The sequence below is a fragment of the Akebia trifoliata genome, chromosome 3 (genome assembly GCF_017979445.1).
Source record: "Akebia trifoliata isolate Shusen 1 chromosome 3, ASM1797944v1, whole genome shotgun sequence".
Classification (NCBI taxonomy): Eukaryota; Viridiplantae; Streptophyta; class Magnoliopsida; order Ranunculales; family Lardizabalaceae; genus Akebia; species Akebia trifoliata.
Window position 1 is genome coordinate 32,430,322 of NC_141377.1, and position 144,179 is coordinate 32,574,500.

Below are 144,179 nucleotides of genomic sequence, written 5' to 3' on the forward strand. Positions count from 1 at the left end.
TTGTTCTTCTTCTTATGTGATATTGAAATAAGTGACTCCACAGGATTTGAGCATCCACTTATATTTTGTTGTGGCTACGGTGGAAAATATAATTACAATCGTGAAGTGGGTTGTTGTAGAAAATTAATGTAAATGGAACTGAAGGGACAGTGAAATCTTGTGAAATGCCAGGTACTCGAGTCAATTGGGATGGAATCAACTACACCAAAGCCGCCAACAAATGTAGTTATCGTCAAATTGCTGATGGAGCATACTCGGATCCGTCCTAAATTACCTACACATACACTTCTCTATGCTTTCTTTTGTAATAAGCAGATAATGACTTTCATTAAATATGATAAAATAATAAAAATGTTCACAAATAAAATACCCAATAGGGGTTTAAGGACAAGAAATGGATTGTACACTTATGCCCAAATTGGGACTCCTCAGGGGTATTTTGGGTATATATTTTTATTGTAGTCGTCATAGGGTTACAGGTTAGTGAAATCAAACGGGGAAATACAAGGCTGTAGAAATTAGTGAATTGTTTTCACAACATCCATGAGGTTGAACATTGTTTGTAATATGCCATTAGGGTATGAAAGAAAAGATATCTCGGACTCGGACTCGGACTGAACATTTATACTTTAAAGGTCCAAAAATTATGATGCATACACTTGTTATTGTATTTATATATTTATTTATTTTTATCGATAAAAAAAAAATACACATTTTGAAAGTTAATTATGATTATATACTCATTCAAATGTAAGGGCGACGACTTCTGTTATTGAATGTGTGTTCACATCTGCTTTTATGACTTCTGTTATTCCTTCTAGGTAGTCCTATGCAACATCTTGTCCCTATGGAAGGTTTGTAAGAAGTCAGCCAGTCCGTTTTTAAGACATTAGTGTTTCATAAATGAAAAATTGCATATAAATATTAGGTTTTTATACAAAAACCGAATAACAAAAGAAAAGTGACTTATCATTTAAATATAGGGTCACGAGTTACTTCCAATGACCTTTCGAATATCATCATTCCACGACCAAATTTCCTTATTGCATGTGATTTTCAAGTCATAAACTCTGCAAGTGATATCATTTGATGGATTGCAAAATAATCACTCTTAACTAATTGGCCTAAAACTGTAGTTGTCGCTGTCCAACTTGCACTCATATCTCGGTGAAAAGCATATATGGTTATGTGCGCACCACCATGTCATAACGTACAAAATGATGTACATTTTAATGTTACTACAGCATTGTCCTAATTTTTAATTGACTGCAGAATTTTCCCATACAAAAAATTGTTCCTCATTCTTTCTTTCTGATCCCACCTATTTATAGGCTCATAAGGGAGTCGATTACAAAGAAAATTACAAAAAGGGGCTCAAAAATGAACTGTCAATCGCTCTATTGATCAAATCGATTGGTCTAATCTTTAGGGCAACAATGCCCAGGGATACTGGATTTCAAACCTTTCTTGAAAAGAGCTTTGGCCAAGGAAGTGATGTTTTCCCAAGCCTTGCATCATCCCTACAAATGTAACCCTTCAGCATTCCACAACTATAAACAGCTCCAAACCTGCATTTTTGCTAAGCTGAGAGACCCAACACAACAATTTGACAAAGCATAGCATAGACTGCTAACATTCCCCTCATCTCATTGAAGTAAAGTTTGCTCCTTTGTAACCAAGCATTTGAAGGCCAGACACAAAGAATGCAAAATTTAATAACTCCCAACTTATTCTGATGATTATGGTAATAAGAAATTCCATTTGACTAAAGAAGAAAAAACTAAATAAATAAATAAAGGGAAAATCATGTCTAGTGCCTAAGTTCTTAAGATGCATATAACTTGGAAAGCTCTTGAGAAAATTTCCTCCTAATGACTTCTCTCTTGAGCTTAAGAGCAGCAGTGACGAGACCAGATTCAGGAGTCCATGCATCAGGAAGCAATTTGATCTTAGAAGGGATCTCAAACTTCTCCAAGCGTGATTTCTTTGCGGCCTGTAGACGAAACCAGAGCAACAACAGTAATATTAACTGGTCATGGTCTATTCATTTTTCTTTTTTTCTTTTTTTCTTTTTTTTTTTTTTTTTTTTTCTTTCTTACTAAAAATCAGAAGATAAATGGAAATATTTTCACAAAAAGTCTAAATATTATGTATTTGTTAATATCACTCTACCCTTCAATTTCAAAGTGGCATTCTAAAAGAGGGATTGTCTGTTCCATCCTCAATACATCATTAAGCTGTCAAACACACAATAATAGCTTAATTTTCTTTTCTTATCTTATTTTAAAATATATATTTATATATATAAGGAGAATATAATAATATAGTACATGTGTATAGAAAGGATCACATTTTTGGATTCTTGAAGGCACCGAGTTAGACACCAACGTCTGTTATGGACACCACCAACATACATGTCCATGTCATTGTTGCATAGGTCATCCAAAAAATAGACATTTTCCATTTGTCCCATCCATTAAAAAACACCAATTTACTTTATAACACCCAAAGTGAGAATTTTTTCAATCTGATTGGAGTGAGCTTGCCTCCTCTTACTCTTGGTTGGTTGAGGTTATCTCCCAAACCCCAAACCCCAGTTATAGTCTTAGCCGGTGAGCACACGATATTAGTCAATGAAGTAACTTTCTTTGACTGGAAAGAGACTTGGCTCGATTAGTCAATGAAGAAAGAAATAAAGTAAAATTTTCAGCAAAGAATGAGTATCTCAAGTTATCTAGGATGGAAGAACTTAGTTTGAGACATAGAACTTGGGAAGAAGGGGAAATTGTGGATGTTGAGGAGAGGATTAAGGAAATGTTTCCAGGTTATACTTTGAATCAAGATCCTTTGGAGCTATCCTAGATTTGGATTTCAATAACATTTCACTAAAATTGGGGTGTTGGTTAGAAAGGCTTATTTAGGAGGAGACTATCAAAATAATTCGTGATTTGTGTGGAGACAGCGTAGTTCAGATGGATGTTTCTTAGCATCTTCAAAAGATGCTGGCACATAATTAATGAAGTTTATGAAACGGCTTTCCTATAAAAAGGTCAAATAAAACTTTTCTTGCACTTATCCCAAGAAGGAATTGAAAGATTGCCGACCTATATGTGTCATGGGAAGCGTCTACAGGATTCTAGCGAAGACATTGGTTTCTAGATTCACATATTTCTTGGAGAAATTGTTTCTCCTTTCCAAGGTGCATTTATGAAGGCATCATCAAATTTCACTAGGTTTTTACATAGTAAATGCTTGAATTCAAGACTTCGTGCTAAGGAGATCAGGTTTATCTATCTATCTATCTATCTATATATAACTGAATCAGCGTGTATGTGACACATGAGTACTACAATTGTGAATAAATGGGGCCTTGTTTCTAAAAAATGAAGTTTCTTTGCTATATATACCTTAAAGAAGCAATATATCCTATGTTAAAATAAGTAGTAGTGTCCTTTTTGGTCTTTTCATCTATTTTAGATTATGTAACCTTTAAAGCCTAATTAGGGCTAATTAATCAAATATAAAGTTTCTCTCTTTTTTAATTTGGTATCAGAGCCTCCATCGATCTTCCACTTCTTCCTCTTCTGCGACAAACTCCGACAACAAACTCATCCCTATAATCAGCACTCTCTCTCTCGTTTTTCAATTCTTATCACCCCTACGGGGGTCCTCTGTGTATACACACCCTAATCGCATCATGCGATAGGGAGTTAAGACTGTTTACAGCCTGCGATTTGGATTTCTTCACAGCAGTGATGCTGTACTCACAGCAGTAGATGTATATGAGTCTTGTGACACACAAAACAACCTCGTTTAGGCCTTACGACACTCACAGTAGATGTCTGTGAGTCTTGCGACACCCAACACAGCTTCGTTCAGATCTTACGACACCCACAGTAGATGTTTGTGAGTCTTGCGACACCCAAGATAGCTTCGTTCAGGTCTTGTGATCACAGTAGGTGATACCCTTTGAGCAGGCGACTCTTGTACGACGCTGGTAAGTGTGTGTTAAACCCTGCGATCACAGCAGGCTGCTGTTTTTTACCAGTAAGTGTGTGTTTTGTTGGGTACGAAACTATAACTCTGTTATGAGCCTTGAGACCAGAGCAGGTGGCTGTTATTTATGTTTTCGATCACAGTAAGAGTTTTATAAGGGCAGCAGCAGCTGTTTTTAAAGACCTACGGAGGTCTGTGAGTACAACACAGTGTTATTTTGGGGCTGTTCTAACAGCAATATTACTCCTTTAGTTTCTACACTTGCGAGAATGACTATTCGGATAACCTACAGTAGTGTTTAATCAGCTTCCACTTATTTTTCGATCGTGTATTGTCACCTTTAGGGTGCTGCGATCACTTTATTCTAGGGAGTCGCGTCATTATCTTACTTGAACTCTCATCCAACCACAGTACTCGGATTCTTTGATGGCCTCTGAGATATCTTCTTCCTCGATCACTGGTAATAGTAATGGATCGAGTGGTCCTCCTTCTCATCTGACCGACTTTCCCGGTATACAAATTACTACAGTTAAATTAGATGGTCCGAATTATCTCCTTTGGACACGATCAGTTGAAATGTTCATTGGTGGAAAAGAGAAGATCAGCTACCTTACAGGAGCGGACAAACAACCTGAACAGACCGACAGTTCTTACTCCCATTGGTTTGCTAATGATTCTATGATATGTTCTTAGCTAGTTACCTCTATGCAACCACACATTGCGGTTGGTTTTATGTTTTCCTCGACAGCAAAACAGATATGGGATTCCGCAAAGAACATTTACTCACAACATCAGAACAATGTCAGAATTTTCAACTTGGAGCGTGAGATTTCTCGTCCTTCACAAGGGGACTCTTCAGTTACCACCTATATATCACAGTTACATACTCGGTGGGAAGAGTTGATGTTCTATTCCTCGTCCTATGCCTGGAAGGACCCTCTTGATGAGACATTATATTCGTCGATTCTGGATAAGAACTAGATTTTTCAGTTTCTCGCTGGTCTCCGGGATGAGTTTGAGTATGCGAAAGTTCATTTATTGGGTATGGATCCTTTTCCGTCCCTACAGACCGCGTATTCATATGTCTTGGCGGATGAGAGTCGTCGCGCTGCTGTCTTACCTCATTCTGCGGGAGATCACTCTGCTATGCTTACTCGTTTATCTTCACCGCAATCCTCTAGTGGGTCTATGCCTACCCGTCAGCGACATAAGTGTGATCATTGTGGTAAGTTGGGTCATGTGAAGGCTCGATGTTATGCACTTCATGGTCGTCCAAATCAGCAACGTCAACAGTCTCAACGACCTTCAGCTCATGCAGTTTCTCAGTCGACTACTGATTCAGCACCTCCCTCAGCTAGTACATCCTCATCAGACTTGGTATCTTTTTCCCAGGCTGAGCTTGACAAGTTCAGGAAATTCTTCAATCAGATGGAGACCTCATCTCAGCCGGTCTCTACATTCGCTCACTCAGGTAACTTTGCATCCGCACACAGTGTTTCCACCATTTCCTCACCATGGATCATTGATTCTGGTGCCTCCGATAACATGACCGGTACGTCCTCTCTATTTAATACTTATAGTATTTGTTCTGGTCATCGCAAGGTTCGCCTTGCTGATGGTTCATTGTCTTCTATAGCTGGTCAAGGTCATGTTCCTCCATCTTCACCTCCTGTCCTTTTGTCACCCCCTCCTCTGCAGGTTTACTCTCGGCGTCCACGTGATACTACCATCACTTCTATGTCAGACCAGCTCGCCTCCTTGCCTTCAGATCCGCTTCCTTCTCTTTCCGGTGATGATCGTCCTATTGCCACTCGTAAGGGTAAGCGTACTTGTACTTATCCTATTTCTCATTTTATATCTGATTCTGCACTCTCACCCTCCTATCGGAGTTTTCTTGCTTCTGTTTCCGCTGTTTCTCTTCCTACAACTATTGCAGATGCTATTGCCCATCCTGAGTGGCGATCTGCTATGATTGATGAGTTGAATGCTCTTGAAAAGACTCAGACTTGGGAACTTGTTCCTCTTCCGCGTAGAAGGAAGGCTGTAGGATGTCGCTGGGTTTTCACCCTTAAGCATAATCCGGATGGTACTATTGCTCGGTATAAGGCCCGTTTGGTGGCCAAAGGTTATGCTCAAACTTATGGGATTGATTATCAAGAGACCTTTGCTCCGGTTGCCAAAATGACCACCATTCGCGTTCTTCTTTCTATTGCCGCTATACGAGGCTGGCCTCTCTATCAGTTAGATGTCAAGAATGCGTTTCTCAATGGTGATCTTCAGGAAGAGGTTTATATGGTCCAACCTCCTGGATTTCTTACCTCTGCTTCTCCTACACATGTTTGTCGTCTTCGTCGTTCTCTTTATGGATTGAAGCAGTCTCCCCGCGCATGGTCTGAACGTTTTACTAAGGCAATGCATCAATTTGGTTTCCATCAGAGTTCTGCTGATCACACCCTTTTCTTACGTCACTCTCAGGGTAAAACTGTCGCTCTGATTGTTTATGTTGATGATATTGTTATTACTGGAGATGATGATCATGGCATTTCTGAGGTAAAAACTTACTTGAGCCGTCAATTTGAGATTAAGGACCTTGGGTATCTTCGTTATTTTCTGGGTATTGAGGTTGCGCGGTCTCAGTCCGGTATATTTATCTCTCAGCGAAAATATGTCCTTGATTTACTCAGTGCCTCGGGGCAGCTTGGTTCTCGTCCCGTTGATACTCCTATTGAGCAGAATCACAGGTTGGCTGATTCTGAGGGGGAGTGTGTGTCGGATATTGGGCAGTATCAACGACTTGTGGGCAAATTGATCTATTTGTCTATGACTCGCCCAGACATTGCGTATGCTGTTAGCGTTGTAAGTCAGTTTATGCACTCGCCTCGGACATCTCATCTTACTGCAGTCTATCGTATCCTTAGATATCTTAAGAGATGTCCTGGTCGAGGTATTTTATTCAGTAATCATGGTCATTTTCGTGTTGAGGCATGGACAGATGCAGATTATGCTGGTTCAATGACTGATAGACGTTCTACTTCTGGGTACTGTACCAAAGTAGGTGGTAACTTGGTAACTTGGCGCAGTAAGAAGCAGGATGTGGTTTCTCGGTCGAGTGCTGAGTCAGAATACAGGGCTATGGCACTTGGAGTGTGTGAGTTGTTGTGGCTCAAGATCTTATTAGATGACCTGTGTCTTCCTGTACCAGTCCCTTTTTTACTATATTGTGATAATAAATCAGCTATTAATATAGCGGCAAATCCGGTTCAGCATGACAGAACTAAGCATATCGAAGTTGATCGTCATTTCATTAGAGAAAATATTGTTTCTGGACAAATTTGTACTCCCTTTGTTCCTACCTCTCAACAACTTGCTGATGTGCTTACTAAAGGTGTTAGTAAAATCACCTTTGAAGGTATCTTGTCCAAGTTGGGCGTCGTTGATATCCACGCACCAACTTGAGGGGGAGTGTTAAAATAAGTAGTAGTGTCCTTTTGGTCTTTTCATCTATTTTAGATTATGTAACCTTTAAAGCCTAATTAGGGCTAATTAATCAAATATAAAGTTTCTCTCTTTTTTAATTTCCTACTTATTGGAACAACTCGATTCCCTCCAATTTGCTAATTTTGGAAGAAAAAAAATGTCCTTGGTCTTGTTGATCATATATCTCAAGATCCAGTTACCCTAATTCTATGAGCATTTTTTTTCCTTGGCAGTCCAACTTTTGCTTTATTAAGTGTGGTTGTACTCTAAGGAGGTGTTTGTTTGCGCTATTTTTCAGCACTTATTGCTGAAAAAAATTAAATTCAGCACTTTTGTCAAAATAGCGTGTTTGTTTACTCTATATTTTCAGCACTTACTGCTGAAAATAAGTGAAAAAAATTCAGCACTATTTTGATGCTGAAAAAAAGTGCTGAAGCGGTAAGCACTTCGCTTTTTTCAACATGGACAAGTATGCCCTTTGTTTTTTTTGAGCATGGACAAATATGCCCTTATTCTTAAAAGGATATTACCTCTTATATCCTATGGATAAGTATATAAACACCCTACAAATTAATAAACCCACACCATGGCTAAATTATTCTTATATGGGTTAAAAGTTTTGGAATGAGTTGATTTTTGGTGAGGATGATCTCTACAATGAGGAGATCATCCTCACCAAAAATCAGCACATCTTGAAACTTCTAACCCTATCAAAACAAGTTCAAGAATTGTAAATCGTCCCTTTTTTAAAAAAAAACTATTTTTGACGAGTTAGATGTTTCAAAATGGACTAATTTTTGGTGAGGATGATCTCTAGACCATATAGACCATCCTAACTAAAAATTTGCTTATTCCAAAAACTTTAACCCATAGAAAACAAAAAAAAATGGCTATAGTGTGGGTTGCCCTTATTAATGCATAGGGTGCTTTTATAATTACACATCCTTCATTTCCACCGAAAATTATTCATCCAAAATTAAGTTCTTTTAAAGTTGATTTCAAATTTTGGTGACTTGAATAACATTATTATTTTTAATTTGAAATTTATGGGCTTTTATAAATAGAAATTATTATTTATAAATTGAAGATTTGAGTATTATTTATTATTTAAAAATAAATTATATTTTAATTTTATAAGAAATAATATATTTTATTATGTTTGATAATAAATAAACATTTGAAACATACAAACAATGTATAATATGATTGTAAGAGTAACAAAGACAATTTACCAGTTTCAGCAATGTGGAACAAACATAATTCAGCATCTAAACAAACAACTTTTTCAGTACTTAAATTCAGTGCTTATAAGTTTCAGCGCTTAATGCTATTCAGCACTTATTTTTTTCAGTTTAATAAACAGCACCTAAATGTTTCTCTACAGTTTGGTTGATATGCACCAATCACGTATCTACTACACTATGGGCAACATCTTTTTCAATTTTCTCTTTATGGATGGTTGTACCTAAGTTTCCAAGCTTTGGAGGCAAAGACAAGCAAAAAAAGCTACCATTATTCTCTAAAGATAGGCTTATATACCTTAACCCTAACACTGGGACTAATCCCATCCTCTTGTATTGATCCCTCACCTCCTACTTGTCCATCTCTACAAAATTACAACAACACCTCCCATTTTATTCTCTCTCTTATATACTATTTTCTTCACTTATAACAACTCCCTCTCTACATCAGTTCTCTTTCTATTAGTTTTATATAAAATAAAATAAACTTTATTGAAAGAGAAAAATGGGAGCTACAAAGATAAATGAACCAAGTTAGGCAAGGATCTCACATGAGTGGGACCAACATGCAATAAAAGCCAAGGAACATATAGAAGTGCCCTTCACAATTATGAAGCAATCTCTCTCCAGATGAAAACCATGTCTTCAAAACGGATACCCCTCATGTCATGATTGATAGTGATCAATGGAACATGTTAGCCTTAACACCCTCTATGGAGATTTGTGCTTCAATTTAAGATCACAATTCATTGTCCATGTAGCCTCACTTGAAGATTTGCCATCCCTTCAAACCAAAATCTTGCAAAAACCACATACTTTGTAGTTCTTGTACTTCCATCAATGATAAATATTGTAAGTGCCAAGAAACTGGTAGTGCACATGAGGATAAACACAAATTGATTCTTTTACACATTCTTTTTCCACAGTCTTGGATATTTCACCCAATACCTAAGGGTCATTGAAAATCCCATCACTCACAACCTGCGATCGCATTGAGTTTTGACTAAACATGCTAAAATATAGGAGTTGGCAGTATTCTCCAATGGAAGATTTCTTTTTTCTAGGCAAATGAGGGGTTAGTGGTCAGCAAAGATGAAGGTGGGTTCAACTGGATATGAACCAAAGTCATGTGATCAACACTCCTCAAGCTTATCAACTTAGATAAGTTGGCACCTTCGGATCATGGAAGATTTCATAAACAAGTTGATTGTCTTTGCTATTGAAGGTAGTTTGCACATTGTTTTTATGCCATGTAAGGCTGGCGCCTCTAGGCAGGCCTCGGGGTGAAGCTCACTAAAAATTACCCCAAGGCACCAGGAAGAAATGCAAAAACAGTTGAAGTAAAAGCTGCACAGTCACGTGTTAATTTTGTATTTTGTTGAATTGAATTGATTCATAAACAAATATTTGTAGAAAATAGTGTTGTAAGGAAAATTTATTGAAATAGTAATTTAATTATATTTTCTAAAAATATTAAATAGTTATTTAGAGTAGAAACTTTAAATTATTCAAATATAAAATGTACATTTTTTTCTGAAATATGAAATACTTGTATTTTATATTACAGTTAATATAGAAGGATTAAAATTGAGAACTTGGTCATGTGGATTTGAATCTTGAAATTTGAAAATATGGTGGTTAAAGAAATGCAAGGACCAGTTGAAGTATAAGCCATAGCCCTACATGTAAGTTTTTCTATTTTGGTTGAATTGATTTGATTCCTAAACAAATATATGTAGTATTTAGTATTATAAGGGAAAGTCATTGAAATTGTATTTAACTATATTTTCCAAAGACATTAAATAGTTATTTACTGTAGAAACTTACAATTTTCAAATGTAAGGTGTTCATTGTATTTTATATTACAATTAATACAGGGGATTAAAATTGAGAACTTGATCATGTGGATTTGAAACTTGAAATTTGAAAATTTTGAGGTTACCGTATTTTTAAAATTCTATAATTATTATTTATATATGATATAGTATTGATTTAAAAATTCCATGCATGTGAGACTTATGCCTTATGCCTTATGCCTTGTGGCAAACTGAGTGCCTCACCTCACGCCTCACCGTCCAAGTCCAAAGTAAATAGGTTATAAACTTCATTGAATTCCTCATCATATATAGGTGCTGTTCTCCAATCAACACTTCCACTAGATCTTTCACATACCACATCTTTAAGGGTCAAATTGTAGATGTCGACTACATATTTGTCCATCCCCTTCAAAATAGTTTGGTGTACCACTCTCTAGTAGTTCTGCCGTCATCTTATTTTTAAGATCCTCAGTAGGAGGGATTTAGAGGCAACAGGACACCACTCAACTCATCCTTCTTTTCCTAGCTTTGGAGACAAAAACTCTCTCAAAGAGGACTTAAAAAGAAGAAGAAAAAAGAGAGTAAAAACTAGCCCCACTAGAGAGAGAAGCATATACTAAACCCTATTTCCAGGACTAATCTTAACCATTGGATTAATCCCTCACATCCTAATGCCCATCCCCCCACAAAACTACAAGCACCCCCCACTCAAATATCTGTCATTGACGCTTTTCGTCATTTATGATGCCTCCCAAGCTACATCACAATGTTAACAAAATCTGGAATTTCAAGCCACATTTTCACACCTCAAGGGAGATGAACCTTGATTAACACCCACCACAACCTATGGCCTCGATGTTGGATGAGGGATTGCTTCCATTATGACACTAATAAAACGATTTTTCGCACTATGGTGTTACCAAGAATCAAGTAAGATTGGTAGATGGTCTTCTTGATTGTTTGGCATTAACACAAGTATGGAACAAGGATGATCCTACAATCAAGCACCCACTAAACACCAAGCTGCAATGGCACTCATGAGTGGAAAACTAATAACTCTCACCTACAATAAGAAATAGCTGGCTACAGTTGAATGGTTATGGTTCATCCAAATTTCTTAACTGAACAATCAGTATATCAAATAATGATGAAAAGTCAAGAATATGAATGAATAAACTTTGCATATATGAAGGGCGGAACACTCAAGAGCTTCCATGGAATTCAACTAATGCTAAAATGCCAAGTTTTCCATATGAGTACGGTTATAGACTGTCACCATTCGTTTCAATTTCTAAGTGCCGACCAAAAGTTGAAAGCGATGGCACCCAACAAAAGATGTTCAACACTTTCTAGCTAAGAACAACACAAAACGGCCCAACACTCTAGAAGATTACTAGAATTAGAAAGAATGTTATAAAACGATGAAATCGGGATATTCTAAACAAGTAAACTTTTAGGCAAATCAGTTCATAACAGTTAAAACTCCTCATATCCTGCTAAACGTAAGATATAAATGGAAATTTGAGCCAATGTGCGAACCTTTACAAGTGATCCAAGCACTTCCTTCACTGTTTCTTCTTTCTGACACAAGTCTGAAAAATTAGTAAAAGTGACTCCATTCTTCACAGCCCAATCTTCTACCGCATGTTGTGAAGCCACCACAAGAGCCACACAGTAACTATGAAACGGATCAGCATGTAACATTATATTGTCGACATATGGGCTCAGGATGAGAGCAGCTTCCACCTGTGCAAAGGGAAAATCAAATTCCGATGGAAGCATCATTCTATGTACATAAGACATACAAAATTCTTACCTTCCCAAGAGAGACATATTCTCCATGCTGAAGTTTCACAATATCCTTTTTGCGGTCAATTATTTCAAGGCAACCATCAGAGTGAAATTTCCCTATGTCTCCAGTGTAAAACCACTTCATTCCTCTCTCATCGAGCTTTAATTATCAAGTCATTAACACATAGTTATTACTCACATACATAACAGTTTCCTTTGGCAGGTCTCCCTACCTAACTGGTTTAAAAATACTCAAAGCTTCAAAACTGTACCTTGTATACTTCTTTTGTTTTCTCTTCGTTTTTGAAATATCCTAATGTAACATTTGGACCACCAATAATTATTTCCCCCCGAGGCATTGGTGAATCACTAGTTAAATATCCACCCTCGGGCCAATCAATCAACTGAAATACAGAAAACATGATATTAATGTGATATGGGATGTTACACTGATTACAAGTATGCAGCAAAACCTTGAGTAAATAAGAGTCATTATCTTGAAGCCATGGTGTTAGTGCTAAACGATGAGGCTCAAAAGAGCATGCAGGGTTTAGCCACTTATAGTGTAGGAGAGAAGAACCTCAGATGATTAGATTATGCTACAATCCATCGATGATATTCTTCTCTGGATACTAGTCATGCAAAACTTACGAGTATACTTTTAAGTAAATGATTTATGATAAAAAGTCGGAAGAAAAACATATAAGCAGTAATCTACTACTTATATACTGAAAACATATTGTAATAACTACAGATCAAAGAAAAATGAAAAACGATTTTTACAATATTCCAATATTTTTTCAAAGATTATAGATGAATGCATCTTCCACAACAAAGGATGAGAAGATTTATACTTTCAAGGTACTATTTTAAGATGGAATTTTATTAAAAGATGATTTGCGATCAAAGTTGTTGCTAGCAACATATAGTTATCACTGAATATTAGGAAACCATTTCTATGTCCAATATAGGGCAGTAAGTTGACATGCATAAAAGATGGCAAAGGGCATTTAGATCACATAGACCTTTTTAATAGTGACTTCTGGGGGATTAGGTTATTTGTAAGGCGTTAGGAGTTAGGACTCTTTGATTTTAACAAGAATGAATAAGAATCCCCTTAACCAATGATCACCAATCTCTAGTCAACAAATTGATTCTAACATAGCTTACAAAAGAGAAGCGCATATATTTGAAAAAATAAAAAATTTAAATTTAAAAAATAAAAAATAAAAACAAAAACTTATTATAACTGGATTAATTTACAACCTTAATAAATGAGCAAGGAAGTGGAGCACCAACACGACCGACAGACATATCATCATACTCAGAAAATGTCCCACCGGCACAAGTCTCAGTTAGGCCATAGCCTTGCCCAATTGGAGCCCTGGAAATAAAAGTATAGTCTATTTTCAAAACAATATACTAATTAAACAACTTATATTCTGTTATTCTGTTCAAAACAAAAATCAGAAACTCCAGTTGTACTCCACAATTTTTTTTATAGTAATTGCCACTAGAAACCATTAATAAATGAACTCCTAATCTAATTCAGAAACTCCAAGCTATTGCTGAAGATGAATCCAGCTTGGGAGCCAGTCCCTACGGGCAAGGCTAAAAATCGCGCCCATCATTCACTTTAAATCATTAAATTTTAATTTTTGATCACGAGTGAATGTTGAAAACTATATTCATTATTTTACCAAGTTCATACTTTCTTTTCTTTGTGAAAATAGATTACAACTGTTACAGTCATACTAACCCTAGACATATGTTAATGAATCTCTGAGTATCACTAGAAAGAGGAGCCCCTCCACAAAGTAGGAAACGGATGTGACCTCCCAGAATTGCTCGAACCTTTCTGAAAACAAGAAAGTTCCATAGAATGTTCTCTAGGCCCCATGCCCCAAACCAACTGCCGTTCAATGCTATCATCCTGCGTCCATATGAAAAATCAAAAAGTTTTTTGGACAATCCACCCTTTGCATCTACCTGAAATGTTATATTAGTGTTTGAGCAACTAACTTTATTTCTTTCAGAAACCAAATTTACTAGGGAAAAAAACAACAGATATGCATGCCTAAATTAATGGACCTTCTTCCGCACACCATCCCGAACACGATCAAGAATGCTAGGCACAGCCGTCATCAAAGTTGGCTCCAACACGGAAGCATCCCCCTTGGTTCCCTTTTTTACTCTATTCGATGTATCAATAAGAGTCGAAGGTGATCCATATCCAATGGAAGCTCCAACAGCAAGCATTACATTCTACGAGACAAATATTGAGATTAGCCATAGAGACCACAGAGAGAGAAAATAATAATAATAAGGTTCAGAATGCCTATGTAAATCATCCATTTGCATACCTCAGCTGCTAATTCAAGAACATGTGCCAGCGGTAGATATGCCAAGTAAATGTCCTTGTTTCCAAGACGAGGAACAATTGTCATGACAGCAGAAATTGTAGCTAAGATGTTGCCATGGGTCATCATTACTCCCTACAGGAAGTGAAAGACAACAAGACAACTTTAACATGCAAATTCCCCAAATTCCGTGGTAATACAAACTGAGATGTATGTACACAAATAAAGGAGGATAAGTCATCCTCATGATATTTCCCACACAAAAATCAGACATCTTCCACAAACAATGACCACAGCTAAGTTTTTAGGTTATTAAACAGGTTCATCACGGAAAAAAAAATGAAAAAGTTGTGCATCCCACAAGCCAAGTTATTTAGTATGGAACATCTACAAGAAAGACCCATAATATAAAGTAGAAGCTTCCGCCAACCTTAGGCAATCCAGTACTCCCACTTGTATACATTATAACTGCAATGTCAGCTGAAACAGGCAAATCTTCATCAACAGGATTTTCTCGGCCAACTCTCTCCACCTCGGCAAATGAGAAGATTGTCCAGCTAGTGTTCCTCTCAGCCAATGAGACTTCAGATGGGACACCATCTTCATCCATGTATATTACACGTTTCACCGTGTCGAGTTGTCCACTTATGCCCACAAGCTTTTTTAGTTCTTTGTACCCACAAATTACAGTTGAGACTTCTGTCTGGAGAACCAAAATGAATCATGTAATTAAAAGGCCTCTCAGAATTGCACTCATATCATTAAGGAATAAACAGGGTGAAATAGATGCCTACATGATGATTGATGCAAATACATGGGACTAGAGAACAAATTTACACAAGTATATAATGTTCAATTCATTTCATTACCCTGTATACAAATGCCGATCACAATGATAAGATCCCTTGAGACACGTAAATAAATTTCAACAAATTACATTATCCTCAATAAAAATGCTCTCACAACCGGCTCACAATGATAAGGAAGGGTCAAACTAAAATAATTTCAGGCAATGTGTTAGATATGATCAAGCATGTGGAATTGAGATGACACAATCCTGTCACAAAACACCAGGGATATGCCCTTCCACATCTTTTTGCACTAGTTATCAATGAATTGGCCAGTTTAATTCAAACAGGGTCCCATTATTTGTAGGTGACATGGTGTTGGTTGAGCAGATTCATGATCATATATTTTGATTTTTCCACAAAATGTACATCTATATCTTTTCAAATACAGACTTTTAAACCAGAAATTATTATAACACAGCCATTTTCACAAATGTTTTCTTTGGTTTTCAGAAAATCAATAAATATAACTTGTGCATGCAAAATAGTAAATTAGTGACAAATATGATATGCAATGGGAAACTCTAAGTCTACAATATAATTTTCAATTATTAGTATTCATATGAACTCCGCTGGATATCATATAATTTCATAATTAAGACATAAAATTGTAATTCAAAGAACAAAAAAGGGAGATCCACCAGGCATAGATACATGTGGTTATAATCACTTTAAGTTGTAGTATGATGAGTTATGTATATTTTCATACTTTATCTTTTTCTAAAATTTCAATGCATATTTCACATGCATTTACATGATTTTCATAATTGATTGAAAATTTATAGCATTTTCATTTTCAGTTTTTACATCAATCAATATTAAGACAAAGAAGATTTTATATTACACCCAAAAAAAAAAAGTCAAGGAGACCTCCTGGATACAAAGGAAAGAAAAAACAGCTAAATCCTGACACAGGATTAAACTCAGGGGCAGGGCCCCAAGAGGAATATAAAGACCGAACAGACTTGCTATCCTGACTACAGGACTGAATCCTCTAATCCTCCTCATTGTTAGGCATAGGAAAATTGGATAGAATGTTGATGAGGTTACCAATAGCTTGGACTTCTCAATCATTGAAAGATCCTCTAAATCCAAGTTTCCAAGACTTCTTTGCGGCTCTGCCCCATTATAGACCACAAAATTCAATACTGGTTGATATTATTTTGAAGATAAAGAGATTAGGGAACCGATCCTAAAGAGGGAGTTCCCACAACCCATCCTTAAAGGCTATTTTGGTCCAGAACATGCTATCCAGGTAAGATGACCTTATAACCCCACACTCACAACAATGGGTATCCCCGCTATATTTTGCCTCAATGATCCTATTACCCAAGCTTTCTTGACCCCATAATGCCACAACCATTTTCCTAGAAGAGCACAATTCATTTGACTAAACTCCCAACTCCAGAACCCCCTTTCTTTTTAGGCTTATATATCTGAGAGCACTTGACTAGATGAAATTTCTGAATGAAACTTTGATCATTCCATAGAAAATTCTTGATAAGGCCATCCAGACACCCTTCAACCTTCCTAGAAATGGAAAGCAAGGGGAGGAAGTAGATTGGAATGCTAGCAAATGTACTCTTTATTATAACCAACTTGCCACCTTAGGAAAAGTGTCTAACATTCTAGGAACCTAACATTTTCCAACATTTTCCACACCTTCTCGATCACGGAATCACATACAACTGAACTTATATAAGCCACACCAACAGGAAGATCTAGATATGAGGCTGAAAACAACAAACCAAACTCCCAGTGAGAGACTGAAGCTTAAACTTCCCTACCCTGAAATCTTGTCTATGTTAATATTCACAAACCCGAAATAGACTCAAAAAAAACAAAGCACTCAGGTGAAAATTCTATGTTGATTAATATTGGCATTCAAGAACACCAAGGTATCATTAGAAACTGGTCAGAAGTGTGAAGTTGCAGTCTATTTCTAATCATTACTTGTGCCACACAGAAGTGTAGAACTAGAGTTGCAGTTTGAAAAGCTCTTTCGTGACTTCTTGTGGAATGATCAAGATGGGAATTGGAAGTTCCATTTGGATAACTGGAGCAGAACTACTCCCCAAAAAATAGAAGGGTTATCGGGGTTTAGGAAATCGAGAGTTATGAATTCAGCTCTCTTAGGGAAATGACATTGGAGGTTCAACTTAGAGGGAGATGGTCTATGGAAGAATATAATTAAGTAGAAGTATAGGTAGGATCCCATGGTGTGGGAAATTGGGTTGGTAAAATTCTTCTTTGGGTGTGAAGTTTAGAAGGCATAACTAAGGTTATACCAGAATTTCATAGTAGGATGACATTCAGATTGGGGAAGGGCACCAAAGTCTATTTTTGGGTAGACACATGGTGGTTCTCCTCCTCTCAAAGAATAATTTCCATCATCATGCTCTATGTCGGTAAGTATTCATCCAATCCAAGAGTTCATGGTCCGGTCTGAGGATGGTCTAGTATTGCTATCTGAGGGCAAAAGGTCCCCTCTAAAGATTTTTTTTTTTTCTAGTCTGCCTGTTTGAAAGAAAAAAAAAATTATCATGGATAAGATCATGATCGTTGTATCACTTTGGTTGATTATCTTTGCAAATCTGGTGATGAATCCAATCATCTGTTACTCCATTGCATTTTATCTCAGTCTATCTAGACTCACTACTTTAGCATAATTTTAGTCGGATCCTGTTAGAGTCTCTATCAGCTATCTTTAAAAGTCGATAACCAATGACATTGGGATGGAGCAAAAGGATCATGTGGAGTCTTACCCTAGTATGTTGGGAAGTGTGGAAGAGAAGGAACTCACAAGTTTTTTATGGGTCCAAACACTCCATTCAGGAGATCATCGTTCCAGTCCAGGATTCTTATTTTATTGGTTCAGCACCTTTAAGATTTTCTACTTAGATGGGAGTTGGTTTGCCGCGATCCAGATTGATTTCTATGGTATTCTTTTGAAGCTAGGCTACGAATATAAAGTAGGTCATCTCGACCTCCTGTTTGTATTTTCATTAGTTTTTTAGAAGTAGTATTGTATTTTCATTGCCGCTATTTAATATAATCTATACATATCAAAAGATTAGAATCAGAAATTAATATTAGACTGCATGCAAAATTCAACACAAAATGCAAGATGCATATAGAAAGAAAGGAAGAAAGAAGTGAAACCTCATTTAGTGAGTGAGCAAGAGCCTCCTCCCCCAGAGATGAATATATGGTGACAACTGTGATATTGTGCCTGAAGCATCCCTGGTCAAAGAACACAGTATCAACTATGTCAAAAAATTGTAAGTTGTTGACAACTAAACAGTTGACCAAACATCAAACTACTAGAAATAAATTGTTCAGATGGTCCATTATCCATTTTTCTCCATTTTTGTAATTCAAATGTGCTGTAAAACTAAAGAATCCTACCCAAAGCATCCAGCACTGACAGATTAGCAGTTATTTGTATATATATGAAAAGATACTTCTACGATAACATCATGGTATTGAGCCCCCACTGAAACCGTCAAGCTCACCTTGCCAATTGGTCAAGTGGTCCAAACATTGCACTTTAGAAATACTTGTAGTTTGATATCAATCAAAAGATATGCTAATATGATAAAAGGCACATACGTAAGACAATTACCTGTAAAGCAATAAGCCACTCCGCTCGCGTATCGGCAAAGATTGCGGCACATTCCTCCCTTTTATGTCCGAGCTGCCCTAGTCCCGAGGAAAATCTGCACACGGCTTCAAAAGCTTCACCATAGGTTAGCCATTCATAGCTTCCTAAATGAAGTTTCTCAAAGAATCTTCCATCCTCAGTTACTTCTGTCTCCCTTGAAATCAACTTCCGAGTTCCAAGTGAACGTCTACCTCTGTGTTGCTTGCATGATTGTTCGAACAGATCTGCAAGGGTTGAGATACCTTCCCACGCGGTTTCCACTGGTGAACTAGAACGATAGTTTCTTACTGCATAACCAGGTTCCCCACCAACATCAACACGCACTCCCCGTTTTTTTCCGTTCTTTGCATTCCGGAAGATAAGAGAAAATACAAGAGGAGCAAGGATACCAACAAGATACGGATTCATCTTTGAGCATAAGCGTAACTCCCCACTTGTTGCAGAATTATTTAATTCAAGTCTTTCTGAAACAATGGTTGATCATTTCCATGCACATCTACTAAATCATATCCATAACAGAAAAAGTAGACTTGCATAAAACAAAAACTTTACAATGACACAATCAGATCATATAAAAGGAACTAAATTCACTGGAATATCACCATTTATCAAATCTAGTTATGTGATCTGCTAAATGTATACTCATCTCTGCTGCCCAAATTTTCAGCTCAGGCTCTGATTATAGGAAACAAGAAACAGATCCTAATTGATAAATGTTATTTTAATACCATTAAATTAAATTAACCTATGAAGTTAGACTGTTAATAAGCATTTTTTGCCAGTTTTTTTAATTGTCAACCTGAATTATAGTTTAATTTTTCCCAAACCAATGTCTTTCTTATGCGAATTTACTAACTACGAAACAAACTTTGAATTAAAATCTTGATCAGTGAATCAGTGATAAGATCTTTTGATGCTCGACGACCACAAGACAAAAATTATCCATGATTAAGAATATTACATACAGTTGTTAGATATTCGGAAACCATGACCAAGACCTCAGCCTCTAACTCATAAATCATGTCTGAAGGTGTAGGAACATTGCTAAATCTCTGTAAGGCATACAGCATCACTAACTCCATCCTACCACATTGTTTAAGATTTCATTGATTTCTTTTTCTTTAGTGAAAATCTTCACTACAAAAACATGACTTCGGCATCAAAATATGTACATTCATTGATTCAAAGAATATGAACTTCAAATGAAGATACAACAGAGAATGAGTAGTAATTGATCAAAATTAAACATTGAAATTCAACATAACTAGAATTTCAGAAATCACACAGACCGACAGAAGCTTAACAACATGATTCAACTAGATAAATTCGGCACCAAAACATATACATTACTGACTTGTAAGAACGATTTTTATTTTTATTGTATTATATTTTTTTTTTTGTTTGCAGAAAAGTGATTCAAGAACTTAGAATGAAGAAACAACAGAGAAATGCACAATTGCAGAGAAGTGATCACACAGAAGAACAACAACATGATTCAACTTGATGAATACGGAATCAAAATATACACATTATTGGCTTGAAAGAACGATTTTTTGCAGAAAAAGGGATTCAACTCAATCAACTTAAAATGAGGAAACAATAGAGAATGAGCAGCAATCGAGCAAAATAATTTTTTTGGAAGATCAATCGAGCAAAATAAACTGACAATAAAAATCGAAATTCAACATAACTAAGATTGCAGAGATCACATAGAACAACAACATGATTCAAATCTCACCTTCAAATTCGCAACTCGAAAATCAAAACTGAAGTAACCAAAACGATTTCAAGAGATCTGCATTACGGAAGTCGACGAAGTGATCGAGAAATTATGGTTCGGCTCAGAAGAACCGAAATGTTGATTGAGAAATAAAAACCCTAACATCGAAATGATACTGGTTTTTATATGCGTTGAGATGGGCGGAGACATCGAGATTCTTAAGGGGTTGGAGTCCGTCAGTTACAGAACTCTTCTATTTCTAACAATTGCTCTTATTTATTTATTGAAAACTGTTGTGTCCAATGTGGTTTGACATTCAAAGTCCAACGTACGGTTGAGATAGAAGGATATTCTGTCTATGATCCAATATCGTTGTAAAAAGATTCCTAGAGATCAGTGTCAATGCCACAAAGAAGATCTTTTGGTATATCTTCTCTTTTTCTCCGACGTTCGTTGGGCACATGGACTTCAGTCCAATCCCGTAACTAAGAGAGTAAGGTTACCACCCAACTAACTGTCTCTTTGCACCCCACGTGTCACATAAATCAGGGCCACAGATCCCGTAATTAAGAGAGTTAAGTTACCACCGAACATATTGTTCAATGGTTCCCAATCCTTGATTAAATATTGAAGTGAACGCATATCCAACTCTGTGACGTAGGACATAAAACGGGTCGGATTTTATCCGAAACCCGAATTTAAACGGGTTTGAGTTCTTGGAGTAGATCCGATTTAAAATATATGTTAAATATGATTTAATGTCTCATGATCTAGTCAGAACCGAGTTGGATATGGATCCGTCCATATATCCACCTAGATCCGGATTATATGGAAGTGAACACATATCCAAATAGCGGAGCTGACATTTATGGTTCATTGTTCTGAATGCCTGAATAATATGGAAGAGAACACATATACAACTCCGTGAAGTAGATAGGGCATAAAATGGGTCAGATTTTATTCGAAATCCAAATTTAACTGATTTGGGTTTTTGGAGTAGATTTAATTCAAAAATGAGTCAAATATGGTTTGTTGTCTCATGAACTAAGTAGGAACTCGTCAGATACAAATCCATCTATATACCCATCCAGAAACAGATTATATATTATTTCTAAAATTATACTTTTTAGGTTTTTCAAAATATTATTTTGTACTAATTTAATATAACATAAATTCTTATAAAATAAAATGATTATAATGATAAAATAGAATAATATAACAATTAACAAACAAATATAAAAGGAAAAATGATGAACTATTCATAATTATCCGACCCAAATCAAGCAATTCAGACGGGTCAAATCAGGATTAAGTGAAATCAAAATGATTCCAATATAATTTATCTAGTAAGATCCAAGTCAACTTTAGATGCGGGTTTGGATTCATATAAACAAATTCGTATTTGAATAAGGATATACTCATATCCAAGCCGAAATCGATCCATTTTAAGCCCTAGAAGTATAGCACTTGTGATTTTTTATGGAGATTCTATTGGCACACCAACTTTTAATTATTGCAAATCAATCTATATGTAATCAACTCTTTAATTTCAAAAGGATTGGTGTGTTTAAGTAAAAGTTAAAGTGCTAATAAAAACTCTTTTTTTTAAATAATTTTTTAGAACTTTTATCAACACACCAACTTCTTTCTTTGTGATTATAGTGAGAGAAGGTCGAAATGTGTTTGTTTAATCTCGCTATTATCAAGGTTATTTTTGTTAAAAAGAGTGGAATTCCAATCCCGCAATGTCCTATAATCATGTTAATTAGTTTTTAGCTTTGTACACTTAAAATTCGCTTTAGTTAAAAAATTAAATAAGAAAAATCTTGCAATATATTAAATGATATAAAATTAGATCATCCTCATCATAGAGATCATCTTTATAAAAAATCAGCCCATTTCAAAACTTCTAACCCATACGTTGGGGCTCTCTTTAGGGCCTCCAAACGCCTCCCATATATATATATATATATATATATATATATATATATATATAAACAATCTTTTTTCAAAATATGAGTTAGAAGTTTCGAATTGAGCTGATTTTTTTTTTTTTTTTTTTTTGTGAAAATGATCTCTATGATGAGAAGATAACCCCCACAAAAAATCAACCCAATCTGAACCTTCTAACCCCATTAAAAGTGATTTAAAATGTAGATTGCTAATTTTTTACCAATAATTTGTAAATCACTTTTGATAGATTTATAAGTTTTAGATCAGGCTGATTTTTTGTGAGGATGATCTTCTCATCATAGAGACCATCTTCACAAAAACTCAGCCCATTCTGAAACTTTTTTGTCATATATGAAAGCATATGTAAAAATAATCATTTTTCAAAATATGATTTAGAAATTTTGGAATGGGACTGAGTTTTTGTGAGGATGGTCTCTATGATGAGAAGATCATCCTCACAAAAAATCAGCCTAATCTGAAACTTATAAATCCATCAAAAGTGGTTTACAAATTATTGGTTAAAAGTCAACAATCCACATTCTAAATCACCTTTGATGGGATTAGAAGATTCAGATTCGGCTGATTTTTATTAAGGGTTATCTTATCATCATAGAGATCATCCTTACTAAAAATCAGCTCATTTCAAAACTTCTAACCCCATCAAAAGTGATTTACAAAAAATGGATGGTCCACAGTTCTTTAACTTGTGAACTGGGGTTAGAAGTTTCGGAATGAGTTGATTTTTTATGAGGATGATCTTCTCACCATAGAGATCATCCTCACAAAAAATCAGCACATTTTAAAACTTCTAACTCTTATTTTAAAAAATGTTTGGATATATATCTATATATATAGGGAAATGTTCAGCAACAAACATTTTGGCAAAACACTTTTCAAAACATGGGTTAGAGGTTTTGGAATGGGCTGATTTTTTGTGAGGATGATCTCTATGGTGAGGAGATCATCATCACCAAAAATCAGCTCATTCCAAAACTTCTAACCCCATCAAAAATGATTTACAAGAAATGGACGGTCCACAATTTTTCAACTTGTAAACTGGGGCTAGAAGTTTTGGAATGGGCTGATTTTTGGTGAGGATGATCTCCTCACCGTAGAGATCATCATCACCAAAAATCAGCCCATTCCAAAACCTCTAACCATGTTTTGAAAAATGTTTTGCCAAAATGTTTGTCAAAATGTTTGTTGCTGAACAGGACATATATATATAGGGTCCCGTTCGGCACCCTAAGTTTTACCACACACTTTAACAAACGCGTTTTGTCCTACATGGGTTAGAAGTTTCGGAATGGGCTGATTTTTGGTGAGGATGATCTCTATGGTGAGGAGATCATCCTCACCAAAAATCAGCTCATTCCAAAACTTCTAACCCCATCAAAAATGATTTACAAAAAATGGACGGTCCACGATTTTTCAACGTGTAAACATGGGGATAAACATTTTGGAATGGGCTGATTTTTGGGGAGGATGATCTTCTAATCATAGAGATCATCCTCACCAAAAATCAGCCCATTCCAAAACTTCTAACCTATGTAGGACAAAAAACGTTTGTTAAAGTGTGTGGTAAAACTTAGGCTGCTGAACATTTCCCATATATATATATATATATAGGGAAATGTTCAGCAACAAACATTTTGACAAACATTTTGGCAAAACATTTTTCAAAACATGGGTTAGAGGTTTTGGAATGGGCTGATTTTTGGTGAGGATGATCTCTACGGTGAGGAGATCATCATCACCAAAAATCAGCCCATTCCAAAACTTCTAACCCCATCAAAAATGGTTTACAAAAAATGGACGGTTCACGATTTTTCAACTTGTAGACTGGGGCTAGAAGTTTTGGAATGGGCTGATTTTTGGTGATGATGATCTCCTCACTGTAGAGATCATCCTCACAAAAAATCAGCCCATTCCAAAACCTCTAACCCATGTTTTGAAAAATGTTTTGCCAAAATGTTTTGCCAAAATGTTTGTTGCTGAACGGGACCACCCTTAGTTTTACCACACACTTTAACAAACGCGTTTTGTCTTACATGGGTTAGAAGTTTCGGAATGAGCTGATTTTTGGTGAGGATGATCTCTATGGTGAGGAGATCATCCTCACCAAAAATCAGCTCATTCCAAAACTTCTAACCCCATCAAAATTGATTTACAAAAAATGGACGGTCCACGATTTTTCAACGTGTAAACATGGGGCTAAACATTTTGGAATGGGCTGATTTTTGAGGAGGATGATCTTCTAATCATAGAGATCATCCTCACCAAAAATCAGCTCATTCCAAAACTTCTAACCCATGTAGGACAAAAAACGTTTGTTAAAGTGTGTGGTAAAACTTAGGGTGCTGAACATTTCCCTATATATATATATATATATGGGAAATGTTCAGCACCCTAAGTTTTACCACACACTTTAACAAACGTTTTTTGTCCTACATGGGTTAGAAGTTTTGGAATTGGCTGATTTTTGGTGAGGATGATCTCTATGATTAGAAGATCATTCTCCCCAAAAATCAGCCCATTCCGAAATGTTTAGTCCCATGTTTACACGTTGAAAAATCGTGAACCGTCCATTTTTTGTAAATCATTTTTGATGGGGTTAGAAGTTTTGGAATGAGCTGATTTTTGGTGAGGATGATCTCCTCACCATAGAGATCATCCTCACCAAAAATCAGCCCATTCCAAAACTTCTAACCCATGTAAGACAAAACACGTTTGTTAAAGTGTGTGGTAAAGCTTAGGGTGCGGAACGGGACCCTATATATATAGGGTAGCGTTCAAGGGCAAACTTTTTAGCAAACTTTTTGGCAAAACATTTTTCAAAACATGGGTTAGAGGTTTTGGAATGGGCTGATTTTTGGTGAGGATGATCTCTACGGTGAGTAGATCATCCTCACCAAAAATCAGCCCATTCCAAAACTTCTAACCCATGTTTACCAGTTGAAAAATCATGGACCGTCCATTTTTTGTAAACTGTTTTTGATGGGGTTAGAAGTTTTGGAATGGGCTGATTTTTGGTGATGATCTCCTCACCATAGAGATCATCCTCACCAAAAATCAACCCATTCCAAAACCTCTAACTCATGTTTTGAAAAATGTTTTGCCAAAAAGTTTGCTAAAAAGTTGGCCATTGAACGCCCCCCATATATATATATATATAGAGAGAGAGAGAGAGAGAGAGAGAGAGAACTATGTTTTTCACGTTAGATTTAGATGAAAGGAGTGACTCAACTTCTGTTGTACCATACTTGACCTAAGAAGTTACCTTGGGGAAATATTTTTGGGGGAAAGTTTAGAGGCCTCGTAGAGAGTCACACATTTTTCATTTCATAGGTTAGAAGTTTTGGGACACGCTATTTTTTGTGAGGATGATCATTATGGTGAGAAGACCATCCTCACAAAAAATCAGTTCATTCTAAAACTTCAAACCCAATTTATAAGTTGAAGAATCCTCGACCATCAATTATTTTTAAACCACTTTTGATGGGGATAGAATGAACTGATTTTTTTTGTGAGGATGATCACCTCACCATAGAGATCATCTTCCCAAAAAATCAGTCCATTCCAAAACTTCTAGCCCATATATTAAAAAACTTTTGACTCTTTTTAAGGCCTCTTCCCATATTTTTTAGTGTATTTTTTTTTTTTCAGCCAATCAAAACACTTTCCAAAAGTTAAAAAGCATGTTGGTGAACAATACTTTTTAAGTTAAAACTAATGAACCATAACCAATAAGGAGACCAAACGATGTTGGTGTACTCATTTTTAGTTTCTATATTTTGCAGGAAATCAAATGGGACAAAAATTGTGGGACTTTGAAAGAAAAATATCCCATTTTCATTCAATAATTAGCTCTCCCATAACATCACACATCTTAAAACTGCTTTTAGTTGATTTCACCAAACGCCCCCACAAATTCTAAAGGCATTTCATGAATGACATCGTCAAACACTCACTTCTTTTTAAGTGATTCCAAAAGAAGCAGATTCCATAAAAGTACTTCGTTTGAAAGCAAAGCTCCGACAAAATGCCTGTACTTATGATGAAAACACTTGTTAAAGAATTAGAAACTGATGCAACATTTATTCGAGAAGTTATACAAGAATCAAAGGTATGTCCATGAAACCTATTTTTTCCGTATATGTCTATTGAGAGCTACATCTTTTGTGATCATTGTGGGAATGCAATCTCACTCAACCCAATCCTTTCTTCCACCAGCTTTATCTCCTTCACAGGGTCCTTGTAGCATTTTTCTTGCAAATACTCTCACAATCAAGTTAATATTCAATTCACAAGAATAACAAGTCCCAAAATAACTTATCTACCTATTCCCTTAATGGCCTCCCTATTTAAAATCCCACCCCCTCTTCTTTGAATCACCTAACAACAGTATCAGACAATGTATTAAGAATTGGAATTAGTTATAGTCCAAAAAATTGGAATAAATTTTTGACAAGTTACTCCTAAACATTGCTGTGCCTGCAAAAAGATAAATTCAACAAACAAAAAACTCACACTACAACTAGTAGGTACAAGATTCACACAAGCCATAAAATTCCAACCAACCTCCTTATATTTTTCGATGAAGTAATCTGACTTTCTCCGCGTTGGATACAATCTTCTTAATCTCAGATTGGTGAGGATTTCTGATTTCGAGGGCCAAATATCATGTACAACTAGTTTTGAGACCATGTTATCTGTCTGACTTCCTTTGGCTTTGTTATGGGTACGACACTGGCAGATACCTTATCCATAGATTTCACTTTAATGAGCGCTTCTTTTAGGAAAATTTTCGCAGCTCTATATCTCTCTTTTGATAAAGACCCTTCTTCTGCAAGTTTGATGGAGTCTTCACGAAGGTCTTCGTAACACTTTGAGATAAATTCGGGACCAATGTCCTGTGCTCCATTAAATATATCGAGATTCTTCACATCCATCGTCCAACGTTTCAATACGTAATGAGATGGGATCTCATACTCACCAACTGCAAAAAGAACTAGCATTGCATGTCTACAAATATAGCCTTCGAATTCAAATAAACGACATATACAAGAAACCGTGGTCTCAGAACCATTCCAAATAACTGTGTAATCTTTTATAGCTCTCTTCCCATTTAACTTCATTACCAATTCCTTCACTACGTAAGTTGCATTTGAACCTTCATCCTGTTGAATATGTACTGCATTACATGAGGGAATTTGCAAAATCTCATCTTGAAATTTCTTGAATATGTCGATCGTGTACACAGACGCCATTTGGGCTTCATAAGGTGATTTTGTAATCAAATTGGGTGTCTTACGGGAAGTTTCAAGATCTGCTCTCTCTTCATCATTATAACTTCTTTGTAAAGCCAACTCATATTGACCTATAAACTCCTTCAAACAGGTCTTTTTACAAATGTAATCATCAAAAAAAGAGTTGAGGCTTTCACTTTTCTTTGAAGTTGACATCCCACCAAAAAAAGTGTCCTTCAAGTAGACTGGGACCCATTTTCTACGATCATCATACAATGCATGAAGCCATTCATGATCTTTGAGTTCATAAGCTTCTATTAACTTCTTCCACCGCCTTTCAAATTGTTCAGATGTTAGTGAATCATAAATGCACTTCTCAAACTTATACATTAATCCTTCGTTGGCTTTAAATACACTACCCAATTTCTCAGGAACCTTTTTCATTATATGCCATAAGCAAAGACGATGATGGGTTTCTGGAAAAACCTCCAATATTGCTGCTTTTATGGCCTCGTGTTGATCTGTAATTATGGCCTTTGGAGGCCCACCCTGCATCACTGTAAGCCATGTTCTAAATACCCAGAGAAAAGATGCTTTCGTCTCATCTGTAACTAGTGCACATCCAAGTAACATGGATTGCCCATGGTGGTTAACTCCTACAAAAAGCACAAGTTTCATCTCATACTTTTTTGTCAAGTACGCAGTGTCAAAAGTGATGACATCACCAAAGTGAGAATAAGTCACCCTAGACTTGGTATCAGCCCAAAAGACATTTCTCAATTGTTGCCGTTCATCAAGTTCCATCGCATAAAAGAATCTCGGATTCGAAACTTGTGTGAGCATGAAGTACTCATAAATAGTTTTTGCATCTCCAGCTGACAAGGACTCTCGCTGTTCTTCATCAAGAAAACCTAAGCCGTCATTATCCATGCCGTGTAAACTCTTAACTCTATTAGATTGCTTGGTTGCAGTGGAACTCATCTTTGATACCTCTTCTGAAGAAGGAGTGTATGTAGTAATCAGCTGTGACTGAAAAATGCATGCACTAAGGGGATAGAGTTCATGGTTATGTTCCTTGATAAACTTTATTAGAACCCATTTCCCATTCCCATATCTCTTCACCTTCATCATTGCCTTGCAATCTAATCTCGTGTTGGGTCTTGGGTTATCTACTTTTCTTGTCTGTTTTATTCCTTCTCTTGAACAAACATATGTTCTACCAATGACTTCATTGTTCGTTCTGGAACGACGAATGAATCTCTTACGAATGCCGAATCCTACACGCTTGGCATACTCATTATAGAATGAATATGTTGTGTGTTCGAAGTCAAACACCATACCTAGATAGGGCTCTAAATTTGAGTCTTCAATTGCAGTGCACTCCCTTGCAGCAAAATTCTCTTCACCTTCATTCATATCAGTATAAATTTCATCTACAACAGGGGACTCCCTCGCAGCATAATTCTCTCCAACTTCATCTATATCAGGAAAAGGTTCAACATCCTCATCTGTAATGGAATCCCTACAGTTGGTAGCCTTTTCCATGATGTCTCCAATGATATGCGGTTCAATGTCAATTATTGGGTCACATTGACACTATAAAAGTCCAACCGGCCTTGAGATTCCATGGTGTGTGATTATTTCTGTTTTCCAAGTGACCATAAAGGGCTGCACAAACATATTTACATAAATATATTAAAGAGTTTAATGGATTTCAAACATAAAAAAATAAATGGAGACTAGAATAAAGTAGGCAATACAAATATCAAAATTGTATCTAGTACTTTAAATACAACAGGCCACAAAATGGAAAAAAAAAAAAAAAAGGTTTCAAGGGACCAACAAATACATACTGTGAAGTACATTTTTGCGATCACTTAGAAGAGCTGATCATTGACCTTGCCAATCCCTTAAGTAAGACCCACTGTATCCTATGTGCTTGCAACTCTCCCTTTTTCCAAAATATTGTACTACTTATTTATTAGATGTTAAGAAATTAGGTTTTGAGATTAGAGAAAGGAATTATAAACCTTGAAGAGCCAAAGAGAAGATAATGAAAAGGTTCTACTAAAAAAAAGGAGGGAAAACTATAGAAGCTGAGAACAAAGAAGGCTGGGGTCTCAAGCTCCCTTGCACCATTCACATTGATGCTAGTGGAAAACCCATGTGATGCAAAGGAAGTTAAGGGAAAATAAGCCACAATTTTGTTTAATTTAGCAATTTCTCATTTAATTCATGATCAATACACCAATTTTAAAACATTTCAAGAAATGTTTCGTGTAGTCGCCCGATTTTTACCTAATTTTTGAAAGCTGAATATTGGGGAGTCTCAAACCTAAGATATAAGACAACTTGAATCTACACATCAGCCACCCAACCAAGTGAGTGCTTGTGTAATTAAACCATATCAGTAAAAAGTGTGTAATGGTCTCACTAGAAGAAACCAATTCCAAGCAACACAAATGATAATAGATATATCAAAAAAATATGAATTTTATTATCATTTAACTTTTCAAATTACCCAAACAAAAAAATAACACTATTTGAAAGGAAAAAAATAGCACAATTATAAAACAATGACAATTATTTATAAATATCCCACTTCCGTTGATGTATAAAATTACAAATTTTTAGATTCTAAGTGATTTATAAAATTTCACTTGCTACCTTTTGGTATAATTGAAGAGCCTAAACTGCATAGTAGGAGGAAGGAAAAGAAAATTGATGACAACCACTGAGTAACACACAAAGTGGGTGCCATGCCACTCATCCGCACTATCGGCAAACAAGTGTCCAAGTTCATTCTGTTTCATAGTAGGAGGAAGGAAAAGAAAATTGATGACAACCACTGAGTACCTCACCAAGTGGGTGCCGTGCCACTCATCCATCAGTTTGGTGCAAGTTTTAAAAAAAAAAACCATTTCTTAACTTAATAAGGCTTTTTTGTCCCCACATCGATGCTCTTCAATTTGTGATTTTGGAAAGGAATTTCTTAAAAAATTTGAGTCGAAGAGGGCATGGGATGACTGTTGACTCTTTCTTGGTGGGTGACAGCTTGGAGAGGATGTGGGATTTTGGCTTTAGGAGAGACTTTAACGATTGGGAATTAAGTAGCGTGGAACGTTTTTTGGAGATAGTAGATGCAGGTATTGCTCATTTTGGGATAGAGGGCCGTAGGTTATGGGATGGTACGAGAGATGGAGGCTTTTCTGTGTGCTACATGTATATGATTGAGTTACCGGCCTCAATATTCACCTTTCCCGCCTCCGTGATTTGGGGTACAAAGGTTCCTTCAAAAATTTATGTTTTTGTGTGGCAAGCAACTTTGGGAAGATTAACCACCATGAACCAACTTATTATAAGAGGTTTACAGATGCCAAACTGTTGTGTTTGTGCATGAGGAATGCAGAGACAGCAGATCATCTTCTTATGCATTATGTCATGGCAGATCGGTTGTGGTTCCATTACCTTGGCCTTTTTGGTATGGAAAGTTATTAGTCACAAACAATCCGAAAGCTTTTTGACTTGTGACTGTTTTAGGGTTCTCCTTTTAGACATTCAAAGAGAATTTTGTAGCACCTCTTGCCCTTTGCCATTTTTTGGGGTCTATGGAAGGAACTGAACAATTGGATATTTGAAGGAAATGAACTGTCTTCTGATGAGCTCACGTTCAATGTGCAGGGGTTGCTATTTTTCTGGGGAAAGGCTTTTAAAGAGTTCAAGGGGCTTTTCTTTGAGTACTTTGTTGTTTGTTGGGACTTCATTTGTAATTTGGGGGATACGTAGTTTCTCTTGTGTTTTTTTTTTTTTTTTTCTTTTTTCTTTTATTTTCCTTTTTTGATAAGTTTTGTATCCTTTGGGCCATCTCGTCCCCTGTTTTCTAATAAATTTTTTAACTCATCAAAAAAAAAAAAATTTTGAACTTGAAATTATAAATTGTACAGTATGAAATTTAAATTTAAGATCGATAGAGCATCCTTATAGTGGTTGCAATTTTCAAAATAACGCTAAATTAACAATCAGGAACACATTTATAATAGCTGTTATAATCTGTAAAATGGGTGGTGTCATACAAATAACATGTTAGCTTATGATGCTCGTGCACGAATCAAAAACCTATACAAATATGAAATATGGGGGAAGTGACTCCACATTTTCCAACATGAACATCATACCCATTTTATAAAATATACAAAAAATACTTTTACGCATAATTTTATAAAACTATGATTGAGGCTTAAAGCTTGATATGGGTGACGCGTAAAGCCTTCTATAAACTGTTCGATGCTTAATCCTTGAGACAAGGACCTTGAGCCTTCCATTGTGGAACATTGAGCACACCAAAGAATATTACTTAGGATCAGTTTTTGAAACTTCACAAGGCAGCTAAACCCTTCAACATGCAGCCATTTTTAAAATAATATATAGAAAATTTTGAGCAAAAAATGCATAAATATCTTGAAAAAACAAGGAAAAAAATGTAGATAAGAATCTGCAAACATGGACATAAAAGATTCTGTATTATCCATCAAAATCTAATAATTAAAAAACACCACCTAAAACCTACAAAATTGAAGCTTGTCCAAAGCTCTTCTCTTTCTTAACCTTTACTCTCTCTGCTATGGATTTCAAAAAACCTAATTTCCTCTCTGCTGTTCTTGTTGTTTACAAATCGTAGAAAAAACATCACCAAGAGAGAGAGAGAGAGAGTACCTGAAAAGGAAGAGACTTTGTCTGAAAATCGGCAGAGATGAAGAGAGAGTAGACGAGGGGAAGAGGCGTTTCTGTTGGAAAGTTCACATTTTTTTTTTTTTTTTGAAAGTTTACGTTCTGTTGAAAGGGTGAGTGCCAACAACCAACGCACTAACTGTGTGCCATAAAACCAACACCTTTCTTCCCTCCATATCCCTCTGTCCAGGTTATTTGCACCCAGCGTTTTTGCCTAGTGCACCCACCAAAATGTGTTTTAAGTGGGTGTAGTGAGCACAAGTTGTAGGTGCAAATAGACTGGCATTTTCCCTAAACATATGAATGTTTTTAGAGAATCTATTACCACACCAATTTTTGCTTAGAGCTCCTCAATTCATATGTAAATCGTTGGGGTGCATATGGTTCGGTTTGATTCGGGTTGGGAGTAAAATTGGAATCGAACCAAACTTGATCAATTTTACAAATTTGGAATCGGAACTGAACCAACCTTAGTTCGATTCGATACTCGAGTCTCCAAAACGTAGATATCAAAACATCAATTATCAAATCTTACAGTTAAAAAACCTACGATCATCAATTATTTATGTCAAAAGGCGAAACAAAGTGGATGATATTGACAATATAATATTAATGTCTCTATAATCTCAATTATCTACATAATAACATGAGTGATTTTTTCAAAATTGAAACTCATTAGATGATTAAAGCCATGTCATTTGGACTTACTTAGATTGATGAGAATACAGAAAGCAAACAGTGAGAGCTCTTTTATGTTATATTTAATTCCATTTGTTAAATAAATGTATATATATTATATAATGGAGAGCGTTCGGCTAACAATCTTAGGATGATAATGTTGGCCAACAAAATTTGTCCTATTTCACTTAAAAGTTTTAGATTGGACTATTTTTTTGTAAGGATAATCTTTATGATAAGGAAACAATCCTCACCAAAAATCAGTCCAATCTGAAACTTCTAAGTCCATCAAAATTGATTTACAAATTTTCGATAAAAATTTGACGATTCACAATTTTAAAATAATTTTGATAGGGTTAGAAGTTTCAGATTCGACTGATTTTTTGTAAGGATGATCAACTCACCATAGAGATCATCCTCCCAAAAAATCAGCCAAATTCGAAATTTCTAACCCACATAAAACAAAAGTTTTAGTTCCGTTTTGTCATCCTAAGATTGTCAGCAGAACACTCCCCTTATATAATATATATACATTGAATTTGGTTCGATTCTAGAATTCCATGAACTGAGAATCACACCAAATCAATCGACTTTTCAAAATTGCAAACCAAACCAATCCAAATGTCTTGGTTCAGTTTGGCCCGATCCAATGTGCATCCCTAGTAAATCATCATAGAATTATCACACATCTTAGGGTGTTCCTAGTAAAAGTTGTGTAGTAATAAAAGTGTTTTTAAACCGTTCATGTATACTTGATATGTGCTTATTTGTAGGAGTGGGAGTGGGTTGGTTTAGAGTATATGTGATGTATTGAATGAACGTCTCATACAGGGAGAATAGTTAAAATAGGTAGGGTGTATGAGATCATAACTTGTTGTAGGAGAAGTTGAGTTACCACGATCTAGTACTCTACTTCCTTAAATGGCTAGTTTAAAGAAGTGGGTAGTTGGGTATTTATACCTTCCCAAAAAAAAGTTTAATGAAACTATGCAAAGAGTTATAATGGGTCATTTGCATCAATTGAGATCTTTCTCTATCTTTTTTTATTATTGTTTTTTTTTTTTTTGTTGTGATATATACAAATTATGTACATAACAATATCAAAATAATTAACCTCCAACGGCAAGTGAGATGCCCAAGACCACACCTATAGATGCTGAGGTCTTCATTTGAAAGCCCCCATTAGGGACCATGCTTAGGGATTTATCCTAGAAATTACCTTGGTGTGTGTGTGTGTAGCCTCCAGGAATTGTCAAGTACTCTAAGAGGTTTGGATACCTTGATTCCAAAAACAAAAATGTGATTTCAAAACTTTAGAAATTGAAAATAATAATAAAATAAAATAAAATAAAAACCTCCAGCCCAAAGTCACATCATCATGTATCCAACTCAATTTCCTCCGTTTTTATATTATTCAAAAGTAAACAAAAAAATCTTTGCAAAAGAAAATGTCAAAAAAAAAAAAAAAAAAACTGAAATAGATCTAAGAGATTAATATTTGCTTGAGGAAAGATATTTGAGTGATTCATGGGAAAGAAAAAAGTGTTTGATTCTTCGTAACTGAGGAAGGCAAAGACCTCTTTATGTTTGCTACATATAAGAGAGACAGAAAGAGAAGGGAAAGTTATCCGACCACATCACCCTATGCCATCCAAAAACATGTAGGGGACAAAGTTCTAAGAACTTTAATAAAATTAAATTAAAAAAGTTATTTTTCAACATTATATTTTGAGAGTTCGATAGCCATCCATTTTCAACACCTTGAATCAAGTTCAAAGAAATGAAATCTAAAATGTTGTTGTGTTGGATTGCCAATGTGGTAATCCATCTGGACCTAAAGAGCCTACTAAAGATGGAGGATACATTTTGGGAAATGTTTTCGAGCTGATGGCATGCATCCCTTGACCTTGGTCTTTTGTGAGAGGGAGAAGTAAATGCCACCATCTTCAGTGTCTAGTAGAAAACTCCTTGATTTTCTCAACCAAATCCGTCATCCCGAACCCTAAAGATTTTTATCTTTGAGTCTTCAACTTTTATCTTCTTCAACATTCAAACCTCAGTAACAACATATAATTTTAAGGTAAGTACAATGATGCATTTTCACAAAACCGGTCTTCAACCATGATATTCTACCTACTACAAACCTCAAGAATGAGAGTTTTGGGAAAATAGAAGATAATGACTGATTTTAAGTTGAAAAATCACGGATTTTCTACAAGAGGTTAAAGACAAAAATCAAGGATCTTCAAAATTCAATTGGAATGCCAAAAATCCAATATTTTGGATGAAAAATGTGAGATTGAAGACTTAGAGCATTCAATCATGAGAAATGTGGTGAAAGTTTTATTAAATGGACTATTAAGAGAAACCCTAAAATTTAGGGACTTAATTAGAAAGAAATCCTTCCATCAGGGTCCTTCAAGTAATTTTCCCTATTTTAAATGAAGCTGCAGAAGAATGAAAGATATTTGCAATTAATTCCCCTCCGCGTGTTCATCACTTGGGCCTTGTGTTAGGCAAAGCCATCTTGGCGATCTTCCTCGCTCGACACTTAAAAAGAAACATAATGATCATCTTAGCTCGACACTTAATAAGATTACTAAAAAAAATTATTTTGAACAAAAATCTAACTTACATATTCACAATTTCATATACTCAGTTTGGGTATTATTATACACCAAATGACAACATTTAGAACAAGATTTACAAAATCTGTAAAAAATATTGTAGCACAATTTATACTGCACCTAAGAATAGAGTATTCACTCAAACCTTCCGACTCCGAGTTCTTCGAGCTATCTACAAATAATATTTATAAAAAAAAAAAGGTGAAAATTCACTTAGAAAAAGATGAAAAAGGAACCAGAGAACAATAAATAAATAAATAAAGTGGGAATGACTAGATAGAAGTAAAGAAAGCTTACAACATTCTCATTCACATCTACAACTTCTGATGCTGCTGAAGTAGTTTTTTTTGTCCTTACTTCCTTCTCCCTGCCCCTGAGAAGTTACCAAATTGTTCCAAAAATTGTATTACAATAGCTGTTTACGAATTTGTAGAAATGCAGCTAAAATTTTCATTGTGCTATAACTGTAGAAATTTTCTAATCTCTATGAAATGGAACTTTCTATTAATGTTTTAGGAACAAAGTGATGATCGGAGAAAATTTATCAAATCGGTATGATTGCAGTTGGACCCTGATTCAATTTTGGTTTGACTTTTAAATTTAGTACAAAATTTTTAAATTATGTGTTCCCTTACTTACCAATCAAATTAAAAGAGAGTTACTATTGGCACCCCAACTTTTACTTATCACACCCCAAGTTCTTAAACTATTTATCACCTCCCAATTAAAGATTAAAACACTCTTCAAACATTACAAAGGTTTAGCTCAAATTATAATCTCAACATTATAATACTCCATTCAAACAATTTCAGTAGTTGTTTACAATTATGATTAGATTGCTTATAAAATCCTGAGAGCCCAAAAATAGAAATCTAGCGAAAAAACAAGAAAGCTTCTATTGGTACCCACTATCCATGAAATTGAATGTCAGGAGGTCAAGAAGTATCATGTTAATAAATTGGGTGTGGCAAAGTCAAAGATGTTGAAACGGATGAGTGGAAAACCAAAGAAAGATAACATTAGAAATGAACGTATTTGAGAAAATGTAAAAGTATATTAGATTGTTTGGGCATATTCAACAAAGGCGGATTACAGCCTCAGTTAAAAGAAATATTAAAGTTGACAGTTATAAAAAAAACAAAAAACCAAAAAAACAAGAGGAAGATCCAAATGAATGTGGGGGGATGGTGAAAGAGATTCTAAACAAACTATCAATAACAAAAGACCTGGCTCTGAACAAAGTATAATGGAATAACAAGATTTGTTCAGCGGACCCCAAATCCTAGGCATAAGGCTTTGATGATGCTGATGTCTTATTTTAATTAAATTATTTTCATAAAAATACAACATTTAATATGTATTATTAGGGTTCGAATATTAAAGGATCTTCCCATTGTAAAATTGTACTCTATTCCAAGATCTTATATCAAAAAAAGAAAATTGCAAAATTTTGCACTCTAAAACATTTCAAAAAAATTGAAAGTTCAATGTTGGTTCAACCGGTTCTGTAAAAAACAATAGGTTCTTTATAAAAACACGGATCTACTTGAACCGAACCGACTTTATTATTGAACCAACAGACCCAGCCCAACTTGTTTGGCCATAATAGTGAAACACTGCTCTCTATTCCCTATATTCTGTTGATTAAGCAACTAAATTGCTCAGTGTGGCTATTGTGCATTGTATGGGTCCAAGTGCAAGACTCATACGACTCTAAATTTTGTAGGATAGTGGAATACGACAACATAATTTAACATTTTACAATAAATCTTGGGGCATTGAGATATGTCTAAATTGTTCATCCTATACTTCTATTATTCTTTTCCACTTTTTTTTTTTTTAAAATTGAAAAAATTTTCCAGCCATATCCAAAAATAGTATTCTTTAAAAAAATTGGACTCCCATGAGACCGATATGCCAATGTGTATGCATAGTTTATTTTATGGACATTTAGCATAAAATTTCCATAGGTTTATGGCAATGGCAAAATAGGGCCACTTTTTTTTTAATACTAAAAACAGGGCTATATTGCAACAGTAACACATGTTTTTGGACAGAAATACCCTCACCTACAATTTCTCTAATAAATCCTTAAAAATAATCTTTCCCTCTCAACATTTTATACCATCAAATAGAGAGAGATCTGTTCTCTCTACCAAAAAGTCATTGGAGCTAATAAAAAAGGCTATAGATTTGAGGAACAATAGTGAATCTTGTAGCTATCCTCTATTTATTTCACTTTTTCAATCTTGATATATCGCTTCTCCATAGCTAAAAAAATGAAAAATGGTAGCAAAAAATAAATAAATTGATTTCACGAAATTTTTATGATTTTGTTCATAAAATTTACCCAATATCAAACCTCGACGCTGGCATCTAGGCTCGACGGTACCTATTGTTGAACCTTGATAAAATCATCCAACAAAAGTTTTTGTAAGTGAAAAATGTCCACAACATTGAACCTCGACAATAAGTACCGTGGAGCCTCAACTCTATAATACATTCCAACGTCAAGGTTCAACACTGGGTAACTAAATTTTATGAACAAAATCTTAAAAATTCCGTTAAATAAAAAAAATGCTATCATTTTCCATTTAGATAACTATGGACGAGAAATGTATCAAGATTATAAGAATATATAAATGATTTTAAAAAAAATGGTAGAAATAAAGGAGAAATTGATAGATCGGGAATTGAACACAAGAGTGTGTAGATCTAAAAGGTTCACTATGGTTCCTCAAATCTAGAGCCTATTTGGTAGAGAATGGATCTCTCTCTCTCTCTCAATGGTATAAATGTTGAGAGGGAGGGAAGTTACAATTTAGAATATTATTTTTCAAGGGTTTATTAGAGAAGTTATAGGTGAGGGTATTTCTGTCCAAAAACATGAGTTACTGCAGCAAATATCCATATTTTGAGTATTAAAAAAAAAGGTGGTCCTTTCTTGCAATTGCCATATACCTATGGAATGTTTATGCTAAATGTCTTTATTTTATATGTTAAAAGATTATTTTACTATACTTTAGTTCCTGTGAAATACAAATATAGGGAAAAAAAGTACCAAGATAAGCTGACATTAAAAATCACAACAATGTATAAAGCAATAGCTGAATATTAAAAAACAATTAAATACATTGAGATTCGTTCTAAAAAAGTGAGCTGGCATGGATTTCACAAGTAAGCACCGCAAATTATCCAGCATGCAAATTCTTCCAAAATGGAGTACTTACGAACTTAAAAATACTTCAAACATTAAGATAAAACAAACTGAAGAAAGCAACAGTATTTCAATCAAGTTATAAGGGCTATAGTATCAGCTTTGTGTAACCAAGGAATAATTGCTACCAAAATTCAATGGATTTGTACATTGATACTGAATAATAATACTCTCCATTGAGTTAAAAGAAAACAATAGTTCCATGAAGCAAACATGTTGTAGATTTTCTTTCATTTTATTTATTTATTTATATTTGATAAGTATACAAAACCATTAGAATGAAGAAAGAAGAGTACAAATCTGGAGGTGGAGAAGAACTATGGAAAAAAACAAGCGAATCTGAAAGCTTTAAGATAATAAGACCTAGTAAAAGCAAGAGAATCCTCATGATTCATCACCATGATCTACAATATCGAGGAAACGTAGTTAACATCATACAAAAGGGATAACCCTTTGAAGCATGATATGTTCTCTTGTTTGGTAATAATGGAAGATTATCTTACTCCTTAAAACTATTATACATATGGTTTCTTCTTCTTTTTTCTGTTTTTTTTATAAAAAGAACCCTTCATTCCCTCAAATCCATAGTGTGAAAGTCATATGGACGTGTAGCATTGGACTTTTCAATTTCTGTGAATATAATGGTTATCTTTATGAAAAATACCTTTTTTACCCTAGAAATGGAAGTCCTAATTGGATAACATATCACTAGTTTTGTGTGATATTGCCAAGTGAAGCTAGAAGATGAACACTCAACTTTCCCAAAGAAGAAAGTGCAGCAAAATACTACTTGCAATAGAAGGAATTGTTCCACTGTCAAAGTCTCCTTTCCCCTTATTTGGCACATTTTTCTGTTTTTGGGAAGGTTTATCACCAAGATAACTGATAGAGAAGTCCACAAGAACATGTAAGTAAACTCTTTAACTACTAACATGCTCAAGTCCAAGTAAAGTCACTAGGCTTTTAACTATCTGACATTTACTACCAAAAAGAATTCCATACGGAGAAGGCACACAATGTCAATGTAGGAAAATAAGCCCATGGGAAATGTCACCTCATGTATGATAATAGTCTGCAACTGTACACATAACTAGAAAAAAACGATGAGATTGTAAAGAGATGGGAAAGATGTCTAATAAATTCACCCAACCCATTTTTAGTGCTACTTAAAAGTTGATCTTTGACATGGGTAAGCAAGACAGACATGTAGAGCAAAACATAAATCTGGATAAGCTTACGCATCTCTACAAAATAATGAACATAAAATTATGGCCACCATCAAAACCTTTTACCAAAAATTTGGGTCTGCCTATGACAATCCTGTTCTTCCAATTTTTTCTAAACTCATATTAATTCAAGTGCGCTCATAACCATTGGTCAAATAAAAAAGTGTGCATATCCGCTCACTACCTCATCCTTCTTGGTCTTCCTCTAGCTCTTTTAGAATCTTCAACTTGCACATTACCAAACCATGTCAATCAACTTTCCCTTATTCTATCAGCTATCAACTTAAACATTTTTGGTGATTATTTCATTTCTAACTCTCTCTGTTATTCTAATCCATCTCAACATCCTTATTTCACAAAATCATCTCAAAGGACTCCTTTATTTGACATCTATTGGATTGGCACTAGATTTTCTCATGTGTTAATTCATTTTTAATTCTGCTTTCCTAGTCTCGCTACTCATCCAAATCAACATTCTCACCATAATTCCGTGCTAGACTCGACCTCTTAGTGGCAGACAAACTACCTTCACACCACCTTTGCTGTGCAAGTGTTCTTGGTATCATCACAAATTGTTCCTCTATCAAATTGTCATATGTTACCCAATAGTAGATGGCACACGTCCATTGATACGACATCAAACCAAACACTATAGTTATAATCCCTACCAATGGAAAATGAAACTAATCACTTGCATATTAACCAACAGAAATTCTATATGGTCTCGGATGAAGCTCAGCCTTCATATGCCGATTGTTCCCCATTTCTGGTACCGTCGTATTTTTGGACTTACTCCATTTACGATCACATTACAGACCTTTCCATTGCACATGCATCGAGCTCTAAAAATGCTGGTTTGCAACCAACTCTTTTTGGGTAATTCTACAGATGATCAATACTTCTTGTACGTGCAACCACCAAAATTGATATATGCCTTCCGAATCTGGTTGCTACAAATTTGACCTTCTCTTCCAGGAGATCCATCAACTCCAAGATGTTCTTTACTTATGTACAGTAATGATCCAACCAAAGAAAGCATCAGGGTTGAGAAGTCCATGGAACTCCGGTACATAAACCTTATTCCATGGTCTTGATCAAATGCAATAACCTGATCTCAGAGTCTCTCAACTTCCGATTTTTCTTGTGAAACGTGTCGATGCCGAACCAATCCTTCCTCACAACTGAAGTCTGTTGGCACATCACATGCCGAGTCAACTCTTTGAATCGTACACAAAGTACTTGGACTTCTTCAATTTGTAGAATTCCTCTAGGCTTCCATCGCAATTTCTTAGTGATATTCCAGTAACAAAGGTTTCCTGTGACCCCAGATGATGCAAACCACAGTAGCAAAAGGAAGATAACTCAAGACACCGCTATAAATCAGTTACACTCGAAAGGTTTTTAGCTAGTATTCCGTCTATAGGTACTATTTACATTATCTAACAACCTTATTATGCAATATAATTCCAACAAAACTTGTTGGCTACTCATCATAACACATCAATAATTCCAGCAGCGTTTGATCAAGCACCAAGCCCCCGAAATACAACATTACTGACCCTTACTGAAGATAACAAAAAATATTAAACCACCAATAAAATATGCCATAAGGTCTATTTTTCCCACAAAATTCCAATAAAGTTGAAAAGACCAAAATACCCTTATATCCAGATTTTATCCCTATCAATTGCATCAATACAGGACTCCACACCTCCCTTCCAAGTTTAGATTGAATGAGTAAGTGATTGACAATTACTTTTATGCTCGAAATCCATAATGTAAATCATGTTTCTTATTTCATTTAGTTGGTAATATTTTAATCCATGCAAACATTGGACATTTATAAAGAGAACTTCCACATTTCTAATGGGGGAAATGTTAATGCAAAACCATTTTACGAACAAGTTCCTCAAACAAGTAAATAAACTCAAAAGGCATGCCCCAGTGGAAACCAAGAGAAATATCATGGTGAGATAGGCCATATTACTATGTCCAATAGAAATGATGGGAATGACATATGAACCACTCACCAATGTTTTGAATGAAACTTTTTTGCCTCCTGTGTCAATACAATGACCTTGTAAGCCAACAATAGCGTATAGAATGTCAATTAAACAATTACATGAACATACACGTACCTCCTTGGGTAAGGACACATTGCTTATAATCTCCCAATTCTCATTTTCCAAGTGTAACAGTTCAACCTCCCCATTATCATAGATGACCTATCAATTGCATCACAATTATAAATAGTATCAGAGAATTCAGATCGCCCGCAAAATAAAATAAGCAAGCCAAGTAATGAATGCATATTAAAATAATATAGTTGAAAACTCACAAACATTAGAGGAAAATAATGGCCTACCTTCACAATAAAAATCAATCAAAAGCAAATGATGGTAAAAAAGGAAGAGAACACAAAAATAATACCAATTTTACAAAAAAAAATTAGTTTTAAAACAAGAGGACACTACATAAGCTATAAGAATTTTGCTATTGTAGCTTGAGAAAAAAAACCTTATTCATAGAAAGAATAGTAGAAAACCAAAACAGTCTAGAGCCAAGTAGAAGAGAACAAATAGAGGACGAGAAGAAGATTAGGGAGAGAGAGAGAGAGAGAGAGAACTGAACACAGTAAAAGAACTAAGGTTCAGCCACTCCTCCTATATATTAAATAAACACCAAATAAAATGTATGTGGGGCTCACATACATAACATAAGAAGCCCACCATGAAAGCCCTAGGGGCTGCTGTCGCACAAAACAGAAACTCCTAAGAATAATTACCCTTTAGGAGCTAATTCAATTCAACATCTAAAATATTAAAATTCGTTTTGGACAAAGCCTGAAACATTCCAATCTAGGGTGCCATCCCAAAAATATTTAAGCAACACTGTCCATTTATTCATTGGTCTTCGATTTTTTATCAAGGTCTTTTTCTCATTCTGTAACCAGTGATACCTGGTTCAACATTGTCCTTTTGTTCATTTGTTTGTTTTGTTTTTTTCGATCAAGATCTTCTCATTCTTAGGTAAAAACAAATGATACCTGGGTGCAGGTAGAAGTGTTCCGTACAAGTATGGACTAAAGCATGAAAGTAGCTGAACCACCAGACATCAAAGCTACAGGAACACAACTAGGTGGTAAAGTTTTAATCTATAGTCCAGCCCTAACGTTCTGACCTTCAAAAAGTGGAAACATGTCACCAAAGAAATCCATGGAAATCCGATACAACTTTTACCAACCAACCAAAAATCTAGGGGGGGATATATAACAAACATTCATCGATATTTGTATCAATGAGAACATAACAAGCACCCTTGTTTTTCAATTGATACCCGGTTGCAAGCAAGCTCATTCATTCTCTCGACCAAAGAAAAAAGTTACCAAAGAACAACAAGGCACGCATTTCCACAATCACTAGATCCGTTAGATGGGGTGGGGTGGAGGATGTTACCACCAATAATTTACAAATTGCTTCCCCATTAGTGTATGGAGTGCAGGAAAGCGGCTCCCTTAGGAACATTTCTCCTTCTTAGTTTCAATCTAACCCCATATAACAAATTTTTCAAAAAAGGATACTTAAGTCTAAGTATACCATTCAACAAAATATTTTCATAGAAACCTTGCAATTTTATACCTAGAATTTGATTACTCTGGTAGAAATTTACTATTAACCTAAATATTTCATGAAATGAAAAATGATTTTCATCGAAATATATACAAAAGAAACTATGGGGTTAAATATTGTGTTGGACCTAATGGAAATGAAAATATTTCAGTATATTTCCTGGAAATATGTTAAAATTTTATATTATAGTGCTAGGTAATAGTGATGGGGTAACGAATTATTCAAAATGAAAACCTCAAAATCATGTTTAAAATTTGAATTGAAAATAATGATGATTATTTTCAAAACAATAAAACAGAAGAGGTGACTTTGGACAGAGTATAATGGAGGAACATGATTTGTTTAGGTGAGCCCAATCTTTAGGATAAGGCCTAGATGATGATGATTTTCAAAAAAATGTTAAAATAATGGTGCTAATTGAAGCATTCACTCAAACAAAAAATAATACAAAATAACAATGTCAGCGACCATTATAACAATCGCTATTTACCATTATCTATGTAAATAATATTCAATATCAACAATGAAATGGGTCTGTAAAGTTATTTTCTTCAAAAAGGGTCTCAACCACCTCATGGCTCATAGAAATATCATTGTCAACGTCCATTTTACTTCTAAAGCAAGTAAGGAATCTGTGGACCACCTGCTCCTCTATTGTCCTTTACCTTCATCAATGTGGGCTCATTTTTTATTTTTTTTCAAATTTGGACAAGTCCTTGCTTTATAGCTAGTATTTGTTTCTAGCAGGGAGTGCCATGCATTGAGTGTAAAAGGATGTCTCTGAAGTATTGCTCCATTTGTGATTTGATAGAGTATTTGGAAGAAGCATAAGAAAAGAGTCTTTAGAGCTTGTGAGGTACACCAAGAAGAGATTATTACAGCTATCAAAGCAAGCCTATTCTTTGGGAGCAAGCTCCATGAAAAATTCAAAGGGGTATTTAAGGATTTTGTCTACTAGTGGTACTCTTTGATATCTAGGGAAAAATAGGATTATTTGGTGGGGGTCATAGTGGTCAGAGGGAGTTTGCCTTGTAGGAGTGGGATCCCCACTAAATTGTTTGTTTCACTTTCATCTTTGGTTTGGTCTCTCTACCACTATAAGAAGCTAGTGATGTGGTATCCCTTTATTTTATTTATAATTAAATCAATTGCCTCTTAAAAAAAGTCACTAAAAATTTTATATTCCCTCATCATTATTTCTAAAACAATCAAAAATAGAGCCAAAAAAAACGTGATTTTTTTTAAAAATGACGCCCTCACAAATCACAATAATGGTAGATATTAGCAAATGTCCCCCCATTCATCAACCACCATCGATGTTGTAAAGGTTTTCTTATAACAAAAAACCCTACAAAGCTCCCATAGGCTGCAGGTGCTTGTTCCAGAAAAAAAAAAATTCACAAATGAACCAAAAGCATAATGCCAAACTAAATTCAATAAATAAAACTAGCCTCTTGATTATATTGATAAAAATTATTCATAGAGCTTCACATAAATCTTAAATCTTGAAACTTCATCTACTATGAATCTTTATCCTAAGACAACCCAATGAAAATAAAATTCCTACAGTTACCTTATATCCATAAATAGGATGGAGATAAAGTAACATGATTTTGCGGGACCACATGGATACAAGTTGAGGGTTGCTTTTTAGGGAGGATGATCATCACCAAAAATCAGCTCATTCTAAAACTTACATTCCTATCATAGTTGGACTACAAGTTCAGAAATTTTGGGATATCCTTTTCACCTACAAGTCAACATTTGGTAACTTTACATGCTTCATAATGGGTTGATTTTTGGTGAAGAGATCATCCTCATCAAGAATCAGCCTCATCTCCATGTCGGCCACAAAGATCCATGTAAATAATTCTGTACAACACCGTGCAAGTTTATTCCAAACCCATTATATGTATATAGGGTCATGTTCAGTGCCCTACGTGTTTTATCTTACATGAGTTAGAGGTTTTGGAATGGGCTGATTTTTGGTAGGATGATCTCTATGGTGAGGAGATCATGCTCACCAAAAATCAGCCCATTCCTAAACTTCTAACCCCATCAAAAGTGGTTTACAAAAAATGGACGGTCCACGATTATTTAATTTGTAAACATGGGACTAGAAGTTTCGGAAAGAGCTGATTTTGGGTGAGGATAATCTCCTCACGATAGAGATCATCCTCACCAAAAATCAGTCCATTCCAAAACATCTAACCCATGTAAGACAAAACACATGGGGCCAACCATAGAGTAAAACGTAATATATATCTATATATTATAAATAAAACACAATGGTGAATCCCACTTCCTTTATTCCCCACATAAAGAGGGGTTAAGATTTAATATCTCTAGGAATCTCGATGACAACTTTTAACTTTATTGTCTTTCCTCCTCTCTTCCCTTCCAACACTGCACTTCAATCCTTCTTTTCTCTTCTACCTCCCTTTCCACAAATATCCCTCCAACTTTATTGTCTTTCCTTTACTATCCCTTTTCCAATAATACCCTTCCAAATTAAATGTCTTTCCTCTTCTCCCCCCTTAACCTCAAAGAGGATAGATGTGCCGGTAGGCACGCATATATATACCAAACATATTATGCCAAAAGGCACGTAACTCAAACCAAATGAAATGAGCCAGTCTATATAGCAAGTCAAATGCACATCCACATGGAATTGATCACCGTAGTACAAAACCAAACCTATGGGCTAAAGTGACTTAAACGATACTTGAAAGATTGCATGGTTGATAGAAAAGAGAGAAAGAATCATTCGAAACTTTTTCCCAGAGAAGTTCTAGGTCATAGATTCCTTCCACCACTCCATTCGCCAAAATTCTTCCAAATATTGGTTAAGAGTGAATGAATTGGAAGAAGATTCATCCAAATTATGATTGCTGAAAAGTATAGGACAGCATACTATTATAATGTAAATCGTAGGATATCAAATTATTAATCGGAATAATGAATCTTTTTCCATGCTTGATCCTATGACTGCATTAATACCAGACCTAACCACATCACCAATAGTTTTCCAATATTTTCATGGTGGGTGTCCATGGATTTGAATATCAACCACAGTTTCAGACTTCCAATAGCATTGACTATTTCACTATAGTCTCAATATGTTAATACTTAATAGTAAGCAAATAACACACTTGTGGAGAAACAAATAAAACAAGCAAGCACAATGAAATGACCAAACCACTTTTCACAGAAATAGTAAATGGAGTGGCCAAGGAGAAAGAAAATGCAAAATCAACAAAATAACATCAACTAATTTAGCACTAGTAGTACAAGGGGAATCGTTGATAAACATTGCTGATTCAAATCAAATTATTCAATATAGCTTTCTTGGTATAGATGCTATAGAATAGAAAGCTAAAAAATAGATGGAAATAAATTGTTTTGTGTAGAATAGCCCAATGGAGTTGCAGTATTCTAGATTTTTCACCAATGGCAAACCTATCAAGAAGATGAGAGTGCAAATCCAAAACATTGTCTATTGAATTCTTTCAGAAATTTACCTTGTGAGAACTGTTTTGGGAATCAAATCCATCAATAGTACCTGAAGAAAAACTGAACGAAACCAGAATAGTAAGAAATATATAATTATTAAATTGTTCAGTACTTTGGCTCATTTAGTTATTAACCCTCACCACTTATCAACTGGAGACCATAATCTGATACGCTGTCCAATTTGCGCCTCACCCATATCTTCAACTACCTAGGCATTTCATTAAATTACAGCAAGTTAATATTGTAACTTCTAAGGAGATTAAACATTTCTATTCTAGGCCTTGGAAACACAGTATGTGCATACCTTCAAGTTGGAATGATTTCTAGGACCAACTTTGGAAAAATTTTGAGGTTCAGCAGCAGTTCTTCTCTTTGTTGTTTTCTTGTTATTTTCTTCCAAAGAAGCACGGTTTATTAAATCTAACTCCTGGACTGAAACCCGAGACTCAGATAATGAAGGTTTCGTAATTACAGAACCACAAGAAGAAAGTTGATCTCTTCCTAGGTTTGGTTCAGTACTTCCTGTTGCTCCCTTTTTATGCTTATAAATAACAGAACTCTCGCAAAGTACTTCAACCGATCCAGAATCACTGGGAGATGGGGCCCGTTTACTTTTTCCTCTATTATTGACTTTCCGCCGTTTAGTTCTATGGGATTCCGTTCCCTGCACATAATTATTCTCATTTTCTTCTTTTCTTCTGCTCTCTAGCTGATCAGCTTGCTTGTTCAATGGGAGATTCATAATAGTGCGCTTCATACCATCTAACTGTAAACCATCCTCTTGAAATTTTTTACCTCGTTTAGCTGGAGGGCTACTTGGCTGATGTATCAAGAGAAAGATACCGTTAGGATCAAGGTTTAAAATATCTTAATGAGAAAAAATGATAAAGTATCGGTTGATACATTCGATACAAACCGATACATTCTCGAAACTTTGAATGTTTCGGGGGCCAATGTTTCATATTGGGGCCTTGGCGAATACCAATACCGCGATACGTATCGACCGATACATTCCAACATTTTAAAGTTTAAACCATGGTTAGGATAACAAGAGCATAACGGAGCAAAAGCAACAACAAGGTTTCTTGCAACCCACCCGAGCAGCTTGGGAATCAAATGTGTGGAGGACCCTCTCAATGAAATTCTCATCAAAGGGAATCCCAGTGGGGATGCTCAAATTTGCCTGCACATGCCAAAGAAATGAAACTTTATTTTTTGGGCAATTTCCAACAACCGATGTTGCAATAAGTCATACATGGTATCTGAAAGATAACTTGCCTCGTCACTATTTTTATTGTGACTAACTTTATAGAATGATGATGGAAGCAAAACCACCCCAGGAGTACGTAATGACGACATGCTGTCACGACTTAGTGATTTCACAATGAGCATACCAATGTCTGCTAGAATATGCAGCTTCTGTAATAGAACAAAGAAAATTATCACGCTATCACAAAAATAAAGGCTCAAGAAACAGAATTCCTTAATGCAAGATCCAGTAAACGCACAGGAGTTGTATGAACATCTTCAGCGTCCTCAGCCTTTCTAATAGCACGAAGAATACTCAATATATATGTCAGGGTGTCATTGACAACATTCTTACTGCCATCAGCAAAACTAGCATTGACCAATGCTTGCAAGGAGAAAATCAGTGGACTGCGAAAGAGGGAGAAAAATAATTGAAATTTAGCATATCGATCGGATATTTGAATATTGGTTCAACAAGAAACATCATTGGTCAGATATTTATATGCTACCTGCAAAATCTAGCATAAATCTCTTCATCTTCACAATCTTCATGAGGAAAACCTGGATCATGAGCAAGAACATGGATCAAGAACACCAATATGTATTCTGGGTTGTTCGTCATTGTTTCTCCTTGATCCTGCACAGTAGAATTGTCGCGGATTCGAGCTTCTTTGCTGTGCTCTTTAATAAATTCTTCCATATACTTCAAGGACTAGGACAGATGAACAGAGTAAATCAACAAACAGGTAACACTTGTTTAGAAGTGTGATTAAATTAGAGATCTTCTATTGCCACACCAACAACTTACTAACAGCACCCCAAGACGTGTGTTAATTCTATGGTGATTTACATATGAATTGGGGTGCTGTCAGCAAAAGTTGGTGTGGCAATAGAATCTCTCTTAAATTAACAGAAAAGATGATTCATAGTTAAAGAGCATAATCCTACATCAGCTTGCACGTCTTTGAAACAATCAGGTGAAGCTAAAGCAAAAGCACAAGCATATTTGCTAGGTATAGCATGATCCTTCAATAGCTTATGTATTTTATCTAGAAACAATTTGCGAACAAGAGATGAAGGATCCTGCAGAAACAAAGACAGTAACATAAATGTACAGAAAATGCAGCAAATCAATAGATTACAGGAACAAACCTGATTAGGTAGGATCAAATCCGTTCAATTTAAAATTGAAATCATTAGGAAACAAATACAAACTGAGCAAGTAAAATGCAAAGAATTTCATTCAAGTTGGTCTCACAAGGATTTCTGAAGGTATCATGTGTTGAATGATAATTAACAGCCATACTTGCAGATTTTAGCTTACCTACTTAAAGAATTGGTTTGGAAGAATAATCAAAATGTAAACTGCTCTGTGAAGATCCCTTCTTATGGATGCAGTGGATTTACATGTACTAGACAAGGATTAGCCACCCACAACAGATGATCTCCTTTCTAACTTTCCTGTTGAATTATTGACCAGAGCCTAACCATTTATCTCCTCGAAGGAAAAAAAATTCTATTTAGGCTTGCAATCCAAAAGAAGGCTTGAGAGGACAGATCAACAAGTTGATCTTCGAGAATGATTTTAGATAATCAAATGACATTTGTGCTGATAAATTTGGGGGTCCAACTCAAAACCAATTGGCAATGAGTGGAGAGCCCCACGATCTTATAAGGAGAGAGACGAGGTAATTTGTGTCCGATGTGGAACTAAACTCAACATACCCCCGGACGTGTAGACCGGATTGGGTCAAAGCACGTGGAGATATGAACTGGGTGACGTGGAGAAGAGAATTGGCAATGAGTGGAGAGGCCTAGGATCTTATAAGGAGAGAGAGAAGGCAATTTGTGTCCGATGTGGGACAAAACTCAACATGCGCATCCACACAGTTGCAACAGCAGCCGAGAGATAAGATGTAGACATATCTATTCCTAAATTTCTTACGTAATAATGGTAGAAATAAGAATTGCACAATAGAACATTGATGGGTGTGCATGGAAAATCGATACGGACCGCAAGGTGTTTAAAGAGGCAAACAATGATCTTTCTCGTTGAGATATACAGAGATCATGAGACAAAGCATGACTTTACATTTTAACATACTTTCATAAGATATACAAAAATATTCACAGTTCAAAGGTTACATGAAATTTGCTGAATATAGGGGTTGCATACGTCTGGGTAACATAGATGCTATCTATATAGGTTCCCCCAAAAGTTCAAACAACTCTCGATCAATTGTTTCATAAAAAAATATAATTTTTTTGAGTAAAAATGTAAAATCTTCAAAATTGGAAAGATAAATATGAGACCACAAGGAAACACACACCTCCATATATGATTGTTCTTACCATGTTTTCATTTTTCTTTTAAATTTTATGTGTGTAAATAATATTATTATTAGCATGTAAATGTGCAAATCTGACTCTCAAAGTCTCATAAACCTGTTTTGCATGTGCTGGACACTTGTTATCTTGCTTTTCTTATGCTTAATAGATATTGTTGTATCGCAATGAGTTCCAATTATGTTCTCATGTTTTTAGAACCTTGAGAATAAAGTATATACAAATGAAAAGAATAAAAAATAAAAAATAAAAAATAAAAATAAGAACATAGGGATTTCATGGGGTATTGATTATCTCCCTCCAATATGACTTGGCCTTTCAATAATCAAAAGTAATATTTCTAAATAACAAGCCACCCAAATGAAGGAATCTGGGAAAAAAGATGATAGAACGAGACTTCAATGGTTGTCTTCTTGCCAATCCTGGGCTGGCCACAGGGATAAGAATGGCATTATTTTGAAGGTTACCTCTACATCAGACCAACAAGCATCAATGAAGAACTGAATTTTTTCAGACTTCTGTTCAGTCCCTCTACTGTAGAATAATACCCTTATTACTAAGAGGAATAAGGAAATACAAAGCATAGCTACTGTTATAATGTATGACCCTCAGGTAAACCTTAAGTAAACACATTTAGTATTCTAATATTTGAATAACTATGGAAACTGTCAGATAGTAGACAGACGATAATAAAAACTACTAACAACAGAATAATAGGACATTGGAAGTAGCTTAAGTGGCGTGAAACAACTTTCTGCTAGTTTATATTCTCAAAAAGACAAAAAAGGATCCAGGAGTACCACTGATTATCAAATGATTTCGTTTTTTTTAAATTGTGTCCAAACAATCATCATTTATTTTAGGTCACCATACTGATATTGTTTCTGCTTATTTATTATGCGGCTTCGTCAAACATGACTATGATTTGCATACCCTAGCCTTCAGAATTGTGAAGCGAAAGATCTGGGATGGAATATGCAAATCCCATCTTCTAGCAAGCCGAAGAACAGACTTCGCAGCAGCTAACCTGATGTGAGCTTTGTCCCTTTCACTGCAAGACACAATATCCACAATTCACATAAGGAAACAGTAGAATCGGTCCTTTAATCTGAGAAGTACGCAAATAGAGCTTAGGCCAACATTGGAAATAGAACATAAATGAGCATACAAAAGTTCTGAACTGTCAAACTTATTCATTCTATGTGTAGTGTATATGCAGATAGCAACCCATCTGCACATGGTGCATTGTCAAAGCTTTTGCTTTGACATCCATAGCTTGTGATGACCTGACAGATCATCACAAATCCCAGGAAATAATGCAGTTATATAATGATGTAAATACCTAAACTCTTATAGAGATGAGGAAATCCATTATTGCTATTAGATCTGGAATGACAAAAAAAAATATAGTATAGATTGGAAGTATGCTCAAATCCGAACTTATCTCAAAAACCCAAAATATCGAAATACTTGTTGTGGGAACCACTTGTCAAAGTCCAGTTATTGGAGCTTGAAATACTTAACAAGGGCCAAATCATGAGAAACCTCCAAGCAAACCTCGCCGTGGGAGGAAGAATAAATTTATGCTGTAATTTTAACAGAGGCCACAAAAGTCTCGAGTTGGTTTGTGTCATGATCCAAGTAGAAGTGTTTGTCAACAGATATATAAGTGAATAAATCTTTGGTGCTTATTACCAAGAATGATGATTAATAATTAAAACATTGAGTTGAATCAGGAACGCCATTGAATAACTAATTTGAGAAATTAAGCTGTCCAAATATCTACTTTAGTATAGACACCATACCTTGAGATTATATCATCTGAAATTTCACCCTCTGGTAGTATCTTTAATAAAGTGATCAACAAATCCTTAATTTGATGTCTGACCTGAGTTCTTTGATTCGGCAAGAAGCTCTTGACAAGTGTTTTCAACCCATAAATCTGTACATGGTCAACCATTGGGACAAAAGAAACCAAGATGAGCATTACTTCAAGTTATAAGTTCAATTTATAAATCGAACAAAATTAGCATTCGCATACTCATGCCCAGGTATATGTATCATTAATTTGGTACTGGAAACTAGGATACAACATTTCATTTCCAAGAATCCAAAACATGGATCCAGGTAAGCGTATCCCTTCCAATATGTCGACATATGCTTAGCTTTTCTAGGCAAACATTCTTCAGTATTTTCTAAATGATAGATGTAGTAAAACTTCTAGTATTGCAAACATTTCTATAGCAAGTTTGCTTCAATTATTATAGGTTTTATTGATGAAGCGAATAAGGAAATAATTAGGAGTTAAGAAAACAAGTAATAGTACCGGTATCGCATTGTGTTGTGTGTATTCATGGTTGGGCTGAATTCAAAATTTCAACCTTTGCTTCTCACATCAGTAAACTCATGGTCATTGAACGAATGATCTCATTGTTAAGTCTACCAAGATCGAAGATCGGAATATAGTGCCTTTCGTAGAGAATGATGGGGTAAGATCATTCACACAGAACCCCATCAGACCTTTCCCAAACATTTGTGTCAGTAAATGAATCTAATTCTTCAATTCAATTCTGTCTAAACCCATGTTTTATTAATTCAGGTGTGTTCGTATTTTCCCCCATTACCTCAATCCACATTCTTTTTGGCCTTCGTTTTACTCTTTTAAACCTCCAACTTGCATATACCTTCTAACTGGGACTATAATCAGCCTTCATTGCACATGACTAAACCATTGCAATCCACTAATTCATCTCAGCAGCCTCCTAATATCTAATACACTCAATCTATGCACATTTACTTTCTTGATTGCCAAATATTCAACTCCACAAATTCTCATAGCCAATCTTATTGTCATCAAATAAATTATCTTTATTTAAGTTGAATGCATCAGTCACACAATACTCTAGAATCAGCCCTTCCCTTTAATCATCCAACACCAATTCTATGGACAACCACCCCCCAATTTCCTCATCCTTATGGAGAATAAACTGCAGCAAAAATGGTCTCTTTGGGTATATCATGACCATCAAATTTTCACTTATCCTCGCTCATTACTAAAGTTGCACTCCACATACTTTTCCTTGGTTCTAGTTATACGAACGTCCGTCCTTGATTCAAAGCAGTTGTAACTAGGAACACATTTTTCTCAACATTATCTCACACAAGTCACATCTCTCTTATAAATGTTGTTAATAAGCCTGTGTCAAGTACGTTGCCACATGCTTTTCTAAGTCAATGAAACCATGTCTAGATTCTTCCTCATGTTCCTAAACTTTTCCATCATTTGTTTATAAAAGAGATTACTTCAATTGCTTAACTTATCATCATAAATCTAAATTGGTTCGTTGATATCTTTGTTTTTCGTTTAAATCTTAGTTCCATCACCCTTCCATAAAATTCATATTGTCTCATGAGTGTTATGCCCTAATAGTCCAACTTTGAATTACTCATAAGCTGTAGTTTGGGGTTTTCATTAGCAACCCTGAAGGAAAAGAAACATGTTGAAACCTGATATGAGGGTTTTCCCCCACTATTTCCACCTCTTGGAAATAATTCTTGTAATGGGTAAGTTGTACATATGGTTTTAAAACCTAGTATCATGTCTCGTCTCGCCCCCCACCAATACCGAGTTGACTCGTCTGAGTCACCTTGCCCTACATGAGTCAAAACATTTAAATCAGGTTAAAATTATTTATTAATATATACTTATATTTAAATAATTATACTTTTCCTTACTATAAGGCAGATTACACATGCTCATTCACAATTTTTTCATATACAACATACATTTAAATCACTAATATATCAAATGAGTCATCTCACACAACTCAATGTGCTAGATTATCCACATTAACTATCTCGTGTGATAACTCCTAAGATCGGGATGACTCACTCAAGTCATTTTGGCCTTGGATGATTTAAAAATCACGCTCTCCTGGTAGCTTTCTCCCACACCCTGGATGTGTTTTCCCGGAGAAAGGACCACCCATATATAAAAAGGGTAAAATTGATTCCCTTTGACTAATTTCCCCAAAAGTTGTAAAATTGATTCTCCCACACCTTGGTTGTGCATTTCTACCTATGTACAATCAGCCAAAAATAGGCCCAAAATCCTAAACATTTGAACTTTATTTTTGAAGTAGTTTCTTGTATACCGGTTAGTTTTGTATTCAATACAAACACGTGGAGCCAAAGCTCAGTGTAACATATCATCTCAAATCACAGTGGCCAAGATATCTTGGTTTTTGTCCCACCGACTAAAATAATACCCCATGTCATTGTCCATTTCTGCCTCAACAATTGGCTTGTTTTGTCATGCTGTCTCAATTGATGCACCTAGGTTTTCAAACTTACCAAGATGCACAGATTTTAAACCATTTCTAGAGTAACCAGGCGTTAGCTATAACTTGATAATTGAAAAGACGTTCAACTGTATTTTACTAATGAAAAGAAAAAGAATAGAAAGAAGAAAAGGGAGGCTGAACTGACCATCCCAAGAACAAGCGCCAAAGTAAACACGGAACACCCAAACCAAAGAAAGGTTACACACCCTATCTCATCTTACAAGGAAGTCTTCAAAGAAAATCACCCTAAATTCTTTGAACAGTCCCCCTCCCCAAAAAAAAAAAAAAAGTGGCAATGATTGAGATGATCAACTCCTAGATCAAATGTTCCTTCTCCTCAAAGACACAACTATTTCTTTCCTTCCAAATGCACCAGCAAATTGCAAACACCACATGACTTCACAAAATGCGCTTCGATGCAATGAATGAAGACCCCCAAGCCAACCAACCTTCAAATAAAGAGCCCATAAAAAGAGGAAAAGTACCTAAAATGACGAACATGGAAAGAAAGTGTGATATCCATCAATTCTCTGTCCTCTTTACACATAAAGCAAAATTTTGGGGCTGGAAAACCTCTTCTAATAAGTTGATCCATAGTGTCTAAAATCCCTAACACCGCTGACCAAATAAAGACCGACATCCAGGAGAAAACCTTCGTACCCGATGCCAAAGATGTTGGAGAGACAAGATTCCTTGCTGGAAGCCCAGCTAGAAACATATAACGCACAGATAATACTCCCTCTCGAGATCTTTCCCAAACTCAACAGTCTTCATTGTCTAAGAACATTCACATTCCAATGTCCACTCTGTCGCTAAATGTGGGGTATAGAGAAATCTCTTGTGCAGGGGAACTCTACACCTCCAGTTTTTTGTACATCTGGTGCAAATACATTCCAGAATTATAATCCTAAATCTAAAGAGGAAAAAAAAGTAGGAGAAAGGGATGGCTTGACTGATTTCTCAGTCAAATGCAGTTTCAAAAATTGTGGTTTGATCAGAAGCATATATCTCAACATCCGACCATTGGATTGGTTTGATTTTTTTTATATGACAGTTCTAGAATTCTACCATCAGTGCTAAAAGTATCAAATCAATCAAAGTAGGGGGAGGGCACCATGATGAAGCCATATGATTGCTGGTTTCTCCAGATTTTATTCAGAATCTTGGATTTTAGTTTATGATGGAATTTGAAGAGAAATTTAGGCATTTAAATTTTAAGATAACAGCCATTTAGTGTATTTTAGTTTATATAATTAATGCTTCATCTGGGAATTTATTAGCATTGACTTACATTGGACTAAATGTGTGATATTGGAAATGTATGTTGAACACAAAGTAAATATAACTTGGGGAGTGTTTGGTTCAGATTCTAGAATTTGATTTTGGCACATAATCGGATTTTGAAATCCGATGCATTGTTTGGTTCAGATTATCAACCTGATTTTTTTCATAATCAGGAACCAAAATCATGGAGAATCAGAAACCATTCTCAGACCGTTTCTCCTGATTCTCAAAGACTATCATCCACTTATGACGATCTTGAAATACATTTTGCAACAACAACAATAATAGTATTCATAATATAATAATATAATTAATTATAATTAATAACAATACTAGGTGTAATAATAACAAAAACAACAATCATATTAATAATAACTAATATTAATACATAACAACAACAACAATAGTAACAGTTTTTAAAATAAAAATACAAATAATCATAATTTTTTTGGGTAATCTTAATCTTAACATGTTCTTCAACATACAATTCACTTGAGAACTAATAGAAAATGACCTAAATATCATCTTTTTCAACTCTTTCCAAAAATCTTTGATGTTTCTCTCAAAAATCCATTATCTTCAATCTCTGGGACATGTATTTTTACTCACATTTTCAATCTCAAGAAATGTAATTGGGTAATTACAGAATCAAGAATCAGGATCTACAATCCGAACCAAAACGCCCCCTTGGTCAACAAGTCTTACACTGGATTAAATGTATGACCTTAAAAATCTATGCTGACCGCCTAGTGAATGTAATTACTTACAGAAGGTGATCTCTCTATAAATACTAAATGAAAAGGCTGAAGAAGTATCTTTTAGTTGCTGAAAATTTATATTCACTGAAATTGTTCCTTTGAGAACTTTGATTGCTTAATTTAGCACCTTGAAAAGGTTTTCCTTGGTTTCCCTCCAGGAAATCTAGGCTTCAACAGTGATTGAAGTACTCTACTTATCATTCTTTAGCAGCATAGTCACATGGTTGGGTTATCATTGCCTCAATATCTAAATATCAACAAAAGAACGATTTTGGAGAAAACACACATTAGAAAGCCATACATGAGAAACAGAATAAGAAGTCGGTTCTCCTCAAATATGCTCATGTGAAGCACATCATTCAACCCAGGCAAAATGAGCGAAAAAGGCAAGCAAACAAATTTGAAGCGTTTCAATAACAGAATATGGAAAACAAATGAAACACTCAAAAAGTACATAGGGAAAACCAAATCTCCCCACTCAAACAAATTAGATGGTCTAAAAGTGAACCTACAAACTCAAATCGATTTTACATTCTTTCCCAAAGCTCACCTTCAGTCTGCAAGAAGTGCTGAATCCAGAATCCTCATCAAATGAATCCGGCTCATTTGGTGATTGTACCTATACAAATAAGATGAAACCATCATGTTTCTCAATCCATAAAACAAATGGGAAAAGGAAATTACAAATTACTGATAGTATTAGTTATATATGCTTTGTCCTTTACATCTTATCGGTTGTTTAGTCATCACTTTTACTGAGGGTACACTAAACTTTTTGGCTTTATTCAATTAAAAGGGGCATCATTGTAATTATATATTTTTTTCAATATAAATGACCATATGAGAAGTAGGAGATGAACTAAAATTCTCTCCCTTTTCTTTTTTTATTTCTTAAACCATAATTTTAAACCTTAATCTAAAATTGAATATGACATCAGAGTGCTAATATTCAATTTGTGATAGGATTTTCTTTCCTTCTTTTCTCCTTGCATTATGTCTCATATTTCTCTAAGTCAATACCTAATTGTGTCCTAGGGTTTGACGTTTCCTTCTTCTCAATTTATGGGATTTTGATATCATATCGTGACCTTTGTGGCAAAGTGATGTGGTGCCTCTTATGCCAAGAAACAGAGAGTATGATGTGTTTCTCTTGAAGTGTAACAGCTTAGTGACTCGCAATCAAGTGAAAACAGTCTTGTGAGATTTAAAGACATCATAAAAGTGATTTTGTACATGTTTCTTCATGGTATTTCAAACATATATGTGCTGAACATTAAGAGGTGCTTCAGGAGAATGTTTTCTCATAGTTGCTTACCATGTATGGACTGCAAATTGAAAGCACACACATCTCATGGTGTTGGTACTGTACATGCTCAAATGTGAAGGGGAATGCTGATAATATTAGTCATATGAGCTTTGTCCTTTACACGTTATTTTTGTATTGTTTAGTCATTGCTTTTATTAAGAGTAGATTAGACTTAAGGATTTTTTCTGCGAACCAAGATATCCAAGCGTCTTAGAGCACCCAACTAATCCTCGGGGCACGTGCAGTCCTTTCTCATCACACACACCAAGTAATTTTTGGGATAAATCCCTGAGAGTGGCCCCTAACTGGGAATTTGAACCCAAGAACTCCGCTTCCTGAGGCGTGGTCTAGGCCATAACTAAATTTGAGGAGACGAAGCCCCATCCTTACATTGTTCGCTCTTATTTCTTCATTCTTCACTCAAACACTAATCTTGAACCCTAATCTAAATTGTATACAAATGAAACATTCCTCAAAACCAAGAGGAAAGTCCCCCCCCCCCTCTCCCACACAAAAATTTGGCATGGGATCATATAGGTATGAATTTGTGTTCACATAAAGATTCGAGTTTTTCCATTTGGGAGAATGTAAGTTCAACGAATTCCAACATTTTGGTCAAAACTAAAATCATCGATGCATGGAACAAATTCATTTAAAAAAAAAAAAAAAAAACAATAAATAAAACTCACTTCCGCTTCATGAAAATATTTTTGAATGGTATCTACAATCTCTTTCTCTCGGAACTCGAATGTCGATATAGAATGTTGTGCAATACAGCCCAAAGACTGCAACACTGTTGGGATATTCAGCCTAGCATGAAGAGAATCCACAAGTTTCTGGACATAGATAACCAAAATAACATAAGTACAATATTCACTACCGAAAAGCATTCCAAAAGAAAATAACTAATATTTTAAATCGACAAATGTCTGTGTGCATGTCTATACCCCATTCCACTCTGCAACAAGATTACACTTCAAATGAAACTATTAATCTACACACATTAGCTATGAAAATGATTACGAACTCAATAATGTCCAAAACTTGAGAAGAAAAGAAATATAAGGAAATCAATTTTCCTAAAAAAGACAAATTGAATTATCTTTTCGTGCACAAGCAGTCATCAGTATTATCTACAGTACAACAAGCACCACATTAGTAGGCGAAAACGGAGCATCAACTACATGCAGCATTTGTTCACCATGAACAGAAACTATAATAGGAAGAGAAAGTCCCACAACCCTACGAATCAGCCCATCGTATCCTCACCTTGGATGGGCTGATTCATAGGGGTTTGTGTACACCGAATTTCTGTTGTATGGGCAAGAGCCATTTGCTTCTTCATTGCCCTTTGGCTAACAACCTCTGGATGTACTTCCTTGGCATTTTTGGAGTTAGCATCTGTGTCTCTCCCTCCGTCAAAGGTCTCTTCGAGTCTTGGCTTTTTTGGGACAAGGGGTTCTCTTTGTCTAAGCACATCTAATGATCTCTTACCCCTTTTGCAATCTGCTGGGCTATTTGGAAAGAAAGTAACTGCAGAATTTTTAATGGGAAAGAATCCTCTCCGGGTAACATCTTGGTAGCAGTGAAAAGTCTCTTATTCTATTGGTGTAAAGATTTTGATGAGTTCAAAGGTGTCTTTTTTGAAGACTTCATGGGTAGATGGGAGTGGATTTGTAACTTATCTTGATTAGGTCATTGTTTGTAAGCCTCAACCGCTTTCTAATGCAATTTGCTTTTACCGATCAAAAAAAATATGTGGAAATTCACTACACGCATTTCATTTGGGTATAACTGTATAAGCAATTGGCAAAAATAATAAGTATCATCTAAGCTCAAACACTACAGAGTAAACATATGGACGGAAAATAATCTAAAGAAAACGCATGCGAAAATAATAATTTAAAAAGAATTAAGTTGAAAAATAAAAGTTCAAGACAAGTACATCTCTAGCCCAGCACTTGCTGTACACACATTACTAAACAGGAAGTGCCAGGTATACCATCTTTCCCAAATGAGCTTCTCCATTGGCACTTAAAGTATGGCAAAGTGCAAAATATCACCAACCTACACAACTATCTTTTATCCCATCAAAACTTGAAACCAATGTAGTTATAGCTTCACCTAGGCAATTTTTGTACACATAGTTGTGATATGCGATGGCATTTGGATCAAATAAGTGATTAGGTCATTATGCCATTGTCGACAATAAATTTCAACGGAATCTACCTCGAGATTCGTGAAATATGATCGCAAATGATTTTATTGATTTTTTGATGAAAAGTGGATACAGATCTCAGTGTTTACTTTGATTAACAGTCAAGTACAAAAATAGTGATGATGACGTATGTAGCTTTTCTTCTCTCCGAGCTTCGCGCTTTATCGGCTGAGGAAGATGCTTTGACGTTGGCTTTACTTTGTGCTTGATCTTCTGTAGAGGCTTCTGTAGATTTTCTTCTCTCCGGGCTTCGCGCTTTATCGGTTGAAAAGGTTTTCTTGGCTTCCGGAGAAGGGCTTTATGCTTGATCTTCTCTTTAGTCGGAGTCCGAATCTCTGAAGAACCTTGCTTTGTCTCTGGAGGTGGGTTTGAGAGCTTCTTCTTCTCTAGAGGGAGAGCTTCTGTCTTCTGAGAAAAAGTGATCCAGATCTGACGAGTCGTCTTCTACCACGTCCGCCCACGATTCCTTCGTAGTTAGTGCCGTTTTTGTGGCCCGTTTCTTGGAGTGATGCTAGAGAGGCTCCATCAGCTTGATTCTGTCAGTCTTTGTCATTGTTCACGTCACATGATGATCGCGACTAATAACCTGATCAGATTCAAGATTGGAAGAAAGGATTTTCTTACCTTTCTCAGTAGCGGCAGATGCGATAGCGTTGACGTTGCGAGATGCCATCGATGCTTTAGGTGATGTTCTTGCAGTTGACTAAAAGATGAGAGGTTGAGATTGTCCCACCGGGCGTGCCAGAAATTTGTCGACAATAAATTTCAACGGAATCTACCTCGAGATTCGTGAAATATGATCGCAAATGATTTTATTGATTTTTGATGAAAAGTAGATACAGATCTCAGTGTTTCCTCTGATTAACAGTCAAGTACAAAAAAAATAGTGACGATGTATGTAGGTTTTCTTCTCTCCGAGCTTCGCATTTTATCGACTGAGAAGGATGCTTTGACGTTGTCTTTGCTTTGTGCTTGATCTTCTGTAGATTTTCTTCTCTCCGGGCTTCGCGCTTTAATAATTTTTTTTCCTCTGCCCAAAACAAGGGCTGCGATGATCTCCTCTATCCTTTTTTTTTTTTTTGGTTGAGAAAAACCAGCAACAAAAATTGCTCTTATGAACCCATTTAAAGATTTAAGGACTTTAAAACCCCATAAATGATAAAAATAGTAAATAAACCAAACAATGGGCTAAAAATCAGAATTATTACTCTTTAATATCAAGATTTTAGGAAGGGTGCACCGTTGAAACTGGGAGGGTCTGCTGCAGTAATGGTATTGTGTGGTCCCTCACGTAAAAAATCGGGTACAGGAGGGGGTGTGTTTTCTGTGTGTTTGAGGCTGTATTGGAGGAAAACGAAGTATCAGCCCCATCAATGTGGCCCCAACCATGGAATTTGGCAAATCGGTTGATAACAGAAAACCTCTCCAGGTCTTGGCACTCCACACTTACATCCAAGATTGACGCTCTCTTATCCAATCTAAGCAAATCAGTTTCCAACTTCCTTGCTCTACCAATGAAGTCCTTCACAACTTTTGATCAATATTGATTGTGTAGTCTCTCAGAAATTTTGAGCTTCGCAGAAGTCATGTTTCCACTGTCAAGAAGCACATGTAAATCACTTCCTGAGCAAGAGATCACGCTGCATGCATCCCCTAATGATAATTTAGAAACAAAGTATGTCACAGTCTCATAGTCTGAAGTGGCATCTGTAGAGAGGATTGTTGTTGGTGTAGGGTGTAGCAATTGTTGCATTAACTGTGTTGTCAATACAAGCTTTTTCTGTTGTCGAAGCATTTGTTGTCCATCTTCAAGTATTTCACCTTCATCTTCCACCTTCTCAATAAGTCGATTTGTAGCTTGCATCCAGTCTTGTTCAGCCATGCTTATATTTTGAAGCCTATGGGAACCATGAGTTACTTCTTTATGCCATGGTAGAAGCTCTAATGTTGTACTTCTGCGCTTCTTTGGTCCCACAATTGCCAATCTTTCATCAGCGACCTCTATAGGCAAAGAATGAGGGGAAGAAATGGGCTCACTCGTAACCATGGTGGTGATTGTACTTTGTTGAACTTCGCCAACCTGATTGGCATCACTAGCCTTTATTTGCTCTGTTGAAGTATGTGAGTGCATACTCTCAGAGGCCTTTCCTAAGACAAAAATCCTACGGAGATGGTTTTTTTTTTTTTTCTTCCTTCTGTGCATCATACATTGGCATTAGTTGCCCATTTTTGAAGGTTCTATACTGCTTAAACCACGAAGGTGCCATCTGTGGACTAATATGGGCACCTTTAGATGTCATACTAAGATGACTAGAATTGATATGAGAATTGTTTCGACCAAACATGACCACGTTTTGAGAAGATGCATTTGTATTCTGATCTTCTCCAACTTCTAAAGAAAAACTTAGCATTTTATTATCTGCTCTTTTAAATCTTTTCCCATCCCTTTTATTTGGATCAATCTCATAACCCTTCATGGATTGTTTCCAATTTTAATTACTTTGCCATACTTGGTTTCTTTTCCTTATTGAGTATTGCTTCTTTTTTTTTATGATTCAGAACTTGAGAATGAAATAACATTGAAACTTCTTTTTTTTATTTTACAAATCCAAGACTATCAATAATATTGATATAAAGATCTGATTCTTTTGGGTCGATTGTAGCTCGACTACAGCTTCGAAACCACAAGAAGGTATGGGTCTTAGTCATTCTTCCCATATATTTTCTTTGAACTTTGTCATCCTCGCATTTCCTTTCTTATGAATTGAACCAGAATTACAAATTGAGAACTTATAACCCTTGTCAGTCAACTTTTAGAACATTTATCTGTTAGTCTGCTTAGCGGTGGCCAATGTTGAATTGTTAAAAGTATTGCTTGATAAACGATGTACACATAGAAGAACCATACGACGACCCATTTGTCCAGCTAGTTGGCTGACCTCTAAAGCAATTGTTTATCAATAATGCTTAGGAGGGGATGACGTCAACTGGCTGACAAACGTCAACTGGCTTGCAGAATTACGGGACACAAGATTTATGCATGTAGAAGATCCATGCGACGAACCATTTGTCCAACTAGTTGACTAACCTCTAAAGCAACTGTTTATCAGTAACGCTTAGGAGTGGATGACGTCAACTGGCTAAAAGAAACGCGGTACGCAAGCTTTATGAATGTCGAAGATCCATGCGACGAACAATTTGTCCAGCTAGTTGACTAACCTCTAAAGCAACTGTTTATCAGTAACGCTTAGGAGTGGATGACATCAACTAGCTGACAAACGTCAACTGGTTAAAAGAAACGCGGTACGCAAGCTTTATACACGTAGAAGATCCATGCGACGAACTATTTGTCCAGTTAGTTGACTAACCTCTAAAACAACTGTTTATCAGTAACGCTTAGGAGTGGATGACGTCAACTGACTAACAAACGTCAACTGGCTAAAAGAATCGTGGTACGCAAGCTTTATGCACATAGAAAATCCATGCGACAAATTATTTGTCCAGCTAGTTAGCTAACCTCTAAAACAATTGTTTATCAGTAATGTTTAAGAGTGGATGACGTCAACTGGCTGACAAACGTCAACTGGTTAAAAGAAACGCGGTACGCAAGCTTTATACACGTAGAAGATCCATGCGACGAACTATTTGTCCAGTTAGTTGACTAACCTCTAAAGCAACTGTTTATCAGTAACGTTTAGGAGTGAATGACGTCAACTGACTGACAAACGTCAACTGGCTAAAAGAATCGCGGTACGCAAGCTTTATGCACGTAGAAAATCCATCGACGAATTATTTGTCCAGCTAGTTAGCTAACAACGAAAACAACTGTTTATCAGTAATGTTTAAAAGTGGATGACGTCAACTGGCTGACAAACGTCAACTGGTTAAAAGAATCGCGGTACGCAAGCTTTATGCACGTTGAAGATCCATGCGACGAACTATTTGTCCAACTAGTTGGCCCACATCTAAAACAATCGTTTATCAGTAGTGCTTAGGAGTGGACAACGTCAATTAGCTGACAAACGTCAACTGGTTAGCAGCATCACAACGTCAATTGGCTGACAAACGTCAACTGGTTAAAAAAACCATGCGACGAATCATTTGTCCAGCCGGTTTGGCCAATCTTTAAAACAGTTATTCATCAGTAATGCTTAACAGTACTCAACGTCAACTGACTAACGGCATCATAACGTTAATTGGCTGACAAACGTTAACTGGTTAGAAAACCATGCGACGAATCATTTGTCCAGCCAATTGACCAACCAGAGCATTATTGAGCATGATGATTTCCTTTTTTTTTTTTTTATTCATACTCTTACATATCTCTAACCAATGTGACCCTAATACTTAATGAGACATGTTACTTTCTTTTTTTTTTCTTTAATAAGTGTATTTGGTCCCCCATTTTTTTTTTCAGAGATGGCTAGAGACATTCTTTCCAAAGGTTTAAAGAATAAGAAACGTTCCAAACGGAATTTACCGCGTGAAGGTTGGGTAGATGATTCTGCAGATCCTTCTCAAAAGGGACAATGGCTTTGTTTTCCCCATGTTATGATAGCTGATCGTTCAAGAAGAGGGCACATTTCATCTGTAGAGCTGAAGTTTGTTGTGCACACATCGATGACTGGTCCTTTGAAGGCGCAAGATACAGAGAGGGACACATCACTTGATATGACAGCTTTAAGTGAGTATCCTCCAACAGCTGACTTACTCCCTGAAGATGAGATTGATACAGAGCGTCAACCATCTTTATGTCATCCTCTACATCATGACCAAACTCGTAATTGTCCAAAGGTTGTTTTGGCTCAGAAAATCATGCAACGTTTCACTCGATGGGGTTCAGATATTGAACCTCGAGGCGACATTCGATATCTTAGTGGTTTTTGGGACTAGAGTTTGGATGTGAGCCATAAACTACAAAGCAGAAAGTCGACAGCTTTCCTTAGTGAAGCTATATTTGCAGCTAGTAAGGAGTATAGTCGTCCTAATGGCATGTATCGAGCTTTATGTGAGTTTTGGTGTCCCGAAACTAACACTTTTGTTACGGGTCGTGGGGAAGTTGGCATTTCTTTATGGGAAATGCAGAAGATTTCTGGGCTTTCTATCATGGGTGAGTATTATGAAGAGGTGGTGCCTAGTTTTGATGAACTCATGGGTTGCAACGGTGTTCTAGGTCTTCCTCTTTCTTGCCAGTATCTGTTCAAGGCGTACGCTTTACTGATTTTGAAAAGGGGAGTGACTGTGTTAGCCATAGTGAATGGCTTGATTTCTGGTACACTAAAGCTGAATGGATTTCTAATCATCGTCTGACAGTAGAGTATAAGGAGAGGGCAAAATCATTTTACTTTGATCGTAGTGGCCGTCAGCATCCTAGAACAAAGTTACGGAAACCTTTTTCTTCTCGAGTTACTTTGGCTAAGGGGGGTCATAAAGAGGGAGAAAATCCATTTATCAGGCTCGATTTTCCAGCAAATCAGAATGTTGAAGATGAAACTATGACAGCTGCATACCTCTCCTTGTGGTTGTGTCGTTTTGTTCTCCCTTGTGAGAATGGTGATCTTATTCGTCCAGGCACTTTCAAGGTAGCAGCATTGATGGCCCGAGGTACTACGTTCAACTTGGTACCTCCACTTCTGTGTTATTTATACAAAGGTCTAACTCAAACCTATTGGGGTATGAAAACACAGAAAGTTGTAGGTGCTTCCACGAGTTATTGTCCCCTTCATTACTTGTTTGGGTGGGTTGGACTTCATTTTCCTCGGGGAATATTTGGCAACATTGATGCTGACTTTGGACCTCCATATTTGGTTCGCACAGCTGGTGTTTCCAACTCATACTTTTATTGGGAAGATAGTGCTAAAGATGCGAGGGATCTAATCATCATTATGGATTCTAGTGATTTTAAATGGCATCCTGAGGAGATTTGGCCACCAAAGGGTCATAGAAGGACTATGATGACGGATGATGTGGTGATGATCCTTCTGAAGTTCAAGCTTTCATGATAAGTTGTCGTCCTGGATTTGTTATGTTTCGATATGATGTTTCGATGGATGAGTGTTGCGATTGTGCGAGGTAATGTAGCCCTCACAGGTTTGCTCGTCAACAAGGCTTTCGTCAACGTATCCCCGGAACTCCGATTACTTTCACAAGATCCGTGGATGAGATAGAGTTATACAGTTTATGGTTGTCTTTGACTCAAACCAAAAGTCGAATCAACTTTTTTATTCCTCCAAAAGTGCAAGACATGAACCGACAATTTGATAAGAGTTATGGGGATTGGTGGGTTCAAGATGTACTACCTCACTTGGATGACCTTGATTTCCGTCTTCTTGAAGATAGCGTCTCTGTTCCGAACTTTAATTTTGATGAAAGAAAAGGAGTTGAAGATCGTGAGGCACGTCGTACTTTGCTTGCCACGCAAAAACCTTCTCGAAAAAAAAGAATAGAACACACCCGCATTGATGATACGCAAAATGTCATTACGGAGCCTAGATTGAAATTGCGTTTCAAAAAAATACTACCAACGCCAGCGACTACTCAGACAGAACAGGCCAACATTGTTGGGGTAGATGTAGAAGAAGCTGTTCATAGATCAAGTCCCCTGGATTCTTTGAAGCCTGTTGCTCATATTGAGCTTAAAAATACAAGTGTGACTCTAGATGAGCAAGAAGCTGAAGCTGAGAATGATGTGTCTCCTAAGAAAGGTAATTTTACACATTTTTTTCCTTCCTTAGAAATTTCATGTTTTTTTTTTTTTTTTGAGTATAATCTTTTATGATTTAATTGTTCTCGCAGAATCATCAACCAATATAAACTCCATTGCCGATTTGTTCGCTTCAGAAGATTTTGCAGTCCTCCCTGCCTTCTCGGGTATGGGAGATGTTTGGAATGTCAATCATCTTAGTAGAGCTCTTTCGAAATTAGTTGATACTGAAAACCCCTCAAAGAGTGATAGGGACGAGATTTCTTCATGTCCTCGTCAAAATTCCCATGCCACTTCATCAACTTCAACTACACATACGGCTCCTACCGCATTGACTTTACCTACTTCTAATAAGTTGGTTAATTCATCTGTGATTGTTCCGAAGTCACGGGGAATGCTTATTGTTTCTACCCAACTCGACAAGCTTCTTTGCATGATAGTGACATTGACTTATGCATTCAACAAGCATTACATAGAGCTCGTGATGAATTCCTTCGATCTAGAGTTGAGTTGATGCTTAATATGGGCTTTTCCAACTTAAGAGAATGGCAGTCACTTCACATGCCTGCCATCATCTCTTCTCTCAAGGATGCTTTCAGAACTAATCCTATGCCTTTTGCTAACTTCTTCGAATCGCTTATAACTGGAGTAGAAACGTATCTTTCAAGACAAGAGAAGGCTTTATCATCTTTGTCAGCAGATGATAGGGATCTTCAGCTATCTGTCTTAGATCAGGAAGCTCAGCTAAAACGTCAATTAGTGGATAGTTTACGTATGCAACTGACTGAAGTTAAAGATAAAGAAGCTGAACTGACTAAACGAGAAGTTGAGGTAGAAAATGAGTTGACTCAGATCAGAAAAATGCTACCACAAGTTGTTGCTTCTAAAGAATCTCTTAGTACTCAAGTTCAAGAAGAGGAGGAGGCTCTACTTACTGTTGAAGCGGAGTGTACTCGCCTATCTAATGCTCCAATCATTGACGATGATGAAATAGCTGCTTGCGAAGCCGAGAGAGAGTCTTTGAAGAAGAAGTTTTGGAACCTTACTTCTTTATATTAAGTTTATTTTTTTTCATTTATTTATTTATTTATTTATTTTACTGTATAGGACTTAGGAAATTTAAATTTGTTTATTTCATTTGAAATTAATAAAATTCCCCTTTTCCTTATACGAGTATATATATATATATATATATTATATATATATATATATATATATTTGTTGATGTGGTTGAACCTGAAGTAACTTTACAGGCTGCCTACGTACCCAAAAACGGGATCAAACCATAATGTAATTCAGATGGATAATGCTTTAAGTTTTGCCTAGACTGCCCTCTCGGGTTTTCAATCTAACGAGCTCAATTCTTTTTTTTTTTTTTTTTTTTTTTTTTGGGACCGTTCACAGTTTTAACTCATGCGGGTCAGGAGTATCATGTAGTTTAAACTCGTACGATAATGAGCATTGCTAAACAATTTAGGCTCGTGCTGAAGAGCATTATTCTTTTAAGCATAGTATCGTTTGAGGAATTTGCCGTTGGTTGGACCAAGACGTAATCCTTCTGGTGTTACAAGAAGGTATGCACCATTAGTGTATACTTCTTTCACTACATGAGGCCCATCCCATTTTGGATCAAATTTCTTTTCAGAACGGTGTGAGATGATGATTGGTCGTTGTACGACGAGAACTAAATCATCGACTTGAAAAGAGCGTGGTCGAACTTTCTTATTGAATGCACGTGACAACCGGGCTTGGTAACATTCTAGCCGTTGTTGTGCTTCCAATCTCTTTTCGCCTAATGCTTCAAGTTCAACTAGACGTAAGTTGACATTCTCATCGCAGGTCAGACCTTCTTGGATTGCAATCCTTAATGAAGGTTTCTGACTTTCCAAAAGAAGAACAGCTTCAACACCATAAACCAATGAGTAAGGCATGGCTTGTGTGGAGGTGCGGTATGAGGTTCGTATGCCCACAGTGCTTCTCCAATTCGTTCATGCCAATCTTTTTACAATTTTGAGACAACTTTCTCAAGAAGCTTGCAGAGAGTTTTGTTGAAGGCTTCGGCGAGTCCATTTGCTGCAGCGTTGTACATTGTAGAACATCTCTGCTTAATGTTAAACTTCATGCAGAATTGATCCATCAACGTATTACTAAAAGATTTCCCATTATCTGTCATGATATATCGTGGAATGCCGTAACGGAAGACGATATTACTTTTAATGAAGTCAACTACCGTTTCTTCTCTGACCTCTCGAAAAGGAATTGCTTCTGCCCACTTAGAAAAGTAATCTGTTACGCGAGGAAGGATATAGAGATGTTGCCTTGAAGATTTTGGGAGTGGTCCCACGACATCAAGTCCCCACCCGTCAAAGGGCCAAGATGCGATTGTAGGATGCAATGGCTCCGGTGGTTGACGAATGTAATCTCCATGAAATTGGCAAGCTTTACACATCTTTGCATGGTTTAGAAAATCTTTCACCATAGTAGGCCAATAAAATCCATCCTCTTCAGACTGTGATGGAATTTCAGTTCTGACTGATGTGAACCGCACACTCCAGAGTGTGCTTCTTCTAAAACGTCTCGGATTTCATCATCTCCGAGACATCTCATTAAGATATCGTCGAAAGAGCGACGATATAACTTGTCATTGAAATATAAAAATCGAGGTCCCCTACAACGTATTTCGATTTTATGCTTTAGTTCGTCTGGTAGCTTCCCATGCTGTAGATAGTCGATAAGTGGCTGTCTCCAATCTTTGACTTCAGCTATTTCGACGGTGTTTGCTTCGTGCGATTCACAATTTTCCTCTATCAAAGGAGGTAGTACCCACCTATGGCAGATAGGGATACTCATTGTCTCTCCTTCTAGCATAGCCAAACTTACAGCAAGACTAGCTAAAGCGACAGCCTGTTTGTTTTCGGCTCTTGGTATGTGTTTGATGATGACGTCTTCAAACTGACTTAAAAGTTGTGTAACATACTGGTAATAAGGTACCAACTCATGTTTTCGAACGTCATACTCTGTTGAGAGTTGGTTGATGACAAGCTATGAGTCCCCATACACATAGAGTTGGTGTAACTTCATCCCTAGCCCGAGTTTTAAACCAATTATCAGAGATTGGTATTCTGCAACATTGTTTGAACATAGCTTCGTCAAGGCAAACGAGAGTGGCAACACCTCATTTTGTGGGGTGATAAAAATTACACCTGCCCCTGCTCCATCTCTTCTAGCTGCGCCATCAAAGAACACTCTCCAAGCTGAAAGCACATTAGTAGAGAATACTTCTTCATCAGGCAAGTCGTGAGACAATTCCCATTCAGTTGGAATAGGATGATCAGCAAGAAAGTCGGCTAACGCCTGCCCTTTTACAGCCTTTTGAGGGATGTAAATAATCTCAAATTCTGATAAGAGAAGGGCCCATTTAGCTAGTCTTCCCGACAAGACTGGCCTTGTCATGATGTACTTAAGTGGATCAACTCGTGCAGTGAGTCGAACTGTGTGCGATAACATGTAATGTCGGAGTTTCTTTGTGGCAAAGATGAGTGCTAAACATGTCTTCTCGATGGGTGAATAATTTACTTCTGCTCCAACAAGAGTTCGACTCAAGTAATAAAGTGCACCTTCTTTTCCTTCAGCATTTTCTTGAGCCAACAATGCTCCTAGTGACATTTCTTGCGCACTAATATAGAGAATCAGTGGCTTCTCAGGAATTGGTGCAGAAAGAACAGGAGGCTTGAGAAGATACTCCTTGATATTTTTCAGAGCGTTTTCACAAGCTTCATCCCATTCAAATGACGTATCTTTCTTCATCAATCGACTAAAGGGATGACAACGCCCAGCTAAGTTTGAGATGAATCTACAAATATAGGCGAGTCAACCTTGTAAACTTTTGAGTTCATGAATGTTCTTTGGTGCCGGCATTTTTTGAATGGCTTCAATCTTGTTTCGGTCGATTTCAATACCGCGATGCCGAACCACGAATCCCAAAAATTGACCCGAGGTAACTCCAAAAGCACATTTTAATGGATTCATCTTGAGCTGATATCGTCGCAATCTGTCGAAGGTATCACGTAAATGTTGTAAGTGATCTTCCCTTTTCTTGGACTTTACTACTAGGTCGTAAACGTAACATTCGACTTTGTCATGTAGCATGTCATCAAAGATCTTTTGCATAGCTCGCTGGTGAGTGGCACCAGCATTCTTAAGTCTAAAAGGCATAACTTTGTAACAATATATACCTTTTGGGGTACGAAAGGCTGTAAGCTCCTCATCTTTTGGCGACATTCAAATTTGATTGTAACCGGAAGATCCATCCATGAAAGACAAGGCCTCATGTCCTGTAGTTGCATCAACCATAAGTTCTATGATTGGGAACGGAAAATCGTCTTTTGGACATGCATTATTCAAGTCACGAAAATCGACACATACTCGAATCTGTCCATTCTTCTTTCTTACCGGAACTATGTTGGAAATCCAGGTTGGATACTTTACTTCTCGGATGAAGCTAGCTTCTATCAACTTGTTGACCTCTGTCTCAATCTGTGGTATCAACTCTGGCCGAAAACGATGTTGTGCCTGTTTTATTGGGCGAACTCCGTGTTTAACTGCGAGCTGATGAACAGCGATCTTCGGGTCAAGTCCTGGCATTTCTTTGTAAGTCCAAGCAAATACATCTCTGTACTCTTGTAGCAACTTGAGGTACTCGGATTCTTCATGCTGGTTTAGAAGAGTGCTGACGAACGTAAGTCGCGGCTCTTCAATTGTCCCAAGATTTATTTCTTTCAAGTCGTCTACAGTGGCTTGTCCGCCTTCTTCAAAGACCGGCGGAGCATTTTCGAGTTCATCTAACGACGTAGAATCTTCTTCATGAAATTCTTCAATGGTAATATGATTTACCGAAACGACATCTTCAAAATTGTTTGTTTCAACAGTTGAAGTTCTGTTGTTGCTCATTTGGTTTGTGAGGATGATGGTGCGTCGCTTCACAATCAATGCATCTGATATCGAGACTTCTAAAGCTGCTTGTCGTTTCATGCGAGATGGAATAGCGTTATGCAAGCCACTACTATCTTTATGCTCCACATGTTTATTCATTGGCTTAGGTCGACGTCACGATTCTTTTCGTATTTTTACCCCAACATTCTGACCAAGTCTAGATATAGCAGACACCCGAGATTTATGAATTTGTACATCATGATGATCATCTAAAGCACCCAATCGATCAAATACCGACGTGGTTGAGATGTGGCCACCAATTCGATCAAAGACCGATGTTCGTGGAACTGGTGTTTCTTCTACAGACTCATCGATGACCTCTACTATAGTATGTTGTGAAGAAGCCGTCTTCATCTTAGAAATTTTGATTGGAGCCACTAGCGTATAACCTAGCCCTGCTCGTGTGAATGAAACTCTTTCTCCAGCTCGAACGAGTTTGACTTGTGTTGCAGTTAAACCATGAATTTGATCAGTCTGGGTAGTTCACCCAATCGCACAGGTTCACCTTTTTCATAACCGACAATCTTGAATAACTTGGAAGTTCTAGGATCGAACCAACTTTTAGACTCTACTTTTGCGAGGTTGTCTTCATGGTTCTTCGCGATTGACATAGTTGGGACAACGTTTTCCACGGGTGTCCTTACTATGTAAGATTTTTGAAGAGGTGTAACCGCAAAGGTTAATTCTTCTTTCAACATCTCCAATTCGATTTTAGAGACAGAAGGCTTGGTCTTTGAAGAAATCTCTTCGAAAGGTGATTGTCCCGGCTTTCGTTGCGATTGTGGCACGTAACGAAGCATTGGGGTTGGCAATACAACTGTGGATGACGCGTCCACCATTGATTGACCCACCTTGATCTGTCGAGTTTCTAGTTCTTGCTTCTTATTTCGTTCTTTCTGAAGCAGAAAATCAGGAGAAATCTCCTCGGCATCATTCGTAGTATGCTTTCCCTTGTCGGGTTTTTGCTTACTAGAATGAGGAACCGAAACGGGAAGTGCTTCTTGAATGACGTCCCCTCCAAAATAAAATTTTGCATCTGCAAAATACGTTTCTGCCTTGTCAAACGGTTGATCTTCGGCTATTACACGTTTCTGCACACCATCTTGGTAATACTTGAAACATTGATGTAACGTGGATGGTACTACCCCAGTTTCATGCAACCACAGTCAGCCGAGAAGCAAGTGATATGAAATTTTACAATCAATCACGTGGAAGAGCGTTGTTGACTCCAAATCTGCGATTGAAAGCTTGACTCTTATCATGCCGATAGCTCTTTGACCACCCAGGTTGAAGCCTTGGATCATCAACTTACTGCGAGCAAGTTGATCCAACGAGATCCCAACTTGTTTCATGGTACGAATTGGCATGATATTCACCGCAGAACCATAGTCTAGGAGAATTCTTTGAACTTTATTCTCCCTCACATAACCTGTGACGTAAAGCGGCCTATTGTGAGGTCGAGATCCTCATCAGTGAAAGTAATTGTGGCCATACACATACTGTTTTGTCGTGGATCTAGGTCAGATTGAACTTCCTGTTTTGAATCAGTTGAGCTTTGTTTTGAAGTAAGCTGAACCTTTTGGAATTCACTGGATAAATCCAAGTCGACTTGCGAATCTTCTATTTCCGAGGTGCTATTGTCTTTCTCAAGTCGGTGATCTCCATTACTGGAAGTAGTAGGATGTTCTTCGGACCTATCACTAACATCATCTTCTAGCATTTCTGCTTCCACTTGATGACATGAAACCGTGCAGACTTCCTTTAAGAGCTTCCTTGGTAAGAATTCTAAAAGAGTAACCAGTACACGGGGAGGTTGTTGAAAGATGTCTTCAGGTCTGCGGGCGGAACTCGGAAAGCCTTCTTCTTTGTTGCCCTCTTTCGTTTCTTTAACCCTGTACTTGGTTTTGACTTTCTTCTCTTTCTCTTTGGTTTCAAAATGGAAGGAGTTGGCACATATGTAGGGCGTCTTTTTCGACGAGTAACAACTGTCCACCCTTCATCATCAACTGAAGCAGATTCTGAGATGCCTAACTTTGATTTTGAAGCCGAATGAGATTGTGGTACTTGTTGAAGTGAAGTGGGAAAGGTGATGATTTTTCTTTGATGTGGCCTTGCCCCCAGCGTGGGATGGGCCTTTTCAACATCAAAATGTACGGATATGAGTTTTGATGGTTTAGGTAAAACTTTGGTGATCTGAGGAGATGGAATCTGCGTAGCATATTGACTTGTCAAGAGTATTGGATCAAAAGATCCAAAAGTGACAGAGGTCATGTTGGAAATAGCAACATTTTCGACATAGTCAAGTTCAATTTTCCCTTGACGTGCCAAATCCATAATCTTCTCTTTGAAGACGAAGCATTTTTCAATCGGGTGACTAATCACCCTATGATAACGACAATATTACGGATCATTGTCGCGACCTACTTCCTCGGGTCGTTTGGGCACTGGCAGTTCAATGAGCTTTAATTTCAACAGCTCTTCGAACATGCCCAAGACATCAGCATCAGGAAAAGGGTATTCTTTTGCCTCAAGCTCTTTGAGAATTTTCCAAGCTTTTCCTTTTTCTTGTGTTGAATCAGCTCGTGGCTGATCTTCTCTTCTTTTACCTGTGATTTTGACAGGTTTGTTGTTGGTAGTAGACAAGACTTCCTTAATTTTGAAGGACTTGTCATCCTTCTTTTCTTGCTTTCAAGGCTCGCTTGGTCATGGAGTCTGATGCACAGATATACTCTGCTCCATGTCGTGGGCTCGAGTAGCTAGTTCTTCTAAAGTGTGTGGCTTGATTCCTTTCAAGATGTAAAGGAGTTGCCAATGCATCCCTTGAACACACATCACGATAGCAGAAGATTGGGAAAGTTGATCCATGCAGTTGAGGGAAAGATTTCTCTATCGCTCTATGTACTCGATGACTGGTTCATCCTTCCTTTATTTGACGGCAGCGAGCTCCACCATACTTACTGTTCTTCTAGTGTTGTAGAAGCGGCCGAGGAACACTCTTTCAAGTTGATCCCAACTATCTATTGAATTAGGTTCCAAGTCGGTGTACCAATCGAACGCATTACCACGGAGGGAGCGAACAAATTGTTTCACCATGAAGTTACCGAATGTACCGGCGTTATTGCAAGTTTCGATGAAATGGGCAATATGTTGCTTTGGGTTGCCTTTTCCCTCGAATTGTTGGAATTTTGGCGGTTGATATCCCGTTGGAAGACGCATTTGTTAAATGCGTTGAGTGTAGGGTTTGGAGTAAACCAATGAGGACTGTGGCATGCCCCCATACTGAGCACGAATGGTGTCAGTAATCATTGCTTGTAACTGTTGAACGGACAGTGAGGCAACAGACCCTTGTGGTGGGTCTCGCGTAGCTTTACGTAAGCCAGAATAGTCTGCTCGTTGTTCCTCTTCGTGCGGAGCCATGTATGCTTCAGGGGTGAATCCTGGAAGACGTGAAGGTCCAGCACTCGACTCATTCTCTTTGTCTTTCTGCTCCAAACGGCTGGGGAGAGTTGCAATTTGAATATCTTTTTCTTCCATTGCTTTTGTTAATTTGTTGATGGTGTCTGCCATCTGAGCAACTTGTTCCTCCATCGTTAGCGCTCTAGCTGTCATCACTGATCTGATGGATGTGTGAGTTTGAGACGGAGAAGTGATCGATAAAGATTTAGACGATCCCTCGCTTGACTTCGAATCAGATCCAGAATCTGACGAGTCGTCTTCTACCACGTCCGCCCACGATTCCTTCGTGGTAAGTGTTGTTTTTGTGGCACGTTTCTTAGAGTGATGCTGGAGAGGCTCCATTAGCTTGATTCCACCAGTCTTTGTCATTGTTCGTGTCACATGGTGATCGCGACTAATAACCTGATCAGATTCAAGATTAGAAGAAAAGATTTTCTTACCTTTCTCAGTAGCGGCAGATGCGATAGCGTTGACGTTGCGAGATGCCATCGATGTTTTAGGTGATGTTCTTGCAGTTGACTGAAGGATGAAAGGTTGAGATTGTCCCACCGGGCGTGCCAGAAATTTGTCGACAATAAATTTCAACGAATCTACCTCGAGATTCGTGAAATATGATCGCAAATGATTTTATTGATTTTTGATGAAAAGTAGATACAGATCTCAATGTTTCCTCTGATTAACAGTCAAGTACAAAAAAAATAGTGACGATGTATGTAGCTTTTCTTCTCTCCGAGCTGCGCGCTTTATAGACTGAGAAGGATGCTTTGACGTTGTCTTTGATTTGTGCTTGATCTTCTGTAGAGGCTTCTATAGATTTTCTTCTCTCCGGGCTTCACGTTTTATCGGCTGAGAAGGTTTTCTTGGCTTCCGGAGAAGGGTTTTATGCTTGATCTTCTCTTTAGTCGGAGTCCGGATCTCTGAAGAACCTTGCTTTGTCTCTGGATGAGGGCTTGAGAACTTCTTCTTCTCTAGAGGGATAACTTCTGTCTTCTGAGAGAAAGTGATCCAGGTCCCCTCTCCATGAGAAAGGCTCTTCTATTTATAGACTTAAAGATAATTTAGCTTTCCAATTATACCCCCAACTTAAAGAGGCTTAATTGATTTGTTTAAGAGGCTAAATTTGTCCAAATCCCATTTAAGGATTCTATGGATTATTATTGGGCCAAACTCATTTATTAAGGTATAAGGCCCAATATTTAATATGTGGATCACTTGATTTAGTTTAGATCATGGGCTTTGATGTTGGCTTTACTTTGTGCTTGATCTTCTGTAGATTTTCTTCTCTCCGGGCTTCACGCTTTATCGGTTGAAAAGGTTTTCTTGGCTTTCGGAGAAGGGCTTTATGCTTGATCTTCTCTTTAGTCGGAGTCCGGATCTCTGAAGAACCTTGCTTTGTCTCTGGAGGAGGGCTTAAGAGCTTATTCTTCTCTAGAGGGAGAGCTTCTGTCTTCTAAGAGAAAGTGATCCAGATCCCCCCTCAATGAGAGAGGCTCTTGTATTTATAGACTTAAAGATAATTTAGCTTTCCAATTACACCCCAAACTTAAAGAGGTTTAATTGATTTATTTAAAAGGCTAAATTTGTCCAAATCCCATTTAAGGATTCAATGGATTATTATTGGGCCAAACTCCTTTATTTAGGTATAAGACCCAATATTTAATATGTGGATCACTTGATTTAGTTTAGATCATGGGCTTTATCTACGAAAACCCAAACCCAAACATACGAAACCCGTCCCGATTAATAGATCCCCAATTTAGACCTGTGGGCCTAACTGTGTGGTTAAGGACTTTATTTTGACTTATAAAATTTATGAGGGCCTCTTTAAAATTTTGATGCCCACAGCCATCACATAAGGATGCGATGGCATGTGAGATCAGACTTTTTCCCAATGGTCAAAATTTTGACCTTTGGGCAAAAACTTGCTTCTTTTTTTTTACATAAATACCCCATTATCACCCTCATATTCCTACAACAACCCAACATAATTATATTCTCATTTTAGCACACTTCTACACTCATTTTAGCTCCTTCTAAGTTTGAATTTATTTTCTCTTTACAGTCAAACTAAATTTTCTCTGTCTTCTCCTTAAATCATTTAAATCAAGTTCAAGAAGCAAAATTTCATATATTTTTTCCCCAATGTTTTTTAGTTTATGCATTCTTACATACTTATCTCAAGTATTCTTGATTTAAAAGCCATATAGCTATCCGTTTTTTTTTTCCTATTTGTAGCAGAGACTGTACTGTGCAAGTGCAACCATTAATAGAGCAGCTAGATTGATCATTTGAGAGCACAGAACTCAACATTGAAATATTTTGGTTGTTGAATTAATTATTTTAATTATTGTTCAAGACAACATGATGAAACTTAAAATATTCAACATTTTTGAAATTCTATAGTCAAGCAATGTTGCAATTAGGTCTATTTGAACCAATACAAACAAAACTTTCCTTGTAGGGCAAGGCTCTCATAAAACACCTTGGGTTGAGAAGGCTTACACGCCTTTGGGGATGCAAACTCCATTTTGGCAATCTTTTCACAAGGCATAGGTCCTACAGGGATTTCTTCTATTTCTTTCTTCCCTTTGTTTTTAGTACCATTACATAATAATCTTTATAACTACGAAGTTGCCCATAGTTATAGCATTCAATATACATACAATCGCTAGCCCTTATTGTTCCATTAGTTTTTCTTGATTCCTTGTATTTTTCTCTCTACACCTAACCTACGCCACCCAAGTATAAGAGTGTTGTTATGCTGTTTTAGTTAAGAGTGGTTATTACGTTCAATTGTTGTTTTCCGTTTGAAGAATTGAAACTTAGAAAGATGGAAAGTATGAAACTATGGGAATGTTACAATTTAGTTTGATTTTGAAGAGCTCGGAATTTGGATTTGGCCGTTAACTTTGGAATATGAGAATGTAAATTGGCATTTTTGTAAAACTTTATTAATTTCTCTTGTACTTTTTCGCTTTTTATTTTTGATTGATTTTTTTTATAAATATAAACTTTTATTAATGTGAGTAGAACATGTCCTCGCAAGAAAAATACAACAAAACACAGCTACCCTCTCCCTTTACAAATTAAACCCCACATATAGAGAAAACCCCCAAGGAAGAGGCCCCTAAAACCTCTACATTGCTTGCCCCCCATATCAATAACAAACATCAAAGATTGGCTTCTCCTTGCCCTCAAAAATTATCTCATTCCTTTCCTTCCATAAACCGAAACAAATAGCAAAGGGAGCCAACTTCCAAAGAATCCTCTCACTCTCACTCTCACTCTCACTCTCACTCTCATAGAACATGATGGTGTTCCAACTAGAAAACGACAAAATGATCGAGGTAGGATGACACCAAGACAGATGGAACAGGGCCAAGAAATGAGCCACACTAATCACGCAAAAGGGTAATGTAAAGGCGCTGATCGACAGACTCACCACTCACTTTACATAGGAAACAAAAATGTATCATGAACATACCATAGACATCTAAGCCTGAGATTGTCAAAGGCCAGGAGATGCTTTAGGGCCGCCACCCAAAAAAAAAAAAGAAAGAAAGAAAGATACTCTGGTGGGGAAGAAGGGAACCCACACTTTTGAAGCAGGGAAAGGGTAACCAACCTCTCCCTTGAAAAGAGAATAGAAATAACTTACCGAGAAGATGTCATTTTGGTTGCCCATCCAAGTCAAACAATCTTCAACATGTGTGTGAAGGGTGCAAGAGGATAAGAACCCAACAAGAGAAGCCGCCTCTTGAATCTCCTAGTTGTTGAAACTTCTCCTGAGGTCAAAGTCCCAGGACACCTTGCCATCAGTCGGAGTCAGGAAGGAGGAAATAGGCAAACTTTTCTTCCCTAATAAAGCAAAGAGTGTTGGGAATAGGACCTGTAGAGGGGACTCGATACACCAAATGTCTTCCCATAACAAAACTCTAGAACCGCTACAAACCTTAAAATGAGAAAACTTAATGAAGTACTCAGATAATTTCCAAATCCCTCTCCACACGCTACAACCAAACGAGGACCGAGTTTGGCAACACTCCCAACCCATAGGGTTCTCACCATATTTTTGCTTAATAACTTTTCCCCAAAGGCTATCCCTTTCTACCCGAAAATGCCACAATCATTGCCCCAAACATTTCACCGTATTTATTTATTGATTTTCCTACCTAATTATCTATCTATTTAAAAAATGCATGCCCATAAGGCTTACGTCATTCTCCTTGAGGCTTATGCCTCAAGGCTTCAATTAATAGAATGCCTCGATTCACATCTTAGTGTTTAAAAAGATCAATAAATGTTACAAATCACCTAGCCAGCCAGTTTTTACTTCATAACACACACAAAAGATATACTGCAAATCCAGCATTTTAAAAAAAGGCACACCTTCATAAATTAAACAATGCATTAATCCATATATTTTTTTCATCATGTTTACAGGTCAAATGGAATTTTCACTATGAGACAGCCAACACGCTACACATTAGATACTACAGAATACAAAGAAAAAGCGCCAAGCAATCACATAACATCTAACATGGCACCATAGATAATGGATAACATATAAAACATAGTTCCAAACTCAATAGCACTTCCCCAACAAAATTTACACAAGCATACCACATATAAATCTGAGAAAACCAATTGATCAGAAGCATCGGCCAATGCATCAATAGCAGAAATAGCATATTTTGACTGCACACGAGTTCCCTCCAAGCATACTCTCTCTAATGAAGGGTAAATATCACTACAAAAAAAAAATGCAATAAATTACCTTTCATGTTAAACAAAATAAAATAAAACTAACTGTAGGATAGATAAGGTGAAACAGAAAAGACAGCATCTGAAGTGTTTCTTCAACAGTGTTCAAAAATATGTCTCCAAGTGTGAGTAGGACTCGAGACTATAGCTTCATGGTTGCACAAAAATGGGAAACCCAAATTCATTCAAAAACATTTATAATTTTTTTCTTATGCTTCTTTTCCAAAAATACACCTAATACTACGCTAACACTGCACAAACAACTTAAGAGTGTTGGGTTACATGGATCTTTTGCATGTTCTTTGAGAGAAATGTCCTATCTAAGGATTCAAACCCAAAGATTTCATTACTTGCAGGCATTGTTATTGTGAGCTAATTTGTTTCCAGAATTTGATTTGTTGCTTCCTGTACAGGTTTCTTGCAGCAAGACTCATCAACTACAAACAACTAATTAAAGCTTTAAGGGTTGTTTAAGGTAAGAATTTTAAAGTAGGGCCTTCTTCTGTTCTATTAATATTTTCTTTTGTTGTTTTTATCTTTCTTTGCCATTTTCTAGAAGATGGTGTAAGTTTGAAAACAAGGGTATGGAGGAAATCAGAAGTATCCAAACTTGGACTATGAAATTAAGATTGAAGGACCGAAGGCAAGGTTGGGGAAGTCATATCTTTACATTTGATGTAATTTTTATTGTGGGGTTGTTGAAAGGGGCATGAAAAGGATGAAGAAAAATCTTGCGGGTACCCACAACTATGTCTTCATATTCTAGGGTACCCAAACATGTTAAGAAGGAGATAAAAAATTATCTATTGAAAGGAGAGAAGAAGATGCATTCAGCACGAGTTTTTTATTTCATTGATAATATGGGGGCTTGTTATGATCCTATATTAGAAGTAAGTTCCACGTGATGCTAGTATCAATAAAGCCATTTTCGTCTTGAAACAAGGGACAATGGATAGGGGTGTGGTTATGGATGATAAGTAGCACTATGTGGGTTGGGTTGGGTGGGAAGACACATCAAACAGTCATTCCCACATCCTATGACGTGAAGGAGCATAGGTATCGAGTGTGCTTAATCATTTGAAGTTGTTTCTTTGAGAATGGGATTGCAATTTATTATAGTTAGTAGCTCTCCCCCACTCCGTCCTCTCACAAGGGTATGATTTTATTCCAACCCAGAACACCCCCCCCCAACCCATTGAAACAAGGGACAATGGATAGGCATGTGGTTATGGATGATGAATAGCATTATGTGGATCGGATGGGTTGGGTTGGGTTGGGTTGGGTTGGGGGGCGGTATACCCATCAAACAATAATTCCCACATCCTATGACTTGAATGAGCATAGGTATCAAGTATGCTTAGTCATTTAAAGTTGTTTCTTTTAAGAATGAGATTGGAATTTATTATAGCTAGTAGCTCTCCCCCGCTCCGTCCTCTCAAAAGTATATGATTTTATTATATTGAGTGTATATTTTCCTCCACTCTTGGGTGTGTCATACCCCAGTTAAGCCTCGTGACCCTCTTATATTCATAGTTGTCCCCTTCTCCATCAGATCGATCTTTTGGGGTAAATGGTTTAATCCCACATCGAACACAAATTGCCTTGTCTCTCTCCTTATAAGCTCTTGGGCCTTTCCGCTCATAGCCAATTGGTTTTGAGTTTGACCCCCAAATTTAACATGGTAGCAGAGCGCTACGTTCATATAGGTCATGGGTTCGAATCTTTCCACCTTATGGGTGAGGGGGAGTGTTGAGTGTATATTTTCCTCCACTCTTGTGTGTGTCATTCCTCAGTTAAGCCCCGTGACCCTCTTATATTCATAGTTCTCCCATTCTCCATCAGATCGGTCTTTCGAGGTAAATGGTTTGTCAACATATTCCAACCCAGAAAAAGGAAAAGAAGAGATATACAACCTGCACGTAGTGGTCCAAAAGACCTACTGTTTTGGGTTGGTGGTTGGCTAGCTTGAGCAGGAAAGTCCATTAGAAAGCCATGATCCCCTTGGTCCTTATCTTCACTAGTAAGTGTCTCCCCCTGAAGAGAAGGTTGGAAAAAACTTTCACTTTCAACAAAAGTTACATCGGCAGACACAATGATTTTGCGAGATGGTGGATGATAACATTTATAACCCTTTTGAGTTGAGGAATACCCCACAAAGACACATCTAAGAGCTCGAGGATCAAGTTTACTACGACCATGAGAATGAATATGAACAAACGAGACACATCCAAAAACTCGAGGTGACAATTGATTGTGAGATGCAAAATCAAGAAAAATTTTGGAAAAGACCTCCCAAGGACTTTTAAAATCAAGAACTCGAGATGGAGTACGGTTTATTAAGTGGCCTGATGTAAGAACTGCTTCACCCCATAAATATTTGGGGACATTCCGTTGGAATAACAATGCACGAGTTGTTGACAAGAGATGGCCATTCTTCCTTTCTGCCACTCCATTCTGTTGGGGTGTATCTATGCAAGAGGATTCATGTATTATCCCCTCTTTTCGAAAATATGGAGATAATACTTGATTAAAATATTCTTTTGCATTGTCAGATCTTATTTTTTTTATTGTAACCCCAAACTGATTTTTGACCATGTCATAAAAGATAGGGAGAACCGTGCAAACATCAGATTTTTGTTTTAGCAAAAAAACCCATGTGACACGAGTACAATCGTCAATAAACGTGACAAACCATTTAGCCCCTGAAATATTTGAAATTCTTGACGGTCCCCAAATGTCACTATGGATTAATTGAAAAGGAAATGAGGATTTTTTATTACTCGAAAGAAAAGAAACTCGTTTGTGTTTGGCAAACTCACAAATGTCACAATGAAATTCACGAATATCAATATTCTTAAATAAGGAAGGAAACATGACACTCAAAGTCCTAAAGGAAGGATGTCCAAACTGAAGGTGATAAAGCCAAATCTAGTCTTTTATTGAAAATCTTGTATCTGACAACAAGGAAGATGGATTGTCAATCCTACAACTCTTATTTTTATTCTGCACATCAAGGTAATAGAGGCCACTGCTTTCCTTAGCATGCTCAATCGTCATCCCCGTAGCTCGGTCTTGAAAAATACAAGAGGTGGATGAAAAGGTCAAGCTACAATTCAAATCCTTTGTAAGATTTTGGACAGAGATTAGATTTATTGTAAGTTTTGGAACATGCAAAACATTTTTCAGAATTAATGAAGGACTTATGTGAATATCTCCTTAACCTGCTATAGTAGCAAGTGACCCATCGGCCAATGTAATTTTTCTGTTACTAGAACATGGACTATATGTGGAGAATATAAAGGAGCAATGAGTCATATGGTTAGTTGCTCCTGAATCAATGATCCAAGAGTCGAAATAATTACTATCCGAGACACTAAAGGCATGAGAAGAAGAAACTATACCTGAATGTGCAAATGACCACATACCCGATGGTTTCTCCAAGGAGTTGAGAAGTGATCCTAGCCATTCAATGTCTTCTTTGTTGATCTCCTTGCTATTAGAATTCTCTTGAGCACTCGAGCCATCACTGCCGGTTTGTGCCAGATTAGCATGTAACTTTTGTTGCCAATTCTGTCGCCAGTTTCTTGATCCTCCCCCATTTCTACCAGAAAAGTTTTGTGGTTTCCCATGAAGTGTCACCATCACAGACTGATTGGTGGCTCCTGACTCTTCTGACATCGTGAATTTAGCAAAGATCACAAGGGAAAAATAAAGGGAGAGTAAAAACAGATGAACAACGAACAAGATGGCAAAAAAAAAAAAATCGTTCCTAGGATATGAACGTAAGGCTCTGATACCATGTAGGAAACTGAATTTATTGAGAATTCTTTTATATCCATTACAAATGCCCTAATAGGGTATTTATAGACCAACTATCCTATTATAAGAAGATTCTAGAAAACTATCTATTATAGAGGATTACAAGAATATTCTAGAAAACTATACCAACTATCCTATTACAAGAATATTCTAGAATATCCTATTATAGAGGATTACAAGATTCTTACTGTGTTCATCTTAGCCACCGGTGCAAATGTTTCTTCATAGTCCACTCCATAGGTCTGTGTATAACCTTTTGCAACTAACCTGGCTTTGTATCGTTCAAGTGATCCATCAGCTTTATACTTCAGAGAAAACACTCCACCATTTCCCTTGTCTGAAACTGAACCACCAAAACAACTTGAACAAGAAGAAGTTGAGCCATCAAAACAACCCGAAGCTGAACAGCTTGAACCTATAACCCCAGGACATACTTGTATTGAATCAGTTATCACGAAACCATTGCAAGGTTACTCAAGGAAGAGAGGTTCCACTGCTAAGCCGAAGCAAACTCAAGTGTCCGAACCAATTCTCGGAAATGAGGTAAATATTGATATCCCTGTCATCAACTTGTCTTCTGAAGTTTTTGAAAAAAATGATCCTAACTTATCCATTGCAGTTAGAAAAGGTACCCGAAATTGTACAAAATATCCATTGTCTCATTTTGTGTCATTCGAAAAAGTGTCACCATCACACAAAAGCTTTCTCACCCATCTAAACTCCACAACCATACCACAAACACTATCCGAGTCCCTAAGCAAAGAAGAATAGAGACATGCTATGAAAGTGGAAATGGATGCACTCACAAAGAACAAAACCTGGGAGTTGGTGGAGCTGCCCAAAGGAAAGAAACCTGTTGGATGCAAATGGGTGTTTTCTCTGAAGTATAAAGCTGATGGATCACTTGAACGATACAAAGCCAAGTTAGTTGCAAAAGGTTATACACAGACCTATGGAGTGGACTATGAAGAAACATTTGCACCGATGGCTAAGATGAACACAGTAAGGATTTTGTTGTCATTGGCAGCCAACTTAGATTAGAGTTTACACCAATTCGACGTGAAAAACGTCTTTCTTCACGGAGACCTAGAGGAAGAAATTTATATGGTGAGGCCTCCAAGATTTGATGACAATTCAGGAGATAAGAAGGTATGCAGGCTGAAGAAAGCATTGTATGGGTTAAAACAATCTCCACGAGCATGGTTTGGAAGGTTTACAAAGACAATGTTAGGAATGGGCTACAAACAAAGTCAAGGTGATCACACTTTATTCATAAAACACTCAGCCTTTGGGGGAGTAACTGCACTACTGGTATATGTGGACGATATTATTGTCACTGGTAATGATGCGAAGGAAGAAGGAGCACTCAAGAAACGTCTTGCAGAAGAGTTTGAAATAAAGGACCTAGGCAAGTTGAAGTATTTCCTAGGTATAGAGGTTGCTCGTTCAAAAAAAGGAATATTTGTCTCACAACAGAAGTATGTGCTAGATCTTCTCAAGGAAACTGGAAAAATAGGTTGCAGGCCCATGGAGACACCAATAGAAGCAAATCATAGGCTAAGTAAAGCTCTAGAAGATGAGATTGTAGACAAAGGGATGTATCAACGTTTGGTTGGAAGACTGATTTACCTCTCTCATACTAGGCCTGACATAGCATATTCTGTTAGTGTGGTTAGCCAATTCATGCACAACCCTAAGAGTATACACTTGCAAGCCGTATACCGCATCCTCCAATACTTAAAAGGTAGTCCAGGTAAGGGAATTTTATTTAAAAAGGGAGCAAACTTGCGTTTGGAAACATACACAGACTCAGATTATGCAGGGTCCGTGGTGGATAGAAGATCGACATCCGATTATTGTACATTTCTAGGAGGAAATCTAGTTACATGGAGAAGTAAAAAACAACCGGTTATAGCAAGATCAAGTGCAGAGGCAGAGTTTCGGGCAATGGCACAAGGAATTTGTGAACTTCTGTGGATCAAAATAATTCTGGAAGATCTTAAAATCACCTGGGATAGTCCAATAAGGTTGTATTGTGATAACAAGTCAGTCATCAATATTGCCCATAATCTAGTGCAACATGATCGTACAAAACATGTGGAAGTGGATCGACATTTCATAAAGGAAAAACTAGACAGTGGTTTAATTTGCACCCCATACGTTTCAACAGAAGGGCAATTGGCAAACGTTCTAACAAAAAGATTACCTGGAACCACATTTCAAAAGGTCATTGGCAAGTTGGGAATGGAAAACATATATTCACCAGCTTGAGGGGGAGTGCTGAAAAATCTACAAGGCTTATTTTAGAAAAATAGGATATTCTTCTTGATTATTCTTGATCATTTTTTACTTTATAGAACATTCTTGTAATCCTCTACAATAAGATAGTTTTCTAGAATATTCTTGTAATAGGATAGTTGGTATAGTTTTCTAGAATATTCTTGTAATCCTCTACAATAGATAGTTTTCTAGAATCTTCTTATAATAGGATAGTTGGTCTATAAATACCCTATTAGGGCATTTGTAATGGATATAAAAGAATTCTCAATAAATCCAGTTTCTTACACCTACCAAAGGGGTAGGAAAAGAAAAAGAAAGCTTTGGGGCCCAATACCCAATGACAAACAACCCTAAGCAAAATCTAAGGAAGAAGTTGAATAAAACTCCCAAAGATTATGTTGCATTTAAACAAGAAAGTCTGAAAAGCACCATTCATAATTCTGAGTATAGCTTGGGCAATAGAAAAAAAAATTATTTGCCACTACAAGCTTGACATTTGAAAGCATCATACACGGAAACCAACCTTTGGAGGGTAACCTCAAATCCCAACAGTGGGCAAGTAGTGCATAGACCAATAAATCAAAGAAAACCTATAAAGACAATTTTTTGACAGATAAAGACATCTTGGCCCAACATGGTATTTGCGCTAAAGTCCAATAAGCCTTTGACTACTATCCTGAGAAGGTTTGATTCAAATTTAAGGGCAAGCAATGGATTTCATCTATGAGGTGATGGAAACAACAACAGAAGAAAATGGGGAAGTAGATAGATATAGGAATATATGGGCAATCCTTATAAGCATTGCTGTTCTGAATTTCCCAAAGATAAATCTATCAAGCAACGCCTACTCACAAACTCACCAAATTGCTCATAAACTTCTAGATTACCATGTCCCAATACCTAAGATAAAAGTCTCAAAATCAATAGGTTTCTCATGATCCAATGGCCAAGATGAAAACCTTAGAATCATACAGATTCCCTGGCCCAATGGCCAGCATTAAGGTGCCAAACTCAACTAGATTCTAGTAACCTAAAGGCTGGGATGAAACCTCGGAATCTGTCAGATTAGCATGACCAAATGCCAAGCATCAAAGTCTCCACATCGTCGAGTTCTCACGTCCTATAGTCGAGATAAAATTTGCCAAGTTCCTATGCCCATGGTCACGGCACAACAGAGAGAGTAAATTGGCTTCTCCATGCCAAGTGGTAAAGAGATATTTGAAATCATGTGGCCCATGGTCGGATGAAAATTTTAAGGGTTGGTTGACTTCACATGGAACCCTCACAAAGCTTAAGGAGAGCATTGAAAAGAGATTAGTTCTAGAGAGATTATCGTAGAAAAGGCAGCCTATATAATTTTCCATCTTGAGTAGTTGTGAATGGGATTTTGAATCAAAAGCCAAGCACCAGCCCGAGATTATTATTGGTGAGTTTCTGAGGCAGGAAGTTGAATTGTCTAAAAGAAGAGTTTGTACCTAAAGAAAACCAATGTAGACCAACAAGTCCAATGTGCAACAAAGAGAACCGATATTCTCGAAAGTGTTGCTATAGGTGAACTTAAGTGCATTTAATTTAGGTTGGAGATGTGACACTTTCAGCGCTATTTGAGAACAAGATTTGCCAATCTCAATGATGGATCATTGATGCGTGTCTCGAGGTCAATTATTGTGCATCTTGAAGCCGTAATATAAGCCGGTGTGGCTTAGTTGATTAGATACGAAATGAAATTGGAAATATTCTATAAGGAAATATAAGTAGGAAAGGAAATCAATCCTGTGTTAGAAATAGAGTTGGATTGGGATCCAACTCGTTGAATCATGGAGAAAAACTGTATCCAGCCCATTATATTTTCTATTTAAAGAGATCTCCCATAGGAGAAGGGAAGGAGACATCAAACTAAAAGGCGAGTCTGTACAGAGAAAGATAAATTAAGATTTAGTATAGTGAATTGACTCTAGGAGTCCAAGGAATAGTCATCGACATGAGCAGAGAACCTCATCAAAAAAATTACATCTCTCTCCCCATCTCATGTTGTTCTTTCTACATGCTTATATGTGGAAGATTGTAAGCCCCTAGTGAGATAAGCAATGCTGGGGGAATCTGGACAAATTAGATGGCACCCCTATTTTCCCTCACAATGAAAAGTTCAATTTCTATTCAAAAGGGGCCATTATTACATAACAAATCCTATTGTAAATGGATCATATGAGAGGAAAGAAAATGATGAAATGGTTTTGCAACTAGTTCTATGACCAAAAACACTACTGCATGTAGGTAGAGAAACATTGCCACCTCATCAACTCATGGGGTGAGTATATTTGCAATTTTGGCCTGTGTGAGCCGTGACCCAGTCCAGCCGAAAACCAGGCTCGGCCTAGCACCAAGCTCGTCCAAAACTCCCCCCCACCGGAAAAAAAAAAAAAACTTGTTTGTCTGTTACCACTTACCAAGAATCCTTTTTTTTTTTTTTTCAAAAACCAGTCGTCTTCAACATCAATGGGGAAAGTAATCTACCGAACCTTAGCTTCAATCCATCATTTTCAAGCTTGCTTTAATTCCTTCTAGAAAACCCTAGATTTTACTCCACAAAATCCCATCTTATGCTTCAAAAATCCTATCTTGTTCTTGGGGTTTAAAGCAAACAGAATCTTATTCTATGACTGCATCTCCATGTGGCATCAAAAAACATGATCAGATGCCACGTGAATGAAGAGCACAGAATTTTAAGAACCTCAACAAAAAATATATATATTTAAAGACAATTTTTTCACCATTTGATTTGAATTTTAAACTTGGGAGTTCAGTGATCACCCACTTTCAAAGCCCTTGATCGGGCAAAAAAATGTCTTTGTATCTAAGCTAGACCATGAGCTTTACAGGGAAAAGGTGTTATTTGGCCAACATGGCAATCCATCAACAGAGGCAACAATTCAGAGAAAAAAATACCCCTTTTCTTACAGTTGCACAGCCACATAGGTTGAATGTTGAAGATGAGGTTTTTTAGTTCATTTTTCATTAGCCTTTTAGAGAGGACCAAGGTCAAGTTTGAAAACACAAAGGGTATCTCAAATATTCACCAAAACATACAGGGGTATGTAAATACCTAAAGTTCAATTAAAAAAGGCCTTGGCCCAACCCCAAGTCCAGTCCATACAGTAGAGGCCAACCAGCACCATTTTGCATCTCAAGGTGTGTATGTATGTGTGTGTCTGTGTGAGTGAGAGAGATGGGGCTCTGAGGTATGGTAGATGAGGAAGTCTTAAAAATATGGAAGAAAAAACAAAGAATAAAATAAGGGATGAATGGTGGTGCCAGAGAATGTTCACACAGAAATAAATAATGCAAAAATTACCTGAGTTTGACAGAAATATGAGAGGCTGCCTTAGCTAACATCTGAAGCAGCTTTTCATTGCTCTCTTCTGATAACAACTTCCTTAAATGCTCTTCAGATCCTCTCAGTAGTGAAGGGGAAATGCTTATAACAGACTAGTTCACATTAAAGGCAAGAAAAAGTAAGTAAAGAATGTATTACTGATAAATAACTAAATGTAGATGTTGGTTATGGTAAAGACAATTGGAATATTTATATATAACAGAAGAAAAAAAAATCAGAATTTATCACCATAAATGCACTAATGTAGATGCATGATCTTGTAAAAAGGTAACTGAGGTATATAATATACACATAATATAATAATACCTAATACACCAAAACTCAAACTGGCTTTAGAAGTCCAATAATGGGAAAACAACAAAGTCATAGAACTTCGAGACTGAATAAGATTAAAAGAATACACCTGCATAAAATCTCATCTTTTCTGAAATCCCCCCAAAATGAGAAAAGTATTAAGTAGCACCAAATTGGATATGTCAACAAAAGGTTTGAAACTTCAAGATGATGCATCAAGGAACATGCACCATCTTTACGCTCTCATCCATGTAATGAGATCAAGCAAATTTCTCAAATCTAATCACTTTCTTGCTGGGAAAATGTGCAGCTATGGCTTGCTCAAACCCCAGCAAAACAGTCATGGAAATTTGTTCATCTCAGAGCTGTCGAAAGCATGCATCAATGCACATATGAGTATACTAAACTACCCCCTCACCAAATTACAATTGCAGCCATAAAACACTTAACTGAAGAAGACAATTGTGTAAGTATTCCCCCATTTAACTACAACTACCTCCCTTGGCTCATGATAAACTACCATAACATCCAAATGATCCCATTATAGCCTGGAACTTTTCTTAATTCTTTAAATTCATATTTTGTACTATATTTTTCAACTACTTCATGTTCTTGAACTATGTACTTAGGACTGAATTAGATGCATTTAAGATGTGTTAAATGAAGATTGGATAAGTTGAAGCTATGGTAAAAATGAAAACAAATAGTTTTTTCTGATTTTAAATAAAAGAGTATGTATTTTCTCACAGGATAAACTAAATTGTCTAAATTTTGATGCTTTGGTTGAATCAACAATATGATCTCACCAAAAACAGAAGTTATTTGTTTACAAATCAGTTGATGATTAAAGTTTCATTTAAAAAAATCAGTTGATGATTTCAGCTTCATTTAAAAAAATCAGTTGATGATTTCATATGTTTTTAAGGGAAATGGATTTCAAGAAAGAAATCAACTAAAATAGAAAAAATGTGATTGCTTTGAGGTATAGGCCCTGCTTGGTATATTTGCAAATGCAAATAATTTGCTGAAATCAATGTTATGGGTGCTTGGTCACACAATGCAAATGATTTGCATTGCGAAAATTTGCATGTATCACCTAAATTCTTAAGAAATTTCAGTAAATGATTTGCAGAACAAAAACTACCAGAAATCATTTGCAAAATTATTAAACTCCAACTATATATAAAAATTATTAAAATATCCCTTATTAAAAATAATAAAATTCCATAATTACCCTCAATCCTTTTTGCCACTGTATATACATGAATTTACAAGAATACCCCTCATCAAAGTTAGATTTGATTACATTTTAAAATTACAAAAATAACCCTTGTTAGAGACCTTTATCATGCGTTGATGGGATAGAGACAAAAAACAATTGCTATTTGTAGTTTCCCAAGCAGGGCCTTCATAAAAAATATTGGAAAATAACCTAAATAGTAGTTTTATCATACAGTTGGTGGGATAGAGACCTAAGAAAAATCCGGTCTATCTTTATTTCTAGTTGGTAGTTTATTTTATGGTTCTAGTTAGGGCACATGTTAAAGTGCAATAAATACACTTTGGAAATTGGATTTTGTACCGAAAATCACCTTGAAAAATTATTTCTTACTAAAATACCCTCAGATTCCAATTCCCAAGGTGTATTTATTGCACTTTAACAAAATCCTTATTCTATAGCTTGTAGGCTTCACCTAGTGTGCTTGGTGATTGGCACACCCCAAATGTTGTTTTATTATTTTTGCTAAGTTTTAATCGTACACTTTGGAATCAAATAGAAGTGTCAATGGGTCAAATTCCTAACCCTATATTGAGTTACCCAGAAAAGTACATATGATGGGGGTGTTTTCGTAAATTCATATACACATTAATGTAACAAGCATTGAGGGTATTTTTGTAATTTGAACAATTTATTTGATGAGGTTGAATGAGTTAAAATTTCTTTTAATAAGTAACCACTACAAAAAAATTGCATTATAAAATCAGTGAAGAAAATAAATGATTTTGCAATAGAAAGCATTGGTAAAGTTTTTCTTTGCAAAACATTAGCATTGCAAACTATTTGTAATGCAAATCATTTGCAAATGCATATGATTTGTAGTGTACCAAACAGGGCCATAATGTTTTTGGTCGGATCTTGAGAATGTAAATTCTCATCTGTTTGAGTAAGTGAGACTGGAATATCCAATGAAAATGGAAATGTGGATTGGATTTTGGGATGAAATTGGGAATGAGAAGTTTATGTTGGAGATGGTTTGGATAATAATTAGAATAGGGGTGAAAATATATATATACATAATCTATTAAAGAGTTTGTGAATACCTATAAGAATAACTTTTTATTTATACAGTGACAAATCATTCTAGGGTAAAAGATGAGATGTCTAATCTCTTAGGTAGCATAGGATGCCCTGGTGAAGAGAATCACTCCTGGAATCCAAGGAATCCAGGAGATTCCTTTCTTTCTTTAATAGAAAACCTTGTAACGTAAAGGTATTTGTTGTGGAAGACTAGGGATGATTGAGGTCCACATGTTCACTAGAATGAAGTTTTGATGCAAAGACCAATGCTCTAGACTATTTAGTGTGCATTAGATATCTACAGTCGTTGAAGGATTGATTACCACCATAATTGACGTGTCTCTTAAGGCCTTGGTCACTAGGATAACCTGACTCTAAAAACAGTCATCCAAGGGTGGCTTGTTAGGCTGGACACAGAATCAGGAACTAATAATGAGATTCCACACCAGTTAATTCGTTTCCCATAACCAAGGTCATAAGAACAATCGTGATTCTTCAATGCTCTTATCCATTACATTATAATTGTTTGTATTACATATTGTTGTCATTTTTTTCATGGTGATTTCTGATTTTATTCTACATGCGCGAATGATTCAACTGTTTTCAGTGTGATTAATTGTTGCATGCCATGACTATTTATTATAAATGTTTGTGATCTCCTAGGTAAGTCATTGTTACTCACCCTACTGCACAAACAGTTGCAAGCAAACCTGTGACAATTTTGAGATATATGTTTACCTCAACTTGTGTGGTTTTGTACAGTCAACCATGTATATTTTATCACAATATATGACACTACTACTTGGCATATACATACATACATATATATGTATGTATGTATGTATGTATGTATGTATGTATGTATGGGTAGCGTTCAGTTGACAATCTTAGGACGACAACGTTGGTTGACAAAATTTGTCCTATATGACTTAAAAGTTTCGGATTGGTCTGATTTTTTGTGAGGATGATCTCTACGGTGAGGAGATTGTCCTCACAAAAAATCAGCCCAATCTGAAACTTCTAACGCCATCAAAAGTGGTTTACAAAGTTGAAGAATTGGTTGATTTTTATTGTAAATTTGTAAATCACTTTTTATGGGGTTAGATGTTTCAAATTAGGTAATTTTTTGTGAGGATGGTCTCCTCACCATAGAGATCATCCTCACAAAAAATCTGCCCAATCCGAACTTTTAAGCCATATAGGACAAATTTTGTAGATTGTGGTGCTAGTTTATGTAAGCTTCTATTGTTGATTAGCTGTTTATTTGAATTTTATATTTTGTTGCTTTATATCAGAAGAATTTTAGAAGAGAAAAAACATATCAAGTCTCACAATGAGAGCTTGATATATATTTATAATTCATAATAAGAGAATGGACATAATTGCCCTTACATAGAAAGAATGGAAATAATAGAAAAAAACTGATGAAAGACAAACTAGAACTAACTATCTTAGTATTTCTAATACTCCCCCTCAAGCTGGGGCAAATATATCATATCAACTAGGCCTAGCTTGACAAGATGAAAGTTTGTTACAGAAGATCCAACAAACTTTGTAAACATATCGGACAGTTGATCTGAAAAAGGAACAAAGATTGTCTTAAGTACACCAGATCGAACTTTCTCCCTGAGAAAGTGAACATCAACCTCGATGTACTTAGTCCTTTCGTGTAGGACTGAGTCAGATGCAAGCATGATAGCAGACTTATTATCACACAACAACGAGGAGGAACCATCAGTAGGAAATCCTAAATCTGTTAGCAAAGATCAAAACCAAAGAAGTTCACATGTGCCAAGGGCCATAGCATGATACTCCACTTCTGTAGAGGAACGAGAAACCACACTTTGTTTCTTACTTTTCCACGAGATAAGATTCCCACCATAGAAGATACAAAAATCAAATGTAAATCTCCTATCTGTAAGAGAACGAGCATAATCAGCATCAGTGAAACATGACAGATGTGGCTGAGCAATAAGTGAATAAAATAAGTATAGACCAGGACGAGACTTCAAGTAGCGAAGAATAAGATACACGACATCAAGATAAGAGGTACGCAGAGCATGCATAAACTAGCTGATTACACTAACTGCAAAGGTCAAATTTGGTCTAGTGTTAGTCAGATAAATCAAACGACCTACGAGTCTCTGGCAAGATGAACGATCAGATAAAAGTTCCCCAGATTCAGCCAGAAAACGATGATTCTGATCCATTGGGGTAGAGGCAGGACGACACCCAAGCATACCAGTGTCCTGAAAAAGATCCAATGTGTATTTACATTGAGATAACGAAATACCATTTCGTGAGCGAGCTACCTCTAATCCCAAAAAGTACTTGAGGGGACCTAAGTTTTTAACCTCAAAAGTACTACCCAAATGCCTCTTAACCCTATCAATCCACTGTGTATCATTTCTAATTACTATAATATCATCCACATAGACCAAGACAATAGCATTGCAGCCATCTATTCATCGTCAAGTAAAGCAAGTATGATCAGAGTGGGAGTGGTAACAGATACAACTGTCGAGGATGAGGGAGTCTGAGCATGGAGCTGATCCCATACAATAGCTGAAATCTGTGTCTGAAGATGTTGCAAATCAATAGTACCAAGAGAAGCATGATCAACTGATATAGATTCCACAACGACAGCACGGGACTGACCCCCAGAAGATCTCAACAGGTGTGGATAGAGCTGAAAGCAGCCGGCCTTCTCATGGCCAATCTTCCCACAATGACTACACGTAAGACCACTTCCTTTACCACGCCCACGGCTCCCACAGCCTCGATTTCCAGATCCTTGAGTACGGGAGTTAGAAAAATTCGAATTGGCCGCAAGAGCCATATGATCTGTATCGGAAGCAGAGATAATGACAGAAGATTGAGTTTGAGAGGGAACAACACGACAACGACGCTCATCGCTATCAATAGTCACGAATGTCTCAAATAAGGAAGGTAAAGGCGTGGTCTTAAGGATTTGGGTCCGCAGTGCCTCAAACTCAGGGTGTAAACCCATGAGGAACTGGTATGTCTGATGTCGAGCAATCCTCTTGACCACATACCCAGCTGTCTATGTAGATAACTCAACCATAAACTTATAGTGCGAGAGCTCCTCCCAACGAGATTGAAGAAATCCAAAATAATCTGCAACACTCTGATTTTCTTGGGTAGCCTGAGCAATATCACGGTTAAGTTCATAAATCATCGAGTCATTGCGAGCATATGCATATGTCTGAGTGAGAGCTGACCACAAAGAGGAAATGGTCTCATGATACATAAACATAGTGTAAATGCGTTGCTCCATGGAATTAAATAATCATCCAAGGATGGTGCAATTATATATTTCCCATTGTTCAGATTTGGGATCAGTGAGGGGTGGTTTAGAAATAACGCCTGACAGCTAACCAGATTTTCCTCTACTCCCCAAATAAAGTCGCACAGACCGGGACCAGCTCTGAAAATTACGACCATCTAGTGGGGCATTGGTTATACGTTGAACTGAGAAATTGGCCCCAAGGGGTGTGGTAGTGTAATGACCTGAAATCCTAAAATGTATCTCGAGGAAAGAATTTTAGATCTGTGCATTGATTTAAAAGTTATCCAATCCTCGAGTTTCGCATTAGATATTTTTCTAATAGGTAAACGACACCTTAGAGACGTAATTTAAGGAAACCGATCATACCATTAGATTCGTGTCGAAAAATCATCCGAAATAGAGTATAAGTTTGTCCAATTCGGCATTCGGGAAAAACAATTCCCAAAATGACAAGTATGTCCCAACTTAAGTGATATAAATATCTAAATTCTATTAGAAAAATCAGATTTTTCTTATTCTTCTCTCCAAACAAATCTCAACCCTTTTCCTTCAATATTTGAAATTCAGATCTACGCCAAACGAGAACAATCCGAGCTTAGGCGTAAGAAGGAAAGTTGTTCCTCTCGCCAAGGGTTACGCGTGGACGCAAAGAAATCCGATTTTCGCCGGAAGAAAAGTTTGGAGATTGGCCGGGGGCGATTTTAAAGTCCGTTCAACCGTTGAAAATAGCTTAATGTAGGTTGCCTTCCCTTCTACCTTCTAGTTATGCGATAATTTCATAGAAAATCCATATGATTGTTGATAAATCGATTATTTCATTAAGTTTATACATATTTGAACAATTTGAATCATGTTTGCATGCTTATTTATGATTGGTTTTAGTTCATTTGATGTAATATAATCATTTTATAGTTAGTATAATATTTGAATCGATTTTGGTTGAGTTTCAACGAAAAATAACGAAAAATCAGCAATTCGGAAAAGTATCCGAATGTTGAGTTTGGTTCTAATTTGTTTTGTGTTGCTTACATATTGTATGTATACCTATTTCCTACATTTATTTCATTAAAAACAATTAAGTATTACTTTAAGTTCTTTAATAAATAAATAAATAATTCGTTTTCAAGTTCGACTATGAAAAATCATTTTTTCAACACTTAGTTAAATTTTCACAGATTTCAGCTTTTATGTCTTATGGTTTTATCTTTGTTTTCGAGTCTCTCGACTCAACTAAAACTATCGAATGGAATTGGCTGATGCTTTATAGATCTCGAATTACTTTAAAAGTAAAATTACTTTAATAGATATGTAGGAAATTAGATGATAGATTAATCGATTTAATCGATGGATGGATAGAGAGAACGTATGTTCTCGACTGATTGATGGGACAGTGCCTCCAGTTCTACGTAGTGGCCATGCCACGTAAAACGTGATAGATAGATAGAGGGATGAGATGGTTGATGGATGGAAATGACAGATAACTGTCACTGGAGGGCACTACCAGACTTTGTTTGTATTTTCGATTAAAAAGAAATGATATATTATATACAAAATAAATTATTTTGTTTACCAGTAAAGGTTTGTAGAAAACCCATAAAGAGGGACGCGTTGCTGTGTGTCCGGAAGCGGCGAGTCAATCTAGGATAACACTAGATGTCATATGCTCTTCGGTAGTATGGGATACCTTAGAGCATATTACAGCTTATGAAATCCGGGAATTTCTCCTACTTATTTCCTGGGGAACGTTGTGTGTAAAGGCGGTCTCTGTATAGTGTAGAGATAGGCGGGGTTCACATGCATTGCCTCTTGATAGGCTTCGACGCGAGGGGTCTCCTGGGCTAGTTAGTGATCACTATTAGTCTGTAGTCGTCAAACGGTCGACCTCACCGTTAGTTGAACTCAGTATTGGGTTCTTGGTCAACGGCCAGTCTGAGCCGGATAAATGGTCATCCAACCGTGGTATGCTAGACCGGCCACAAAATCAGATTATAACGATGGGATTCCACATCGGAGGTTAAGTTTGGAATATCGTATTGCCATAGCCGAGGCGGTTATATCGGCGTGTTCCTCTGCTCTCTTATCGATTACACCGCCGTGTTCTTATTATGTATCTTTTTCTTATTTTGTAATGATTGATAGGTGTTTTCATTTAAAAGATGAATATGTTACTTTAAATGATTGAAAATGATAGATTGAAAGTTATTATAACTGTTTCCTGAGTATGCTTAGACATTTATCGTATGTTACATTATGAAAAACTTACATTATTTAACTGTTCAACTGATTACTCGTGCATGTATGACTCGTTGTTAGAACGGCGTTCATCCTGCTGAGTAACATTCCCCTGTTACTCACCCTATCCTTCCCCTTTCAGATTATTCAACTTTTGAAGAACCGTTCTTTGAGGAGGATCAGATTGATGTCTTGCCGCCGCCATGTCTTTGAGGACTAGTAGAGGATCTTAGCGGTTTTTGGTTGTAGATAAGAAACATGGTAGTTTAGAAAATTTTGTAACCTGATGAATTATGAGATTAAAGATCTTGACTTATATCAGTGTTTGTCGATTTCTTCTGTTTACTCTAGACTCTCGTATAGATGTTAGTTAAATGTTTATTCCGCTGCGTATATTTTCCTTTCATAAGTATTATTATTTATGAATGTTCTGTCAGATTGTGTGATTGATTACCTCACACCTCGAGATTCTAACAGATGAATCATAGGGATTCGTGTTGGGATTTCGGGGCGTGACAGGTAGAGTCCTTAAGCTCGTGAGTCGTCATTGCACACTATGAACAGGAAGAAACTTTGGATTGAAGGGATATATCCCGTATTAATCCTGTACAAAGCTAAATAATCCTGTTGATTGCTGTCGGCAACACCAGAAATAGCCTCTACTGCTGTCGTGATGTTGAACCAACCAAAGTAGAGATGTCGTAGGTTACAGAAACAACTCCTGTTATTGTCGCATGTCTTCACACAGCCTTAGAAGTGTTATAGGACTGATCACCAATCACCCAACAACTGTGTGTTGTTGTCGTAGAGCAGTTTAGTCCGTGTAGAGCTGATCGAAGTGTACACAACAGTTGGCTGTTGTTGTATACTACTGTCGCAAGTCGTGTAGAACAAGATAGGAACCAATAAACTGATCGCAAGTGAGATTCAGACATGTGTAGAACCAGATAGGAACCAGTAGACTGATCGTAAGTGAGATTCAAACCTATGTAGGTCTTCTACTGTTGTCGCAAGTCACTCTAGAGCATGTAAATCTAATCACAACACAGATAGGGACCTACTGCTGTTGTGGATCAGGTCGCAGGTAAGGTTTAGGCCTGTAGATCTGATCGTAGGTGAGTTTTTAGGCTTGTAAATCTAATCACAGGTGAGGTGTAGGCTTGTAGATCTGATTGCAAGTCACTTTAGGGCATGTGGATCTGATCGCAGATGAGTTTTAGGCTTGTAGAGAGCTACTACTGCTGTCGCAGAGCACTATAGGGCATGTGGATCTGATCGGTGGTGAGATTCAGACTTATTGCTACTGTCGCAGAGAATAATATAGACCTGGAGGCTGATCACAAGTCAGATTCCAACTTGTAGATCATCTATTGCTGTTGTCGAAGAGAAGAATGGGAGCCTAAAGGCTGATTGCACCACCAATAGGGCTGATTAACGTGCACCAAACAGCTCAAGGGTTGATTGTCAGGAGAAACCCTATCGTAGGGTTAAAAAAAAAATATTTCACAACACAAATCTCTATTGTAACATGTGAAGGGCTAATAAATTCTTTATCGCAACATGAATCAAGGAAGAAAAGAGCCCTCAAAGGGGAGAAACTCCGAATGAGGCTCCTGCTAGGTTTAGTGAATTAAGGACGTTGGGGGAAGAGGAACGAAAAGGGGTTGTGTTAAGTTTTTCTTTTTGGCTCTGATACCAAGAAGAATTTTAGAAGAGAAAAAACATATCAAGCCTCATAATGAGAGCTTAATATATATTTATAATTCATAATAAGAGAATGGACATAATTGCCCTTACATAGAAAGAATGGATATAATAGAAATAAACTGATGAAAGTCAAACTAGAACTAACTATCCTAGTATTTCCAATAATATCATGGTATAATTAAATCAGTTGTGAAGTTATTTATATAACATCAACCTTTAAATATTGGGATGTGAGTCTCATACCTCGAAAACTAACACAAAATCATTGGGATTAAGGTTAAATTTTGAGGGTGTGACAGATAACACAGCCAAATTGGTAAAAATAAGAATTTAAAACCCAATCGATCAAAAAAATAAGAAATTAAAACCTCATCTAAAATTTTCATTGCAATGATTCAAGGCAGTAATTCTTACCAGAAGAAGATTGATTGAAACCACCTCCAGATGCTTATTGCCAACATTTTTCTTGGAAAGATCCGATAGAATATGGAGCACATGCTCTGAGCCAAATATATTAAATGAGCATTTTGCAGAGAGTATTCTCAGGAACTCATTAAGTGGATGCTTATCCCCTACCCTTTTTAGAAATGTATCCTGAAAATTAAACACCAGGGCTGGAAATTAAGAACCATCCGATGAAAAAGAAAAATGCAGAGTATAACACAGTTAAATTCCTAACATGCTGTCAACAGAATTTAAATACCTTCAAGAAGAATATTCCACGCAATTAGTATCACATCATGAGTACCATGTCCACAATTAAGGTGCTTCCTATCTAAAGTGAAAAAAAGTTTTTACCACAATGGCAGAAAAATAAGAATACAATTGCATCAGGGAGTAAACTGGATGAATCGACAAAGAGCACTTAACTAGGGCTGGCTTTCCAGCCTTATGACAAATGTCTAGCTTCTACCTAGCCAATTTCCTTATGAAATTTTTAATTTTCAGTTCTCACTTATCTCCTCCAACCTGACCGTTTCAAAAAAAAAAAATGCTCCTTCAGATTAGTCTTTATTAGCAACTCTTAAGGATATAAGGCTCTTTTTCTTCCTTTCCATTAATTAATGCGATTTACTCCAATAAAATCTAAATTTATTAAGGTTGACTCTAACAAATTCCTACTTAATCCAAACCTTCAATTTTTCTAAGGCCTTTAACATTTTTTTGTGTGAAACCAACCTCGAGTCCCTTCCAAAAGGAAAAGACTCGCACTAATCTGTCTCCTTTTCCTCAAAATCTAGAACTTCTAACCCTTAGCAGCAGGAATCTTCTACACGACATGCTGATCCGCTTCCAAGCATAAAATAGTTCATTATCTAGTTTTCTTCTTCAAAAATACCTAATATACAGTGCGGCAAGGACATCTTTCTAGATGCACCATAAGCGTTGGGGCGGTATCTTTACAACCCAGTTAGTAAAATCTTTATTTCTTAATGCTCCCTCACCCCAATAAAATGCCAAACTCAAATCGTCAAGATCTCAATAATTCATGTTCAAACATTGAGATCAGCTATTGTAAAAGGTCAATCTAGACAATTTGAATCATTGATCAAACATAATATTCCTGCTAAGAAGATGACGCTAGTGCAAGTGGAGGGTCAGCTCTTCGAGCTAAAGGCTCTCTGGGTCAAGAATAGAAAGAAAAAAAAAATGAGGTGTTTGAGATAGGAAGAAGGTGGGCAGCTGCGCTGCTATCGTCCAGGGAACTGGCTATTTGGTTCTCAAAGACTTAGAATGAAGTTGCTGCTACGGAGAAGTCTCTACGATCTAAATTTGTCTCGGGGAAAAGAGTGCTTCTAGCAGAGGATGATGTTAACGAACATGATCAATTTGTTTGAGTCCGTGTGTATGCAGACAAGGATTGGATCAAACCAGTGCTTATTCCTAAGGGGGAATGGGGTAATGGTTGGAAGGAAATTTCACTGGCCTTGAGGTATCTGGTGGAGCCTGAAGAGAGAATGAAGGGGCCTGTTCTTGATTGAACACCGGAGGGAGGTGGAGTTTGGGCTGAAAATAAAGTGAAGTTTGTAAAAGAGGTGGGCAGAAACCACAGCTCTGGGTTAAGTGCGGCTGAAGCCTTTGGCCCTTGGCAGTGGGCGATCATGTGTGAAGCTCCTGATCCTTTGCATAAGCTTTCTTTGTTAAAGGAGGCCTTGAGTAAGGTTTAGAGTGCTCCTGTGAAAGGAAAGTGTCTTCGATGGGGTAGCAACAAGTGTGTGTGAGTGTGAGTGTGTGTGTGTGTGTATTTGTCTGACAATGTCGCTGTTTCAAAGAGATTGCTTGCATTAATCGCCTGCAGGATACTTGGAAGGAGAAATAGGTTCATGTTGTCAACCCCAGTAATAGGGATAAGGTGTGAATGATGATGATGGTGACTAATAACTAAATAACAATATTCTAAATCAGAATTAGGGAACTTTGAAATTGGCACAAAAAGGCTAACATGTTCTCCGTTTGGTCTAACACAGCTCATTTTGTAAGCCTCAACAATCTCCCAAGTACTATCAATTCCCCTTTAGATTTAAGAAAACCTTCATAGAATCTATGTATTTGAGATGCAAATTGGATCATAAATGTGAATTCCACCGACAAGACAAGCTTCATTCGTTGGTAAGAATGAACAAAAACTTAGTTTGTTTAATAGTTTAATAAAATAAAAGTCCATCCAGGTTACTTCATTTTCTTCTCTCCACTAACAAAATAATTATAATTTGAAGAAAAATAACAAAACAATAATGTATAAATTGTAAGCAGCAGTCCAATAAAAAAACAACTGAATAATCAAATCTTCAAATATCATGTGTTACAATTGAATCCTTTGACTCATAAATGCGAATGGAAAAGAGAATAAGAATGAATTCCAACTAAAAAAACTATCAAAGTAGGAAGAAGAAAAAAACAAATAGTCAACCAGATGAAATATTACCAGTAGATACGAAAATACCATAAATACTTATAGCCTATAGGCAGCAAGAAGTACGTATCAATATTCAAACAGCTAATTATTGTTTACAAGAAAACTCTGATTGAAGTCTCTAATATAAAACAAGCAACTACAGAAACCAAAGTTATCCTCTAATATACAATGTACTTACGATTCTGGAAAGCAAATGGATGAAGCCCAGAAGTATAGGTAAACAAAAAAATGTGGGCAAAGGAAAGCAATAACTCACTCTAATGTTATGAGCCGTTACAGAATTTGTTCCCCCATCCAACAACTGTAGTAAATCCTTAAAAATGCTATTATCTTTCATTTGGTGCAATTTTTGGAAGCACTCTTCTGCTTTGGAAGGATCAACAAAGGATGCTGACATTTTCTTAAAAGAAGTTTTAATTTTCTTCTGCACTTCTTCTGAACTATTCTCCTGCATTATCAATTCAGTGCTTCACAGATCAAATAAAAAACCATAAATCATGACATGGTTCCACTGAAACCATTGTTTTACTTAAACAACCAATATACTAAGAAGAAAAGAAGATAGATAAGAATAAAAACACCAAGAAAAAGACATTTTAATCACCTAATAAAAAAGAAAGACTCATTCTAATCAAATAAGAAATGTATCATGCCAATGATCAAGTCAAGACAACATGAAAAATGTGGCTCCGCCTTGGTAGTGGCCTATTTCTCAAGAACTAGTATACCTTATTCAAGAAAAGAAGATAAAGAACGGTGCTGAGAAAGAGTCAAAAAAGGAAAATGCTTAGAAACTTAAGTGAATAACCACCAGATCAAGTATTACGTTAAGAACACCAAATATATAGAGAATACAAAATCATCTAATGCCACGTAAAATAATGCTAGAATTTTACAATTCGAAAGTAAAGAAATATAAGTTTAATAAATAACGGGTATGAAATGTGAAAGAAGTAAACAAACATAAACACGAGGCATTATAGGAATGTTCAAACAACAATGTATTCGTATTACAGTATGGCCTTATACATCATGTTTTAATTCCACAGTATCATGGACTACGGAGTTCTTGACAATTTTCAGTGAAGTGGATGTGCTACAAACACATCGGACTTGCATCATATCTAGTCCAAGACAGCAAAAGTAAATGTCAACAGCTCATTTGGATACCACCCACTGCTCTGATAAGTCAGATAGGGTTTGAAACATCAGCAAAGGGTCCATACTTCATACTTCATAGGACTCTTCCTATTATCAAACCGTGGACAACGGAAGAGGAGTAGTTGTGCATAAGTGATTGCAAATAAGAGTATTAACAAGTGGAACATGGTTTCCATCAATTCAATAAAAATATGGATCAATGATAATCTAAATGTTAAACAAATATATATTAATAATCTATATAATAAAACACAACAGTAGACCACTCCCTTTATTCCCCCTATTAAGAGGGGTTGGGATTTAATCTCAATATGAATCTCGAGGACAACTTTTAACTTTATTGTCTTTCATTTTCTATTACTTTCCAAGAATACCCTTCTAACTTTATTGTCTTTCCTTTTCTACCCCATTTCCAAGAATACCCATCTTTTTCAATAGTACCACTCCAACTTGATTATCTTTACTCTACTACCTAATGTGGAAACCAACTGATGATGAGAATTACTACAATTTTATTTCACCAGTGGCAAAATCTTCCTAGTCAAGGAGAATTGATAGGGACATCAAATCTTAAAGAGTAGATTTTAGTTTTTATTTAGATTTCTGTTTCAAGGCTTTATTTTCGTGTTTTTTTTATTTATTTTGATGTTTTATTAGCCCATCGTTTTAGTATAATATTTAGGGGTAGTTTATTAACTTTAGTTTGTACTTTATTTAAGTTTATTAGGGTTTGAAAATTAGGAGAGAAAGTTAAGAAAATTAAATTTATTTATTTGGTATTTTAGTTTGACTAGGATTCTTGATTTATTTTCTTTATATAGATTGTATTACGGTTTATTTTATTAATGAACAATCAATATTTGATGAATAAAGAATGAGTTTCTTTAATGGAGTGAAGTTAGTTCTCCACCATTCTTCGTGTGATTCCAAGATTCTATCTTTCAATCCCTTCTTCTTCTTTTTTTCTAATTTTATTTGTTTCTTTTTATTATTTTCTCTTAATTTTCTTGATTTTATTTTAATCCATTGTTCTTGATTCTTGAAACTCATTTTGTTTTACCCTTTAATCCTTCCCCACTTTCTTTAACCCTTACTTCATTAATCTCCTAAATCAAGTCTAGCATATACCCATATACCCTAAATCCCCTATTTTTCCTAAATCAAATTCCATTTTTATTGTCGCCCAAATCCTTAACCCAATCCCCAATCATATTTCCCTAAATCCCCTATTTTGCTTAAATCAAATTCCATTTTCTTATCATCCCTCATCGTCTTGCATCACTACCCATTTTCCAATAATACCCCTCCAAATTTATTGCATTTCCTCTCCTACCCCCTTAACCCCAAAGAGGATGCCCGTGCTTGTAGTCACGAGCAAACTCTAGTTTGACGTATGTAAAAACCCAAGCGAATATAAATAGTTTGTCAAAGTTTAGAAGAACAACTTTAGAAGGTTTGATTGGAATTATTGGAGACTCTAAGTGAAACCATTACTTAGTTGACTTGGCCGCATGAATTTTCGACTAAGGGCCCATCATGGGCTTGATCATGGATTGAGGACTTGGCGAAATGACCACATCATGACTATACTAGATGACTCGAGAAAATGTTCTAGATAGAAGCTCATTTGACAGACCCAAAATGACACAGATGAAGGTTCTCAATGCCTCAGAGCAATTGCGACTTTGATTAAAAGATCGTCAAGTTAAACCTCTAGTTTCAGATAACCAAAGAATTTCTTTAAGTTTGAGGTTAATATTGTGTCCAGATACATCATTTATTGGGTTTACCAAAAGGATGGACCATACCAGCACGGGCATCCTCTAGTAAACAAAATAAAGAATAAACTTGTAAAAATAAAAATAATATTGCAGTGGCGCTTATTTGACGTATGTAAGAACCCAAGCGGAAACAGATAGTTTGTCAGACTTTAGAAGCCACCCGAATTAATTCGAACTTAGGGAAATATAAAAAACATAGATATTTGCCAATATTTTACAAAATTATCTCAATAGAAACTCAACAAAGTTTATTCATCCAATGAATACTAGAAAATTTCAAGAAACCGATGGGCAAATGGAAGTTATCAACGAAGCCTAGAGAAGTTGCTTTGTTGTCTAGTTAGAGGGCATATAAAGGGCTGGGAAAATGTTCTTCCTTTAGCTGAATTTGCTCACAACTCTTCAAGAAACCGGACTATTAATACTTCTCCTTTTGAAGTGGTGTATGGTTCAAAGCCCCCTAATGTTGTTGATTTGGTTCCCTTACCTACTAACAAGAGGACGAATGCTAGGGCTGAAGATATGGCAGCATTTATGAGGATCTTCATCGCAAATCAAATTTCAAATTGAGAGTTAGAACAAAAAATAAGGAAGTTGCTGATCTTCACAAGAGGAGAGTTGTGTACAATGTAGGCAACTTAGTTTGGATGGTTTTAAGCAAAGATAGGCAGTCAGGTGGCTTATACACCAAACTTAGAGCTCACAAAGTGGGACCTTGCTAGGTATTGGAGTGCATCAATGATAATGCTTAAAAGGTGGAGCTCCCTCCACATTTAAACACATCTAATGTGTTTAATGTACAACATTTGTTGCCCTATTATGTCGGCTAACTCGTGGTACAGTTCTTTTAAGGATGGGACAATGATGCAGTCCAAGTTAGTCAGTATTGTTAGTTTCTCTTTAGTTTTCTTTTGTTGCTTTAAGTGTTCACGTAAGAGTAGTGTAGTCCTTTCACTTGGGCTGTTATGTTTCTGTTTTGTCTATAAATAAACCATCAAATATAGTTCTAAATCAATTTTTAGTTGAATGAAATAGATTCGAGAGAGAGTTTTCTCTTCCAACTTAACTTCTCAACTTCTCTTGAAGTTTTCACACAAATTAGTCTAAATTTTCAGATCTGATTGCATCAAACATCTTCATTTCTACAACACTCAATCCATTAACATGATATTTCTTGACTGCCCAACACTCAGCTCTGCAGAGGATAGCTAGTCTTACTATCATCTTATAAAAGTTTTTGGGTTGCGCTCCGAGTTTCTATTTAGAAAAAAAAATTCTAATTCTTTTTTTACGTATCTCATAAAGAAAATAAAAATTAATAAATAAATTTTATTTTTCTATAAGAAGCCCATAACGCAACTAAGATTAAGGGTAGTAACTATTTGCCAAAGATGGCCCCACTCTTCCCAAAACCACTATAAGGTTCCCAATGAACATCATGTCTATGGCTCTTAACTTTTTGACAGTCAAACCTCCAAGTCTCTTATGTTTATGCAACAAATTTGGATTTAGTAAATGCAGCTCCTTCGAACTGCGTTAGTGCTTCATGACCTCTCTTTGAGGCCTTGTATGGAGACTAAGTAAACCAAATTATCCTCCTCCCCCCAAAGATGAGAAATTTCTTCCAAGCCTCCAATCTAAGTTTGAATCTTAAAATAATTGAATCCAAATGCTTTTCAATCTCCGAACACAAGATATTCTTTGTCAAAATCCTCAAAAATATTATCATCCCACTAAATCCCAAATCTTTCTCAAAGTTAATGCGAAGCTCAAAAACTGCCTCATACACGCAAAAAAAACAATATTGTAATCGAAGAACTAGAAATGAGAAACCATCATCCTGTCAACCCCCACACTAAAACCTTCAACAAGCACATGACCTTAAATTTTCTCATAAGTTCGTTAAGAGCTACCATGACAATGATAAAAGGAAAGGGGAAAATGATTCACCTTGCCTCCTAATATTCTTTCAAACTTCAAAGAGTTCATTAAATTAAAACCTCTGGAATAGCACCTAATATTTGACCAAACTAAAAGTTAGTTGATAAGTGAAGATTTTATCATCATTTTTATCTTATTTTTTGATAATTGTGCTTTTATTCAAAAAAAACAGGTGGTCAAGATGACCAACCTTGATTACAAGGAAATTGATTTTTTATTACAAAGAACATAGTGACCGCCATCTAAAAATAAAATCTTCAAAAAATACACTATTAAACTCCATACTAAGCTTAGACCAAAAATACATCAATCCCAAAATATCTAAGATCAGATTTTGAACTGATTGCTCCTTCCCTAGGAAAATTCTCGAATTTCTTTCCTGCCAAATTTCCCAACAAATTGCAAAGGGAAGAATTGACCACATGTTTTTTTCTTTTAGAGAACACATTTAAGAGACACTCGTGGAAGAGAGAAAAAACTGATCTTGGAAGAACACAACGAACTTGGAACAAGACAAGGAAATGAGATCATATCTCTTAAGAAAATGGGCAGTGAATTAAAAGATGACTTGCTGACTCCCCATTTCCTTGCAAAGGAAACAAAAAGTACCTTATCTAGTATTAGCAATGAAAGTATTGTTTTTCCATTAAATTATATTTACCATCACATCTATAGTTGAAGCATTGTTGTTTGTACATGACGATAACATGAATCGTATGACCAAAAAAAAAAAAAAAAAACTTTGTCTGTGTTGTTTGATGAGGATGTGGTGTTGATTGATGAGACCATAAACAGGTTAAAGGCAAAACTAAACCAGGAATGATGGCCTAAAACAACAAGATCATAAAATAAGTAGGTCCAAGGAAGAGTATAAAGGGTGCAATTTTACTACAAACTAGGAAAACACAAAAGATTAGGTGCCAGTTAAGATCAATGCAGGAGATTACCAAAGTGACCATTTCCGTAATCCATAGCGAATTATCCATAAGGACAGACTTAAGTGAATGTAGCCCATGAAAGTTTAGAGCAGGGTGGCTAAAATGGAAATGCGCTTCGAGAGTGTTATTTGATTAATACATAACAATCAACTAAAGAGAAAATTTTATGAGAAAGCACTAAAACAGGCAGTGCTTTGTGGAGTGGAATGTTATGCGAGCAAACAATAACAAGCTCAAATAATAAGTAGTCAAGATGAGGATGTTGATATGCATGTGGGAGAAGGCTACAAAACACAATCATAAGCAAGTGCATCCAAAGAATCAAGGAGTAGCACTAAATAGGTAAGAAAATAAGAGTATGAAGATGGCATGATCATATACAACTAAGACCAAATACCTTTTCTTCTTTTCGGAGAGCCAAATAAACTTGCATCTCCATCTGCAACCTAGGAAGAAACAAAATTTATAAAGAAACAAGAATTGTATATTTATATAATAAAACACAACTGAGTTGGTACAGTTGTGAGACACAAACCTTTGTGTGGGACCCACTTTAACCATTTTATTGTTTTTTCTCTTTACCCCCTTAACTTTATTTTCACTCCTCTTAACTTTATTATATTTCCTCTTTCACCCGTTTTAACCTATTTTATTGTTTTTCATTTTATACCCCTTTAACCTCAAAATTCTTTACTAATACCCTTCCAACTTTATTTTTTTCACTTTTATGCCCTTTTAACCCTCCAATCAAGCTATAATTTTGTAGGACCCACTTTATTTCTTTTACACTTCACCTCCTAGAACTTTACTATGTTTCCTCTTTAACCCACTTTATTATTTTCATCTTTTACCCATTTAACCTTAAAAAATGTCAATAATACCCCAAACCAACTAAATTTGGGTCGTTTTCGAGTCATGTTCACAAATTGTATTAAAATTGCCACCACCTACTCCAACTTTATTTTTTTCGCTTTTACCCCCCTTAACCGGAGAGAGGATGCCCGTGCCGTAGGCACGGGTGAACGCTAGTCAATAAATATAGTAGCAGCTAAGGATCAATACCTTCCTTTCTGAGATAAGATGGAATTTAATGCCTTCTTATGAGCAATAGTGAAAAATGAAAAGATGGAGATCCAGTGTTTTGTCCTCTCCTCTACAGAAAGAGAATCTGGAAACAGATCCTCTGCAAGAACGAGCTCCATGTTCTGCGGCCTGAGAAATTGACAAACGTATCATAACATCCTAGCATTGATGCATCACTTTAAGTAGGTTTGACCTATCATAAGAAGTGGATATAACCAGACCTGAACTCCTTACAATCTTTATCGTAGCAGAGCATCAAAATTCTACATGGAATCTGCTCGAAATGCTCACTAAGTGTAATGAGACCTTCAGAGCACTTAGTGCAATAAACCTGATACAATTCCAGCAACTTCTGCATGGCATTCTTTCTAACCAAAACCTAAGGACAATGCAGAACACCTCAAAAATCAGCTTCAAATGGTTTTGTTCATAATCTAGGGAAGATAATAAGAATCAAAAAGCAAAGGCACCTTCTTATCTCGTAGACGTTCTGCAGCTCGCAATATTAATTCAGATGGAATGCATTTTAGATTGGACTTTGCCAAATCACAGACTACAATCACTGCCTGTGTTCTGACTTTATCATCAAAATCCAAGAGCCGTCCTTCAAGGGCAGCTGCCACAATTTCACAAGACATCATCAACACATTAGAGATGTTGACCAGAATGAGAACACTTAAAAGTAGGAAAAAACAAATTTAACTGCCGAATGGCTTACCAAGAACCTCAAGTGATTCTGTCCCAGAGGGACTGGACATGTAGTAAGCTTTAGCACATTGTAAAGCACTAATTCTAACTTCTGCAGACTTGTCAGAGAATCTTTTCAAAAACTCTACAAAGAGTTGACGGTATTCATGTGCAACATGGCATCCAGGCAGTGCAAAAAGCTTTCCAAGTAAATTAACAGCTTTTATTCGAACATCAACTTGATCAGTCTGCCAATGGAATAAGAGAGCTACTTAGATACGAATAACAATCGATACAGATAAAACCAGAACACACAAGATTTGCAAAAGAAACAAAATCAGATCCATGGAAACCATGATTTCAAATATCATATCGATCACATGTTTCAGTTAACGAAAAAACTGATATGGTATCGGTCGATACATTCATGAAACATTCAATGTTGTGAGGTCAATGTTTCGTATCGGTCTTGACTGAGACCAATACGTATCAACCGATACATTCCGATATTTTAAACCATGACGGTAAATGCATGCCAGTAAATAAGACTAATAAACAACTTAATTTTAAAAAATGGAAAAGGGCCACATACTAGTAATTCATGTGTCAAGTTTGGGATGGCAGCGAGAAGCATTTGAGGAGCACACTGGAAAATCTCATAAATAATTTCATGGTAAAATTCTTTGAGCTCACTCCCTACAGCATCTCTATCCAAAATGCAAGATGTTAAAAATCCTCGGACAAAGGGTTCAAGCTTTTCGGTGGAATGTTGAATGATGGAAACAGCAAGGCTAAAAGAAGCAGTAGTTGCACCCTGAGAATTAAGAGGTCAGATGTTAGACAAGGGGCATAGAAAATAGCATAAAAGCATTCTATTTGTTATAGGATATATATAAAAGCACATTTTAGTCAATTTAAAAGTCAAGGTGATGCCATAAGAAATGAATAAAAATCCATTCACAATCCTCGGAGCCTTATCCCAACTAGTGATAGTGCAGCATGAATTAATTTTGATCAAAGATATTCCCCATAAACAACCCAAATATAAAGTACTAATAAAAAAGCCAAAAAACAACAACTTGATATGGGGCATCAGCTTTAACAATATATGCACATGCAAAGCTTTATCCCAAAGATAAACTAAACTAAAGTTATACACATCCATATATACATATATAGGAATATTTTGACACACGCTCATGGGGCCCATATGAGATGATTCAAGGACTCATTGTTAGGAAGATAAAAGAAAAATCAACACTTTCTATAGGTAAACCAGAAATTTAATTAAAAAGGAGGTCGAGATGACCAACCACACTTACAAGGATTTTGATCCCAAATCTATGGTATTACCACCCACAGAAATTACCAACTTATAAAGTTGACATAAATTCACATTATTATTATTATTTTCCAGGTAAAAGAGAAATATTAAGAAAGAAGGGCGATCGAGGTGAACAACCAAATAAAATTACAAAACAAACTATGGCAAGCTAATATTATAAACCCTGCTCTCATCCTCCTATAAAATCAACAAAAAACACTCCCCTAAACTCTTTAAACACCTTACACCAAAATAACCGGAAAAAAACACACACACACATACACGCAAAATAGACATGATAATATCCTGCAAGGAATGCTCGTTGAACTTGAAGATCCTACCATTCCTTGCCTTTGCCATAACCCCAAACAGATTGTAAAAGTGCAATACTCCATAATAGTCTCTTAGGAACAAAAAAACAACCCCCTATTGTAACTAGCTCTGAAGCAAATCCTAGACCAATAATTGGAAACACCCAATATCCCAAAGAGAACAAAATATGTCACCAAATCTTCTAGGCTAGAGAACAATGAACCAGAATGCAATCAACCGACTTCACACAATCCTTGCAAATATAGTAAACATTAGAACCTGAAAAACCTCTTTTAATTAACTAATCTTTGGTGAGAATTTTGCTTACCCGGAAACATGAAAAACTAGACTTTTGAGGGTACCTTGGAACCCTAAAATGCCATTGGTGGAAATGGATGGAGACTTGCACGGTCCATTGAATGGTAGAAGGATCTAACCACAAAAAAATCACTCATCACGAAGTCCCTCCATAACACCATTATCCTCACGATCAACCCACAGTGACAGCAAATCAACACAATTAATCAATCTCACAACATTGTCAACCTCCCAATCATAAAAAGATCTTTTGAAACCAAGATCCGACAACACTTCATTACCCGCTCTACTCATGAAGGATGAAACCAGTTGCCTTTTATTTTGAGAATTTACATACGATTCCATGAACTGCTCATATAGGAGAGCTTCCCACACTAGCGATCCACCTAGAATCAGACCATGTTCTCCCTACAGATCTTAAAACCCACTTTTTTATAGGTATAGGGTTAGTTGTTAGCAAATGAAGTTGGGCTCAAGGGGATTTGAACCAAGGACACGGGAACAACACTCCACACGTCTTACCACTTAGCTAAATTGGCACTTCAAAACTCACTTTCTTTTTTAACACCAGAAGGACCTTCAACATCCCTTTCCAAACGATACACCTAGTCACCTTCACATCAAATCAGGGTCTTAAAAAAAGTTAATGTGATGAGAATCACATTTCCATTCTCTGATCAGTTTCAGTCACTTGGATAGTTGACCCAGTCAAGAAAATTATCTTGAGAATGCTAAAGACTAATATTATAACTCGTGAAAATCTTAAGTCCTCATATTAGATGAATATTTTACACAAATTGAATGGAGGAATAAGATGCATCTAGATGATGATGATTGGATGAATATTTTATTTGCAACCAAATCAGATAATTGCAGTGGAATCTGTAGTACCTAAGCCATGTGATATCTCATTGCATTCAAATTCATTTCGCACCAGATGATGGTGCTAGCAACCATTGTAAGTAGCCACCCCGCTCCCCCCCCCCCCCCCCCCCAGCCAAGTAATAGATATATCTTCAATTTGTTGGTGCTACCAGAAAATGTCAACGGAACAACATGGACATCATAAAAAAGATGCCAAACAGTACAAGTTATGAGATTCACAGTTCAAGTAGCATTATTGGATAACCCTATCATGTTCAGATTACACATACTTAATGTTTCTTTTTCGTGGGTGGAACCTTTTCCTTTCATATCCCTTTACCAGTATCGGAACATAGATATTGGTTTACTGGAATAAACAGGGCGTGTAACGTTTCCAAATTAGAGGGCAAAACAAGATGTATAACAATAATTTAGCACCAACGGCATACCTTTTCCTCCCTCAAAAGATTTCGCAAAATCACATCCAATAGTGGTTGAGAAACTTTCTCCTCTAGAATAAGAGTCATAATAGCCAACATCGCCTGAAATAAACTTTGTTGGTGATGTTCTCTAGAAAGCAACAATCATATTACCATTAGTAATTCCAACATATCCTCGCATGAGGAAAAATATATGCTGTATCCAAATGAAAAGTGGAAATGATAAAATAAAAATAAAAAATTATGAACAACAGATGAAACAATAATGCAAGAACAAAAAAGATAAGCGCATTGCAGGAAACAGCTATTAGGATGAAGATCCCAAAAAAAAAAATGACCTACCATGCTTTCCTATATCTATAAAATAAGTTTACAAATTTTGAACTCTGCCACAAACTCAAAGGATGCCCAAAAGCTATCAATAGTGTTGACAATTCTTAAAAAAATAAAGATCAACTTACGTATGTGTAACTAGTTTGAGTAGGCTAAAGTTGATGAAGCCACATCGAAGGGGTTCACCTGTTGCGTTAGCTCATTAATCGTTGACTTGCTGGATAATTTGACTGCGCTAGAGATTGGCTAGTTGACTTCACTTAATAGATAATAGTGGTTGTAGGCATGGTTTAAAATGTCATTTCGACTTAATGTTTCAATTTCTTGAGAATCTGAAACATTCGAAACGTACAATACCTTAAAATAAAGTTTTAAGATAAGTCTTACATAGAAGACTGTAGTCAAGGGCATTTGATCAGTTTGAAAATACAGGACATATCAAATATTTACCAAAAATAATGTGTTTTTCAACTAAATAACCCAGTCTTCTATAGAAGACTAAGGTCAAGGGCATCCATCGGTTTTTTTTTTTTTTTTTTGCAATCAAAGTCTGAAGTTCAGACTGAACTTTGATGTTTCAAAAACAAAAAAAGAGAAGAAGGAAGAACCGAAGAAGAAGATCTTCATTCACTCAACCAGATCCAGGTACCTCTTTCCAGAGAAATTGCCATTTTTTTTGGTATGTTTCAATTTTGGGTTGTTTCATCTCGTAATGTTGAAAAAAGCAAAATGTTTCATACAAAACGAAACGACATGGTTGTAGGTTCCATGGTAGTGGTAATGAGGGAAGATATCCGAGACAAACCCAAGAACTTCAGTCGCTCGCAAGAACTTTGTGGACTTCTTCAGAAGCCAAATCTGTATTTGCAACCTTGCCTACTGCTACTCTCGATCACATGTGCGTATTTCTCAAGAATGCCAATGATTTATCAAGTCATCAAACTTATAATAACATAAATTCCAATCCCCTTTAACCAATTCAAGTACCCATGCCTTGTACATGAATGCAACTAACCCGTTTAAAATTGCCTCGCTTGAACTGAATTCTCCAATCAATCAGAATCTAGAATTTCAGTTTTTTAAAAGTCCTACTTTGGCTTTTCTATTTAAATTCCTCTAATCTCCTAGGGTTCCAAGGTCATTGAGAAACACTAAAAATATTGTTTAACTCTCTGGAAAGTCAAACTTGAAAATCATATTTCCAAATCATGTGTGAGAAATCAAATCAATCAACCAATAAACAAAACATTGTTTGATCGTGCTCATGGAAACAAGTGTTGTCGTTGATCCGATAAGTGTTGCAGTTCGTGGAGAGGAATCAAGACGTTGATAGATCGTGGAATCGAATCTAATCAGTCGGCCTTGAGCCTAGTAACTTTTGTAATCTCAATTTGACTGTATTGCATTGATTTACCTGGACTAGGTCCCATCGTTTTTTCCTTCTTGAGTTTTCCACCTAAAATCTTGTGTATTATGGTTGCAAGTTTTTGTCTGATTGATCTTCCACCAAGTAAGTTAATTAGTTAAATTAGATTACATAAGCACCGGGTGGAAATTTTCAATAGTAACAGCAATGCCAGTAGAATGATGTAAATGGGTAGCATGCACGAGGCATTTAATATGGAGAGTTTCTATTGCCACACCAACTTTTACTAAGAGCATCCCAAGATGTGTGGCAATTCTTTGTGGTTATACATGTGAATTGGTGTGCTATTAGTAAGAAGTGGCATGGCAATAGAATCTCTGTTAATATTACAATGATTGTTGACATCTAAATCCAAGAAGTGTTAGCATTACCTCACAATAGAAAAGAAAACATTGAACATTTCCAAAATTAGATCGTCACAGCCAATGTCCAGCATAAGCAAACAACATTTGAGTCTAGCAACTGTCTCCAAGATTTTAACCCTCCTTGCAAAATATGGGCTTGTTGTATCAGCTAGTTCGGCAAACATACTGATTATAAGTTTAAAAATGTCCTGCAAAACATACAAAAAGATTCAGACAAAATCTTCAAATGTGTAGGCGACCAGAGCAACACTTTACCAACAAAGTTACACATTACCCTTAATATTTCATCACTGTAAGGTGGATCAGGTGCAAGGACCCGAATGATTTGACAGAAACAGCTCGCCACCAGAACTCTCACATCTTTATCTTTGTGCTGGAGTAATTTATGCTGAATAAGAGAATCTCCTAAGGGTTCTATTGAATTTTTTAGAGACGAAGACTGGCTTAAGGCCGGAAAAGCATCTTCGGCTTTCTGAGAATTTAAAAACACAAAATAAACTTAGCGATATAGAATACTAAAAAACAAACAAATGTTACTCAAAATACATGAACATCGTGATATATCCGAAATTTGTTATTCAAAATACATAAACATTGTGATATATTTGAAACTTATTAACACGTAAACTCTCAAAGTCACTAGCTTTGAAACCTAGAGTGTAAAAACCAAAAATCTCGGTAAACAATCGACCATCGATACAGTTATACCTAAAATTTGTGAAAGATTCCAGATAATGCCTAGAAGGAATTAAAACATCCGACATACAAGATACATCGTAGATCAGTATCACATTTTACGAACATCAAACTGAAAAGAACATTGTACAAGAAAGTGAAGGATAGAATTTACTTCCCATTATGCTTGTTTACGTTTCTATAGAGCAGAGTTCTTATTGTGACCATTTTATTAGGTTATTTAGTTCCAAAAAAGTTAAAGACAATTAAATATTCCTTCGCCAGTGCTATGTACTTGATAGAATCAAATAGAAGCTCAAACCAGCTCAAACAAGAGATCAAGTTATTCTTCTATTCAATACTGAAAAAAATTAAAATTACAAATTAGGAACGGGAAATTGAAGTGATAGGTGAAATAATTCTCCGATAAAATACCATGGACAACATTATCGCCTCCATGCATGAAAGATTTTTTTGGGCAAATTGGCATAAGATAATTCTCCAATTAAATACCATTGAGAACAAAAACACAACCGCCTCCATGCATGTGAGATGACACTTCATGGTATCTGAGATGACAAACCCAAAAAATGCCTAAATAGGGTTTACCCATGGTGTGGACTAGGGTACGATAACAGCGTAACTAGATCAGATGGGCAATATAGATTAGCCACGTAAGCCCTAATTCTCAGATCAACATCAAAAAAAAAAAAAAAACCTCACTAGATCACAGTTCTTCAAAGAGAAACAGAGAAATGAAACGAATACTAACGATTTCATACAAGATTAAACAATTGTTGCAGAGGATGATCCAAATCTGTGAAAAAATAATAGAGAGAGAGAGAGAGATCTGTGTGATGTTGGTTTGCTTACTCTGAGCAATTTCACGAGAGAATCTTTGTTAAAGCGAGTTTGCTGGGAGAGACGCTTGCCTACATCAGCTATAACTTTCGCTGCAACTGCTTCTTTATCTGTCGCCATGAAAATTTTCTAGGGTTTCTCAGCTATAACTTTCGCTGCGACTTCGTTTTTCTAGGGTTTATGATAGTTAACATTAATAGGGGTTTTAGTAACTTTGCTCAACTGGACAAGAGGCTGAATAGAGAGAGAGAGAGAGAGAGATTGTGTGAGATACAGAGAGAGCTTTGATTGGTGTCGCTCCCGCCCTTGGTTCGCGCGCGGGAGCGTGTGACAAAACCTTCTTGGCACGTGACAACGCTTGAGTGCTGTTCCGAAAGCCGAAGTATGTTACCTGGTTCATCGGTCGCTAGTTCGAATTCCGGTTCGTGGTTCATGGTTCGCCACTTCGTATGGTTTGGTAGATATAATTCGTTTCTTGGTCAGCTTTCACTCGCTAGATCGGTTCGCTTGTGAATATAATATTCACCATCTCTATCTTTATCTCTACCTCCTTAAAAATCAAATTGTTTTTCTTATATTTTTTTAAATTAAATTTATTTTTTTATTTTATTAAAATATTAAAAATAAATTTAATTTCTTAGATAGATAAATTCTCAAATAATTATCAAAATTTTCAAAAATATCGAAAGTATTACATGTGTTGACACAACAATCGTGTAATATTGACAAAATGTTATCAAATTGTCAATATTAATAAAACTTTTTAAAAACGAAAAACTTTTGCACTTATTTAGAGGTTTACCCTTCTTAGATCTCCACTCCATATTGTTTACCCCACAAATCTATTTACTACAATTTTTTTTTTTAAACTCCCTTGGAGTTGACAACTCCAAGGGAACCTTACTTTATCAAGTTTGTTACTCAACAAATCTTGGAATGGGGTTCCACGTCATAAAATTCAAATTGATGATGTTGATTTGTTGAGTAATGTTGGAGTGACCTCAGTGGGGGACACACAGGGGAAATCTTGACGTGGTGGGGCGCGCATGCACATATATGTGTTTCTCCGAGATACAAGTAAAATGCATTTATGGACATACGCATGTCACCACGTCAAGATGTCCCCCGTGTGTCCCCCACTAAGTCACTCTAGCACGAAACTATTTTGTTACTTAACCAACCTTGGAATGTAATCCTAACTGCACCAATTTGTCGCATCCAAAAACAAGGTCAAATGCCACAGGGATACTAAAGAAAAGATTCAAAAAACTTTGAAAAGAATATAACAGAAGTTAATTTTCATTGTTCAATTTTAGTTTTAAATTTTGGAATTTGATAGCCATCCATTTTCAACACCTTCGATAATGCTCAATTTTTGAATTTTGAATTTTGAATTTTTTTTTCTTTTGAAATTAAGCTTAATTGTGAAATCTAAAAGGTTGTGGTCTTGGATTTTCAATTTGATCATCCATGTGGTCCAACGACCCCTAGTAAGATTTGAAATCTGAAGTTAATCATGCTAGCTTGATTAACAAGTCACAGGTTTGTTCTGTAACAAACTTGATAAAGCAAGGGAGTTTTTGTAGTAAAATGGCAACAAATGTAGAGCTATCCATTTACAACACTACGTCAAGTTCAAAATATATTTTTTTTTAATCTAAGTTTAATTGTGAAATCTATAAGACCTTGGTGTTGGATTTCCATTTTGATAATTCATGTGGGCCAACCACCCATAGTAAGATTTGAAATCTTAAGTTAGTGAAATTTGTAGTAAACTTGCAACATATGTAGTCATCCATTTTCAACACCTTCATTGGGCTCAAAAATGTTTTTATTTAATTTTTTTTTCTTCTTTTGAATCTAATTTTAATTGTGAAATCTAGAAGACCGTGGTGTTGGATTTCCAATTTGATGATCCACATGGGCCCAATGATCCGTAGCAAGATTTGAAATCTCAAGTTAGTCATGCTAGCTTGATTCATAAGTCAGGTTTGCTTTGTAACAAACTTGATAAAGCAAGAGAGTTTGTGTGGTAAAATTACAATAAATTACCCCATAAATCTCTCTATTTTTTGTTGGAGCATCTTTTACCGATCTATTTTATAATAGAACTAGAGTTTATCCAAACATCCTCTTTGGAGCTTAAGAGGGAAAAAGATGGAAAATAATCAAACTAGAGGGGTATTATTAAAAAATCATTGGAGTTAAAAGGGTAAAAGAGAGAAAATAGTAGTTAGAGAGGTTTCACTGAAATGACGGAAAAGGGCAGAGAGGATGAGAGAAAAACCAATACAATTAAAGGGGCGAAGAGGGAAGATAATAACACTTTTCGTAGTAAGATTTCAAATCTTACTAAGAGTTGTTGGGCCCACATGGATTACCACGTTGACAATCAAACATAATAACATTCCGGATTTCATGGAAAATTCATAATTTTAGTTTTTGAAGTTGATTCAAGGTGTTAAAAATGGACAGCTATCAAATTCCCAAGACTTAAAATTAAATTAAATAATAAGAAGAAAAAAATTGATTTAAAAAAATAGAATTTTTAGCTTATAAGATCATGAATTTTGTGTCGTAGGCACAGGCATCTTTTTCCGGATTAGGAGTAAAAACAAAAAAAAAAAAAAAATTAAGAATATTGTAAATTTTTTAGTTAGGGGTATTATTAAAAAAAAGTTGAAGTTAAAAGGGTAAGAAATAAAAATAAAAAAGTGAGTTAAATAAGTAAAAGATGAAATATAATAAAGTTAGAGAGGGTGAAGAAAAAAAATAATAAAGTGGGTCTCATAAAATTTGTGGTTGGATGGGATGTTTATCCTAGTTGGATGGAAATTCGTTCCCACAAACGTGGGTCATACATGTGTTTCATTAATATATATATAAGATTCCATTCAACAGTGAACATTAAGGAGCCAACGCTTTATCCTACATAGATTAGAAGTTTCAATTTGCATTGATCTTTTATGATGATAATATCTATAGTAAGGAGACCATCCTCACAAAAAATCACTCGATTATAAAAATTAACGATAAAAATTGATAATTCACGATTCTTCAACTTGCAACCCACTTTTGCTAGGGTTAAAAGTCTCAAATGGGCTGATTTTTTGCGAGGATCGTATCCTCACTATATAAATCATCCTTGCAAAAAATCACCCCAATCCGAAACTTCTAACTCATATAGGACAAAACGTTGGCTTTGTTGGCTCCCTAAGTATTGGTAGTGGCAAGCCAAGCCTTGACACTCTTCGAGAAGGGCAGGTCAAGTTTTCGAAACCCAACGAAGTTATAATTTTCGTTGCAATTGCTTCTTTTAACTATTCCACAAAAATTTTCAAGGGTTTATGATAGTAGGGATTTTTATAGTTTTGCTCCACTAGACAAGAGACTGAATAATAGTGAGAGAGAGGGCTTTTTAAGTGGTGAGCGTGTGAGAAAACCTTCTTAGATCGTGACAACACCTTGAGTATTGTTCCAAAATCCAAACTATGTTACTTGGTTCAACAGTTCACTAATTCGAATTTCGATTTGTGATTCATGCTTCACCACTCTAGAATGAATCCGACTTCCGTGCATATTATGAAAGGGAAAAACACTTTCCTCTCTCTCATGCGTACCAAACAACCTTGAAACTCAACAGGTCATCTCGTTTTTAATTCTTTGTTTGGATTGAGAGAAGTGTAGAGAAAAAAACTCATTAAGATAAGAAAAGAGAAACCCAGTTTCTCTCCATCTTGTTTCAATTTACAATAGAGAAACTGGGACAACGTTGGAATTTTAAAATGCCTTAAATCCATTTATCTCCAACTCTCTTCACTTTTAGAGAGAAACAAAACTTAGGTGCTGTTTATTAAACTGAAAAAAATAAGTGCTGAATAGCATTAAGCGCTAAATTTAAGTGCTGAAAAAATTGTTTGTTTAGATGTTGAATCATGTTTGTTACACATTGTTGAAGTTGGTAAATTGTCTTTGTTATCCTTACAATCATATTATACATTGTTTGCATGTTTCAAATGCCTATTTCTTATCAAACAAAATAAAATATATTATTTCTTATAAAATTAAAATACAATTCATTTTTGAATAATAAATAATACTCAAATCTTCAATTTATAAATAATAATTTCTATTTATAAAAGTCCACAAATTTCAAATTAAAAATAATAATGTCATACAAGTCACAAAAATTTGAAATCAATATTAAAAGAACTTAATTTTGAATGAATAATTTTCGATGGAAATGAAATATGTGTAATTATAAAAGTAACCTATGAATTAATAAGGGCAACCCACACCATAGCCATTTTTTTTTTTTTTTTATATGGGTTAAAGTTTTTGGAATGAGCAAATTTTTAGTGAGAATGGTCTATATGGTCTAGAAATCATCCTCACTAAAAATCAGTCCATTTTGAAACTTCTAACTTGTCAAAAATAATTTTCAAAAAAAAAAAAAGGAACGATTTACGATTCTTGAACTTGTTTTGATAGGGTTATAAGTTTCAGGATGTGCTGATTTTTGGTGAGGATGATCTCCTCATTGTAGAGATCATCATCATCAAAAATCAACTCATTCAAAAACTTTTAACCCATATAAGACAAAATAATTTAGTCATGGTGTGGGTTTATTAATTTGTGGGGTGTTTATATACTTATCCATGGGATACAAGAGGTAATATCTTTTTAAGAATAAGGGCATACTTATCCATCCTCAAAAAAATGAAGGGCATATTTGTCCGTGTCGAAAAAATGAAGTGCTTACCGCTTCAACACTTTTTTTCAGCATCAAAATAGTGCTGAATTTTTTTCACTTATTTTCAGCAATAAGCGCTGAAAATATAGAGTAAACAAACGCGTTATTTTAACAAAAAATGCTGAATTTAATTTTTTTCAGTAATAAACACTAAAAAATAACGCAAACAAACATTGCCTTACTGTTTTTCTCTACACTTCTTTTTTCTTCGCTCCCCACTTAACAATTCAAACAAGATAAAGGGAAAGAAACTCATTTCTTTTCTCTCATCTTCTCTAAATCTAAACATAAACATATTTTTCTCGCTCTGTCTCTCGATCCCACTCCAACACTTCGTTTCTATCTATCTCGATCTCCTACTTGATCTCACGCTCATCATGGAGAGAACCCGCCAAGGGAAGCATCATCCTTCTCTAGATCTCCAATTCAATCTCTCCTTCTCAAAGTTGATCAAATCAGTACCGGCACTCCATTCCTCACTCTATCTCCATTCTCAACGATAATGAAGCCCCCCCGAAACTAATTGATTTTTCTCTCTAAAACCCTAACCCTCTCTCTCTTGAACCCTAACGGTGAAGTGAAACATTATAACAAGGGATTTATATTCGTTACTCGGCAACGACAAGGCCTTCTATGATTTGTATTGGTTAATCACGCATTTTTCAATAGTGGGTAGCTATTGTTTTCCTCATACCCCGTCAACTTGACTAAACTGTCTTCCCCACTCCTCCTCTTATTTATTTATTTATTATTATTATTTATAAAACCCTACTAATTTAACCCTTTTTTTCTCTTTTACGCTTTAAAGCTCAATTTTTTATTTTAATAATATCACTCTAAATTTATTATTTATCCTCTTTTACTTCCTCAACCCCTCAACGAGGGTGGCTACTACAGGCACTACAGTTCTGTACTTCCTCAGCCCCTCAAAGAGGGTGGCTACTATAGGCATTTTGTAAAGTATACCCCCACTTCCTTAATTGTATTTCCTTTCCTTCCCCCTCTTTTTTCAATAATATCCCTCCCATTTTACTCCTTTTACTTGTTTTTGTTTTCACTCCATTTTCTATAATACAACTCTTCGCACTGACCCCTACAACATTATCTTTTATCCACTTTTACATCCCTTAACCTTAAAGAAATGGCTTTGGCACAGGCCTTTACCTCTTGACCTCAACTTTTCTTTTCACAATACCCAATGCCCGTGGTGTAGGCAAACTCTAGTGTGCTAAATGTCTAAAAGGCTGAGGTGTCATTTGAATAAGATAAACATACATTTATTATTTTTCCCCATTTTGTCCCCTTTTTTCTGAAATTTTTCTTTACCGTTTTAAATTTGTATTCCAACTTGGTGACAATGGGAATTAGCACCCGCAACTCTACCCTGAAAATGAAGTATAATAAACACTTCAACCATGGGTCTCCAGATTTAAATCCAAATCTTCGATTTCATTCCAATACAGATAACAGAAGCTTTGTTGAAACCCCATTGAGTGTTCTTGAATTTAACAGTGTACCCAAGTACCACTACTCAATCTGACAAGATTTCAAGGGGGTTAGCCAAAGGCACGTGTCCTAAACCCCAAACCGCCAAACAGTGCAAGGCAACCCGACTCAATCCAGCAAAACCGTTGGACCACAAAAGCATGGTTCCGCTCTAAATATAATCCACATGTTCTGAACAAGCAAAGAAAAAGAGAGAATTCTTCCTCCAGAAGAATGAAGACGATGTGCACAAGAGCTAAGTTGGTTTCCGCATGTTTCGCCCAGCACGGATTACTTCATCCACTAGTAGCAATTGGGAAGCAATTACAGGCCTGCAAGCAGAAAAGTAGCTAGTATCGCTAAGTAAATAAATTACCCACAGAAAGGGGAAAAAATGAATGGATCCAAGTGATTAGGGTTTTACCCACCCTGAGTTTATGATTTGGCGCTTGACAGCATAATTGTCAAATATACCCTCCATTTGAGGGTCAATTGGTTCTCCAGTATTCAGGTTCACACCCACTACATTTCCCTTGTCGTGCTCCCCCTTAAAATCAAATAAAACATAAAAAATGGGTGTAAGACGGGTGTGCTGTGTCTATTCTCCATCCATCCCAAGAGGGAGAGAAAATGTGTTTATCATTGAGCACGGGAACGAAATATTACCGTAAGGGCAATGATAACATCTTGAGTGTCAAGGCCAGAGTTCTCTGCTAGTGTCTTGGGCACCACAAGAAGAGCATCAGCAAAAGCTTCGACACCAAGTTGAGCACGCTGTTCAAATTTAAAATAAATGCATCGGCAAAGTTCAGAAAGCATTAAAGATATATTTTTTTCTTTCTTCTACACTAGGAATTATGGGAGAAACAGCAACATTATATTACCCCTTGAACAGTTTTCTTTACTTCGTTGACTAGGTACTGTCTGGCTGCGACTTCAAAAGCTCCTGCACCCTGAGCAATAAACAAAGAGACATTTTCCTTACTAACTTAGTAAGATTTCAAGCGTTACTAAGGGTCATTTAGCTCAAATGGATTACCACATCAGCAATCCAACACCACAGCCCTCTAAGTTTATTTGAAAAACTTTGATGTGATCTTTTTTTTTTTGGTTCTTTTAAACAATTTCTTTTGAACTTAATCTAAGGTTTTGAAAATGGACGGCTACCGAACTTCCACATAACCCCCAAACTTAAAATTGAAGTCCAATGGTGAAAAATAATCCTTTTTGTAAATTTTTTCCAAAGTACATAGAATTTTGTCTTCTACAACCCTGAAGCATCGGATCATGTTTTTGGATGCCACAATGTGAACCCAAGGACCCATAGTGAGGGTGAAATCCTAACTAACTTAGTAGGGCTAGTCGGACTCTATGGTGCAATCCCTGATTAGCTATGAGGCAATATGTAGGTAGCAATAGACTTGGATGGCCAGAGAATGTGACTGTGTGCTAATCCTACACCAAGAGAGTCAAAATAAACATCCTTTGAGTTTCAAGAAGGCTTAAGCGGTTATCAAATAAGTATGTATGATGCATTGTCAAAGACTGACAAGGGTATGGAGGAATGGAATCGAACCCCAAAAACAGGATTTGTGAATCCAGGCATTATATTTTATATTATATTTGAACAACGTAATTATTTTTATAAAATAAATAAGGATAATAATAGATTATTTGATGGGATATCTTATGATATGTAGAATTAACCATATGCAACAAAATACACATTTAAAGTTATATTTGCAACAAAAATCAACCTTATTGAACTCGTAGAAAAATCTTAGTGGTTCGTGGAGGGTCAGAATCAAACACCGTACCAAACCCTTTACTCCATCCAGGGTGGCCAAATATATAAAGTGTGTTCAAAGACAGTGATGTGAGTTTGTTTGCCTAACAATCTGATGCAGTTCTGTGCATCTTCTTCACTTCCATGTCACATAGAACACATAATCTAGCCATCTTGGCAAAGTTCAAACTAGAGCCAAGAAAGTAAAAATAATATAGAGAAAGCAACAACTTCTATCTTTCCACATCATTGTTTAGAGCAACCAGTGCTTAGGCAGTTGATTTGACCTCCAATGACTCCCTCAAAATGCTGATGGAATGTTTTTTTTCTTTTTTTACTTGTTTCCCTGTGACTGGTGGAGAAAGCCAGGAATTGGCAGGACCTATCAGACAGCATGCATCACAAAATTCCTTTTTTTCCTTGTAGAAATTATAGCACAACTGTTAACATATCATCAGCTAACAAACAGAAATGCTAACTTTCTATGAACCAGAAAACCGATTTTATAAACATTTTCCGAAGTTACATTAGGATTTTCTTTTCTTCATTTTTTGACAAAGTTGCATTAAGATAATTTGAGATATAGACAAACTGCAAATGCAATAGTTAAAATAGCACAACATCAATTGAAAATTTTAACGATAAAAGATAAAAAAAAAAACACTCACCAATATAACAGCTTCATCTTCGATTGTATTTTTCACTGCTCTGAGACCATCACGAACAGCATCCTTAATTTGAGCGATTGTATGGTCATTAGGTCCTGCGAAAAATAAGATATAGTGCTGAGAAAGAGATTGTTCTTGAATTTATTCATATAGGAAATTACCCCACCAGAAAAAAAAGTATTAAAAAATAAACATATGGGAAAACATTGTAAAGATATTTTTGGCAAGGAAATTAATACTTTACTTCCCAGCCAACATTGGGTTGAAGAAACAAAAGAAGCTCAGGTACCTTTTATTAAGATTGTACAGGAGTGAGGGTTCTTCACTTTCTCCACAAAAGTATACTTTTCTTCCCCAAGGACATGCTCATATACTAGTCCAGCCCAACCAAGAGAATCTGAAGTCAAATCATCAACAGAATTAACAGCTTCCCCTCCACAAGCCAAAATTAATCGCTCCATATTTCTCCGCTTTGCTCTTCGTAAGGCGATTATCTACAAAAAACCAGAGTTAGACGCTCCATATAAAGGAAAAAAACAATATTAATGGTCATAGTTGCAATGATAAATAAGTTATTATAGTCTGATAAACAACTTCTTGTGTCTTCATTATGGAAATTGAGAATCTATTTTGAACGGTGAGAATTAAATATCATTTGAACTGAGTATTCCACACGCACATGATCTTGACTGTGTAAACAAAAAATTCAACAACTTGGATTTATCCTTATGATTAGTATCATCAAGATGTCTGTTATTGGACACAGCCACATATACACGTGTGTAGGAAAAGGATAGATAGACCGAGGTCCTTACTTGGGCCATGTGGACAGCCACTTTGGTTCAATAACACCTCGGCCCTCTAGAGTTCATAGTCTAGATTAGGTTTTAAAATATAACTCCAAAAAAAGGCCTCATCTAAGACTTAAAAATGTACAGCAACTGAACTGCCAAATTTAATATTTGAATCCAACTGTGAAAGTCTTTCTTTAAAGTTCATAAAATTTTATGCTCTACACGCATACGGAACCCAATCATGTTTTTGGGCTCATATTGAACAGAAGAATTTTACTGCTGCCGTTTCTGCTGAGATTCCACAAAGGTGTGAATCCTTTGTTCCGATTACTTAGACTGCATCAAAGACATCAAGGATGTGAAATAGTCTTATATCTATTCCTCTATCTCCCTATTCTCAATCAAATGTTACAACCTAGTATTGCAGCCCCCTCCCCTTTTGAACCCTAGTACTATATATCAAGCTTTGAGCTCTCTATAAACCCTTGTTCATCCAAACTTATAGCAACCCCATCCACCCAACTTCTTACCCTAAAAATTCCAGCCTCATTCATTCCTAAACTGAACCTGGAATCTTGCATAACTAGAGCCCCATGATTACTTATGTAACCAGTCCCCTAAAACTCTAAATAACACACTAGCAAGACTTTAACACTAAAACAAGCAGCAATGTTCTATAGTCACTCCCAAACCTCCTGTCCATTTTTAGCCCATTTGCATCCTAGTGTTCTACAGTTCCTTACTCAACTCAGAATTTGACCATCTGTCTTGAGGCTTTCCACTAAAGAAAGAACGAACTGTTTGTAGAACTTTCCTGATTTTAGCAAACTCTGATCTATGGCAGATTATTTTCCTGCAATTGGGTACTGATGGAAACCTAAGGATTTAAAGGATTAATTTTTTCCCTAAAAACTAGAAAAAGTTACCATTTCAGCAATCAGAACAATAGAGAAACCATTTCTAATCATATTGAGAAGTCATTTTTTTCAATGGTGCCTATCATTAAAGCGCTTGCAACAAAGGGGATAGCCAAGGAAACTGATAAAAGAATTGCCACAATCATGAATCATACCCGATTGATGAATTTAGACTCTAAGAATCTAAGTTACTTCACATGTCTCATGTTCCTTCCGTGACAGCTTTATTTTTTTTTCAGATTGAGGACAAAAACAGCCATCCAAAGAAAACAGATCACCTTGGCAGCTAATTGGTGAAAAAAATGAACAAAGAAAAAATGCAATTTCTATAAACTAACACCACATTCTTGGAAACAAAAGCCAACCTTAGGTGTTTAATGTGACTTTAAGTATAAGATATGCTCCTAACCAGGTACAGGACCTAATAAAAGATCCCATCAAACCCGAATTTATGAATGAACAAGAAAAAGAAGATCATCTAGAATGCATCAAGTGTAAACATAACTAACCCCTGCTCTAGCAAGAAGATCCAGTGATGGAGGATCAATTCCCTTTTGATTGATAACAACAAAATTGCTATCGTTACCCGAGCAAACCTGCACATAGAATAGAAACAGTTTCAAGTACAGTTTGAGATAGCCACCATATAAGTAAATTTTCCTCATTTCAAAAGTCACAAAGAATTTGTACTCTAGGAAATAAGTTGGATGCATACACAAGTTGTGTATAAGCAACAATAATAGTGAGATGGTCCCTTGAATCATCAGAACTAAGAAGACAAAGAGGTGAGGTTCTCATCCCAATTTGCAAGCATCACAAATGTAGGACTGCATTTAAATCCTTTTACCTTATTTTTTAATTCAATGATCTTTTTCACTCTCTCATCAACTTGACGCCTTTCAGCAGCAACCATTGCCTCTCTCTGCTCCGCGTTTGAGTAGAAAAACCCTGCATTTACTTCACTGAAAGGTAAAATATAAGTTGCAGTTTAGTCTATAGAAAAAATTAACCAATATCCAAAAGAAAGCCTGGCTAAATGTACAAAATAAATTAGAAGGGAAAAAGTTAAGGAAATAGTTAACAAAGAAAAAAAAAATTGCATAAACTTTTATATTCGAGATCCGAAAGAAGATATTTGGTAGGATGAAGTGTTAAAAATTGAAAAGAAAATAAGCATTCATCATGGCTACATGTTCACCAATTACAAAGATTAATGATAACAAAGATTTTTTTTTTATGAAAAAAAAACTTAAATGAAACAACTTAAATAAATATTAGGCTCTAGACATTCTACATTTTCATCTACTATGATTATCAGTTTAGTTCAGGTCTTTGTTTTTTGTTAAGCGTAAAATTTTTATCAGAAAAGCAAAGAAGGTAAAAACTTAATTGGAGTCTTAAATAGCATCATAATATAAAATAGGCTCCTCAATGTCAGTATGTAGCAAAAGGCTGCAACACTTAAATGCATAGAGATGTAAAATGCCCCCAAGAGAGTTTAGGTGTTCATTCTCAGTGCACGATTAATAGAGACCCACATTCCATTAGAAATAAACATTAGTTTTATCAGTATTAAAAGAGAACCATTCAAGGATAGATGTCAGAGTTCATCTGCAGTAAGATTTGGTAACCCATATTATAATAGTATATTTGAAAATATTCTTATACATTTTTTTCTCCGTTTTACATCTGATTTTCTTTATAATCTGACATTTTTTTTCACTTCATAACCTTGTTATGCACAAAAGTAATTCCATATGAATTAAGTCATATTTTCCCTTATCGTTCTCTTCTGATTTCTCTTCTTATCCTCTCTACATGGTCAGATCATTATTAACTTAGAGCTTCTCTTGCCATTCACTACCCAATCTGGCATCCTCCAATCATCATCTCGAGCAGATTTTCTTGATATCTAGTTCATGGATTTTCAAAATGCCTGCATCAGACCAATTAAAAAAAATGTGTGCATCACCATGCACAAAACAACATCAACAGTTCAATTAAATTACGGATTGCCAAGCTTTTTGAACAATAGGAACATTCGATTCTGGAGGTTATCATTTCTATCTTGGGCTATATACTTTTTTGGGTAAAGTCTTTCAGGTGTTCAAAGGTGTCGTATTTGAGGGCCTTCTGTTCAGATGGGAATCCATCTGTTGTTGATTTCTTATTCTTTTTTTCATTTTGCTTATCCTTTATTGTCTTTGCTTATTTGTTTTGTAGGCAGGTCTCTCAACCTCCTCCTTATATTTCCCATTTCATAAAATTTTATTTACAAAAAAAGTTTGATATTTCTTTATCTGGGGTCGTGATTCTCAAAGTTTAATATTTCTTTATACCGTAAGTTGAACCTAAAGAAAGTGTTTCTTAAAATGCCAATATAAAAGAAATGGAATAAAAAATATGTATATTTTGAAAACAAGATGACAAATACCTTTTCTCATACTCTAAAGATACATTACAAGTCAAGATGTAACAATTTTCTGCCCGCCGCTTCATATCAGGATGTCTAGAACCGTGATCAAGGACAAGACCCTCAACCTAGAAAAATAGCACAGAAACAGAATCGAAAACTGGGAATAATTAGGATAAATATCACATTGTAAACTTCAACACCCAAACGTAAGACTCAAGAAAATAATTTTATAAGAACAAATGGACTGGCTGCATCATAACCATGCACATTTGACTAAACATTAAAAAGGAGTAAATAATATTGAATTAAAACAAGGAGACATTAATGCCTACGAGTTAATAATTATCAGGAAGGCCCTTATTTTCCATAATTTGGCTGTTTTTTTTTTCTTTTTCTTTTTATAACTTGTAGGGGAACCACCTCTTCCCTATTTTCTGGTTATTTATTTTTTTTGAAAAGTTTAAAAAAAATTTTTGAAAAGAATTTTCTGGTTATTTATTAAAACCTAATCATTTATTAAAAAAGATATCTAACATCAGTCTAAGGCAATCTACACATTCTAGAAAAATTACAATAACTTATTGCCACCCAGTGCTTAAACAAGCATCTAAATTTCTCAAATAAAACAAGGAATTGGTGTCATGGGCGATAACTCAAAAACAATCACAATGAAATAAAATGGCATGGCAAGAGAAATAAACATGTATGATACAATTCAACTTGCATTATATTATCAAGATTTTGCTCAGAAACATTAATAGAAAAGGCATCTGTTTTGTTATTTCTGGACGATATTCTTCATGTATGATACAATTCAACTTGCATTATATTTAGAGGAATCTTCTTAGAGGATATGTTGTTTAAACGGGATCTCTTATGTTCATCCTAAGTTCCTTATAGTTCTTTGTTTCTCTTTCTTGCTATTTTATTGTATTGCAGATAGGCCTCTTTAACGTCCTTTTTTCTGTCTCTTAATAAAATTTATATGTATCCCTAAAAAAAAAAAAAATATTGGCTTAGCTTAATAAATATATCCATGACGACTTTGTGGGCCTGAAATTAAAATTCACGGATAAAAAAGAGGTAGCTTGACATACCAAACGGGTGTCTACATCAAACTTATGGCGCATATGCATAATCTCCACCATAAATAGATCAATGGGTTCTTCAGGCTTGCGAATGCAGAGCACCTATTCATATCCAAATAACATTTTATTTACAATGTAATAAATTGTAGCAAATAATTCCACAACACATTTACATAACAATAGATTGGTAAGTTGGTCATGACTGATAATACCACAGAAATGAGCTCAATATCTACCTCACGCATATATGAACTTGAAGCAAAAAAGAAAAAGGAAATATGTAAACATGTTTATTCAAACCAGGCACACAGAAAAAGGAAATTTGATTACGTCATAGAATATTAACTTTATGTGGGACATACTAACAAAAAAAAAACTTTATGTAGGGCATCGACACGAGGAAGACCATAATTTTCAGGCAGTGTTGACTCAGTCAAACTTGGTCAACTCGGGTCTGACCAACTTGGTTCGGGTTGACCCAGTTGGGTCAATACTCAACTCAATTTTGATTTTAGTCATATGTCTTTAGGATATTCCAGTTTTAAGTTATTTCGAAATTGGTTAATTTCCATTTCAACTTTAGGAAGTTTTTTATTTATTTAGTTTCTAATTTATTTTCTAGTTTCTATTATTATTCTAATTTCGTTTTTATTTTTTCGGTTATTATTAGAAGTACTTAGAAGTGTCCAAAATGAGTTATAATAGGTTTAGAAAGTTAGTATTATGTTATAGATAGGTTAGAAAAGTTACATTTTACTATTTTAAAATGTTTCTAAGTTGTTATTATAGAGTTATCTATATAAGGAACTCTAAATAGGAAATTCAAAAAATCAATTGAAACATATCACTTCAATTATATTTTCTCTCTTAATTATTTTTTAGCTTAATGCTTTATTTTCTTTCAAGCTAATGCTTGTTTACCTATTGAATCTATTGATTCACACACTTCCGCTATGTCATAACTTCTCTGCCATAGTTAGCAATTCAGTTTACAGTGAAAAACAGCACAGGAAAAGTTCAAGTACAATTAATGCTTCTTCAGCCAAATTACGTCAAAAAATTTGGGCAAAAATTTAAAAAATATGTACTTGTTATCAAATTGAAATTTTGACTTTAGCATTTAAAAAGTGCATTAAAAAAATCACTTAATAATTCAAAATTCAATCCATTTATTCATGAAGTATTCAATCAGGTCTGAAATTCATGCATTAATCTGAATCATTAATTTTTTTTTTCAAATGAGTTTAAACCTCTTACAATCTGGAGAGAACTATGCCTACTATGAGAAGAATTTACTTGTTAACATGGCATACAATAGATGTTTCTGTAGAGTTCCATATCCTTGAATATAATTTGAAAGACTATTAATAAACAAAATACTTACTGTCTATACAACAAAACAGGAAAACTAAAAGTAAATCATTAATATTATCATGTAAAACACAAAAGGGTCATGAGTCCAAACTGCATGCAAGTTCAATATTTGTAATAATGAACCAAGCAGGGCCTCAGTAAGTTCAAACCTTGCTAAAAATGTTTAAAAAAAAATAAAACGAATTGAAAATTGTCTAGCTATAGTCAAAAATCTCTAATCACATCCTAAACCCAAATATCACTGGCCTAGAATACAATGGTCTTAAATGCCTATTCAAAAATCTAACTCATCCTATGGAAAAAGGATAACAAACTTTTATTTCATGAATAGCTGTCGTTCTAAGCAAGGTTATAGATAACATTATTGAGTTGTGCAATAGACAACTATCTATTGAAAAGACAGTAATGGAACAACAGTACTCACCGCATTAACAACTATCTCGGTCAATTGATCTGCCAATGCTTCATACAGCTATACAAGAGAAGAAACATTGTTAAGATTATCACAAAATTCCAGATACAATAAAAGAAATATGCGCAATCAAACAAAACAAGAGTTGAAGCAAACAAAATCATATACCAGCCAAAGTTATATAGGATAATAAACAGAAGAATAATACTCCGTCGAAAGAAAAGATACCTTTGTCCTAACTGTTGTTCTTGCTACCATTTTCAGGATCTCTTTGTCAGGTTCATCACCCATCACCACTGGTGTCTTAAATTTCTCTAGAAATTGGAGGGTTGCTCTCTTTGCAATATCAAAACCATCAACTAATACACGTGGATGCATCCCTGGAACATGTGGATTTCATGTACAATAGTTACCAAAAGCAAGCAAAGAATAATAAAAACCCAAATATCAAGCAAAATCAAACTGACATATTGTAAAATCAGAAAAAACCAATAAAAGGAAATGCAATCATTGTTTGGGCAGCGCTAAAATCTTATTTTGTAGAAACTTTTACATAAAAATAGAAGGGTTTACACACTGAAGCAGTGGCATGACCAACGGAGTCCAAGAGGAAAAGTTCATGAATAAAGAGAATGTGAGTGTGATATGGACAAAGGTGCTACCCTTTTGGCTAGCTTTTGCTTCTATAGTATATACCCATTGGTATATCTATCCATATCTCAAGTCTTGGTATCTGCCCCAAAATGTCCATCCTCGCACACAACATCACGATATTGCTCTCATGAAAGTAAGACACTACGACTCACTACTGAATGGGTACCTCCGAGGAGATCTACACAAAATAACGAACATCCTCAAATGACCAATAATAATATGATACTTCTTTTCTTTCGAGCTGTACCAATATCATTCTCATCATCCAAAATAAATTGAGCCAAATTGAATGGTTGAGATAACATACATAGTTTAATATTTAACCTCGCAGATATCTTAGGTAAGAGGCATCGAAGGTCCCAATCCTCAACATGAAGATCATGTGTCTCGTACCTACCTTTTTTTTATAGGTCTAATTGTGAAGGTGGGTTTTTGGAGTTCTACTTTTCAACTATAATTCCCAATAAAACATTACTTGTTTCATTAACGATCATGCATATGAGCACAATTAGCTATATGCACCAAACATAAATGCAATATTATCATGCTTTGATACAATGGACAGATACTCAAGGAATTATTTAAACAAGCTCTTTAAAAGAGGGAGACAGTCAGAAAATGCAAACTTACACAAAGTTAACCACTCAAACATATTCAAATAAATGAATAAAAAATCCATTATGACAGCATCCTTAAAAGTGCTACAAACCTTCATCAATGTAACGATCTGATTGTTTCATAAGTTCACCAATGAAAATCACCGTAGAAGTTGTACCATCTCCACTTATATCATCTTGGGCAACGGCAGTCCTTGCAATCATAATTGCTGTTGGGTTTTGAATTTGCTGGAAACCATAAAAGGAATATCACATAAAAGAACGACATAACATGTATCTTTGATCTTGAAGAAGAAGAAAAAAGGAAGAAAAAAAAAACAGTACAAACTGTGTAACCAGAACTCAGAATTGCTTTAGTGTATGATGTTTTGAGTAGTACTTTTGGACCACAAAATTCTTCCACAGAAAAGCCTTTCAAAGTAGGCTTTGGGTGATGCAAAAGAAAAATATATCCAATCCAAACAGGCCCTAATAAACTTTGAAGTCTTCATAAATTATAATGACACTGAAGTAGAACAATTGGGCCGGGAATAATTCGTCAAGGGTAAACTTCGGATTTTTTTTTGAAAAGTCAGGAAATGATAGGAATTCTTTTAATAATTATACGAAAATATAAAAAATAAGTTTTTCAGATATTAAATAATAAACATAATATTAAACGAAATTATTAAATGATAAATCAAACATATGTGATTTATTGATTATTAAAATTGCAATTTAATCAATTTTTTCCACAAAAAAAAAAATGCAGGTTTTTGTCACTATGACTGCATTTAAGAGCTCGGTTTGGCAAATACTGATGGTCAGAGGGTGGGGAAAGAGCTGCTATTGGCACCTCAATTTTTACATATTACACCCCAATAAAAAAACTAAATGAATGGTTGAGAATAAGTAAAAATTGGGGTGTCATTAGAAGCTCTCTCATTTTTTTTTTGGTTAGATTTCTTTTTTAGGTTTCTGATTTTTTATGAGTTTAATCCTACTTGTAAACAACTACTAAAATTGTTTGAATGAGTGTTATAATGTTGAGATTATAATTTGAGCCAAGTAAAAGTTGGAGTGAAATTGTTTGAACAAGTGTTATAATCTCAGTTGGGGTGAAATTGTTTGAACGAGTGTTATAATGATGAGATTATAATTTGAGCCAAGTAAAAGTTGGGGTGCCAATAGCAGCTCTAAAAATAAAACCTTTTTTTTTTCCTCCCTTAAATGGTTCAGGTAGCTTCGATTGCTAGACACACAGTCGTCTTCATATCATAGAAAAACACAAATCAACTTATAGTAGTAAATATGAAATCTGAACAAACTTAGGGCTTGTTCAGATCTCCATTCTTGTGCAAAATTTTGCACAGAAAGTTAAAAAAAAAAAATTCTTTTACCGCAAATAATACAAGGAAGTAAATGAACATTGACAAAGGAAACACAAAGGCGCTAATATCATTTGATAATATTTGCTGACGAATAACAAAACCCAGTCGAAACAAATTCATTCGAGTATAAAACGAGGAGATGGAGATAAAAAAAGTTAGGGTTTTTGAAAAGCAAACCATTTCCTTCAAGAGAGTGTTGCCGTCTTTAGTGAGCTTGATGTCTCCAGATCCACCAACAAGCCTACAGAATCGGTGAGTGAATGATAGAGTAATATATTTTAGATTTAAAGAAGAAAAAAAAAATCGAAATCAAAGAACATGAGATGGGATGAAGGAGGATGTTTATACATCTTAATGGTGCCTTTGGGACCGAGATTGGTCTTGAGAACATCTTGCAAGCCCTTGGCGGCATTGATGTTCATATGCAGAGCTGCAGATTTGTTCAGGACTTCTGCATTTGGATTCAGAACTCTTATACTCATCTTTCTCGATTTGATTCCGTTCGATCGAGAGAGTGAGAGAGAGCGAGAGAAATGGTCGAAGTAAAAACCCGTAAACCCTAATAGAGATACTTCTGAGAGATTCTCAAGTAAGCAAGCGTTTGTTAAAAGAGTTTCAAAACTCGGTTTGTTGTCTCGTCTCAGTTCATGAGATGGACCGAATTGCCTCGGACGATTCAACTCGCCTTGCATTAGACAAACAATTTAACTCGGCTCACAATTGTTTATTCAACTGGAGTCCCTCTTTGGGATTATTATTAGGGGGGTAGAAGCGAGGAAAAAAAAGTTTGAAGGTATTATTAAAAATATTGAAGTTAAATTAAGAGGAAAGACGATAAAGTGAGCCTAAAAAAAAGTTGTACTTATTTTATCAACCCCGCATATGTATTAATAAAGGTGCAACTTGATTCAATTTGAGGTCAAATTAGAATTGAACCAATATAAGTCAATTCCATTGAATAAGAATTAGAACCTAGAATTGAACCAATATAAGTCAATTCCATTGAATAAGAATTAGAACCGGATCAAATTCCATTAGAATCAAGGTTTGAGTCTAGGGGTTGTCAATATTCTATAAATTGTAAGTAATATTTTATAATGTAAAAAATAAATAAATATAAAATTTCATACAATAAATTATTAATTTATCCATAAAAATTTATTAGTTTATTCATAAAAGATGACTAATATGTGTCTTAACTCCTAAAATAATTCATAAAAATTATTATATACATATATATTTATTTATTGCATAGGAGATCGATTCTTGATTTTGATCAGTTCTCGATTTGAATTGGACCAAGTTGCACCCTTGCGCATTAGTCCATGTGGCATAGAGTATTTAACCAATTTTCTCTCACACGTTGATATTTTATTCTTCCCAAACTAACCTCAATCATTAATACGAATTTAATGCAATAAATTACATTATGAAATTTTGGACTCTAAACATGTTAAACCATTAACTATTATAAAAAATATGGTTTCTTGCATTCTATAAAAGAGAGCTACTATTAGCATCCTAACTTTACTTATTACACTCCAATTAAAAAAAGATAACAATAGGTAAATGGTTAAGAATATTTAAAAGTTGGACTGCCAATATGAAATTTCACTTTCTCTATTTTTTTTTTTACTAACCTTTTTTTTTTTACTCCTCAAATCCTACCTTAAAATCTCCATGTGGCCACATAAAGTGACTACTTACTGCTGTCACGTGACAAGGTGGGATGGTGTATGCAACGCCAAGCAAATATATCCCTTTAAGGCTAATCATAATTGTAGATAACTATTGAAATTGTTTGACTGTGTGTTATAATGTTTTGTAATGTTGAGATTATAATTTTAGCCAAACCTTTGTAATCAATTAATATTTAATATTTTGAAGAAAAAAAAAAGACCTCAATCTCTAATGAGTTTAACAAATTAATACTTAAAAAAAAATGGATTTTCTTAATCCTTCACAACTAACTTTAAGAACTCGACTTTACATGTTTAACCAATTAACTAAAAAATACATTGCGAAAACCTTCAGAGTTCCAACTCATGCATGAAAAAAGGACACTAATTTAGTTTTTATAATTCAACCATTGTCATTAGAGTGTGTTTTCAGATACTTGCACATATTAAATTAAATAAAATTAACTCTTTAATCAATATGTTAACTTAAAAAAATTAACTCTTTCTCAGGATCTTAAATTAAATTAAATCCTATAATGAACACGTTCTTCCTCTATTAAGAATCTAACTCAAGGATTCCTCTCTTTAAATCTTAAAAAATTCTTCTCTGGTTTCAATCAATTTTTGATGATTTTCCCAATATTCTTCGTCTCTAGGTCTGTTTTGTCTAGAATAAGATAATTCTTTAGAAATTAGATCAGCAAAATAGACTCTAAGTAATTGATATCTTTCTTCGATATTAAAATTATAACAAGGCATATAAGAAAACTCAATATAAAACTTATAAAAGTACAATAACGAACTTAAACAAACTTATAGGAATTTATACAATATTTAAGACTAGAAAAAAGTTTGAGAAAATTACCCAAATATTTCTTTTATTTTGAAGACTAATTGGTTCCGGAAGGCTTGAAGGTAATGATAGACTGTTTTCTTTTTATTGATGGTCTTGAAAAAGGCTTTTTAGGCTTTGAGAGATTTTTAGATGGATCAGGGAGATTTGCTCGATAATTTTTTGAATGATTTCTCTTGAAGTCTTCCTTCATTTTTAAAGAAGACGGATTTGAAATAAAATTTTGAAGTCCTAATAGGTTAGGATATGTGGATTGTTTTTTCTGGATTGGATCTTTCGAGAAAAGATAAGATAAGAATGACAGTTGGCTTGAATTATTGAAGGTTGTTCTCTTGGTCTTTGGAATGGATAAGTTAGAACTGGTCGATTCAAGATAATGAGACAGCTGACTTGATTTATATGGGAACTGTCTTCAAAAGAAAAGAACTATAGAGAATTTTTTAGAGAAAGAGAGAGAGAAAGGGAAAAGACAAAAGAATCTCTAACAGCACATGGGCGACTGTCTTTGGGTGATTTTCCACTAAAGATTCTTTCAATAACATATATTTATACAGTATATTACAGTAATTTATAGCATTTTGGATTCTTCTTGACTTGATTCATCTTGATTTGATTCTTCTTGACTTGATTCATCTTGACTTAATTCAAATGTTGGGATAATGACAGGGAGGAAGTATTCCTTCACAGTCATCTTCATTGAGAGGGGTGAAATCTTCAAAATTTTATGATTCTTCTTCTTCATCAACTTGAGATAAGGCTTCAAGCAGATGTTTGTGCATCTCTGCTTTAGTTGTTGCTCCTGTTAATCTTGATTGGATTTAAGACTTGGATAATGGAAATTCTGAGGAACTTGGCGCAGAAATTCTTGACTATTGAGGGTGACTATGTAACCATGCAGTAACACCTGTTTTGGTAGCTTTGTCGAAACATAAGTTTGCCCACCATTTTACCTTAAATTTTATTGCTAGAGTAAGAATGGGATGAAACTGTAAAATAGATCCTTTGCAATATTCCCAGCAAGAAATCCAGGCTAGGAAAAATTGTGCAAAGAAAATTAATAGGTTTGGAGTCTGATTGAGATGTTCTAGGGCCATGAAATTCTGGATAAAATACTGAAAACCTTCTTGGACTGGTGCTGGAAGAATAGCTGGTATTGGTCCATACTGGTTCCACCCATATGCTACAGACCATCAAATAGCACAAAGATTAGTTTCAGGATTTACGGGACAACTAAAAGGATGGTGGGACAATTATATTACAAAAGAACAAAGACAAACTATTTTAACAAAAGTCAAAACCACAAAAACAGAAATACCTATAAAAAATGAACAAGGACAAGATATAGGAGATGTAGTCAATACCCTAATATATGCCATAACAAAACATTTTATAAGAGACCCAAATCACTACAAGGATTTTAAGAAAACCTTCTTGTATGGGGATCCTATGACTATATCTTTGTGTACAGGGATTACTATTTCATTTATTGGTGGTGAATGGACAGATTTTATTTGTCCTATTCTAGGAACATCCCAAAGGTTTGCTTTTATAACATCTATTTCTTTATTAAGAGATTTCTTAAAATACTTGTAGTACCAATTAAAAAATGGAATTTCTTTCTTAGTTTTTCTTAAATGTTCATAATAGAATTCCCAAACTTGTTCTTGATAGTTTTTTTAACCTTCTTCGAATTCTTTTCTATTCTGTGATAAAAGATAATCTAATTTTATTTGTGGGATATTTGGTTTAAACTTTTATTTTTCTATCATATGAATTTGAGGTGAATCATCTTGCATTTGTGACTGGGTAGGAGATGAATTGGGTGATTGTTGGGTACAATTTATTTTCTTAGGGTCTTTATTGCAACTTATATAATAACTTTTTTTTCACTTGACACGATATGTAGGAATTGTACCATAAATCATCCTTAGCATTTTTAAACCACCAAATAAATTTCCCTGCCAAAACAAATAAAAAATATTGTATCCACCCCCTAGTCAATATATGAAACGGATAGCTAATGCATTATAAGATAATTTATTAATACACAAATACCATCTATTGGTAAAATCATACCCATTATAACATCAATGGATATGAAATATTCAATTTTCTTAAGTTATTCAATTTTCTTATGCTGTTGATGGATCTGAAAAATTATTATATAAGTTACAATAAATTTTTTTTTTTTTTAAGTTAACATGTTGATTAGAGATTTAATTTTATATTTGTAAAGTTGAGTTTTTAAGTTGGTCATGAAGGACTAAGAAAATCCATATATTTTTTTAAAATATTAATTAGTTAAACTCCGTGGAGTATTCAATTTTCTTATGCCGTCAATGGATCTGAAAAATTATTATATAAGTTACAATAAAATATTTTTTTTAAAGCTAACATGTTGATTAGAAAGTTAATTTTATTTAATTTAATATTTGTAAAGTTGAGCTTTTAAGTTAGTCATGAAGATTAAGAAAATCCATATTTTTTTAAATATTAATTAGTTAACTCCGAGGAGTTTGTAGTCTTTTTTTTTCTTTTAAAATATTAAATATTAATTTGGTTACAAAGGTTTGGCTAAAATTATAATCTAAACATTACAAAATGTTATAAAACTCATTCAAACAATTTCAATAGTTGTTTACAATTATGATTAGCCTCATATACGATCAATAAAAAAATCTAGCAAAAGAAAAAAGAAAGAGAGAATTCATATTGGCAACCCAACTTTTTTCTCAATCATTTACTTATAATTATCTTTTTCAATTGGAGTGTAATAAGTAAAGTTGGGGTGCCAATAGTAGCTCTCTTTTATTGGACGAAAGAAACCATTATTTTTTTTAGTACTATTATTATTAGTAGAATTTTTTGTTTTTAAAAAAGAAACCAGATTTTGTATAATAATGACTGATTTAACACATTTAGTCATAGATTTTATAATATAATTTGTCGCGTTAAATTGGTATTAATGATTGAGATTACTTTTGAAAGAACAAAATAGTAGCATGTGAGAGAAAATTTGTTAAATACTCCATGCCACGTGTAGGAGTGTCAATGGGAACCCATTTAACCGAAATTGAATACTACAGTTCCGGATCCCTTTTTGTTGGAGTCGATTAGAGTCGGGTCTAAAATGGAACCGGACCGATAGGACTATGAACCATTAGGTTCTATCCAAAGGGTACTTACAGGTACCCAGAACTGAATTATTTTGTCATTTCTTTCGATATTATAGATGATTTAAGGTATTTTTCATTTCAAACATAAATGCATGTTATATAAAATTCTTCAATTTTCATATAAATTATCAATTGAAACTTAAAATGAGTTACTCTTCTAAAAAAAAGTATTACTTTTAACAAAGATAAATTTTTATTTTTGAAAAAAAAAATAATTTGTATCTTAAGTATAACAAATTATAATTAAGTTTTTATAATAAATAATAAAGGATTTTTTTTTATTAATGATTTGAAATACATTTTTTCTCATTTGATTCTTAAGAATTTAAACCGATGGGTACTCGTGATTTTTTGTGGTTCCGATTCTGGTTCTATTTATTTTGAACCGGAATCGACCCATTAACACCCCCCTAGCCACGTGGATTAGTGAGAATGCAGGTTTCTAAAGTGAGGGTCAACAAAATCACACTTACTTGGAAGGGATATTGATCCTAATTGGAAGGAAGTTTGTCCCCCCAATAAAAGTGGGGCCTACAATTATATTTTATTATAGAAACTAGAGTTTGATTAAGCGTAAAAGTGGAACAAAATTAAAGTTTGAGGTATTATTAGAAATTTTGAGGTTAAGGGTAAAAGATAAAAATAATAAAGTGGATTAAAAGAGTAAAATAGGAAATATAATAAAATTAGAGGGGGTGATGAGAGAAATAGTAAAGTGGGTTCCATAAAAATTGTAGTTGGATGGGATGTTTATCCTATTTGTATGGAAGTTTGTCCCTACAAAAATGAGTCATACAATTGCGTTTTAATATATAGATTAGAGTTCCACCCTTGCCCGTGGCACGGGCATCCTTTTTCGAGTAAAATGAGTAAAATTGAAAAATTAATAAAGTTAATGGGATATTATTAATGAAACCAAAAGTCATAATAGAATTCTAATTAAATAATAACTCTATCTAATAGAGTTCTAACTTAAAAACAATTCTAATTAAAACACAATTCTACCTAAAACAAGTCTTACTAAAACACAACTCTAATGAAAAGAACTCTAATTAAATACTAACTCTATCCAAATTAACTCCTAAAAAATCTATAAATAGAGGTGCTCACACCCTATTTTCATATCAAATCATAAACCTTAAGAGAAGTAGGTCTAGAAGCCCCCACAGCCTCCCATAAACCCTAGTTTTGGAGCCCTAACTCCTTACCTAACATCCCTCCTTTAATTTTAGCCTAGAAAACACCTAAAAGCCCTCCAAAAACACCCCCAAATCCGCAACAAACTTGAAGAGTTTAGATAAAAAAACAAGGAGATACCTTGATCTCGGAGATTCGAAATTAAATTCGGAGACAGAACGAAGCAAGGGAGTACGGTACAAGGAGCTATTTTTGTCAGATCTGAGGGAGCAAAATCCTTGCCATCGAAAAGGTATAAAATTTTTCTTTTATTTTTATTTTTATCTAGGTTTTGGCAATGTGATTTTTTTTTTTTGGAAGTTAGTAGAGACCGGCTTTGGCCGAGCGGGGTTGGTGCCTAACACCTTCCAACCCCGTAACGTGATCCCCAGACTCTTTTTCTCTTTCGTAGATTAGTTTATCCGTTTTAGAGTCAGTTTGGTTCCTAGACCATAATAACTAGGTGGCGACTCCCAAACCTCAAGGGTCAAAAGCGGATCCGCGCACCCCGCGAATCGATGGCGCTTTCAATTATCGACGTTTCATCCAAGGTTATTCCAAAAGAGCCGCACCTCTCACAGACCTGTTGAAGAAAGATCACACTTGGTCCTGGTCAGACAAGTGTCATGAGGCGTTTGAAGACCTCAAGCTTGCTGTTATGCAAGACCCAGTCTTAGCTCTACCCGACATCACAAAGCTGTTTGAAGTTCAGACAGATGCATCTGACTTTGCTATTGGAGGAGTGTTGTTACAGGATGGGCATCCGCTTGCTTATGAAAGTCGGAAGCTCAATGATGCTGAGAGACGCTATACCGCACAGGGAAAAAAGTTGTTAGCTGTCGTCCACTGTTTGAGAGTTTGGAGACATTATCTGTTGGGGTCACAAATTCATGTGAAGACTGATAATGTGGCAGTGAGCCATTTCCTGACTCAGAAGAAGTTGACACCAAAACAAGCTCGTTGGCAATAATTCCTCGCAGAGTTTGACTTGGCCTTGGATTACAAGCCAGGAAAGAACAATAGCGTGACCGATGCCTTGAGTCGCAAA

The 144,179-nt window shown here is 35.8% G+C and overlaps 3 protein-coding genes and 1 pseudogene across 11 annotated transcripts; all 4 read right to left on the bottom strand.

Moving 5' to 3' along the window:
- Positions 1 to 1,704: 1,704 nt before the first annotated feature.
- Positions 1,705 to 21,173, bottom strand: LOC147406425 (long chain acyl-CoA synthetase 9, chloroplastic-like). Of its 3 annotated transcripts, none has more exons than XM_086434459.1 (12): positions 20,933 to 21,173; positions 19,156 to 19,654; positions 18,693 to 18,773; positions 15,113 to 15,385; positions 14,686 to 14,817; positions 14,414 to 14,587; positions 14,082 to 14,311; positions 13,589 to 13,706; positions 12,595 to 12,726; positions 12,348 to 12,482; positions 12,071 to 12,277; positions 1,705 to 1,993 (listed from the first exon to the last, which is right to left on the bottom strand). In XM_086434459.1, exons 2-12 carry the CDS (start codon positions 19,600 to 19,602, stop codon positions 1,826 to 1,828), a joined length of 2,097 nt encoding a protein of 698 aa, XP_086290585.1. In that variant the 5' UTR covers positions 19,603 to 19,654; positions 20,933 to 21,173; the 3' UTR covers positions 1,705 to 1,825. The 3 variants fall into 3 exon arrangements, with proteins under 3 accessions (XP_086290585.1, XP_086290583.1, XP_086290584.1); XM_086434457.1 differs by having other exon boundaries at positions 19,156 to 19,658; XM_086434458.1 differs by lacking the exon at positions 20,933 to 21,173 and having other exon boundaries at positions 19,156 to 19,690.
- A 5,523-nt stretch (positions 21,174 to 26,696) lies between these two features.
- LOC147406426 (protein FAR-RED IMPAIRED RESPONSE 1 pseudogene) lies at positions 26,697 to 33,001 on the bottom strand (annotated as a pseudogene). 2 transcript variants are annotated; one of them, XR_015176466.1, is made up of 3 exons: positions 32,830 to 33,001; positions 27,449 to 29,784; positions 26,697 to 27,262 (listed from the first exon to the last, which is right to left on the bottom strand). The product of XR_015176466.1 is annotated as a protein FAR-RED IMPAIRED RESPONSE 1 pseudogene, transcript variant X2 (transcript). The 2 variants fall into 2 exon arrangements; XR_015176465.1 differs by having other exon boundaries at positions 26,697 to 29,784.
- A 3,079-nt stretch (positions 33,002 to 36,080) lies between these two features.
- On the bottom strand, positions 36,081 to 118,315 carry LOC147406427 (ARM repeat superfamily protein). 5 transcript variants are annotated; one of them, XM_086434463.1, is made up of 30 exons: positions 117,926 to 118,315; positions 116,652 to 116,849; positions 116,384 to 116,565; positions 114,263 to 114,383; positions 111,588 to 111,809; positions 111,027 to 111,243; positions 110,779 to 110,924; positions 110,530 to 110,687; positions 110,288 to 110,437; positions 109,623 to 109,664; positions 103,661 to 103,871; positions 100,902 to 101,081; positions 90,604 to 90,737; positions 81,012 to 81,138; positions 59,709 to 59,855; positions 58,264 to 58,332; positions 53,134 to 53,270; positions 52,262 to 52,379; positions 49,931 to 50,065; positions 49,492 to 49,694; positions 49,243 to 49,390; positions 49,013 to 49,153; positions 48,831 to 48,917; positions 48,039 to 48,554; positions 47,875 to 47,942; positions 47,743 to 47,794; positions 42,731 to 42,817; positions 42,623 to 42,651; positions 36,447 to 36,516; positions 36,081 to 36,317 (listed from the first exon to the last, which is right to left on the bottom strand). In XM_086434463.1, exons 1-30 carry the CDS (start codon positions 118,031 to 118,033, stop codon positions 36,285 to 36,287), a joined length of 4,236 nt encoding a protein of 1,411 aa, XP_086290589.1. In that variant the 5' UTR covers positions 118,034 to 118,315; the 3' UTR covers positions 36,081 to 36,284. The 5 variants fall into 5 exon arrangements, with proteins under 5 accessions (XP_086290589.1, XP_086290588.1, XP_086290587.1 ...); XM_086434462.1 differs by having other exon boundaries at positions 36,081 to 36,321; positions 117,926 to 118,314; XM_086434461.1 differs by having other exon boundaries at positions 36,447 to 36,522; positions 117,926 to 118,314.
- Positions 118,316 to 124,094: 5,779 nt separating this feature from the next.
- On the bottom strand, positions 124,095 to 136,835 carry LOC147406428 (T-complex protein 1 subunit zeta 1). The gene is made up of 15 exons (XM_086434466.1): positions 136,596 to 136,835; positions 136,425 to 136,488; positions 134,970 to 135,105; positions 133,835 to 133,986; positions 133,619 to 133,666; positions 131,830 to 131,922; positions 130,751 to 130,857; positions 129,164 to 129,278; positions 128,826 to 128,912; positions 126,895 to 127,099; positions 126,606 to 126,700; positions 125,036 to 125,104; positions 124,818 to 124,925; positions 124,580 to 124,698; positions 124,095 to 124,483 (listed from the first exon to the last, which is right to left on the bottom strand). The coding sequence occupies exons 1-15, from the start codon at positions 136,727 to 136,729 to the stop codon at positions 124,408 to 124,410; spliced, it is 1,608 nt and encodes a 535-aa protein (XP_086290592.1). The 5' UTR covers positions 136,730 to 136,835; the 3' UTR covers positions 124,095 to 124,407.
- Between the last annotated feature and the right edge of the window lie 7,344 nt (positions 136,836 to 144,179).

Coding starts and splice junctions, on each gene's coding strand:
- LOC147406425 (XM_086434459.1), bottom strand. CDS start 19,602: ATGAATCCGTATCTTGTTGGTATCCTTGCTCCTCTTGTATTTTCTCTT. Junction 14,818..15,112: donor GGAGTACTGGATTGCCTAAG/GTTGGCGGAAGC, acceptor CACTTCCTGTAG/GGAGTAATGATGACCCATGG. Junction 13,707..14,081: donor TTCATTAACATATGTCTAGG/GTTAGTATGACT, acceptor TTTTATTTCCAG/GGCTCCAATTGGGCAAGGCT.
- LOC147406427 (XM_086434461.1), bottom strand. CDS start 118,033: ATGGCGACAGATAAAGAAGCAGTTGCAGCGAAAGTTATAGCTGATGTA. Junction 53,271..58,263: donor GCACTTCTTGCAGACTGAAG/GTGAGCTTTGGG, acceptor GACCATGTACAG/ATTTATGGGTTGAAAACACT. Junction 36,318..36,446: donor TAGATGTGAATGAGAATGTT/GTAAGCTTTCTT, acceptor ATTTGTAGATAG/CTCGAAGAACTCGGAGTCGG.
- LOC147406428 (XM_086434466.1), bottom strand. CDS start 136,729: ATGAGTATAAGAGTTCTGAATCCAAATGCAGAAGTCCTGAACAAATCT. Junction 136,489..136,595: donor CCCAAAGGCACCATTAAGAT/GTATAAACATCC, acceptor CCGATTCTGTAG/GCTTGTTGGTGGATCTGGAG. Junction 133,987..134,969: donor AGATCGTTACATTGATGAAG/GTTTGTAGCACT, acceptor CACATGTTCCAG/GGATGCATCCACGTGTATTA.